The sequence below is a fragment of the Leucoraja erinacea genome, chromosome 4, assembly GCF_028641065.1.
Source record: "Leucoraja erinacea ecotype New England chromosome 4, Leri_hhj_1, whole genome shotgun sequence".
NCBI lineage: Eukaryota > Metazoa > Chordata > Chondrichthyes > Rajiformes > Rajidae > Leucoraja > Leucoraja erinaceus.
This window is the reverse complement of record NC_073380.1, coordinates 28,557,671-28,701,849: the sequence shown is the minus strand read 5'-3', so window position 1 is coordinate 28,701,849 and position 144,179 is coordinate 28,557,671. Positions and strand designations below refer to the sequence as shown.

Genomic DNA, 144,179 nt, shown 5'->3' with positions numbered 1-144,179 from the left:
GGGTGAGTGGGCAAATACATGACAGATGCAGTATAATGTGGATAAATGTGAGGTTATCCACTTTGGTGGGAAGAACAGGAGAGTAGACTATTATCTGAATGGTGGCTGATTAGGAAAAGGGGAGATGCAACGAGACCTGGGTGTCATGGTATGCCAGTCCTTAAAAGTAAGCATGCAGGTGCAGCAGGTAGTGAAGATATGAATGGTAGGTTAGCATTCATAGCAAAAGGATTTCAGTATAGGAGCAGGGAGATTCTACTGCAGTTGTACAGGGCCTTGGTGAGACCACACCTGGAGTATTGTGTACAGTTTTGGTCTGAGGAAAGACATTCTTGCCATAGAGGGAGTACAGAGAAGGTTCACCAGACTGATTCCTGGGATGGCAGGACTTTCATGTGAAGAAAGACTGGATAAACTTGGTTTGTACTCACTAGAATTTAGAAGATTGAGGGGGGAATCTTATAGAAACTTACAAAATTCTTAAGGGGTTGGACAGGCTAGATACACGAAGATTGTTCCCGAGGTTGGGGAAGACCAGAACAAGGAGTCACAGTTTAAGGATAAGGGGGTAGTCTTTTGGGACCGAGATGAGAAAAACATTTTTCACACAGAGAGTGGTGAATCTGTGGAATTCTCTGCCACAGAAGGTAGTTGAGGCCAGTTCATTGGCTATATTTAAGAGGGAGTTAGATGTGGCCCTTGTGGCTAAAAGGATCAGGGGGTATGGAGAGAAGACAGGTACAGGATACTGAGTTGGATGATCAGCCATGATTATAATGAATGGCGGTACAGGCTCAAAGGACCGAATGGCCTACTCCTGCACCTATTTTCCATGCTTCCATGTTTCTCTCACTCTAAATCTGTTCAAATGTCTATTAATTTTAAAAGTCTATTAATTTTAAATGTATTTTAAATGAAGTCTATCTATTTCTTTTAGGAAACACCACAGCTAATTAGTGCACAGCAAGTTCCCATGAACACTGAGATGAGAGTTAGTCAGCTGCAAGTGACAACACTTCAAAGGTACATCATTGGTGGTGCAGTGCATGGTGATACAACAAAAGGAAAAGATAATGGCAAAACTTTCTTTGTTTAAAGCCCCTGTCCCAAGATGCGAGTTTACCCAAGAGCTTTCCCGAGTTTAAAAAAAAATCAAACTCGTGGTAATTACATAGAATGTACGTAGCGGGTACGTTGGAGCCCGTGGATGTCTCGTAGCGGCTCGTAATGTTAACGGCAGGTGCTTGGGAAACGCGGCAACTCATGAAGTATTTTCAACACTGTAAAAAATGTCAAAGAGTACTCGTGATGAAGTATCACGAGTTTGATTTTTTTTTTAACTCGGGAGAGCTCTTGGGTAAACTTGCATTGTGGGACAGAGGAAATCAGCTGTATCAATGTGTTCAGAAAGCAGTACTCTCGATCATAACATGAATAGTACACCATGTGACTGTCACAGCTGCAGTGGGCAGGGCAGGAAAGCCTTTGAAGCCCTACCTATGAACCTAAAAGCTGAAAGAAAATACGGGGTCACAGCTGTGAATCCGTCTCCAAACAGGGAACAGGGGAAGAGCCATCACTGGGTTTCCAAGCAGCTAAAATATAAATAGACATTTTACTTCATTGTGTCGTAGAGAAAAGAATCCCTTTGACAAACATATTCACAAAATAAAAGCAACATGGTTTTGAAAATGTCATGCGATTACAAAGATTATAATTGTCATGTAATATGGTGGATGTGATGTTTCTCTAATCTTTATTGTATCATGATTGAGTTTAAGGCTGCACATCGCTACACGTAGATTTTACTGATGTTTGTAACTAATCTCCGAAAAACAATTATATAGATCTATAACTTGTTGACCTGTAGGTAGAGCAAATAACTAAATTTAGGGAACATCAAAGAACACGGCAACAGGGGTAGCACGGTGGCGCAGCGGTAGAGTTGCTGCCTTACAGCGCCAGAAACCCGACCGGGTTTGATCCTGACTATGGGTGCTGTCTGTACAGACTTTGTACATTCTCCCTGTGACTGCATGGGTTTTCTCCGGGTGCTCTGGTCTCCTCCCACACTCCAAAGATGTACAGGTTTGTACTTTAATTGGCTTCGGTAATAATTGTAAATTGACCCTAGTGCGTAAGATAGTGTTAGTGTTTGGGGATCGCTGGTCGGCACGGACTCGGTGGGCCGAAGGGCCTGTTTCTGCGCTGTATCCCTAAAACTAAAACTAAAAACTAAAACACATAAACTAAGAAGGGATGCAGTTTCACAGAACAGCACTGCTAAAATGGTTGTCATGTCTCTCAAGTGGACGGAACAAGTTAATATCAGGTGGAAACATGTTCCCGATGTTGGGGGAGTCCAGAACCAGGGGCCACAGTTTAAGAATAAGGGGTAAGGCATTTAGAATGGAGATGAGGAAACACTTTTTCACACAGAGAGTTGTGAGTCTGTGGAATTCTCCGCCCCAGAGGGTGGTGGAGGTTGGTTCTCTGGATACTTGCAAGAGAGAGCTAGATAGGGCTCTTAAAGATAGCGGAGTCAGGGGATATGGGAGAAGGCAGGGACGGGGTACTGATTGGAGATGATCAGCCATGATCACATTGAATGGCGGTGCTGGCTCGAAGGGCCGAATGGCCTACTCCTGCACCTATTGTCTATTGGCATGAAAATGCAGACTCCAAGACCCCAATTATATCTGTTATTCACGGACACTGTCCGTTGAGTTCACCGCCAAACTGGTGCCCCAAGTCTCCTTCATACTCAACAAGGCAGAATGACACTGACAATATCCCATTAACATCTGACATCATCCATTTAAATGAAGACTTTTCAAATGTTCAAAACATATATAGTTGCTACTAATTACGGACAAAATTCTGTACTTGTTGGTTGGAGATATTTGTAAAATAAATGGACAGAGCTCAACTAATACAAATCCCAACACATAAGAGAAAACTACATACATGTTAGAGAATAAACCTTCAACAGCAGTCAAACCAACTGACCAAATGTCTTTCTATTCTGGGAGAAATATTCATTTGGAACCAGGGAATTTGATGTAATTAATAATTTAGGTTTATGTTTAAGTTTATTATTGTCATATGTACCGAGGTGTCGTGAACAGCTTTGTTTTGCATGCTTTCCAAACAGATCTGATATACAATCAAGTCAAACTCAGGTACAATAGATAGAGCAAAGGGAAAAATATAGAGTTCAGAATATGGTTCTCAATTCTCGTGTAATTTGTAACGAAGAGCACAATAAAAATTATTATTGGGCATTTTGGAAATCCATGCACCAAATCTAGTGTTTACTTGTTTTGTAATGAATATAATACATTGTCACAAATTTATTCTCTTTCTTGAGAAGAACCTCATGTACTTTTCACTCTGCTCCCAGCAGGAAATAATTATCATGATCAGTCCACTAATCGTAAAACACAGGCATTAGTTATCTTCCACATGCCAAGTGTGCAAAAAGACATCAAAGAAGAATTTTAGAATGATTAAGTATATATGTTCCAGACTCAATGGCCATGGGAATTTTAGCAGGGTCAAACATTTTTTGACTATTTGCTTTTAATATTTCTCACATTGTAACTCCATCAAAAGTACATGTTTGAGATATCACGTTTATGAAATATCCTATAAAATAACATTGTTTTTCCTTTGTTTTGATGAGAGGCCTTTTGATTCTAATGACAAAAATTACTGGAAGAGGGGGGTTGGGAGAGAGAGCAGGAAGAGGGGGGCAGGGAGAGGGGGGGAGAGAGAGCAGGGGGGGAAGGGGGGGGGGGGGGGTAGGGAGAGGGGGGGCAGGGAGAGGGGGGGCAGGGAGAGGGGGGGCAGGGAGGGGGGGGGGGAGGGAGGGGGGGGCAGGGAGAGGGGGGGGGGGGGCAGGGGGAGGGAGAGGGGGGAGGGGAGGGGGGGCAGGGAGGGAGGGGGGGGCAGGGAGAGGGGGGGCAGGGGGGGGCAGGGGGGGGGGGGGGCAGGGAGAAGGGGACAGGGAGAGGGGGACAGGGAGAAAAGGGCAGGGGCTCAATTCAATAGGCTCTGAGAGAGATACAGACAGACAGACAAAGAGAAAGAAACAGAGACAGGAGAGCCATAAATTTAAATGTTGTGCTAAAATATTTACCTACACGTGTATAGATCATTTTAACAGATGTCAGCTGAATTTGAATAGTAAGCACTTCTGTCATCTTTGGTTTATATGAGATTGAGCAACACAACAAAAGTCCAGGTGAAGGGTTTTGAATTGAAACATCGACTGTGCATTTCCCTCCATGAAGGCTGCCTAACCCGTTGAGTTTCTCAAGCAGTTTGTTTTTTTGCTCCAAACTCCAGCATCCACAATCTCTTGTGCCTACAACCAAAGTCTTCCTACCTTGGGAAACAATTCAATTGGAATAGAGAAGCACTGTTTAATCAGCATGCAAATAAATGCTGCTTTCAATTTTAATGGATAAGAATAAGGCACCGCAGTTTCTAGCTTCAGGCAACCACGGTTGGACAGCAGAGCAGCATGTAGAAAATGTGACCTTGTTCTGTAATATTCCTGTTCTTTTTAGCTTGCAAGCCAAATATCCAAACAGGATGTTTTATTGGTATGTGATCTCTTCATACGTAGCATACAGCCTGGGCTTTGTGCCAAGGTATCAAGGTATTGAATTGGTCTATCTTGTATTATGAAAATTTCAAACTTTTATTTAGTTCAAATTTTGCACTTCTTGTTGACAGCCGAATTATGACTCACATCACTTCTCAGGATGCCTAATTCTTAAATAAATAGAAGTTGTATTCACATGATGTCCCATGTTATCATTTGCAATGTTTTTCAAGAGATTACCAAGCCAGCACTTCCTTAAAGTAAGGTTAATGTATGACCACTCCTCTGACTCGGGCACTGCAGGACTAATCCAGAAGGGGATCATTTTATTGCATTCACTGCAAGCTAGAATTTTTTTTGTAAGCAACTAATTCTGCATTTTGAAGGTTTTCTTGCTGTTAAGCCCTGGTGCAGCTTGGTGTTTTGCAAATGTCTCTCGTTTAATAGACCATAGGTCTTCCTCCCTGGGCAAAATAAAACAGGTTGGAAATTGAAATAAAAACAGAAAAAGCTAGAAATTGATCTTATAGAGGTGTAAATGGTCTTATAAGGGTGTATAAAATCATGAGAGGAATAGATCGGGTAGACGCACAAAGTCTCTTGCCCAGAGTAGGGGAATCAACAACCAGAGGATATAGGTTTAAGGTGAAGGGGGAAAGATTTAATTGCAACCTGAGGGGTAATTTTTTCACACACAGGATTGTAGGTTATTGCCGGAGGAGGTAGATTTTTTCACAAAAAGGATGATGGCCATTGCCGGAGGAGGTAGTTGAGGCAGGTACTATTACAACATTTAAGAAGCATTGAGACAGGTCCATATATTTGTGAACATAGATATATTTTCTTGTGCCTGATTCCATAAGATCCTGACTTATCTCAGAGGGTGGTGAATCTGTGGAATTCTTTGCCATAGAAGGCTGTGGAGGCCAAATCAGTGGATATTTTTAAGGCAGAAAGAGAGATAGATTCTTGATTAGTACGGGTGTCAGAGGTTATGAGGAGAAGGCAGGAAACGGGGTTTGGAGGGAGAGGTAGATCAGCCATGATTGAATGGCGGAGTAGACTTAATGGGCTGAATGGCCAAATTCTACTCCTATTCCATATGACCACAGGGCAAGTTTTCTGTACTAGCCCCATAATTCTTGTTTGCCCTAAAAATCTCATGCTCTCTGTCTCAAATACATGCAGTGCTCCGCAGCCTTCTTGGTGGTGAATTCCAAAGGTTCACCACGCTGACAGCGAAGAAGCCTTTTTTTTCATCTCTCATCTTATTTAGATATCATGACTGAGTTTTAGACAGAAAACATTAACTCCGTATCTATTCTGTCAAGGCAATAAATCATTTGATATGCTTCAGTCAGATTACCTCTCATTCTTCTAATTTCAGGACAAGTCTGCTTCACTTGTATTCATATGGGAAAGCTGGTGTCACCAGGACTGAGCTGGTGAACATTTGCTGCATTCTCTCTATCACAAATTTGCCCTTCCTGCGATGAGAAAACCTTAAAGCTATGTCCTCTAGTATAAGATGTAGCCGTATCATCTGCACATGTATCAAGCAAAGGATGTTGGAAAAAAATCATCATAATGATTTATTGACTATTTTTCACAAAATTCCATAAAATGCGCATACTTTGGCCTGCCCATCCTCTTATTCAGCTTCTTACCTCAACCCCCTCCCCCCCCCCCCCACCCCGCAATCAGCCGGAAGAAGGGTCCTGACCCGAAACATCACTTATTTGATGTTCTCCAGAGTTGCTGGCTGGCCCGCTAAGTTACTCCAGCATTTTATCTCTTTTTATGGGTAAACCAGACCAGTGTATACAATTCAACGTAGTCTCACTGGGGTTTGTATAAATGCTGCTGGAGTTGTTAATTCACTACCAATAAAGACAAACATACCTTCGGACTTCCAAGTTTCTCACAGGAGCTGCTTCTTAACTTTCAGTGATTCACATGCAAGGATACTAATGTCCCTTTGAACACAAACACTTTTCAAAATGCAAAATATCCATGGAGTCATACAGCACAGAAACAGCCCATTCAGCCCAGTTGCCTATGCCAACCAAGTTGTCCCACCTACACTAATCCTACCTGACTGCATTCGGCCCATGTAGATTAACCTTTATTAATCCATGCTAATTATAATCTCCACTACACATATATGCATGCCACCCATTACATGGTATCATGGTACTAAACTAACAAGGACAGCGAGCTCTCAGAAGCCACGTCGAGCTGGAAATGCATGGCTGGCAGTTGGAATGTTCTGTATTACTTATGGAATAAAGACGAATGTTTCACCATGTATGTTGTCGTGGTCTATCAGGGACCCCCACCTGCCTCCTCCGAAAGTTCCGTGACTTGTGCCAACTTCGCGCTAACGTTATCATGGAGCACCACAAATTCTTTCCCCGTGCCGACACGAGGGAGAGATGGTTGAATCCTACATTGGTGTCCTGAAGAGCATCGCTGCAAGATTCGTTGTCTCTGTACTGTACACTGCCAATGACAATTAAAATTGAATCTGAATCTGAAGATGCCACTTCCATGACCGTCACGTACTCCTCCGCGGCAGACTCGTATATGGCATCCTTAATGACAAGGTGAGAAATAAACTACTCCGGGATGAGGAGCTCACACTAGCTAAAGCTGAACGTTCCTGCCGGGTTGCAGAGTTCACTGACACCCATACTAAATCCCTGGGATTGGGACCCCACTCTGCCTACGATGTCCATGCTTTCTATTGGTCCCCGCGACAACCGTTAACAACCCCTCGACAACCACCTACAGCCCCAGGGAGGGGAACCAACCCTCTGGTCCATCACTGTGGTAATTGCAGCGGCTCATACCCAAAACTTCCTGAGCAATGCCTCACTTACGGCAAAACCTGCCACTACTGTAAAAAGAAAAAACACTTTATTTGGTGTTGCTGCGCTCGTGGTAACAGGGCCCAGCCACAACAATCTCTCTATGCGCTCGAGCCCACACTGGCACTGACTGAAATAGCAGCTCCAACAGAACCACAACCACCTGAGACAGCCAAACATACATTCCTGTATACCCGACACCATCTAAAAAAAGTGATCCCATGACAACGCTCAGTATTAACAATACCAAAGATGCTGCAAAGATAGATACTGGGGCACAATGCAATGTTCTGTCCTTATCCTTGGTGGGGGGGAGTTGCAACCGGTTGGTAAAGTCACACTACAATGCCATCTAGCATCTCAAGTTTACAATCTGGATTTTGTCATAGTTAGAGGGGAAGTGCCCCTCCTTCTGGGCATTGATGCATGCCATGATATGGGCCCAGTCACCTTCGGCAAAACTGTGTACCAACTATCTACCTCGCAAAGTCCCACCCAACAACTGCTCGCACAATACAAAGACCTTTATGACAACCAGCTGGGCAAGCTTCCCACAGAATACAGTATTGTAACCGACAAGGAGGTTACACCTGTCATTCGCTCTCCACACCAGACTTACCCTGGTCCACAGAAGCAGCTGACATCTTTGAGTGGCACGGCAAACAATACCTAGTTCTAGTCAATTCCTACTCAGGATGGTTCGAAATTGACCTGCTCAGTAGCCCGACCTCAGCCATGGTCATTATTTCGCTACTCACTTGCCACTTCGCTGTCCGTGGAGCACCCCTCAAGCTACTCTCAGACAATGGAACTCAATTCTCCAGTCAGCTCTTCAAGGATTTCGCGAAATGCTGGGACTTTCATCACACCACCAGTAGCCCCGAGTACCCGCAGTCCAACGGCCTGGCTGAGTGCACGGTAAGAAGTTCAAAACAACTAATGGAATGACCTGATAGAGGTCTTTAAAATGATGAGAGGGATGCACAGAGTTGATGTGGACAAGCTTTTCCCTTTGAGAATAGGGAAGATTCAAACAAGAGGACATGACTTCAGAATTAAGGGACAGAAGTTTAGGGGTAATATGAGGGGGAACTTCTTTACGCAGAGAGTGGTAGCAGTGTGGAATGAGCTCCCAGTGGAAGTGGTGGAGGCAGGTTCATTGGTATCATTTAAAAATAAATTGGATAGGCATATGGATGAGAAGGGAATGGAGGGTTATGGTATGAGTGCAGGCAGGTGGGACTAAGGGGAAAAATATTTGTTCGGCACGGACTTGTAGGGCCGAGATGGCCTGTTTCCGTGCTGTAATTGTTATATGGTTATATGGTTATATGAATCCTCACACAGGGGCAGCTCGACTTACTCAACCTACGAAACATTGTCCGCGACCCTCTCTAGGGATCTTCGGCCGAACGAATCATGTCACGGCGAACCCGCTCCACCCTGCCTATGGCCAAGCAACTACTAGAACCACAAGTTCACGAGCCGTCGGCAATCCCAATCTCAGCTCCAACACCGCCACGAATACAAAGGAATTACTATGATAAAACCAGCTCTCCGCTTCAACCGCTCAACAATGGACAGGTTGTCCGCTTACGGTCGCTCAGAGACTTTGACCGCCTCGGTGTCATTCTGGGGTCATCCGCAGAGCCACGCTCATATATGGTCAGTGTTGACAACTGCATCTATCGACGCACCCGCCAACACCTCCTCCCGGTTAATGAACTGGCACCTTCCCGTTCTTACCCTGACCAGCCTGTCGGTTATCACTCACATTCCACGAATGCCGCTCCAGTGATTCCTCTACCGGTGCCAGCGCCATCCCTGCCTTCCCCGGGCCCTTATCTCCATCGGTGACTTCTCCTCCGCATTCACCCAATAAGGGACTTGCTTCCTCAGGGAAGGATGAGGCGCACGAGGGGTACTACCGTACATGTGCAGGTCATGTCTGCAAGCCAAATCCGCTGATTGGAAAGTTCACCGGCCATACTTGAACTGTGCATGATCCATTTTGTTTTATGTGCTCGTATATGCACAAGCATGTACAAGTAAAATAAGAAATGCACATACCTTATACCGGTGTTTTACAGTATATACACCACTAATCACTCTATGCATGCTTTGCTTCTTTAAGAGGAAGGATGTAGATTAACCCTTATTAATCCATGTCATTTATAATCTCCACTACACATATGTGCATGCCACCCATTACATGGTATCACGGTACTACACTAACAAGGACAGCGAGCTCTCAGAAGCCACGCCGAGCTGGGAATGCATGGCTGGCAGTTTGAATGTTCTGTATTACTTGGGGAATAAAGACTAATGTTTCACCATGTATGTTGTCGTGGATTATTCACAAACAGCCCACATCCCTCTAAACCTATCCTATCCATGTACGTGTCCAAATGATTTTAAACGTAATAGTACCTTCCCACAACTCCCTCCTCTGACAGCTCGTTCCATATATCCACCTCCTTTAGTATAAAAATTGTTGCCCCTCAGGTTCCTTTTAAATCTCTCCACGTGTACCTAACCTGTCCAAATGTCTTTTACATGTTGTTATAGTCCCTTCTTCCTCTGGATGCATGATCCAAATCCCCACCCCACCACCTATTCTGTCCATAAACAGAGAGAAATCCAATTTTTCGCAGCAAGTACATGATTGATTGATCGATTGATTGATCAATTGATCGATTGATCGATTGATCGATTGATTGATTGATCGATTGATTGATTGATTGATTGATCGATTCTTTATTATCACATGTGACATGTCATAGTGAAATTCTTTGTTTTGCACACCATACACCAAGTATGCAAAGAGTCGCCACGTATAGGGCGCCAACAACGTTACAAAGTGTTCATGATCTGCCAACAAGCAATGGTGCTGATCAAGAGGATCAATGTGAGCCTTGGAGGGCCATATGTTTCACTGTCTCTCAGATTATCCACAGGAACTGTTGCAGAAACACAATTGTTCTTGGCAGAGGTCAGTCATTAATCTCATGCATAGCAAAAGGACATGAACGTCAGATACACAACAGAAACAATGCACACACACAGGAAATTAAAACAATTACCAAGTAAAATATTATGGTCCGATCCACATTGTCATTATCAGGGAGATGCTGATCGCAGGATATAAACCTCCAAATTTATATCATGGTGTAATGCCCAATAATTAATGCAGTCAAACCTATTACTGAAGCAAGACTGTTACCTGGTGAAGATTTACAAATTTAATAATTAATCTACAATTTTCTGCAATGGTACAATACAAGTATGCATCGCTGTTACAAACTAGTCTATTTGTTGTTGGTGTTTATGTTCTATTAGTTTCAAGAGACATCTTTGGCTTGTGGGAGAAAACTGGAGCACCCAGAGAACATCCATGTAGTCACAGGGAGAATGTGCAAACTCTGCACAGACAGCACTCGAGGTCAAGTTCGAACTGGGGTCTCTGGCTTTGAGAGGTAGCAGTTCTACCAGTCATTGTGCTGTCCACAGTGATATTAATCTTTGATTAAATTTCTAACCAAATTACTTCAGTTCAAAGACCCTTACAAAATCATCGGTAGACATAAATGCTGGAGAAACTCAACGAGTGAGGCAGTATTTTTGGAGAGACCCGAAACGTTGCCTATTTCCTTCGCTCCATAGATGCTACCTTCGATTTTCCAGCATCTGCAGTTCCTTCTTAAACACTTACAAAATCATAGATTTTTTTATGGCACAGGAGGAGACTCTGAGTTAATATTGTCCCAAATACATAAAGGGAGATAATTCAAATCACAGGTACAGATTTCACATTATGAATCTGCAGTCTACCTGTCGAGAATGAGAAAGAATGACGTTAAAGAGCCCTCTGGCGATTTCTTGAGAAAATATGTGCTTCACTTCAACAGAATTTTGTAACTGAAATGTTTAGGTCAGGTGGATACAATAGTATCTATTGTCATTAATGTAACGATAGGTCTTGGATAGATTAAAATGAGCTTCTCAACTCAAGGCTGTTTAGATTTTAAGGACACTATTTTATACAATAGATGCGCATGATCATTTCCTGTTGAAATCCACATGGAATTATTGGTTCCAATATTAATTTTGTCTCCTACACAAATAATATTGCAGAGATCCCTTGTATAGCACCATTACTATCACACAAACATTATTATTGATCTCTCCATTGTACATATATTATTAATAAATGTTCATATCCAAATGCCATTACTGATTTCATGTTTATGGGATCTTCAAACAAGATACAAGCAACCACCAAATTAAACCTATTCGGATAACAGAAATTTGCCTTTTGTAAATAAATCAATACAAAATATATATTTTTCCAACATGAATTGATTGCTTTTTTACATGTGCAAATTACACAACTTCATCTTATACTAGAGGGCATGGCTTTAAGGTAAGAGGGACAATGTTTAAAGGAGATGTGTGGGGCAAGTTTTTTTTAAACACAGAGGATGGCAAAAAATAGTGCCTGCAACATACTGTGCCTGAAACATACCTGTGTCCCTCAGATCCACATCAGCCGGTCTCCACTCCATCCACAAGTCCAACCTCCGCAGTTTTGGGGACAGAGCCTTCTCCAGGGCAGCTCCCAGGCTCTGGAACTCCCTCCCCCAACTGATCCGCAATTCCGTGTCCCTCACCATCTTCCAGTCCCGCCTCAAGACCCATCTCCTCACCTCTGCCTATCCTTAGCCCCACGTCCCCCTCCCTTTTCATCTGTGCTTGAATTGCCTCATATTGTGTTTTGAATTGAATTCTGTCTTTAATTTGTGTACTAGTCATGTCTCTACTATTTATTTCATTCCCCTTACATGTTTTTCCTCTACCTGCTAAATTTTTGTAAGGTCCTTGAGACTCTTGAAAGGCGCCCATAAATAAAATGTATTATTATTATTATTATTGCCTGTGGCCTGGAACGCACTGCCGGGGCTGGTGGATGAGGCAGATATAATAGTGGTGAATGTACAGGCAGGTAAGAGTTGGTCTTAAGTGGATTATGTGTAGGCAGATAAAAGCAATGCATAGTCTTGGCATCATGTTCAGCACAGGCATGGTGGGCTGAAGGGCCTGTTCTTGTGCTCTACTGTTCTATGTTCAATGTTAATTGCTATAGTGACCATTTTCTAGGGACTCACTCTCCATCCCGCCTCCAGCCATAATGTAGGGATCACCTTCTTTTATACATTCCTGATATCATTATGGCAAACCATTAATTACTGATCTCTCTTGTGACATTGGTGACCTCCTTTTAAACTAGCTGTTATTACTGATCTATTTTACCAAAAAACATGTATGTAGATGCTATTTCCTACACTGGTCAGCTGTTTAAATTCATTGTCACTGTGGGTTTGGATAATCAAACTATTTTGGCATGATGTTAATTGGTATTTTCTGAAACTTTTAGGTCTGATTTTGCACATTCAATTTTTCAACAGCACAGTTTCTACTCTGTGTTCTCATTTGCAAAGTTGGACAATCTGTGCACACATGATTATACATCTATTAATGTTAAAGGATGGATGGATATTGGTTGGAAACTTCATTTTTGTGTCCCTGGCACAGACCTGAAGCAGAGAAACATAAAAAGTATACCCATTTCCATCTCTGGTTCCATCTCTGCATTGCACTGCAATTTTACATGCAGTGACCAACTATTTTAATTCCAAAGTGGTGCCAATGTTTCCTCTTAAGTTTGGGTGAAAATGAGCTACATTTGTTAACACAAAATGATGCTTCTTATTATTGTAACAGACACTATGAGCCTCTCAAAGGAGACCTCAGGAACACAATGGACACAGTGGGTGGCACAGCAGTGCAGTGGTAGAGTTGCTGTCTTACAGTGGCAGGGAGCCGGGACCCAGGTTTGATCCCAAGATTCTTACTTAATTCTAGCTTACTTACACAAATTGGAGGTACAGCACTTCAAATTTCGCTTGGGCAACTTACAACCCAGCAGCATGAACATTGATTTCTCTGATTTCAAGTAAATCCTGCATTCCCTCCCTTCCCTCTCTTCCCCTCCTGCCCCACCCTAGTCGTCCTACCAGTTCCACTGGTCGCATTCTTATATCCCTCTTGTTATTACACCTTCCCCAGCTAACAATGGGCCACAATGGGGACCACCCTTCCCGAGGTCATCTGTTGCCGGCCCTGATTTGTTCTGGCCTTTTCTCACCACAAATTCATTCCCCCACCCCCACCTCTACTTTCAGTCAGAAGAAGAGTTCCAACCCAAAACGTCACCTATTCTTTGTCTCCAGAGATGCTGCCTGATACACTGAGTTACTCCAGCATTTTGTGTCTATCTTCCTGCCTTTCCAAGTGCAGATACATCCTGTAACTCAGAATTCTCACCAGTAACTTTCCCACCATTTATGTTAGTCTCGCCTGCCTGAGATCCCTGGCTTGTCCTTGCAGCCCTTCTTAAATGCAGCCACAACATTTGCTATCCTCCAGTCAGCCGGTGGATAAGAAAGATACAACATATCTGCCAGGGTCCCAACAATTTCTCCCCTTGCTTCCCATTGTATCCTAAGATACACTTGGTTGGGCCCATGGATTCATCCACTTATATATGATTCAATACCATCCAACACTTCCTCTATCATAATATCAATATTTTTCACATCATTGTTCTCTTCCCTGAATTCCCTTGCTTCCATCACCTCTCCACAATAAATACAAATGGGAAGAATTAATTTAAGACTTCGACCATCTCATGTGTCTCCAAAATGGACATTGATCATGAATCAGACCTATTCTCTCTAGTTACTCTTTAGCCCTTAATATACATATAGTGTCTCTTAGGAGTATCCTGTACTTTATCTGCCAAGGATATCATTGTGCCTCTCTGATTTTCTTCTTAAGTGTACTCCTACATCATTTATACTCATAAGATGGACACAAAATGCTGGAGTAATCAGCGGAACAGGCAGCGGAACAGGCAGCGGAACAGGCAGCATCTCTGGAGAGAAGAAATGGGTGACGATTGGGGTCGAGACCATTAAGCATGCCTATCTTTGTCCCAACTAGAGCCAAAATATCCCTTGTCATCTAGGATAGGTCAGATATTAGGCTGAATAGCCTTTAATCAGTTGACAGAGATACAATACAACATGTGAGCTTTGGTGCTGGGAGTTTCAATGATTCTAAGATTCATTATATAGCCAACAAATAATGAAATCTACCAACACGCAATATACAGTAAAGGGCTTTGGGAATTTGTGCTCTGATCCATAAATAACAAACTGTTATGTGAAAATCCACAGTTGAAAACATTGGACTTTATTTTGCACTAAACGGCTATTCGCGTTGTACCCTTTATCATGTATATATGCTCACTGTGGATGGCTTGATTGTTATGCCTGACTAAAAGCTTTTCACTGTTTTAATTGTACCTCAGTCGGTACACGTGACAATAAACTAAACTAAACTAAACTAGACTAAACTAAACTAGTGTGGTTTCATACATAGTTGGACATTTAGTTGTTGCTTCTGTTATGAATGCTTTGGAGCATATAAACCAATGCTGCCACCTGGTGGATGTTAATTTCTTTGTAATCATCGCACACACATGAAAGGACACAAAGTGCTGGAGTAACTCAGCAGGTCAGGCAGCATCTCAAGAGAACATGGATTGGTGACATTTCAGGTCAAGGCCCTTCTTCACCCTAAAATGTCATCTATCCATGTTCTCCAGAGAGGTTGTCTGACCTGCTGAGTTACTCCCACACATTGTGTCCATTTGTTCATGATGTTAGGACAAAGTCATCTTGTGTGGCACTGCCAATGTGCTAAAATAAATAACCTTATATACGATCTGGCAGATCTAGTCCAGAGTAGGGGAATCGAGAACCAGAGGACATAGGTTTAAGGTGAAGAATAAGGAGTAGGCCATTTAGAACGGAGACAACAGAATAGCCTGCTCTCTCGTTGGTTCCTCTACATGTTGGTTTAGAAAACTATCCCGCATACATTCCAAGAAATCCTCTTCCTCAGCACCCTTGCCAATTTGATTCACCCAATCTATATGTAGATTGAAGTCACCCATTATAACTGTTTTACCTTTGTTGCACGCATTTCTAATTTCCTGTTTGATGCCATCCCCAACTCCACTACTACTGTTAGGTGGCCTGTACACAACTCCCACTAGCGTTTTCTGCCCCTTAGTGTTTTGCAGCTCTACCCATATCGATTCCACATCCTCCAAGCTAATGTCCTTCCTTTCTATTGCGTTAATCTCCTCTCTAACCAGCAATGCTACCACACCTCCTTTTCCTTTCTGTCTACCCCTCCTGAATATTGAATATCCCTGGATGTTCAGCTCCCAGCCTTGGTCACCCTGGAGCCATGTCTCCGTGATCCCAACTATATCATAGTTATTAATAGCTATCTGCACATTCAACTCATCCACCTTATTAGAAATGCTCCTTGCATTGAGACACAAAGCCTTCAGGCTTGTTTTTACAGCACTCTTACCCCTTATACAATTATGTTGAAAAGTGACCCTTTTTGATTTTTGCCCTGGATTTGTCTGCCTGCCAATTTTACTTTTCACCTGGCTACCTATTGCTTCTACCTTCATTTTACACCCTCTGTCTCTACGCTCACACATTTAAGAAACCCTTTCCCTTTAACTCCATCCTCGACTATCCCATTTGACACCCCACCCCCCTTATTCAGTTTAAAACCACCCGTGTAGCAGTGGTAAACCTGCCTGCCAGAATGCTGGTCCCCACACCTGTTAAGATGCACTCCGTCTCTTTTGTACAGTTCCCCCATACTCCAAAACAGATCCCAGTGATCTAAGAATCTAAATCCCTGCCCCGTGCACCAGTTCCTCAGCCACACGTTCAGGTCCCGTATCTGCCTGTTCCTGCTCTCGCCAGCATGAGGAACTGGAAGCAAACCGGAGATAACAACCCTGGAGGTCCTGCTTTTCAGCATTTTTCCAAGCTCTCTGAAGTCGCGCTGCAGAATATTCATCCCCTTCTTTCCGACATAGTTCGTGCCGACATGCACTACCACTTCCGGCTGTTCACCTTCACCCTTGAGGATTTTCTGCACTCTGTCCGTGACATCCTGGATCCTGGCACCAGGAAGGCAGCACACCATCCTCGAATCCCGTCTGTTGCCGCAGAAACCCCTGTCCGTACCTCTCACAATGGAATCTCCCACTACAATGGCGTTGCCTGACATTGGCCTCTTTGGTTTTGGCTCAACAGCCCTTTTTGCTTCGCAAGCCACTCCGCCGCTCGGTGTAATAATGTCTTCTGACCCGACAGCTTCTAAGTGGGTGAACCTATTCACAAGAGGTACAACACCCGGGGACGTTTGCATTCCATGCTTCCCTCCCTTTCTCACCGTCACCCACCTTCTCTCTTCCAGTACCTTAGGTGTAACAATCTTACTGTAGGACTTGTCGAGGAACTACTCCGTTTCTCGGACGAACCGGAGGTCATCCACTTGCTTCTCCAGTTCCCCAACACGGTCCTTCAGGAGCTGTACCTGGATGCACTTCTCACATTTGTAGCAGCCAGAGGCACCAGCAGTGTCCTTGACCTCCCACATACTGCAAGCATTACACTGAATCAGCTTGCCTGTCATCTCCTTCTTTCGTCTCTCCCTCTTCAGAGTTTTGCGTAGCCTCCTCTCCTCAGCCTCCTCGCCGAAGACTCTTGAGCCAAAGACTCGCACTTCTCTCACAGGGCACTTCCCTCATAAGGCCGCTCACTCACTGTCGCTCCCTAAGAGCCGTCTTGCTTATATTGACTGATAAATTGCCTAATTTACCAATTTACAAACCAAATTCCTCAGTTTTCAACTGTTTTCCCCCCTCTGACTCACTTCTCTCCTCCCACTTGGGCTAGAGCCAATCAGTGTTTTCTCCTGCTTATCTGTGTTGCTGTTGCTTCCAAATCCACAGCAGCTCTGAGTAAAGTCTGCCTGTGCTTTGCCTCTCCTTTTCAACTGTTTTTTTTCGCTATGTATATAAAATTGACTTTTGGTTTTAAGTAGGTGGTTCTCAATCGGTGATACTAATAACAAATCATATCTCAATTGAAGTTCAACTCTATTCTTATAGAGCTCGAAACTAGGAGCTTTTGAATATTTTTAATCAATTTCTTTAATCTCGTCAGCCAATATACGTATTTCTTTTTGAGTTTGTTTTTTTAATCCCGCGGAGTATGAAATAATTTGTCCACGAATATATGCCTTAAAAACACCCCAGACTACACCATTGGATATTTCTTCAGTAGATTTTGTCAAGAAGAAGAAAGCAATCTGATCTTTAATAAAATTAACAAAATTTAAATCTTGAAGCAAAGTAGCATTAAATCGCCATTGTTTAGCACTAAACTTGGAATCAGGTAGTTTGATTGATAGTTTCAATGGTGCGTGATCAGAAATAGCAATTACATCATACTCACATGCAGTGACCGATGAAGCTAGCCGAGAATCTATTATAAAGTAGTCAATCCTAGAATAACATGAGAAAACAAAGAAAATTCTTTGTCATTTGGGTGGACGAGTCTCCAAACTTCTAACATTCCAGAGTCAAGTAAAAAATAATTGATAAAACTAGCTGATTTATTTGGAAGCACATGTAGATCTGTCAATCAAGGGGTTCAAACAACAGTTGAAATCTCCACCCATTATTAAAAAGTGTTCATTTAAATTAGGAAAGGATGCAATTAACTGTTTAAAAAACTCAGGGTGATCAATATTTGGTGCATAAACATTCACCATAGCAACTTTTTGGTTATAAAGAACACCAGTAATCACCAAAAATAGGATCAGAAATTGTTTCATAATGAACAAATGGAATTGAGTCAATAAAAATAGAGACTCCTTTCACCTTAGCCTGTGAATTTGAATGAAACTGCTGTCCTCTCCAAAACTTGGAAAATAATTGATTGTCATCTTGCCTTACATGGGTCCTTTTCAGAATGGCTGGCAATGGCGAGTGGAGTGCCGCAAGGGTCGGTGTTGGGGCCGCAACTGTTTACCATGTATATTAAAGATTTGGAAGAGGGAATTAGGAACAATACTAGCACGTTTGCGGATGACACAAAGCTGGGTGGCAGTGTGAACTGTGAAGAGGATGTTAGAAGGTTGCAGGGTGACCTGGACAGGTTGAGTGAGTGGGTGGATGCATGGCAGATGCAGTATAATATAGATAAATGTGAGGTTATCCACTTTGGCGGCAAAAATAAGGGGGCAGATTATTATCTCAATGGTGTTAGGTTAGGTAAGGGGGAGGTGCAGCGAGACCTGGGCGTCCTTGTAAGTTGTCACTGAAAGTTGGCGTGCAGGTACAGCAGGCAGTGAAGAAAACTAATGGAATGTTGGCCTTCATAACAAGAGGATTTCAGTATAGGAATAAAGAGGTTCTTCTGCAGTTGTATAGGACTCTGGTGAGACCACATCTGGAGTATTGTGTACAGTTTTGGTCTAATTTGCGAAAGGACATCCTTGTGATTGAGGCAGTGCAGCGTAGGTTCACAAGAGGATGGTGGGACTGTCATATGAGGAAAGATTGAAAAGACTAGGCTTGTATTCACTGGAGTTTAGAAGGATGAGGGGGGGGATCTTATAGAACCATGTAAAATTATAAAACGACTGGACAAGCTAGATGCAGGAAAAATGATCCCAATGTGGGGCGAGTCCAGAACCAGGGGCCACAGTCTTAGAATAAAGGGGAGGTCATTTAAGACTGAGGTGAGAAAAAACTTTTTCACCCAGAAAGTTGTGAATTTATGAAATTCCCTGCCACAGAGGGCAGTGGAGACCAAATCACTGGATGGATTTAAGAGAGAGTTAGATAGACCTCTAGAGGCTAGTGGAATCAAGGGATATGGTGAGAAGGCAGGCACGGGTTATTGATAGGGGACGTTCAGCCATAATCACAATGAATGGCGGTGCTGGCTCGAAGGACCAAATGGCCTCCTCCTGCACCTATTTTCCATCTATCTATTTATGAGTTTCCTGAACAAAAATAGTCTACGAAGAACTTTAAAAAACAAATTTCCACTTAATGGGATCGTTCAAGCCATTCACATTCCATGAAAGGAAGTTAATAACTTTATCCATATTGTTTGTATAAATCATGTGGGATGTAAAGGGTTAATTTCTTAAAGCCTAATATTTCATGATACTACAAGAAGAAAAATCTAGGGGGGAGCCAGATGTGACGACATTTCAAACATTTTTGTAGTTCAGATTCTGCACAAATGAAAAACACTAAGTAAGAAACAAAAGACCCCTCCCCCCACCCTCACCCACCCATGTAAAGCCCCGAAACTGACCAATAGACAGTCAGTAAGCTACCTAATTCTTTCCCTACCCCCATCTCTCTTAACAACAGCACCAAGCGTAAAAAAAGCATATTTGCCACTGCCAAAACACGGTCAATGTTGTGGTTTGAAAAACAAAAGTACATGTTGGTAGTGGAGCTGAACAGCAAGAGCTACTTCATATTATTTATCCAAGGTCAAAATATGAAAAACAAGAACAGCGTTCGCTTAATTTGTCTAAAGTCAGGAGCAAAACAAATTCCATCAATTTTAAAAATAGAAAATCTAACAGAGAAATTCTTAAAAATGAATATATATAAAAGAAAAGCAACTCGTCCAGTTAAATTCTTAATCATTACCAAACGATATATTGTCAAAATAGGAACAGTAAATCTCCAATTATGACTTAATCAGCTATCAATTACTCCCCTTCACCCTCGTAAGCCTCCAGAAAGCTGGAAGCGTCTTGAGGATTGTTAAAAAATCGAATGTTACCATTAAAAAGTCGTATACGCAGTCTAGCTGGATAAAGTAAGGCTGGTTGCAACTTATTCTTAAACTAATCAGACATTACATTATGGAAAGACTTTCTTATTTCCAAAAGCTCATAACTATAATCAGGAACAAACTGAAACTTGCATCCTTCATATTCAACCACGCCCAACTTTTTTTGCTGCCTGGAGAATATTCTCCTTCATTTGCAAGAAGTGAAACCGAACAATCTAATGTCTTGGTTTATTACCAGATTTCTTCCTAATCCTGTGTGCGTTATCCAAAAATTGAAGATTTTCATAGTGCTCAATGTTGAAAGTCTCCTTTATCATTTTAAAAGCATATATTATAACATTATCTCCTTCTTGACCTTCCGGCAAACCAACAATTCACAAATACAGTCGACGGCTTCTGTTTTCCAGGTCCATATTTTTGATCTTGTATTGCTGGAGTGCTTGTGTATTTTCATTCATTCTCAGTTCCAGTTTTTCAATCTTCAAATCTCTCTCCTGGCCCACGGTTCGCAAGTTATCAATTTGTTCCTTTTGTTCATGAGATTCATCTTGTAACACAATCAGCTCGTCTTGAACTTCCTTCAATTTGCTCGAAACTCCGTTCACCATTCTTCCAAACTGCAAAATCTTGTTTTCATTTCATTTTTCAGTTCATCGTTCATTTTCGATATTGCTTCCAAAATACTAGAACCAGAAGCTGTGTCTGTGATGGTGGCTTTCCCACGTTCCTTCCTTGAGGAGCCTTCTTTCCCTCTTGTCTCCATCCTTTTCACGATTAAGGCGTATAAAAGTGTTATCAACACTTTATGAAAAGTTAGACCATGCCTTGAAGTCAAGTCAAGTCAAGTAACATTGAAAGAATGGTAAGTGAAGGTTGAAAGTTAAGGGAGCAAACGGATTTGCAACCTTTACAGCATGCTGCCACTAGGAGTAGCATGCTGCCACTAGGGGTGTAATCTGTATGGAGTTTGTACATTCTCCCTGTGACACTTCTGGGTGCTCCAATTTCCTCCTACAGTCCAAAGATGTACAGGTGTAAAATTGTCTCGAATGTGTGTAGGTTAGCGTACGGGGTGATTGCTGTTCGGCGCTGACTCGGTGGGCCAAAGGGCCTGTTTCCGAATTGTATCACTAAAGTCTAAAGAAGGATAAAACCAGTCGAAGAAACCAGTTCAAGGAAAAGAAAGAAACAAGAGGAACAAGAATATAGAACAAGATTGTAAGTGGCATTTTTTGCAAAAGAAGATCAGGCACAAACTAAATGAATACTCAGTAGTTTGGACATCACTAAAGCTGGAGGGGGATTCAATAAGAAGAAAGGAATTGTAGGATTTGAAGAATTTGATATCAGGAGGAGAGATGACAGGACCATGTAGCACTCTAGCATTAATAATAGATTTGAGGGCGAGTCAGAACATACAGAGCAACTTGTGAGGAAAGAATGAAGAAATAATTTGCAGGATGTCAGGATGAAAATATCTCTTTACATTTCAACTTGTACTTGGACATTATGGGATGCTGTGAAATCAGTTATGTTCATGGTGTCCAAAGATCCAATACAATACAATTGCCCCAAGCAAGAAGTTTGACAACTGGAAAAGTCATGTGACAAAATGAAACAAAGAACAAAAGGAATCTTGAAAACAAGGTTCTTACTTATCTACACCCTTCAAGCAGGCATTAGTCATGGTCTAACATCATCAGAACTTTAAAAGTAAAGTGGGAATCTGCATCCACACAGAAAACAGATGTGCCACTGCTTTGTTAGATGGCGTAGGCTTTTCATTTAACTGGGCAAATTAAATGATTTTTGTAACCATTTAATATTTCACAGACTGGCCACAGAAGTTTCCATTTAGAATAATGTCTCCAGGTGAAAGGTGTTCGAAGAGAATTTTTGTTTGGTACTTTAAATTTCAACAATATGAGTTGAGAAAATATCCCAAAAGTTGAGCGAAATCTTTCAACAAGCTCCAGACTTGGGGTTCTGAAATATAAGCCTGTCAGAGATCAGGCCAAGGAATCAGCCTTCTTCAGTCACACATTTAATTCAGGATTAAATGACTCACGGCATATCTTCATTCCTTAATTTCACTCAGTTCCATTGCTTTCTGGTAAAGAAATCATTAGCATGTCTCATAAAAATTGTCTAACATATTTGAAACTTGTCAAGGATTGAGCAAAATATTATAAACCATAAAAAAAACACAAGAAACCGCCATGCAAAAATTAATAACTAAAAAATACTAACGTTAAAGTTAATAGTAAAAAATCAACGTATTAAGATTAAAAATTTTGTAACTATACAAAACGATCACATTTGTTTTCTGTTCAATTATCTAATTAATGTACATTTAGCATTTATCCCTTTTCAGTTTGATTATTCAAATTTATTAGGCAGTTTTGGCTTAAGCCACCATTTAGCAAAGTGTGTGGCGGGGACGCAAAGGAGTCCAGCCAAAAACTAATTGGACACGAGTTGCGTGCACTAGACGTGTTTATTCTCTCCAATACAGCTCCCTACTCCTCAAAGGTCACGGGCATTGCCCGGCCTTAAATACCAACTCAGGTACCAACCTCGTGACTAGCGCCTCCCACACCATGACTCCGCCCTCCAGAGCCGATGGTTCGTTGTGCCCTTGGATTGCCACCTGCTGCCACCACATGACCCCCCCCCCCCCCCCCAGAACCAGAGGCACCGAACCGGATGGGACGCCAAACGAGGCGGCCCGAACACATAAATACAATCCCATGCCCCGGGGGCTTGCTCGGTTCGGAAGAATATCCGTGAGCCCGGGATGGCGGATGCCCGCGACGGGGCGGTTGAGCCACATGGATTGGCTCACTCAGGTCCAAGTGAGCCGATTTCAAACGAGCCACAGATACAGTTTCACGCCAGCCTCCCTTGTCCAAATCAAATGTTGACCCGTGCCGCAGCACGTGAAAGGGACCTTCATACGGGCGCAGCAAGGGCGTCCTGTGGGTGTCACGGCGAAGAAAAACGTATGGGCAGCCCATCAGCAGCAGTGGCACATGGGAAAGGGCCACTCTGTGATGCGACGTTGGGATGGGAGTCAGGGCGCTGACCCTCTCCCTCTCCTGCAAGCGGATCAGCACCAATGCCGGGGGTTCCTGGGATTCATCAGTAGCAGGGACAAACACCCCGGGGACGGTGAGCAGAGCACCATACACCAACTCAGTGGAGGACGATGACAGATCCTCCTTGGGGGCCGTCCGTATCCCCAACAGGACCCATGGCAACTCGTCCATCCACCCAGGGCCTGTGAGATGAGCCTTCAGGGCGGCCTTCAGACAGCGGTGGAACCGCTCCACCAACCCATTTGACTGTGGATGGTATGCTGTCGAGTGGTGGAGCTGCGTCCCCAACAGGCGGGCCACAGTTCAAACTGAACATTTTAATTTAGATGTTCAAGAAGGAACTGCAGATGCTGGAAAATCGAAGGTACATAAAAAAGCTGGAGAAACTCAGCGGGTGCAGCAGCATCTATGGAGCGAAGGAAATAGGCATCTTTTCAGGCCAAAACCCTTCTTCAGATGCCAGGACATGGTAATCCCTAATTTAGATGCCAGGACATGGTAAACGCCTACTCAGAATCCTTAAAAGTGCTACATTGAAACCTTACTTCAGATGTTGTGGATATAATGCTTAAAGGCCACTGCAATTCCAAAGGGGGGCAGGTAGAACATTAAAGCTCAGTCCAAGTAGCAGGAGAATACCAGCTGGATTTCTTTGAAGATACTGAAACATGGCTGCTGAATAAAGATTTTAACAAATTATAATTAATAATTTAATAATTTAACCCCAAATTATGTAACATTTTAATGTCTTTATAAGTCTCCAAGTGAAAAGATATGAACGAGTTAAAGTCTTTAATTCCAGGGAGCTCCAAAACATGAGATAAACTCAGCAATTACAGTTCAGAGTAATCCCACTGACGACATTGTTACATGTTACAATCGGATGAGCAGCACTCCCAATTGACCACCATTAAGTTCGGCAGAAGAACCTTAGAAAGCCCAGAGGAATGGTGTACATGTTATCTCACAGATTTTCAGTCAAACCTGCTCGGTAGAACCCCCACAGAAATTCAAACACTTGAACTTTGATTCTCATCGGGGTTGCAATGCTACAGTCATAAGACCTTAAGAAATGGGAGCAGGACAGTCAGCCTCTTGAGATTTGTAGGAACTGCAGATGCTGGTTTACACTGAAGATAGACACAAAATGCTGGAGTAACTCAGCGGGACAGACAGCATGCCTGGAGAGAAGGAATAGGTAACATTTCAGGTCGAGACCTCGAAACGTCACCCATTCCTTCATTCCAGAGATGCTGCCTGTCCCACTGAGCTTCTACAACATTTTGTGTGTATCATCAGCCTCGTGATCATGGCTAAATGAAAATACATCCTCTACCCCTTGATTTCTCTACAGGTTGAAAAGCTAATCATGGACACAAAGTGCTGGAGTAATACAACGGGTCGAGCAGCATCTCTGGAGAAAATTGATAGGTGACATTTCAGGCCGTGGCCCTTCTTCAGACTGAAAAATCTGAGATGGCAAAGCTATCTGCTCAGCTCTGAACGTATTCAAAGATATGGCCTCCACATCTTTCTGGGGAAAGAAATTACAAAGGCTCCCTTGCCTTTGAGAGATCAATGAACAATACAGAACAGGAACAGGCCTTAGACCCGCAAAGTCGGTGCCGAACATAATCCAAAATTAAACTAATCTCCACTGTCTGCACATGATCTGCACTCCCCACCACATTTTACCCCTTCTCTTCCCTATGCCCCACTTGATGTGCACCAATTTCTCTGCCCCCCTCGTGTGTCCCCATCCTCTTCCACCTCTATTCCTTCGCCTGACTCACATTTGGGGCATCTTCTACCTTTCTCTCCTTATCTCACGCTTTTTTGTCTTTTAATCTCTAACCTTTGATCAACTATCAGCTAATCAAAAATACCCCCCCACCTGTATCCACCAATCACTTGCCAGACTTTGTCCCGCTCCAGTTATCTTCCCCTCCCCCACCCCACTACAATTAACATGAAGAAGGGTCCCATTCCAAAACGTCACCTATCCATGTTCTCCATAAATGCTGTCTGACCCGCTGAGTTACTCTGGCACTTTGTGTCTATTTTTGTAAACCAGCATCTATAGTTCCTTGTGCCTACATATCTCTTATCTCTCCATTCCCTGTATATCCATCCATGTGCAGAAATCTGTCTTCATCTCAGACTTAGATGATTACTTGTTTTGCTTTTGAGACTATGTCTTTGGTCCTACATTCATCCATGAGGGCAAATAACATCCCAGCATTAGCTCTGCCATGTTCTGTAATAACCTTGGGTAGAAAAAAATGCTGGAGAAACTCAGCGGGTGAGGCAGCATCTATGTTGCGAAGGGAAAGGTGATGTTTCGGGTCGAGACCCTTCTTCAAACTGATGTGGGAGGGCGGGAAGAAGAAAGGAAGAGGCGGAGACAGTAGGCTGTGGAAGTGCTGGGAAGGGGAGGGGAAGGAGGGAGAAAGCAAGGATTACTTGAAATTGGAGAAGTCAATGTTCATACCGCTAGGGTGTAAACTACCCAAGCGAAATATGAGGCGCTGCTCCTCTAATTTGCGGTGGGACTCACTCTGGCCATGGAGGAGGCCCAGGATAGAAAGGTCGGATTAATTGTTTAAGAAGGAATTGCAGATGCTGGAAAATCGACTCCAATGAGTACCAACCCAACCTGTTCAATTTTTCCTCCAAAGGCAATCTCTCCATATCTCAAAGACACATGGATGGAAACCATATAGTTTGATTTGGGTCAAACGCAGGCAAATGGAACCAGTGTAGGGCATTTTGTTCAGCACGGACAAGTTCATGAGCAAGGGCGGCACAGTTGCGCATTGGTAGAACTGCTACCTTACCGTGCCAGAAACTCGGGTTCCATCCTGACTACAGGTGCTGGCTATACGGAGTTTATTCACCCGGTGGGTTTTCTCTGGGTACTCCAGCTTTCTTCCACACTCCAAAGAAGTACAGATTAGTAGGTTAATTTGTTTCGGTAAAAAATTGTAAACTGTCCTTAGTATGTAGGATAGTGTTAGTGTGCAGGGTGATTGCTGGACGAAGTATCCACGCTATATCTCTAAAGTCTAAAGTCTTAAGTTGGGTCGAAGGTCCTGCTTCCGTACGATACAACTCTATAACTATATCTGGAATTATACCAGTGAATCTTCTCTTTATTACTATTACTTATTATATCAGGGGATCAAAACATGTAAATATAGTTTCACCACTGGCGTGTACAGTTGTAAAATGGCTTCCCGATTATCTGTGGCACCTGTTTGCCAGCTTTTACTTCCTTCCAAAATTCCAAACCCAATACGTTCAAACAAGAACAACCAGTAAGAAACACAAGCGTAACTTGGCCTGTGCTGCACAGGGTCCAAATGAAATATGGTTGCTCGTGTCAGAGGGCTTGTTGAATGCAATTTTTAACCCATAACCTCCTGACCTACAATGTTTTACGATTAGTTCCTGTTGAGAATGTTATGGCGCTGGAAGATGTAAATTATACCGCTGTCTTTAACTTCCTCTCACCAACCAAAACAAGGGCCTGTTCATATAAATCTGCAGGGATATTTAAAGCTCCTCTCAATGCCTGTTTGTTTCCACATTACAGACAATGCAAGATATATGGGCAGGCAGCTTTTTTACCATGAGATTTAAAATAAAGTTTAACAAAGAAGCTGGACTGTTTATCAGACTGCTGAGGAATTTTACAAATGTTACTTGATGTTCATTGCAGTTCGAAATACAAGGATCGGTTCAGAGGGAGACTAATTTTAGTCTTTATGAAGACAATTATGGCATTGTTTGAATATTGTAAATGTCATTAAGTTATGATAGTCTTTGTGCTACTCTGTCTTCTCTGTTCCTGAGTAAACTTAATTATGTGTTAATTTTAGGCAATTAACCCACAGATTTGTTTTGGATGATCAGCCATGATCATATTGAATGGCGGTGCTGGCTTGAAGGGCAGAATGGCCTACTTCTGCACCTATTTTCTATGTTTCAAAATACCTCTTCCTTTCCCCCCGCCCCTCTCTTTCCCATGCCTCACCTGGATGTGCACCCATTTCTCTCTTTCCCCTCCACCTCCTCCACTTATATTCATAAGACATAGAAGCAGAAGTAGGCAATTCAGCCCATCGAGTCTACTTGGCCTTTTGATCATGGCTGATCTATTTTTCCCACTCAACTCCATTCTCCTGCCTTCTCCTGGTAACCTTTGACCCTTTTGCCAATCAAGAACCTATCAATCTCCACTTTAAAAAAAAACAATGACTTGGCCTCCATTGCCGACTATGGCAATGAATTCCACATATTTACCACCCTCTGGCTAAATAGATTTCTCCTGATCCCCATTCTAAAGGTACATCCTTTTGTTCTGAGACTGTTCCCTTTGGTCCTAGACTCTCCAACTGCTGGAAACATCCTTTCCACATCCACTCTATCTAGGCCTCTCATTATTCAGTAGATCACAATTAAATCCATCCCCCTCATCCTTCTAAACTCCAGCGAATACTGGGATAATTCTCATAAACTTCCCCTGGACCCTCTTCAACACCGGCACATCCTTCTTCAGAAATGTGGACGAAAACTTCTCACAATATTTCAAATGTGGTCTGATCGACGCCTTATAAAGCCCCAGCATTACATCCTTGCTTTTATATTCTAGTCCTCACTAAATGAATGCTAATATTGCATTTGCCTTCCCTATTACTGACTCAAACTGCAAATTAACATTTTGGAAATCCTGCACCAGCACTCCCACATCCCACGTCTCTTTGATTTCTGAATCCTCTCCCCATTTAGAAATTAACCTATGTCTTCATTCCTTCAACCAAAGTGCATGACCATACACTTTGCTACGTTGTATACAATTTGCCACTTCTTTGTCCACTCTCCCAACCTGTCCAAGTCCTTTCGCAGACACTGTTTCCTCAACACCATCTGCCCCTCCAGCTATCTAGGTATAATCTGCAAACTTGGCCACAAAGACATCAATTCCATCAACCAAAACATTAACATATAACATGAAAAGTTGCGGACCCATCACCGACCCCTGTTGAGTCACCAGCAGTAAAACAGAATAAGCCCCCTTTACTACAACTTTTTGTCTTCCACCAGTCAACCAATCTTCTATCCATGCCAGTACCTTAACTCTCGTGCAGTACCTTATCAAAGGCCATCTGAAAATCCAAGTAAACAATATTCACTGACTTTTCTTTGTCTATCCTGGTTGTTACTTCCTTCCTCTGGCTTCACAAAAATGTGCTTCTTCTATCCTTATCTTCTTCTCAGTTTTTGTCTTTTCATCTCTGATCTTCGTCCAACTCTCTGTGAGTTACTCCCTTCCACCTCCCCTCCCCCCCCCCCCCCCCCCCCCCCCCCCCAACCCTGTAACCACCTATCACGTGCAGACAGAGAGACGTCCGGTCTGAAGATGGATCCCAACCCCAAACCTCACCTTTCCATTTTCTCCGGAGATGCTGCCTGACCCACTGAGTTACTCCAGCTTTTTGTGCCTATCATTTGCCAGGCTTTTGTCCTGCTTTCATCTCTCTTCCAGCTTTCTCTTTCCCCCCCCCCCCCCCCCCCCCCCCCCCCCTCCGCCAATCACTGAAGAAGGGCCCCGATCCCTAACTTAATCTGTCTATGTTCTCCAGAGTTGCTGCCTGACCCCCTGGGTTACTCCTGCACTGTGTATTTTTTAACCTCTCCACAGGCTGTTACCGATCAGTTTACTCATTGAAAATAGTACGTGGCAACTTAGAGAAGCTTCTCTCATTACTCTGGAGAAAATGGGAACATTAGTTATACTTCATCACTTTCAGACTGCCTAGACATGGAATTAGAGTGTAGAAACAAGGAACTTCATATGCTGCTTTATAAAAAATACAGCTGGTTTACATGGTTTAAATGGAATTAGCTTCACTCTGGCAGGAATCTCAAACACAGCTGAGTACATTTCTAAACCATAGAGAACAATATGCATGGTAGTAACTTACTTAGACTTAGAGACACAGCGCAAGAACAGGCCCTTCAGCCCACCATGTCCGTGCCGACCTGCAATCATCCCTTACACTAACAGGGACAAATTTACATGAGCATGTTTTTAATTGCAAGTATAAACCCATTGCAAAATGTTAAAATGCACTTAATTCTCAATAATTGTGGAAAATTCATAGAAGCAAAGACACTATGGACGGGGAGATGTAACCCATTGTGCCAGTGTTGACCACTAAAAGGCTATTCAGTCCAATTTCCCTTAATCTTGGCCTCAGAACATGAGAATTAGGTGCAAGAAAAAACACTTTAGGCCTGCTCTGCCAAACATCAAGATCATGGCTTGCTTCCACATCATTGCTACTTCCCTGCACCTTACGGGTGTCAGAGGTTATGGGGAGAAGGCAGGAGAATGGGGTTAGGAGGGAGAAATAGATCAGCCATGATTAAATGGCAGAGTAGACTTGATGGGCTGAATGGCCTAATTCTATCCTATCCATTATGATTTTATGATCTTTTGTTTCCCATATCCTTGATTTAATATCTAGAAACCTATCAATCTCAGTTTTGAATGAACTCAGTGCCTGAATCTCCACAGCTCATTGATGCAAAGAATTCTGTCGGGTCATTACCATGTGAGTGAAGACGTCTCCTCTTCCCAATCCTAAAAGACCTGATCCTTCCTCTGAGACTCTTCACCCAGGAAGACCATCGTCACTGCATCCACCCTGTTGGTCCCTCTCAGAACTTTGTAAATATCTCTCTTTTTCCTTCAAAACCTGGAGAATACAAGACTAATCTGTATAATTTCTGTCCATTCATGGAACTAGTTTATGAAATCTTTGCAGTACTCCTCAAAAAATCTTTTTTTTAAACAAAAAAGCAAAACTGTACACCATATTCTAGTTGTTGGTCTCATCAAAACCCTGAATAATGGTTATAAGATCTTTTTTTATTCCTGTATAAACATCCTCTCACAACTTCAGTCATCATAATTTTCCTTCACCTCACTGCCAGCTGTACCTACTTAACAGCTTTTTATGATTTATATTCAAAGGTGGCTAGGGCCTTTTGTACATAACATTTTCTGGATCTGACCTCTTTAAAAAATACTCTGTTTGATTACTTCATACACCAGAGAAGATGACCTCACAATTTTCCACAATATTCTATCTGCCATGTTCTTGTCCAACCAGTCAGAGGATCTAAGGGCCTGTCCCACTTGGGCGCAATTTGCGCGTCATTTACGCAACATAATTTACGCGTCACGACACACGACGCGCGTGACGTGACGCGCACGTGATGTGCGCATGGTGCACATTACGCACGCATGGTGCGTGGTGACGGAGGCAGGATTTGGGGATGTACTAAATCTTGGCGCGCCATTTGCGTGACGCACAAATGACGCCCAAGTGGGACAGGCCCTTAAGTCCTCGTTCAGCCTCTTTACCTGAATATCTCTAAAACTAAAATATCTCTAAAACTAAAATACTAATACTACCAGCTGCGCCACTGTATTGCCCAGGGTTATTGATAGTCACTACATCACTTTGAATCTTTTTTTTTTGAGTATTGTATGAGGCAATTTTATCAAATAATAGAAATCTGATAAATAATCATTTTGCTTTCCTTTGGAGAATGTGGAACAAATTCTATAGTAGTAAGGGCTTAAGAACAGGAGCTAATCGTTCAACTCCTTGGGTCTGCACCTGTCCATAATGAGATCATGATCCACATCCTAAATGTATTGTGTCTACTCCCTTAATACCTTCCTGTAAGAGTAGATTTGTTAAAGAAGATGGTACAGATGGAGACGATTTTAAAGATATGGAGTTACAGTTGGCTAATGTAGACTGTGAAAATAAGATTAAAAGATAAAATGGTAGACATTTAAGGGGGTATTTCATGATATACTTTGAAAAATAAATACCCTAGAAGAAGCTTGATCCCATCTGCGTCTAAGGAAGGACTGGTTCAAATTCAAAGAAAAAGCTTACCACAGTGCAAAGATTATTGGCATGTTAGAAAACTGAAAAATGTTTAGAAACGAGTAAAGAATGACAGAAACAAATAAAGAGGGAGGAAATAGATTATGAGAGCAGACTATCAACAAGTATAAAAGCAGGTGATAAAAGCACTGACAATTGAGAAAAGATCCAGAAGGTTCAGAAATCGTAATGGTTAATCATCTGGCCTTCTGAGTGCTAAATGCAGCACTTGCTTTAACTCACCAGGCCTCCAGTCCCAAAGTTCCCTTTGAATGATCAGCACATCCATTATGCATTCCCTTTCATCCCACCCTGGGCCCTGGCATTAATTTTAACCTTACCAGGGCCCTATTTCCCATTCTCACTACAAATTCATCTGCTTCTGTTTCTTACTTCCGCTTAAACCTTAATGCCGCCCAATGACTTTTTTATATTTTATTTTATTAGAAGTAAGTACAATCATATAGCACCAAAGTGCCTAATATATATTTTCATAATACATTTTATGTACAACTTCTTTCTTTTTTTTTGTTATATTAAAGAAAGGTTAGAATAAGAAAAATAAATTAGATAGTAAAGGATAGAAAAGCGTGAGATATATAGTGTGTGAAGAAAAAGAAGAAGGACGAATAAGTGAAGAAAGTTGAGAAAAAGAAAATAGAAAAAAGAGAAGACATAAAAAAATAAAAAAAAAATTAAAAAAATGTTTTAAAAAAGGGTAAGGAGATCATTATTTATAATCTTGACCAACCCTCCTCCAGTCCTGAAACAGTTAGTTTTTACAATTGCGTTGCACCATGTGATTCCAAAAAGACGACAAATGGAGACCAACTCGTTATGAATTGGTCTGATTTATCCATTAGGAGGAATCGCATTTCCTCAAGATGTGTGGTATCCAACATACTTGCAATCCACATTTTAAGCGTTGGTATTGATGTATTTTTCCAAAATTTAAGTATTAATTTTTTTGCTATTATTAAACCATAGTTAAAAAATAAATTTTGAGATGTGTTCAATTTATTCCCAACTTCCATTATTCCAAATATAATCATTTCAGTATTAGGTTTCATTCTTGTCTTGAATAATTTTGTAAATATTTCGAAAATATTACTCCAAAATCTATAAAGTTTTATGCAGGAAACTAAAGAGTGTGATATAGTTGCGTTTTGGGAGACATTTATCACAAATGGGGAATATATTTGGATAAAATTTGTTCAATCTTGTTTTTGAATAATATAATCTTAATAAAATTTTTAATTGAATTAGATTATGTCTTACATTAATCGAACATTTGTGAATATATATCAAATACTTTTCCCATGTAACCTTCGTAATTTTTTATCATTAGTTCCCTTTCCCACTCTTCTCTAAGTACCTCTGTTGATGGTAGGTCTATATTTAGAATACTATTATATAAATATATTAATGTTTGTGTCAGCTTCAATATTCATTGCTTCTTCCAATAATTCAGGAGTTATTTTTTGATATCCTTGTATATATTTTTTCATGAAATCGCAAATCTGAAGATATTTAAAATATTGGTTGTTTTTCAGTTTAAATTTTAATTGTAGTTGTTGGAATGATAGTAGGTTTCCCATTTCGTACATATCCCCAATCCTTCTAATTCCGAGACTTTCCCATTGGTTATACGTTTTATCAATAAGAGATGGTTTAAATAAAGGGTTATTTGCTATTGGCATTAACAATTATAAATTTCTTAATTTTAAAGATAATTTTATTTGTTTCCAAATTCTTATTGTACCATATATAATTGGGTTCTTCTTATATATTGTGTTATTCAGTTTTTTTCAGGGAGAAGAGGATCGTTCCTATATTACAAGGATGACAATCCTCTTTCTCCATTTTTTATCTATTCTGTCTGTTGGGTAGAACTATCCAGCCAATAAATTATATTCTTAATATGCACTGCCTAGTAATAATACATAAAATTCGGAAGTGAAAGTCCCCCGACCTCTTTTGGTTTACATAAGTGTCTTTTTGTAATTCTATGTGATCTATAGTCCCAAATAAAATGAGTAATATTAGAGTAATTTTAAAAATATATATTTTGGTATATATACTGGTATAGACTGAAATAGGTATAGTAATTGTGGTAGGAAGATCATTTTTATTGCATTTATTCTACCTAATAATGATAAAGGAAGTGTTTTCCAAAATGTAATCAGCGTATTAAGTTTATTTAATAAAGGTATAAAATTAGTGTTGAATAATGCTTTATATTTTCTAGTAATCTGAATACCCAAGTATTTAAATTTATCTGTTGCAATTTTAAAGGGGACTTCAATAAGTGTGTACGTTCTTGAGGTTTTAATGTTATGATATCACTTTTATTTCAGTTCACTCTATATCCAGAAAAAGACCCGAATTCCTCTATTAAATTTAATAAATTTGGTATGCTCGTTTGTGACTTTGTAATATATAAAAGTATATCGTCTGCATATAATGAGATTTTATTCTTTGAGTCCCTAGTATTATAGCCCTGAATATTCGGATGAATTCTTATACTTTCAGCCAGAGGTTCTATCATAAGGGCAAATAGCAGGGGTGATAACGCAGATCCCTGCCTATTACCCCTTGATAGTTGAAATTTTTGAGATAACATGTTGTTAGTTAAAATTTTTGCCATCGGTTTATCGTACAATAATTTTACCCATGTTATAAAATACGCTCCCATATTAAATTTTTGCAGTACTTTATATGTATTGCCACTCTACCTGATCAAATGCTTTCTCTGCATCCAAAGAAATAATCGATAGATCTTCTTCCTCTACTTTATGCGAGTACATTATATTAAACAGGCGTCTCAAATTATTAAATGAGTATCTTTTCGGTATAAACCCTGTTTGATCAGGGTTTATCAATTTACTAATATATTTGCTTAATCTTCTTGCAAGTCTGTATTTTCTGGTCTGTATTTAAAAGAGATATAGCTCTGTATGAGCCCGGATCTTCTAAATCTTTATCTTTTTTTGGAATAAGCGTAATAGTTGATTCTGTTAGTGTTTCAGGTAGTTTGTTTTCTTTAAAAGCGTGGGAGTATAAATTAAATAAATAAGGGGTCGTTATCTCATGGAATTTTTTATAAAATTAATTACTAAAACCATCTGGTCCTGGTGTCTTACCATTTTTCAACGATTTTATTGTTTCACCTATTTCTTCGATTGGAATTTGAGCTCCAAGTTCCTCTTGTTCCAAAAGGTCCAGTTTGGGAAGATTACAGTTATCTAATTTTTTTTTAATTTTACTATCTTCTATTTTAATTTTAGATGTGTATAAATTTTGGTAAAATTGAGCAAATCTATTATTATCTTTAGGTATTAGTAATTCACCTTTCTCTGATTTAATTTTAGTTATAGTATTTTCCTTTTCTTTTTTTTTCAATTGGCGAGCTAAAAGCTTATGTGGTTTGTCACCAAACTTAAAATGTTCCTGTTTTGTAATTTGGAATAGTCTTATTACTCTTGCTGATAAAATTCGATTAAGTTTAAGTTTCAGTAATATTATCTTATTGTGTTTATCTGTCGTGGAATCTTTAGCATTATCTAACTCTAACTGTCTGATTTCTTGTTCTAACAACATTTGTTCTCTTATTCTTTTTATTTTGAAAACTTTGATATGAAATTATAATTCCTCTAATAAATGCCTTAAAAGTTTCCCATAATAAAGAAGGCGAGGTACCTGGTGTATCATTTGTATCCAAAAAAAGTTTCATTTGTTGTTTTAAATATTGATAGCCTTGTAAGTCATTTAAAATATGTGTATTAAACCTCCAAAAAGATTTTTTACCTGGCATTCCCTCAAATTTTACTGACAATGTCAACGGAGAGTGATCTGAGATACTACTAATGTGGAATGTTGGATTGATTGTATATGGCATTAATTTCATATCTACAAAAAAATAATCAATTCTTGAATAAGTTTTATGTACCGAAGAGTAAAACGAGTATTCCCTTCCAACTGGATTAGCAGATCTCCGTACATCTATTATATTAGTATTTTTTATATATGTATTTATGAGTTCACTAGTCTTAGATTTTAAATTACTCCTCCTTTGTTTTGGTGATTTATCTAGATATGAATCTAAAACACAGTTGAAGTCTATTATCACATTTTGGTAATTAAATTCTGATATTATATCTATAATTTTATCAAAAAATTGGGGGTTGTCAAAATTCGGAGCGTAAATATTTATCATAGTTAGTGGGGTTGCATAAATTTCTCCTGAAACTATAATATACCTTCTTTTTATCTGATATAGTATTCTTTAATTTAAAAGGTATAGCTTTTCGAATAAGAATAGCTGTACCTCTAGATTTAGAAGTAAATGAGTAGTATGTTTGGCCTATCCACTTCGCCTTTAATCTCATTTGTCTTTGTTGTTTCATGTGCGTTTCCTGCAAAAACATTATGTCGCTTTTCAAAGATTTTAGTTGGGCAAAAATTTTACCCCTCTTAATTGGTTCGTTGGTGCCCCTTATATTCCAACTCCAGAATGTAATTCCTCCATTCTTTATTTGTCTATCATCTTGCATTGTAAATCAAGATAGTATTCCTGAATCATATGGTGTAACCAAATACCTCAGAATTCTGGGAGTTGGGTGGTTATCCCAAGTTATTAGATTTATATTGCATCTCCTTCTTATAAAGTGCCTTAAAAAAAGAAAGAAAAAATGTGATATACAATTAATTACAAAAAAAATAAACAAATAAAGATCTTGATTGTGCTTAAAAAAAAAAAAGTGCTATTAAGATATCTAAGAAAAGATACCTTAAAGATTTTAGATTAGATTAGATTAGATAAAGACGAATAGCCATCAATGATGGCAAAAAATTTATAGTCCTCCGTGATGTTGTTATACATTGAGCTCCTCCCCCTTGGTAGAGCCTCATAAAAAGTTACATACCGTATCATATTTTGTCTTTTCTTATATGAATTTATCAAACCAGCACCAATGAAAGTCGAAAGAAATCAGGAAAAGACATAAGAAGTAAAAAAACAATATATAAAACACAACATGTACACGATTATATAAGTATACTAGACCAAGTGCAGACCCGTTGGGTCTGTTCCCCCAACATGCGGTTGTGGGGGGGGGGAGGCGGCATGCAGCGTCACACACTAACTACCCCCCCCCCCCGCACTCACGCTAATGGAGGGGAGGAGGGGGAGTGGGAGAGGAGGAGGAGAGAGGGGGAGAGAGAGAGGGAGTGCTGAGAGGGGGGTGAAATGAGGGGCAGGGGAGAGGTGGGGGGGGAGAGCGTAGGTGTGTGTGAAGGGGAGGGGGGTTTTAGTTGAGGGATGGTGGTGGAGGGGATGGAGGGGAGGAGGGGTGATTTCTTGTTCTAAAGAGAGAGAGGGGGGGGGGGAGGAGAGGAGAGGGGGGACGGGAGGGGGACGGGAGGGGGGAGTGGAGAGGGGGGAGAGGGGGGAGGAAATGAGGGGGGAGAGAGGAGAGGGGGGGAGGAGAGGAGAGAGGGGAGAGGAGGAGAGAGGAGGGGGGAGAGGGAGAAGGGGGTAAAGGAGGGGAGGAGAGGAGGAGAGAGGGAGGAGGGGGGGGTAGAGGAGGAGAAGGGGGGAGGAGGAGGGGGGAGGAGGAGGAGGAGAGGAGGAGAGAGGGGGGAGAGGAGGAGAGAGGGGGAGAGGAGGAGATGGAGAGAGGGTTAAGAGGGAGGGGGGAGAGGAGAGGGAGGGGGGGAGAGGAGAGGGAGGGGGGAGAGGAGAGGGGGGGGAGAGGAGAGGGGGGGGAGAGGAGAGGGGAGAGGAGAGGGAGGGGGAGAGGAGAGGGGAGGGGAGAGGAGAGGGAGAGGGGGGTGGGGTAGGGAGGAGGGGGAGAGAGGAGAGGGAGGGGGGAGAGGAGAGGGAACAAAAAAATAGGGAGAGGAGAGGAAGGGGGGGGGGGGGGGGAGAGGAGAGGAAGGGGGGGGGGGGGGGGGGGGATAGTGCCTTTTTACTTCAACCCAAACCCAAACAACCATTTGCAGGCAGTGCTTTTTTACCCCTAACCATATTTTCATTTTCAAACCAAATTAAGGGTACTCACTGTGCAGTAGACATTTGTCAGTGTCATTCAGAGCTCTGATTGAGGCACACCACTTGCAGAGACTAATTGAGGCACACCACTTGCAGAGACTAATTGAGGCACACCACTTCCTGGCTTTATAGTCCCTCCAGCAGGGGCAGCAGAGAGAATGGGGAATTTTGTAAAAACATTAATATCTCTGTCAATTTTCATCGACGGGAAAAATCCTCGGCACACATGCGGCGGAGGGGGGCTCTGAGCGAGGTGGCCAAAAATGACGCCATAGGTTGCGGCGTACTCTCGGAAATCGCAGCACAGAAAGCCAAAACCGGTCAAGAACAGACTTTTAGTAATATAGATATGTCTTTCCAACTTATCTAATCTTAATCTAATCTAAACTTTACAATACAGTATATATCCACCCAGGATTCTTACATAATATCCCATTCTTTAACTACCATACAAGCAGGCACCAACACCATACAAGCTGGAAGTTTTGGGGAAAATAATTGAGACCATCCGCACCTGCGCAGTTGGGGGAAGCCGGTGTCGCAGTAGTGACGCAAAATGACCCTGTCCCTCCGCGCATGCGCAGTGGGCCCGGGCGGGTTCAGATCTCCATTTGCACTCCACACAATCACCTCGATGCCTCGTGTCTACCAAAGATCCTAGGTGTCTACTCCACGTAAGTAGTGGAATATTGCGTTGCGGGAGTGCCCGTTTCTCCAGGCTGGAGCGGGGGGGGGGGGGGGGGGGGGGGGGGCTTTGCATCGGTGTCTTTGGCGCGGAAACCGGAGCCTCACTGCGTGGGAGGGAGAGAGAGGTTAAAGGGAGGGAGGGAGGGAGGGGGAGGGAGGGGGGGAGAGAGGGGAAGGGGGGAAGAGAGAGAGATGGGGGGGAGAGGGAGAGGGGAGGGACCCGCTGAGGGGGGAGGGGGGGAGAGGGGAGATGGGGATAAAGGAGGAGGGGGGAGGAGAGGGAAAGGGGGATTATCTTTGGTCAGATTACAAAATTAAGGTAGGTTTTAGAACAATTATATTTTCTCCTCCATATGAATAATAACAAACAATTGGAACTACTTTCTTTTCCTTGATAGCAATACAGAAAAATATGTATTCCATAGTTTGCAACTTTCATTTTGCATCATATTTTTATGTGCACACACTAACACAGTCAAACAGTAACAGCCAATTAAATCAACACACAAAACATTTTCTGAAAAAAGGTTTTATTTACACAGTATTTTATTTGCAGTGATGCTCCTTTATAATATTTTACATAACATTTTACAGTACAACTTGATTATTAAAACAAGGACAGCTTCAATTCTTGATTTTTTTAAATGTATACAACAATGAAGCCAATCATCCCATTCCAACCACTCATTACTCTTGACTCAACCAAAATTATTTCTGGTTATTACCTGCCTTCTCTCGATAATTCCCGATATTTTGGATCTTTAAATCTCCACGGCAAATGTCAGCTGTTCACGTCCGCTGTTTTACTACCTTCAGTTCCCTCTTGTAATTACCTTACTTTCTATCTTTTCTTTTGCCTGAAAATTTAGGTCGCAGTGCTTCACGGTCACCCCGACTAGCACAGAAAATTTCAGCTCAAAAATCGGCCGTTTTCCATGTTTTTAACGGGTGGGAAAGTGCGTGTTTCCCCATTCACTAACATGTACCGAACTGACATATGTCCTCCAGTTAAAATTTTCGGTCACGTGAGGGGGGAATCTACGCTCATTTGACATTTGGTGAAATCACCCTATATGTCCGAATGACTTGCAGATGCTGGTTTACACCGAAGATAGACACAAAATGCTGGAGTAACTCAGCTGGTCAGGCAGCATCTTTGGAGAGAAGGAATGGGTGACGTTTTGAATTCTGAAGAAGGGTCTCGACCTGAAACATCACCTGTTCCATCTCTCCAAAGATGCTGCCTGATCCGCTCAGTTAGTCCAGCGATTTGTGTCTATCTTCCAGCAGTTTAAAAAAAAATAAAAGCGGAAATCCAAAAACATTAGGGAAGAGAGGAATTTTTAAAAACAATTTGCTAGCAGTGTTGAATAAGTTCTTAGCAACAATGTGCTGGATTGCAAACTCCCTGCTTCCTCAACACTGACCGTCTCCCTCGGTACCGCAGCGCCATCACTGTCCGTCCCCGGTAACTGCAGCGCCCCTACTGTCCATCCCCGGTAACTGCAGCGCCATCACTGTCCGTCCCCGGGCCCGCAGCGCCCCTACTGTCCGTCCCCGGTAACTGCAGCGCCCCCACTGTCCGTCCCCGGGCCCGCAGCGCCCCTACTGTCCGTCCCCGGTAACTGCAGCGCCATCACTGTCCGTCCCCGGTAACTGCAGCGCCCCTACTGTCCGTCCCCGGTAACTGCAGCGCCATCACTGTCCGTCCCCGGGAACCGCAGCGCCCCTACTGTCCGTCCCCGGTAACTGCAGCGCCCCCACTGTCCGTCCCCGGGCCCGCAGCGCCCCTACTGTCCGTCCCCGGTAACTGCAGCGCCATCACTGTCCGTCCCCGGTAACTGCAGCGCCACCACTGTCCGTCCCCGGTAACTGCAGCGCCATCACTGTCCGTCCCCGGGCCCGCAGCGCCCCTACTGTCCGTCCCCGGTAACTGCAGCGCCCCCACTGTCCGTCCCCGGGCCCGCAGCGCCCCTACTGTCCGTCCCCGGTAACTGCAGCGCCACCACTGTCCGTCCCCGGCCCCGCAGCGCCCCTACTGTCCGTCCCCGGTACAGCGCGCCATCACTGTCCATCCCCGGTAACTGCAGCGCCCCTACTGTCCGTCCCCGGTAACTGCAGCGCCACCACTGTCCATCCCCGGTAACTGCAGCGCTCCTACTGTCCGTCCCCGGTAACTGCAGCGCCATCACTGTCCGTCCCCGGGCCCGCAGCGCCCCTACTGTCCGTCCCCGGTAACTGCAGCGCCACCACTGTCCGTCCCCGGTAACTGCAGCGCCATCACTGTCCGTCCCCGGTAACTGCAGCGCCCCTACTGTCCGTCCCCGGTACCGCAGCGCCCCTACTGTCCGTCCCCGGTACCGCAGCGCCATCACTGTCCGTCCCCGGGCCCGCAGCGCCCCTACTGTCCGTCCCCGGGCCCGCAGCGCCCCTACTGTCCGTCCCCGTTACCGCAGCGCCCCTACTGTCCGTCCCCGTTACCAGACCCAAACCCAAAGCATAATGTACCTTCGATCTTCCAGCATCTGCAGTTCCTTCTTAATAACTGAGAACTTATTGGAGAATCTATTACAATCAAAAAGTGCGCATTGTTAACTTACTATAAAATAGTTAATCATGAACTGGTTATCAGGCTGAGTTTAAAGTTATGAATAGATTCCGCCCCCTCCCATCTCCAGCAGTTGGTACAATCCACCCGACGGGACGATACCAACTCCCTCACGCTAATGGGGAATGCGAAGTATTTATGAACAGTTAATAGTTGATGAACAGTTCTGCTTTGTTCGGGGTTTTCTTCGGGAGAGTAGGTGCAGTGCAGATGCGGGATATTTTGTAGTCTCGTGCAAAGATCTTATAGCGAAGATCTTTGGTCTCGTGTTTGTTGGGGGTGGGTGGGGTGGGATGTTGTTGAGCAGTGACGAGCTATCCCCCCCCGGGGCGGTGGTGGGCGGGCCCGAGCCGGCAAGATGGCGGCGGGGAGCGCGGCGTCGCGAACGGGTCTGCGGTTCCCCCGCGCGCCTGGAGCCCCCCCCCCGGGCCTGTGGTCGCGCTGGTCAACAGGGGGCCCGTGTTGGGGCCTCAACTCATCGGGGTCTGATCCCCGGGCCTGTGGTGGGGCCTCGGGTCAACGGGGGCTGATCCCCGGGCCTGGTGGTGGGGGGGTCTGGGGCCTGGTGTTAACGGGGTCTGATACCCGGGCCTGTGGTGGGGCCTCGGGCCTGTGGTGGGGCCTGGGGTTAACGGGGTCTGATCCCCGGGCCTGTGGTGGGGCCTCGGGTTAGCGGGCCTGATCCCCGGGCCTGTGGTGGGGCCTTGGGTCTACAGTTGATTATCATAGTGAAAGGCCTGGATAGAGTGGATGTGAAGCAGGGGATGTTTTCACTAGTGGGAAGAGTCGAGGACCAGAGGAAAGAGGAGGTCGGGTCCGCAGCATCTCCGGCCTCTGACCTGTAGATCCCGGGCTTGCGGTGGATCCTCCGACTCTCTTCTCCACGGGGCCTGAGTTGGGGCCCACGGGACCATATTGGCTGTACATACTCCTACCGAGTAATAGAAGGCCTAGATCGAGTGGATGTGCAGAGATGTTTCCACTAGGACATATCTTTAGTCTGTCGGAAGGAAATGCGGATGCTGGTTTGCACTGAAGATAGACACAGAAATGCTGGAGTAACTCAGCGGGAACAGGTCATCTCTGGAGAGAAGGAATGGGTGACGTTTCGAGTCGAAATCTTTCCTCGGACTAATAGCCGGCGAGAGGGAACCAAGAAATATGAAAAATTCAGATTCAATTGTTGAGTAGAGTGACAGCCGCCGGGAAGAAGCTGTTCCTGGACCTGCTGGTCCGGCAACGTAGAGACCTGTAGCGCCTCCCAGATGGTAGGAGGGTAAACAGTCCATGGTTGGGGTGAGAGCAGTCCTTGGCAGACAACGCTTGCTTTGGACAGACTCAATGGAGGGGAGCGAGGAACCGGTGACGCGTAGGGCAATTTTCACCACCGGGCGGGTAGGCAGCTTTTGAGGTGTGCCAGGACCAGCCGCTCGAATGTGTAGCGGTAGAAGTTCACCAGGATCTGAGGAGACAGATGGACCTTCTTCAGTCTCCTCAGGAAGAAGAGACGCTGGTGAGCCTTCTTGATCAGAGTTGAGGTATTGTGGGTCCAAGAGAGGTAATCGGAGATGTTAACACCCAGGAACCTGAAGCTAGAAACACGTTCCACCGTCCCGTTAATGTGGATGGGGGTGTGCGTGCCGCCCCTGGACTTCCTGAAGTTTACAATGAGCTCCTTGGTCTTCTTGGAGTTAAGGGCCAGGTTGTTGTCAGCGCACCATGCTGCTAAATGCTGGACCTCCTCCCTGTAGGCCAACTCATCGTTGTTGCTGATGAGGCCAATCACCGTTGTATCATCTGCATACTTGATGATGGTGTTAGTACCATGTACAGGTGTGCAGTCATAGGTGAAGAGGGAGTAGAGGAGGGGGCTCAGTACACAGCCCTGTGGAACGCCGGTGTTCAGGGTGAGGGTTAAAGAGGTGTGCTTGTCTAACCTAACAGACTGTGGTCTGTTGGTTAGAGAGTCCAGTATCCAGTTGCAGAGGGAGGGGTCGATGCCCAGGTTACCGAGTTTGGTGGTTACACAGAAAAGCTGGAGAAACTCAGCGGGTGCAGCAGCATCTATGGAGCGAAGGAAATAGGCAACGTTTCGGGCCGAAACCCTTCTTCAGAAGTTTGGTGATCAGTTTAGATGGTATAATGGTGTTGAATGCTGAGTTGTAATCGATGAACAGCATTCTTACGTAAGTGTCTCTGTTGTCGAGGTGGGAGAGGGCGGAGTGAAGTGCCGTTGAGATGGCATCCTCCGTACTCCTGTTCTTGCGGTAGGCAAACTGATAGGGATCCAGTGTGGGGGGTAGGCAGCTTTTGAGGTGTGCCAGGACCAGCCTCTCGAAGCACTTGGTGATGATGGGGGTAAGTGCAACTGGGCGGAAGTCGTTGAGGCTTGCCGCAGTGGAGTGTTTTGGCACTGGCACGATGGAGGTGGTTTTAAGGCACGTGGGGACAACTGCTTGGGCAAGTGACAGGTTGAAGATGTCAGTCCAGACGTCTGTCAGCTGCGCAGCACAGGCCCCGAGCACGCGCCGGGGATGCCGTCAGGGCCAGCAGCCTTATGTGCATTAGTCCTACTCAGTGCCACGTATACGTCGTAGGGGGTGAGTGTGAGGGGTTGGTGATCGGCAGGGAGCACAGCCTTGATGGCTGTCTCTAGATTGTCCCTGTCGAAGCGGCCATAGAAGTGATTAAGCTCCTCAAGGAAGGAGGCGTCGCTGGATGTGGGGGTGGTGTTGTAGGGTCTATAGTCCGTGATGGCCTGGATGCCTTGCGACATGCGTCGGGGGTCGGAGTTGTACATAGAACAAATTAAAGGTATACAAAAAAAGCTGGAGAAACTCAGCAGGTGAGGTGGAATCTACGGAGAGGAGGAATAGGCAACGTTTTGGGTCAAATCCTTCTTCAAAAACCCGCCGAAATTGTCAATTTTTGCGCTGTAAATAATTATAGAAAACGGGATAAGCGTGAGAGACATTTAGCCTACTTCAGAATTCCAAAAGTGAGGAGAAATGACGGCAGATAGAAGCGAGAGCTGAAGGGACAACAACAGCCAAAGTGCTTGGCGTACATTGGCCGTTTGCTCACTGCATTTCATCAACAGTAAGGTATTATTTGTGTTTTTTCTTGATTCCTTTGGCATCTAAAAAGTTTCAGAAGTGATAAATCTGGCTGTAAAATGTTAAAATCGCACAAGGTTCCCAAGTGAGTTTTTACATACAAAAAGAAAACGCCTCTGAAACAAAATTTACAGCCAGATTTATCACTTCTGAGACTTTTTAGATACCAAAGGAATCAAGATAAAACACAAATAATGCCTGACCGTTGATGAAAAGCAGTGAGCAAACGCGATATTTCCCAATATTTTCAATTATGATATCTGCACGGCCAATGTTTCCCAAGCACTTTAGCTGTTGTTGTCCCTTCCGCTCTCGCTTCTCTTTACATTCATTTCGCTTCAATTTTGGAATTCTGAAGTTGGGTAAATGTCTCTCATGCTTACCCCAATTTCCACATTTTTTTACAGCGCAAAAAATCAACGTTTTGGCGGTTTTTAACAGGTAGGAAAGTACGCGTTTCGTGTATAAACATATACCGCAAGCTGTGATGTCCTCCTGATGGATTGAGTGGCTCCGTGCGTCAAGCCCTATGACCCAGTGACCTTACGTGCACCCCCCCCCCCCCCCCCCATCCAAAAAGTGAAACTCAACAGGACGGTGAAACTAATATGTTGACTAGGGTGGGGGAGTGACAGAGGGGTGGAAGGGTTACTTGAAATTCCCAACTTTAATTGTTCTATTGTTTTAATTCTTAAATGTTCTTGCATATTTGCTTGAGCATTCGGTTTAGGACACAACCAGCTCCTTTTAAAATTGTATTTGTGATCTTTCCATTATAGCATCCTTAATTTTTTTTTATTGCATTTCAGGAATTATTTGTGCAACATCTTGCCACATATGCATACAAGAGCAACAGTTCTGAAAAAAAGGAGCTCACCTACAATGACCTAGCTGACTGTGTGGAGAACTGTGAAACATTCCAGTTTCTAGCTGGTCTGTATATTTCTATAACAATTAAATATGAGGAAAAAAATCCTTTTAGTGGGAAACATGGTTAAAGGGCAAGTTTCAGCATGGAAAAACATTGACATCCCTTGCCTGGACTTCCAAAATAAATTGACAAACTTCTGCTCAGAAGCTTAAGATGGATTCGAATTTATCAGAACGACCAGAAAACAATAGAGACCTATTCAGAAGGAGTTTTGCTATGATGGTGGATCGATGAATGGTCCCCTGGGGATTGTTGTTAAGAAGCTTGCTCCCATTTTACATTAATGTCTTGAATTCAGTCATGATGTTGTATGTCAAAGAAACAGTCTTCTGGTGCACATGTCTATAACAATCATCATGCTTATCTGTATCTAATCCCACTTGCCCGCAATAATTCCATAGTCCTCTATGCCCTGCTCATTCAAGCATGTTTCCAGATGCCTCTTGAGTATTGTTACAAAGCACTATTGTTCTAGCAGCTTATTCCAGATACCAACTACTCTATGTAAAAAAATTAACCTCTCAGATCTCTTAATCATCATTCTTTTCATCATAAACCACTTAGATACCCCTACTATGGGAAACAATACGAGGTCTCAACCGTATCATAATTTGAAATACCTCTGTCATACCAACTCTCAGCCACCTTTGCACCATGTAAAGTAGCCAATCTCTCCTGATAACCCAAACCCTCCAATCCACCAACATCCTTGTGAATCTTTTCTATATGCTCTCTAGAGTATTGCATTCTTCACACAGTGGCAACCAATACTCACAAGTGTGGCCCAACTGAAGTTTTCTATAACTGCAACATGACATCTCAACTCTTATACTCAGTGCCTTGGCCAACAAAGGTATGCAATATGCCGTCTCTCACAGCTGGTTACCAGGATGCAGTAGATGTTGATAAAACTGCATGTATTGCCTTTCCTGTAATTGATGAGAAGATTGATATTTCAAAAAACATTGAGTCATGCGTAGTGTTACATATGGTCAGGTTTCATAAAGATCCACCACTAAAAGTGAATTAAGATTTAATCTGGTGATAATAAAATGCATTTGATACATTTCAAATGTCATTGTTACAGATATTTTACCAAAAAAGATCTTGGCAAGTGAATATCTGAAGATGCTCGAGGAAGAGAAAGATGGAGTTGGTGGTGCTGAAGCGGATGGTGATAATGAAAATGATGAAGATGATGATGATGAGGAGGAAGAGGATGAAGATGAAGATGAAAACGAGTCCTAAGGAATACCATTTCACCATACCAACTTGTTCAAGATTGTATAGAGCAAGAAGAATTTAAAAATAATACAATACTGTTGAGCATTGAGCAAATTTGCCGCAAGTTTACATGTGCATAATTTCTAAATTCCATAAAATTAGCCACTATGAAGAGGAGATGGGAAGTCTGTGGTTAGTGTTCAGTTTCTTCCGTTCATTGAAGGGAAGATGTCTTTTTCTGAAGATTCTTTCTTGTTTGATATTAATGACAATGGCAAACAATATAAAATGTATATATGTGATATATACTTTTGTATATTTGAAAAATAAATGTTACCCTCCAGAATTTGGTTCATTACTGTGAAAGTGGATGAAATATAGGCTGATCCAGAAGATTAGGATGCAGCTGGATCTATGGTGACTTAGTAGATTGTGTTCAGAATTGGGCCACCCATGGAGGGCAGCGGTGGGTGTTGTACCAACTGGAGGTCTGTGCCCAGTGGTGTTCCACAGGGATCTATTGGACATAGATAGATAGACACAAACTGCTGGAGCAAATCAGCGGGTCCGGCAGCATCTCTGGATAAAAAGGATGGGTGACATTTCGGGTTGGAACCCAGCCTGACCTGCTGAGTTACTCCAGCACTTTGTGTCCATCTTTGGTATAAACCAGCAACTTCTTTTCTTTGTTTCCATGTAAGTGTAGATGGTTTGGTTATAAATATTTGCAGATAACAAATTGGAGGAGTTACATACAATGAGAAAGGCCATCAGAGGTTATAGCAAGATATTGATCAATTACTGAAAGATGGCAGATGGAGATTAATCCAAGCAAATGTGAGGTATTGCTCACTGGGAGGCTGAATCTCAGGGGAAAGTATACGGTTAATGGTAAGACACCAAATATAATTGATGCACAGAGAAATCTTGGGGTCCAAAGACAGATCCCTGAAAGTGGTAACAAAAATAAATAGAGTAATAAATAAGGCACATGCTAAGCTTGCCTTCAATGTTAGGGACAAAGATAGAGCACAAAAAGCTGGAGAAACACAGCAGGACAGGCAGCATCTCTGGAGAGAAGGATATTAATGGGTAACATTTTGGGTCGAGATCCTTCTGCAGACTGATAAGGGATAAAGGAAACGAGAAATATAGACCATGATGTAAAGAGATGAACAATGAATGAAAGATATGCAAAAAAAGTAATGATGAAGGAAACGGGCCATTGTTAGCTGTTTGTTGGGTGAAAAACGAGAAGCTCGTGCAACTTGGGTAGGGGAGGGGTAGAGGGAATGCTGGGGTTACAAAGTTAGGTAAATCAAAATACTGCAGGGCTAAGCTGCCTCACTGACAATGGAGGAGACCTAGGACAGAAAGGTCTGTTGGAATGAGAAGGAGAATTAAGGTGTTTAGCAACCAGGAGATCAGGTAGGTTCAGGCAGACTGAGCGAAGGTGTTGAACGAAACGATTGCCCAGTCTACGTTTGATCTCGCCGATGTACCAGTCCACATTTGAACAACGGATATAGTAGATGAGGTTGGAGGAGGTACAAGTGAACCTCTGCCTAACCTGAAAGGACTGATGGGGTCCCTGGACAGAGTTGAGGGAGGAGGTATAGGGACAGGTGTTGCATCTTCTGTGAATGCTGGGAAGGTACCCTGGGAGGGGGTGGGAATGGATGAATGAACCAGGGAATTACGGAGGGAGCGGTCTCTGGAAGGTGGTGGAGATGGGAAGATGTGACTAGTGTCGAGATTCCTTTGGCGATGGTGAACATTTCAGAGAATGATGTGTTATATGCGACGGCTGATGGGGTGAAAGTTAAGGACTATGGGGTCTCTGTTGTGATTAGGTGGAGGGGGAACAAGGTTGGAGCTGCTGGGTACCAAGGAGGCACAAGTGAGGGCCTCATCTATGACGGGAGAGGGGAACCCGCCCCTCCCCGTTCCATAAAGAATGAGGACATCTTGGATGTCCTGGTATGGAACACCTCATTTTGGGTGCAGATGCGGCGTAGACAGAGGAATTTGGAGTAGGGGGATAGAGTGTGCAGGAAGCAGGGTGGGAAGAAGTGTCAAGATAATTGTGGGAGTCCGTGGGTTTGTAATAGACATCAGTTGATAGTGATGGGGACTGTGAGATCAAGAACGGGGAGGGAGGTGTCAGATGGTCCAAGTAAATTTGAGTGCAGGATGGAAGTTGGTGAAGTCCATGAGCTGCATGGGTGCAGGATTCGTTTGGGGCATTGAGTTAGTCGTGGACGTCATGATGCAACTTTGTAGGACTTTGGTTAGGAAATATTTGGAGTATTGCATTGCTCTATCACAGGAAGGATGTGCAGGCTTTGGAGAGGGACCACTTTGTAGGACTTTGGTTAGGAAATATTTGGAGTATTGCATTGCTCTATCACAGGAAGGATGTGCAGGCTTTGGAGAGGGACCAAAATGCCTCCAGAATTGAAAGGCATTAATGAAGGAGAGGTTGGACAGACTTGGATTGTTTTCTCTGAGGGGAGATGTGGTAAGAATATATAATCTTGAGGAACCTAGAGTAGACAGATCCCTTTTCCCAGTGAGGAAAAGTAGAGGGCATATCTTTAAAGTCAGGAAAGGTTTGAAGGAAGAGAGCAGAGTAAGATTGCAGTCTATCTTTTCACCCTTATTTCTGTCTAAAACGTTTTATTTTGGAGGTTTAATCTTTTTTATGGAGGGGGGGGGGGGGGGGGGGGGGCGGAGGGAGAAACTATTCATCCCAGTCCTACCTGGTCGGAGATGCGGTTTTCCTCCGAATCGCATCTTCGTCCTTTCCATGTGGCCTACCATCGAACTAGAGCGGTGTTTCCTGCCGGGACCACAGCTTCGGGGGCGGCGCAGCGCTGGGACACCAACACGGAGCAGACGATGCCTTACTGGGTCGTCGTGCGGTAAGCTCTGGAGTGCCGTGACCGCCGACTCCAACATCGCGGAGCTGTGGCTGCGGAGCGTCCAGCCGCGGGCGGGCGGCGCTGGATTTAAAACGCCGCGGAGCCTGGGATCCGAGATCGCCAGAATCGGAGCTCCAAGGACTTCGGGTGCCGGAGTCTCTGGGGAAGGAGCAGCTGCTCCAGACATTCGAAGCCGCTGCGGAGTGTTCACCCGATGCCGGAGTTACAGCTTCCCGGCAAGAGGGCCTGAAAACATCGGACTGGCTGAGTTGGCCACAAATAGGCCCTCGGGTGGACTATGAGTAGCAGGAGAACTAGACTTTTTGGTGCCTTCCCTCACAGTGGATTCTGCTGTGGGGGGACGTTTCATGTTGAATCCTATAATGTATTGTGTCTTTTTTTATTTTTTTATTTTATATGGATGTATGGAAATCTAATTTCTTCTCTGTAAAGCACTTTGGCTTCAACGTGATTTGATTTAAAAGTGCTATATAAATAAAAATTATTTACTTACTAACTTATAAGAGTAGCAGGTGCTTGGAATGCTCTGCCAGGTGAGGAGGTAGAGGCAGGTTCCCATGCACCCTATTCCTTCCTGGGGTCCCAGTTCCCATGATCCTGTCAACTCCCATGATACACAAGTGGGTGGTTTTGCAGATAGTTAAGATGGTTGTGAAAAATTGCAGCAGGATCTTGATCGATTGTCTAGGTGGGCTGAAGAATGGTTGATGGAATTTAATACAGAGAAATGTGAGGCGTTGTATTTTGGGAAGTTTAACATGTGCAGGGTCGACACATTGAATGGTAGGGTTCTAGGAAGTGTTGTAGAGCAGAGGGATCTAGGAGTGCAGGTGTATTGTTCCTTGAAGGTGGAGTCGCAGGTAAATTGGGTGGTCAAAAAGGCTTTTGGCACATTGCCTTCATCAGTCAGATTATTATAGAAATTGGAATGTCCTGTTGCAGTTGTATAAGACGTTGGTGCGGCCACATTTAAAGTATTGTGTACAGTTCTGAGCACAATGCTATAGGAAAGATGTCAAGCTGGAAAGGGAAGATTTACGAGGATATTGCCAGGACTAGAGGGTCTGAGCTATCGGGAGAGGTTGAGTAGGCTGGGACTCTTCCATGAAGCACAGGAGGGACAAGGGTTGATCTTATAGAGGTGTATAAAATCATGAGAGGAATAGATTGTGTAGATGCACAGCATCTCTTGCCCAGAGCAGGTGAATTGAGGACCAGTGGGCATAGGTTTAAGGTGAAGTGGAAAATATTTAATATGAATCTGAGGGTAATATTTTCACACAGTTGAGCAGGAACTATCCCAACATTTAATAAATAGTTAAACAGGTAAATGTATAGGACAGGTTTGGAGGGGTATGGACCATGCGTGGGGCAGGTGGGACTAGTGTAGCTGAGACATGTGGGCAAGTTGGGCCGATGGTTCCACACTGTATCACTCTATGACATGAAACATACTTGCTTCACCTTCCTACTCCTTTAAAGCTTACATTGAAGTCCCTCTCTTCCCTGGGCCCTCACCCCAATGCACACCCATTTCTTCCATTATCTTAAATCTTGCCTTGCCCTTCATGGATCACAATGGATGGCTGTTAGCCTGTATCAATTGTTCACATAGATCTTCTGACTTGGTCACATCCTTGTACCTAATGAACGTTAATTCCCAAATTGTAGGGGCATAATAAAAGGTTGCAGATTATACAAAAATCATATATTCATATACAGATTGGTCAATAAGGTTAGAGCATATGGAATTGGGGTGTCTGGTACCTGTAGTGCAGCAGACTATTTGTCTGGCATAACCCATTTTGTACTCTATGAACTCAACTTGTTCATTTGGTATTATTTTTGAGTGGTACCTTGCTTGTCTATATGCTAGCCCATTTTTTAAGCCCTTTGTGGGGGGGGGCGTGGCAGGCCTTTTGCAGTGGGAAAATGTCTGCCTTTGTGTTAATAAAGGCGTGGCAGTAAGCACACCATGGCAGTGGATTTAAGTGGTACCTCACTCATCTATTTAGCACCCATTTTTTTGGCCCCTTGGGGGGGGGGGTTCCCCCAGGTCTACACGCAGCGGGTGGTACCCGCCAGACTCCCAATTCCGTTCATTTCAGGTGACCCCCTACACACTCCCATAGTCAGACATTGGTACGTAGTTCGTCTAACCTAATGTCTCTGGGTTGAAGGTCTATTTGGCATAGCTTGGAAATTGATTATTGGACAGAAAACAAGGAGTGGACATAAAGAGATCCTTCTCAAATCAAGAAGCTGCACTGCAGTGAAAGGTGCTGGGCTATCAGCTTTTCATCATCTTTATCAGCCATTTGGCTGTGGGGTTCATTACTAAACTTGGCGGGATTGAGTATGACAGAGGATGTGGAAAATGGAAGTGGTTATGTATGTGCTGTGCGAGTGGACAAGTATCCGATAAATGAAACATCACATTGAAAAAACGTAAACGTTTCCACTTTACTGCACATAACAGAAAAGCAGAGTATTTTTTTTAGATGGTGATGTCTGGTTTTGATGTTCGAAAGGACCCATGTGCCATTGTGTTCAAGTCACTGAAAGACTTGAACAGGAAGGGGAAAAGAAAAAGTGCTGGAGTATCTCAGCAGGTCAGGCAGCATCTGTGGAGGGAATGGAGATATTTCAGGTTGAATCACTTCAGATTCTGCCTGACCTGCTGAGTTCTCCACCACTTCTACAGGCAGCACAGTGGTGGAGTTGCTGCCTCACTGCACCAGAGACCCGGGTTCAGTCCTGACTGGGTGCTGTCTGTAGAGTTTGTATGTTCTCCCTGTAACCGTGTGGATTTTCTCCAGATGCTCCTGTTTCTTCTCACACTCCAAAGACTTGTAGGTTAATTGGCTTTGGTAAAATTCTTCCCGGTGTGTAGGATAGTGCTAGTGTATGAGGTGATCACTGGTCGGTGCGGGCTTGGTGGGCCAAGGACCTGTTTCCACGTTGTATCTCGATAAGATCAGTTAAACCATCAGTTTCTTGAACCATCTTACACAACCTGACCTCAGCACTAAGGACTTTGCACAACTAAGGTTGCACTATATACTTTGGCTTGTACTATTATGGCTTGGTTTACCTGGTGACCATACTCTCATGGCTGCTGTGAAGGAGTTCCAAGACTTCGGTCCAAAGATGCGGGAGCCCTGGTTGAAATTTACGAGTCATCCTTAAATACAGGAGAGGTGCCGGAAGACTGGAGGGTGGCAAATGTTGTATCTCTTTTCAAGAAGGGCTGCAGGGAAAATGCTGGGAACTATAGGCTGGTGAGCTTAACATCTGAAGTTCGTAAGTTACTGGAGAGTATTCCGAGGGATAGAATATATGGGCATTTAGATGGGCTGATTAGGGATAGTCGGCATGGTTTTTGTACGAGGGAGGTCGTGTCTCACAAATCTAATTGATTTTTTTCAAGGTGTGACCAAAAAGGTTGATGAAGGCAGAGCTGCAGATGTGTACATGGACTTCAGTAAGGCGTTGGACAAGGTTCCGTGTGGTAGGCTGCTCTGGAAGGTTAGATTGCATGGGATCCAAGGAGAGATAGCTGAATAGATAGCAAATTGGCTCCAAGGAAGGAAGCAGTACAGTAAAGTAAAGTATTCTTTATTGTCATTCAGACATTTCAGTCTGAACAAAATTGTATACCTTGCAGTCATAACATAGAATAAAATAACAAAACACACACTTTAACATTCACCACAGTGAGTCTACCAAGCAGAAAGTAATAGTGGAAGTTTGCTTCCCAGACTGGGTGCCTGTGACTAGTGGTGTGCTTCAGGGTTCGGTGCTGGGCCCCGTTACTGTTTGTCATCTACATCAATGATTTGGATGAGAACATACAGGGCAAGATTAGCAAGTTTGCTGATGATACAAAAGTTAGTGGTTTTGCAGATAATGAAGATGGTTGTGAACAATTGCAGCAGGATCTGGATCAATTGGCCAGGTGGGTGGAGGAATGGTTGATACAGAGATGTGTGAGGTGATGCATTTTGGAACGTCTAACAAGGGCATGACCTACATAGTGAATGGGGAATGTTGTAGCGCAGAGGGATCGAGGAGTACAGTTGCCTGGTTCCTTGAAGGTTGAGTCACAGGTAAATAAGGTGCTCACAAATGCTTTTGGCACTTTGGCCTTCATCAGTCAGAGTATTGAGTATAGAACTTGGGAGGTCATGTTGCAGTTCTATAAGACTTTGGTGAGACTGCATTTAGAATATTGTGTTCAGTTCTGGGCACCATGTTATAGGAAAGATATTGTTAAGCTTGAAAGGGTTCAGAAACAATTTATGAGGATATTGCCAGGAATAGAGGGTGTGAGCTATAGGGAGAGGTTGAGTAGGCTGGGTCTCTATTCCATGGAGCGCAGGAGGATAAGGGATGATCTTATGGAGGTGTATAAGATCATGAGAGGAATAGATCGGGTAGATGCAGAGGCTCTTGCCGTGAGATGGGGAATCGAGGACCAGACGACATAGGTTCAAGGTGAAGGGAAAAAGATTTAATAGGAATCCGAGGGGTAACTTTTTAACACAAAGGGCGATGGGTGTATGAAACAAGCTGCCAGAGGGGGTAGTTGAGGCTGGGACTATCCCATCGTTTAAGAAACAGTTAAACAGATACATGGATAGGTAGGTTTGGAGGGATATGGACCAGGTGCAGGCAAGTAGGACTAGTGTAGCTGGGACTGTGTGCAGATGTGGCGTTGAAGGACAAGAAGCTGAAGCAAAGAAGTGGAAGCCAAATAACTGATTGGAATTGAAGCCGAAAAGGAAAAAGTACGAAGCCGAAAAGCCAACTAACCGAAAGGCTGCTGAGCCGAAAAACCAAATAACATGACGTCGCTTGGGGAGGCGGGACCTATCAGCGTTTGGTCCAGTCCCCCACGTCCATCACATCACTGGTTGGGGGAGATGGGAGGGTGGGGATCAATTTTCCACACAAGACTGCCCTGGGCTGGTGGGTGACGGGGCACACTGAACCCGATCACCAAGTTGTAAGCGGCGGAAGGAGCGCATCCCTCGTGACAGTCTGGTCCCTCCGCCCACCCAGAGTCACTGCACCGCCACCGGACCCCGTCCCCACACCAGGGTGATTAACATGGGGTGATTCGGTGTGGGCGTCGGGGGATGAATCACCCTGTGTGTGGGTGTCGGGGGGTGAATCACCCCGTGTGTGGGTCGGGTGAATCACCCCGTGTGTGGGTGTCGGGTGAATCACCCCGTGTGTGGGTGTCGGGTGAATCACCCCGTGTGTGGGTCGGGTGAATCACCCCGTGTGTGGGTGTCGGGTGAATCACCCCGTGTGTGGGTCGGGTGAATCACCCCGTGTGTGGGTCGGGTGAATCACCCTGGTGTGGGGGCGGGGTCCAGTGGCACTGCATCGCGGTCAGTGACTCTGGGCGGGCAGAGGGACCAGGCTGTCCCCAACTCTGCTCCACCCGGCCTCGTGTGTGTGTGTGTGCGCTGCCGACCCACAGCCCATCACAGTGCGGTCGCACAGAGGAGACGAGGCGGAGGGTGGCCGTGGCCGTGGGAGAGCGGGGGCTGTCCTGAGGGATGCGTTCCTTCGGCCGCTTCCCGCCCATTCGGTTAGTTGAATCTATCCACAATCTGGATCAATTGGCCAGGTGGGTTGACGAAAGGTTGATGGAATTTAGAGAGAAGTGTGAGATGTTGCATTTTGGAACATCTAACAAGGGCAGGACCTACACAGTGAATGGTAGGCCTCTGGGGAATGTTGTAGAGCAGAGGGATCTAGGAGTGCAAGTGCATGAATCCTTGAAGGTCGAATCGCAGGTAGATAAGGTGGTCAAAAAGGCTTTGGCACATTGGCCTTCATCAGTCAAATTATAGAAGCTGGGAAGTCATGTTGCAGTTGTACAAGACGTTGGTGAATATTGTTTAATACGTTTAGAATAGTGTTCAGTTCTGGGCATCATGTTATAGGAAAGAATATTGTCAAGCTTGAAAGGGTTCAGAGAAGATTTATAAGGATGTTGCCAGGACTAGGGGGTGTGAGTTATAGGGAGAGGTTGAGTAGACTGGGTCTCTATTCCTTGGAGAGCAGGAGGATGAGGGGTGATCTCATAGAGGTGTACAAAATCATGGGAGGAATAGATCGGGTAGCTGCAGAGTTTCTTGCCAGAGTAGGGGAATTGAGGACCAGAGGACATAGGTTCAAGGTGTAGCGGAAAAGATTTCATAGGAATCTGAGGGGTAACTTTATCACACAAAGGGTGCAGGGTGTATGGAACAAGCTGCCAGATGAAGTAGTTGAGGCTGGGACTATCCCAATGTTTAAGAAACAGACAGGAACATAGATAGGACAGGTTTGGATCAATATGGACCAAGTGCAGGTAGGTGGCACTAGTGTAGCTGGGACATGTTGGCCGGTGTGGGCAAGTTGGGTCAAAAGGCTCATTTCCACACTGTATCACTCTGATGCTGGAGGTTGCCCAAATGCACTTACATAAATCTATAAAAGTAGAACAAACTGATAAAGTGGCTAAAATTCACTGTTACCTGGCAGAATGGATTATATGTAGATATTATGCAAAAACTTTTAATTCACTTGTTATGCCTAATGTGGACAATTCTTGGCACAAGTAATGGGATGGCATTAGACAGGATACATCGGACAGTTGGCATGAATGAAACACTAGTTATGAGTTTGGAAAGAATGTGGACATTCTCCTTGGAATTGAGAGGCCACTCATTAGTCACATTTTTAATAGAGAAAGAGAAAAACTTTTGAGTTATTAGACCAATAATCATAGGATGCAAAAGAATGCAAAGTGAAATGGGAGAGGAAGGTGGTGGGCAAGAAAGAAGAAAATGATTTGCCTCCTCTTCAAACTAGCTTTAAAGGGGAATTTAAATAGGTACTTGTGGATGAGGAATTGGGTACTGGTCAAAGGCAGATGTGTGGAACTAACGTGGATCGCTCTTAAAAGAGCTAGCAGAAGCACAAGCCAAATGGCTCTCTTTTGACTAACTGAATTTGTGGTAACAATGACATAACTTATACGTGATAATCTAATTATAATGGAATTTCAAAGTCTTAAGATTGCATCAATAAATATAAATTCAAGACATATTGAGTTTAAGACTGTCATTTCAAGGTTACCACAAATTTAGACAATCATAGATTTTCTATTAGAAATCATAAATACAACCCAGACGCTGAATGCAAAGGCAAGAGGTAACATGGAGAGTACAAAACACGTCAATTAATCACATATACACATCCTGTTAAAGATACATAAGTTTATTATTAAAATGTTCATACCATACTGCTAGTCAAAAAAATTGATATCTTATATTCACAAATTCATATATAATGATACTTGTCAAGAGATTACAGCATAGTTATTTAGCTCATTAAAAAATATTGACCAAAAAGGAATGGACAATTTTAACCTAAAGTATTTACATAACATTAGTAAAACAAACTGCAAGCAATGTGAATTTTCATTGCCACAGGGAGTGTAAACTGCTTCATTCACGCGCAAATGGACCACAAACACTAGGTTAAGTAACAAACCTTATTTGTGCTGGTTAAAAGATCTAGAAAACAACTTTCAATTAGGATCCAAGCTACCCTATCCTAAAACATAAAAGCATGAAGAAAAATTTATAGGAAGTCCACTTTGTGCCCAATTCTACCAGTGCCCTAAGAAATAAGCCAACATCTTAAATTGCAGTAGTTACAGAAGGTAGATGAGTTTGTGCAATTCAATAAAACAGCAAAACAAAGAATACTCAAAACTTTATCAATGCAGCATATGTCAGGCTTTTGAGGTACTTGAAAATATTTTAAATCCTCTTTTGCCCTAAGGATTTACAAGTAGCATTCTTTTCCTTTAAAATTATTGTCCAGGATCACCTCGTTTTTCCGCAGTATTTTGTTAACAGCCGTCATATGGCATAAGTGACTGCTGAGAAAGTGCAACAATACTGATCATTCAATGCAGCATAAATAACGATGTTTTACAATTTCTCAAAATATATTAAGTTTTTAACGTATTTTGTTCATTTAAGCAGTAATGTACAACAGTCATACACTACTATTTAACCCCTTCAGCAGATTTTGACATGCAATGGGATGATTACACAAGGCACAGAGAACAAAATAAAGCGCTATTAATAAAGTTCAAGGGGGAAAAAACTCTTTGCCCAAGTTCAGATCAAATCAAAATTAATTACAACTAAAAATTATTTATTTTGGTTTATCATGGTTTGAAGCAAGGAAATATATCATTTCATAATTATGGATGCAGCAGAGTAATATATTGAGGTAGGTCCAGATTTCATTTTGGGAGTGGGAAGAGAAGGGTGAAGAGGAACAAAAGTAAATGGAAGATCAGGTTTTTAAACCAAACTGACAGATCCTATGCCCTTTTCTCCAAAATATGGATAATTTCTTTGCACAGCATGAAAACATTTGGCTGGAAAAAGGCTTCTCTGGTCTTGGAGCAAAAGGAATAGGTCCAAGTGACCTTAATATGGGTTTAAAAAAAACAAGTATTCTTCTGTTCCCCTCTTGTGCAGTGTTGACATAAACTAATATTAAAGCCATTTACCAAATATTAAACACAGAATTCCGATTCACATTTCTATAGAAACATAGGCCAAATAAATAAAAGGATGGTAACTCAAAGTATACAATGTTGTACAGCCATCTTGGAACCAAATCACTTTCTTTTACCTCCCACAAAAAAAATCTAAACAAAAAAAATCACTAATTATAACTTCAACTTGAAGTAATCTTTGAAGCAAATGGAATAATCTGAGAAATGTCATCACTTCCTTAGGTGGTTTTACAGTTTGTTTTCTAATCTTTAATATTTTGAGGTTTATTCTGATCACAGGCAAACAGAAGACAGGTGACACTCTGGATTATTTCTAAAATTCAGTTATTTCCAAAGCACCTTTTTCATTTTGCATGATGGCTTGATGGAAGATATGCTTTTTTGCATTAGTTTATTTTTTTTCTTTTAAGTGCCCAATGACACATGATAAGCTGCTTAATACAGTTTGGCTGCTTTCTTTTTTAAAATATCTGTTATTTTCTAAGAACCAAATTGAAAGTTTCAGTTGACAGCTCTGCTAGTACTATCTGATCTGTCTTGCATCAACAAACAATCGAAGCTTTAAAAACCATATTGGAAACAATGGGACAATAAATCAATATTAAAGTTCACAAATGAAAATAATTGGCAGCACCACAGTTCTGAACAGAGCAGAAAGCACAAGAGCTGGACCTTTCTGCAAGACCACGAACATCTCAAAAATGGAGTTTAGAGAGGGGGTGCATCTAAAAACAAGTGACAGCAATGTCAAGTGATAGTCTAACTGTGGTATATTATACGTAATAATACAAAGATATTTACATTTTGCAAGAAATAGCCTTGAGACAAATCTCAGATTTGTCCTGTGACTACATCAGTAGGATTCCTGTATTACCATACATTTAGTGAATAATTTCTTCTTCCCTCTACAAAGCAGAGTATATTTTTAAACTGAGCCCAAATTATCAGTAGAGGGTTTGTTTTGCATGGATGATGTCAAGTGTTTATATTAATATAAAGTAACCTGGACTGAATAATTCTTCATTGAAGCATCACAGACAATACTAGATCAGACTCATGAAGACTAGGTAAGTCAAATTGCTACAAATATAATTTTATCGGTATGTATTATTAAAATTGTAGCTGTTAAAATGCATAATAATTAAGATAAAATCTTCCGTTTAATATTAATTAACCCAAGGACTTTAAACTCTGGAATAGGTTGTAGATTTAAATAACAGGCTATGATTTCTAATACCTTTGGATTATGTCAGTGATCACCATTTTAGTTATGGAAGTTACATTTTACATGTAGAGAGGGTACATCTATTAAGCACATAAGATATTTGCACGTGTTATTTTGGTTGATAAAAAAAATTAAAAAATCTCAAAACTGTACGACCCAGCTTCTTTTTAGCACCACTGTCAAAATGGCTTGTACAAAGTGCACTATTATGTATTACGCATTGCTAGATCTGTGTTTTGTTGTATTTGTGCCGTGCAGTGGAGCCATTAAGTTAGAATTGCAATTTTTAAAAATTATGTATCCGGCTAGATCCATGTGATCTGATTTTGTTTACATATAGAAAGGCCACAAAGGCTAATTATTGTCTTTAGTACAAAGACTCAAAAGGGAAACAGTATATAATGCTTACAAAGACTGCAAATTAATTTTCAGAAACCCATTTTACACACCTCAGGTAAATACGATTTTTAAATGCCACAGCCAAGATGTGGCAAAACAATTTAAGCAAGTCTCACCTAAAAACAATCTAACTTTTGTTATCTTTATGTTTACACAAGTTTACACTGTAGATTACAAAATTAAGCATTAATATTTTTTTAATTAAACACAACGACATTTACAATAGAAAATGCTAACTATCATTCCATCCCATGTTGAATTCTGCTACATGCTTAAAATTCTAAACTATTTTACAGCCTAGCTCCGTATCTACAATTTTATAGTTAGAATAACTATCCCAAAATTAATGTTGGCCACCAATGGCAGTAATTTATAAGGCAGATTAAATCATCCAATTGCAGCTTCAATTGCTTCTCAAATGGCAGTGACTGCAATAAATTCTCAGAGCTGCTGCTTGCACAAATGCATTCTAATAATTATCCATTTCCTCCGATTTACTATCAATATCACTGTCAATATACAGCGCACAAACAGAATGCAGGGGCCAGTTCACAGTAGCACCCATAACTTTGAAGCAAGATGTAAACTTTTCAATAGTGCTGGTTAGAGATTGCTTAATAGCTAAGGACACTTCAATAACTAAAATCTACCCTGGATACAAGAACAGAGTTATAGATCTAGGGATTGTCCAGTTCGTCCATCAAAGTCAATGGCTAATGCAAGAATCGGAAAATCTATGGCAATATATTTCCCATAATCTCTAAAGCTGTACACATTGGTTTGCCAATTTACTTCCTTGAATTTGTACTTAAAATACATGAGCTTGATCCAGAAGTAACCAATTTCAATAAGTGCTAGGCCACATGCCCCAAAGGAATACAGAACTCAATGTGAAGAAGCAGTTCTAAATATAATGGAACAATGTTCTATTGCAGATTTTCCCAAACTTTACTTATCTTGTGATAGCTCAATAAGCCAAGCAGTTCAAGTAGCTAAGATAAATCTTTGGTAAGAACTGCTGAGGCCAAATATGAGGATTAAACATATACCAACATGCTGCTATAAGTAGTGTGTTGAAAAGGATCATTCTAAAATTGATTCATTCTTGTCTGCTGATTTCCAGTGAAATGCGTCATTTCTAAAATTCAACATCATCAATACTCATCTGCCTTAATTTTGAAATAGTATATTTCTACTGTAAAACATGTAGTGTCCTTTAAAGCCCGGCATATTCACTATGCTATCGCCACTCATTAAACAATTACATTTTAATAACTTGATTTTTCTAGATTAATCCCTCACAATTTTGAAACTACTGATTTTATCTCCTCATTAACTAACACACCAGATGAATATATTTATTCTCACTAAAACATTTCCACTTCCAGGAAACTTCCCCTCTTGTACTGTTAAAACCTGAATAATACAGGAAATCAAAATGGAAATATCAGCCAGGACTTAGGATTGAACTTGGATCTCCCAAGTTAGAAACTGCATGCTTAGTGTCCGTACTAAGGAAATATCACAAATATAGCCCAGCAGGTGTTCAGATTTTTCATAATTATCCTGCAGTCTCACTACTTTAAAACTAATTATAAAACTAAACTCATAACCTTTAGTGGGCCCATCACTACTTCATCTTAGAATTTACAGGAATTACTGAGTTTGGAAAATAGTTACATGTTGTAACTAAGCACATTTTATCAGTCTGCCCAGATACATATTTTGACAGAATTTTAAAATTCACAAAAATCTTAATGCTTGTCAAAAATATTCCCATTTTTGTAATTAGTTCCAGCCTTGTCACATATGTACATAGTACCAATCAGATATAGAAATATGAAAACAGTTTAATAAAATTATTCTCCAAGTTGCCTTATCTACACTTGTTACAAAACTTCAAAAGCAAATGTGTTGCTCAGATGAGATCTATGTGCAATATTAGTTTTCATTTATGGCCATATAAATAAGTCACTAACACTGAAATTTATGCTGGTTGCCCTCTCTTTGAGATTTAAAGATTTGCTGAAGAGTTGAGGTATGTAAAAATGTTTTTTTTTGTCATTTAACAAGTGCATATTGGCCATCAAAACAAATGTTTATATCATACAGAAATGTTCAGTTTCAGTCTGTGACAAATTTTATCCACGAATCAGTTTTACGTAAAATTGTGTGACTACCATTAAAATAAATCTTGCCTCTTAGCACAAAAACTAGCACCATCTTCGAACTGCTCTGCTAACATTGACAGTGTTGTGTGCACATTATGTTTTTGCTGATGTGAGGGTAACCACGAGGTAGTTCAGAAATTTACTTCATTCTCAAAGTTTACATTTTGAAAGTTCTCATATGCCCTTAAATTCAAATAGGTGAAGCAATTGGCATGGCAATCCCTACATCCAATTTGGCTGCTGGCCACAGTAGTGGCAAACTAACCATAGCATAAAAATACTCGATTTGTATCACAAGCGTTATTGTATCAAGAGTTGAGAACTAGTCAGTTGCAGCATCTTATAAAAATATCACGAGACTTTACCTCAATATATAAAATAGTGCCCATCTGGTCTAGTTAATGTTTTATAGATTGTCTCCAAAGATTAATTGCTTGAAATACACAACATTTTCTACTGAACACACCTTAAAAAGACTGCATGCCTTCTGCTGGCAATCTGCTGAGAAAGTCATACCTACACATTATACTGTCTGTCCAAACAAAGGAAAAAATGAAACTTGCTGTTCATAAATTTATTTTATGTTAAAAGACCTTTGCCCCCATTCTGACTTAAGATTGCCATATTTCACAGTACTGTATTACAGTAGTCTTAATTGAATTGACTGGATAAAACTCCAGATCTAATAAAAAGGAATGCCATTAATGTTCAATTTTGAAACTCAAAATTCTGCCATTTGAAGCCAACAAATGGGATACTTTGTCTTTAGAGTCACACCATCCTCTAAATTCTTACTTTACTTTGCCATCCTAAACAAACCTTAATCAAATATGCAGTTGCTAATGCATACTTTAATGCATCCACATATCTCTTCTTTGAAAAGCTTTCTACCAAGTTTAAATCTAATGCAGAATTAGGCTGCATTTATTCAACTTGCAGTGGTGGAGATATGTACTGATACAACTACCACAGACCTCCAAATATTAATGCTTTTGCTTTTCAAGGAAAACATTACATTTGGCTTGATTAAAATATTACTGTGTAACACTGAACCCCATAATTGAGGGAGACTTGCAAGGTACGGCAGTGTACACAGCAATACAACTAGCAACTCATTCTTCACTACATTGCCTGGTAAAATACAGCCGGTCTTGTCTTAGCCCAGCTCTGTTCAGAAACAACCAACCGAATACACTTGTCAAGCAAAATACATAGTGCGTAGTGTGTCCTGGTGAACCTGTACAGCTTTCGCTAGAGCCAGCTGATCTCTGCCATTGCTCTGGCCTGATGTGTGACTTCCTTCCGCACTGAAAAGCAAAGGGAAATACAGGATTAGTTGAAATTGAACAAATAAATCAATTATATTGCATTAACAGCACAGAAACATGTCAGTTGTTAATGGCAGGTCCACACAAGTATCACCACTTGTTTCATCTTTTGAATGTATCTATTTATTTCCATAGGGTCTGGGGTCACTGGCAAAGCCGGTATTTATTCCTCATCTCTAATCCTATATTCTATTATCCTTTGTATACTTTACCGACTCTGTCAACTTTATTTATGGTATTTACCCCAACTACTCCATTCGGTAATGTTCAGCATTTTAACCGCTTCTGAGGCAATAGATCCGCCAAATTCTCATTGTAGATTTAGTAATACGAGCCTTAAATTTATAACCCATAGTTTTAGATTCTCTAAGGGGGTAATATCTAACTCAAACCCATTCATAATCTTAAGGATCCCTATTAAATCTAAAAAGAAAATACCTTATATCATTCTCCTTATATTAATAACTTAAATTTTGATATTACATTTGTTTTTTTTTTAATATCTTCATTGTTCCTATTTCTTTTTTGTAAAATGAAAAGTGTGCAGTAGGACCAAACTTAATGAAGTTTAATAGGAAGGTAGACAAAAGTGCTGGAGAAACTCAGCGGGTGCGGCAGCAGCTATGGAGCGAAGGAAATAGGCAACCTTACGGGCCAAAACCCTTCTTCAGACTGATGTAGGGTTGGGGAGGGGGGGGGGGGGCGGGGGGGGGAAAGGAAGGGGGGAGCCAGAGGGCTGAGGGAGAGCTGGGAAGGGGAGGAGATAATAAGGGCTACCAGAAATTGGAGAAGTCAATGGTCATGCCACTGGGGTGTAAACTGCCCAAGCTGCTCCTCCAATTTCCGGCAGTGCTCACTTTGGCCATGGAGGAGGCCCAGGACAGGTCAGATTCGGAATGGTATGGGAAGTTGAAGTGCTGAGCCACCGGGAGATCAGGTAGGTTATTGCAGACCGAGCGGAGATGTTCGGCGAAACGGTCGCCAAGCCTACGCTTGGTCTCACCGATGTAGATCAGCTGACATCTAGAGCAGCGGATGCAATAGATGAGGTTGGAGGAGGTGCAGGTGAACCTCTGTCACACCTGGAAAGACTGCTTGGGTCCTTGAGTTGGATGATCAGCCATGATCATATTCAATGGCGGTGCAGGCTCGAAGAGCCGAATGGCCTACTCCTGCACCTATTTTCTATGTTTCTATGAATGGAGTCGAGGGGGGAGGGAAAGCGACAAGTGTAGCATTTCTTGCGGGTGCAAGGGAAAGTGCCCGAGGAGGGGGTGGTATGGGTGGGAAGGGAAGAATGGTCCAGGGAGGTCAAATACTCTGTAAATATGATATGACTGTTTTTGAATTCTGTTCTTCTAATCAATTTTTATGAGATTGAAAATGTTTTAAGCCTGCACAGTTTAATGTTTTGTTTATCTGTACCCATTGATTTTACTGCTCCTCTGTCCCGTTTTAGATTTCCCAAAAGGATGCATGCTTAAAAAAAGCAAAATACACCACTCTTCCCATATTATATACCACACTTCCCATATTAAAATCGTTATGCCATTTAACCTCCTCAGTTACAGAAGACAAATTCAAAAAGCTAACGATGATTGTTCACAGATATTAGGAAATAAAGTCAATGGCCGAGAGTTTTATTGCTGGAAATACTCTGTAATTCAGGAAGCATCTGCAGAGAAAGAAATGGATAAACATTTGGGTCGATAATCCCAAATCAGGAACTTTGAGATTTCTACCAGGTTCAAGTCAAATCCAAAATTAGACCATGTTTATTTGGCTTGCATCAGTCCCTGATCAATTATTATTTAATTCTACTATAGATTCTTGCTAATGAGGCTCATGTGATAATTGCCCAGTGTTCCAGAGATGGGAACATTGCGTGATGGGAGGGAAATATTCTTTCAACAAATTGATGATTTTGCAGAGCTGGTGCCATTCTTCCAGTGCTTTAGAATACCAATTGCAGATAATCCATATTCTAGAAGCATATAGAAACATAGACATAGAAACATAGAAATTAGGTGCCTTCGAGCCTGCACCGCCATTCAATATGATCATGGCTGATCATCCAACTCAGTATCCCGTACCTGCCTTCTCTCCATACCCCCTGATCCCCTTAGGGCCACATCTAACTCCCTCTTAAATATAGCCAATGAACTGGCCTCAACTACCCTCTGTGGCAGAGAGTTCCAGAGATTCACCACTCTGCGTGAAAAAAGCTCTTCTCATCTCGGTTTTAATGGATTTCCCCTTTATCCTTAAGCTGTGACCCCTTGTCCTGGACTTCCCTAACATCGGGAACAATCTTATGAAGCGGGCTGATAGGCCATGAGTTTTAACCCAGGTCTGAGGTTTTGTTCTCCAAATACCCTTTTCCTCAATTGCCCAATGGCATTTATTGACCTACCCTCATTGCCCTCATGCCAATTTTTACTTGTTACATCGTCCAGCATTGATGTTCTGAGAATACAGGCATGAGCAGCTTCATTTGCTGAGAGGGTTTGAATGGAATTGAACATTGCACCAAACATCCCTACTTCTGACATTATGATAGAAGGAAATTCACTGATTTAGGAGTTAAGATGGTTCGGTACCAAGTGCCTAGAGGGCCTAGCACCAAAGTCATGGTGCAGGAAGGATCAAGTTCCATCAACTATAATCATCTTCCTCTGTGAAGACAACTCCATTCATTGGAGCAATTTCCCTCAATGCCCACAGACTGATATCATGGCTCTCGCTCCTATTTCACTATTGGAATTCAGCTCCTTGGTCCACAATTGCAGCAAGAAAGTGACGAGAATTGCAGCTGACTGCGTGTGGGAAGCAAACCTTTTAATGGCTTTTAATCAATCAAAAGCAGTCAATTATTTTGCTTAATTTGAATCAATAATTCACGTTTTAAATATTTGAAAAAAACTAAAAATGGAACATTTACAATGAATGCAAAAGAAGTTTTACTTTCAATTTTGCCTTGAGCTGAAATTTTTTTGATGCTCCACTTCTAACTATGCAATTTCTTTTAACTGATGACATGTCATTCCAGTGCATTTAACTATGCTCACCTTGCAGAGCATAGAATATATAGTGGAGCCCAAACAATAATATTAAGAGTTTTACACACCTGTCATGTTCCTTGTCCACCAAATGATATCTGGCACGGAAAGCCACCAAATGAGCGTAATAGGCTGGCGCTGGGATGGAAACTGACCGCGTACATCGAACATACGTATGGCAAAGTTGATATGTGAGAATTTGAAGTTCATCTGCATTGAAACGATTATCATCCCATAGTACATGGTAGTGAGATGGTCGGCTTGTTCCCTGGAAAATAAGATTATACATTAAACTCATTAAATCCAGTTTGATTAAAGTTATTTCCCAAATCCTCCTCAATGTTGAAATACCACATGAGGAATATGCAAGCTGTTCAGGCATTCCATCCCTGTTCCATTCAAGCTATAAATTAGTTTTAATTTACAACTGAGTTAAACGTAACAGTTTATCAATCTTTTGTAGTGGGGACTCCAGGAGTCCAGCCAAGAATGAGTCAAAAACAAAGTTATGGGAACAAAATGTAATTTTATCACTGTCACCATGCTGCTTCCAACTCCAACCTCGTGACTGGCCGTTACCCGACCTCAAATACCTGGGGTCAGACCCCATAACCAAACGTCCCCCACTCCGAGATGCTCAACTCCTCCCCCCCCCTGAGCCGAGGGTTCGCTAATGCCCGTGGCTTGCCACCAGGTGCCGCCACATGACCCCCCCCCCCCCCCCCCCCCCAGAACCGGAGGCACTGAAACGGACGGGATGCCAAATAAGACGGCCTGACCGCATAAACACGTCTGCTTGAACTGAGTCCTTGAACCACCCAGAAGAACATACAGGAACCAGTGAGGGTTGGCGCCCGCGACGAGGGGGCTGGGCCACCCGAACTGGCTCGCTCAAGTCCAAATGGGCCGGCTTAAGGCGCGTCTCAGACAGTCTCTTGCCAACCTCCCATGTCCAGTACAAATGTCACTGTCCCATGCCGCAGCATCCGAAAGGGACCTTCATAGGGCCGTTGCAAGGGCGACCGGTTGGCATCGCGGCGCAGAAAGACAATGGCACATGGAAAGGGGCCATACCGAGAAATCGGGACAGGAGACAGGACGCTGACCCTCTCCCGCAAGCGCAGCAGCGCGGAGGACGGCAGTTCCCGGGACCCATCAGTGGCCGGGACGAACTCTCCCGGGCAGTGAACGGAGCCTTACTCCGCCGAGGATGATGCCAAATCTTCCTTGGGGGCAGCACAAATCCCCAACAACACCATGTCAGCTCATCCATCCACCCCAGGTTCGTAAGGCGAGCTTTCAGGGTGGCCTTGAGAAGGCGGAGGAAACCGCCCCACCAACCCATTCGACTGAGGATGGTATACTGTTGGAGCTGCGTCCCCAGCAGGAGAATGGCCTCCTCCTGCACCTATTTTTTATGTTCTATACTAAATGTATAATGTAACTAAACCCTATGTTGTTTCTTTTTGTGCTTATATGTTAGTTTCACATTTGAATACAGTAAAGCATCAAACGACAGCTCGTCTCTATTGGTCTTTATTGGATCAATTGTTTAGCTTGCTGGATAGACAATAGGTGCAGGAGTAGGCCATTCTGCCCTTCGAGCCAGCACCGTAATTCAATGGCTGATCATACCCAATCAGTACCCCGTTCCTGCCTTCTCCCCATATCCCCCAACTCCGCTATCTTTAAAAGCGCTATCTAGCTCTCTCTTGAAAGTATCCTGGCAGAGAATTCCACCGACACATAACTCTCTGTGAGAAAAAGTTTTGTCTCTGTTCTAAATGGCTTACCCCTTATTCTTAAACTGTGGCTCCTAGTTCTGGACTCCCCCAATATCGGGAACATGTTTCCTGCCTCTAGCGTGTCCAAACCCTTAACAATGTTATATTTCAATAAGATATCCTCTCATCCTTCTAAACTCCAGAGTGTACAAGCCCAGCCGCTCCATTCTCTCAGCATATGACAGTCCCGCCATCCCGCGAATTAACCTTGTAAACCTACGTTGCACTCCCTCAATAGCAAATTCCTCAAATTAGGGGACCAAAACTGCAAACAATACTCCAGGTGTGATCTCACTAGGGCCCTGTGCGACTGCAGAAAGACCTATTTGCTCCTATACTCGACTCCTCTTGATATAAAGGCCAACATGCCATTCACTTTCTTCACTGCCTGCTGTACCTGCATGCTTGCTTTCATAGACTGATGAACAAGGACACCCAGATCCCGTTGTACTTCCACTTTTCCCAACTTGACGCCATTTAGATAGTAATCTGCCTTCCTGTTTTTGATACCAAAGTGGATAACCTCACATTTATCCACATTAAACTTCATCTACCATGCATCTGCCCACTCCCCCAACCAGTCCAAGTCACCCTGCATTCTCATAGCATCCTCCTCACGGTTCACACTGCCACCCAGCTTTGTGTCATCTGCAAATATGCTAATGTTACTTTGAATCCCTACATCCAAATCATTGATGTATATTGTAAATAGCTGTGGTCCCAACACCGAGCCTTGCAGTACCCCACTAGTCACTGTCTGCCATTCCGAAAGGCACCCGTTAATCCCTACTCTTTGTTTCCTGTCTGCCAACCAATTTTCTGTCAGCACTCTACCCCCAATACCATGTGCCCTAATTTTGCCCACTAATCTCCTATGTGGGACCTTATCAAATGCTTTCTGAAAGTCCAGGTACACTACATCCACTGGCTCTCCCTTGTCCATTTTCCTAGTCACATCCACAAAAAATTCCAGAAAATTAGTCAGGCATGATTTCCCCTTCGTAAATCCATGCTGACAGACCAATCCTGTTACTGCTATCCAAATGTGCGGCTATTTCATCTTTTATAATTGACTCCAGCATCTGCCCCACCACTGATGTCAAGCTAACTGGTCTATAATTCCTGTTTTCTCTCTCCCGCCTTTCTTAAAAAGTGGGATAACATTAGCTACCCTCCAATCCACAGGAACTGATCCTGAGTCTATAGAACATTGGAAAATTATCACCAATGCATCCACGATTTCTAGAGCCACTTCCTTAAGTACCCTGGGATTTATCAGCCTTCAGTCCCATCAGTCTACCCAACACCATTTCCTGCCTAATGTGGATTTCCTTCCGTACCTCCGTCACCCCAGATCCTCTGGCCACTACGATATCAGGAAGATTGTTTGTGTCCTCCTTAGTGAAGACAGATCCAAAGTACCTGTTCAACTCATCTGCCATTTCCCTGTACCCCATAATAAATCCACCTTTTTCGGTCTTCAAGGGTCCAACTTTGGTCTTAACTAATTTTTTCCTCTTCACATACCTAAAGAAGCTTTTACTATCCTCCTTTATATTCTTGGTCAGTTTACCTTTGTACCTCATCTTTTCTCCCCATATTGTCTTTTTAGTTATCTTCTGTTGCACTTTAAACATTACCCAATCCTCTTGCTTTCCGCTCATCTTTGCTACGTTGTACTTATACTGTCGCTGACATCAGCCACAGTCGCCCCTTACTCCCCTTGGAATCTTTCTTCCTCCTAGTAATGAACTGATCCTACACCTTCTGTATTATTCCTAGAAATACCTACCTATAAATATCAGATAGCTGAATAGGGACCTTCAGCGAGCCCAGTATAACCACCATCAGTAGGTGAGACACACCCCGGGATGGCAGCATCGGCCCAACGATGTCCACGTGCACGTGGTCGAACCAATGGTGTGGCACCGAGAAATTCTGTATCGGTGCACGGACGTGCCGATGTATCTTGGGCAACTGGCACAGGATGCATGCCCGTGCCCAGCGACCGACCTGCTTCCGCAGACCGTGCCAGATGAACTTTGCCACCACCATGGCAACCGTGGCCCGGATCGGCCAGATCGCGGATCACCTCAAAAACACTACGTCCCCAGGCCGCCGGGACAACCGGTCCTGGCTGTCCCATGGACACGCATAAAATCGAACCACCCGAGGGACCCAACGGCACATCTTCTAGCACAAATCCGGAGATTGGTGCTAGAAGATTGGTTCTAGCACCAATCCGCAGCTGACGGACAAGGAAATGTCAGCTGGCATTTCCTTGTCCGTCAGCTGCGCCACGGCCGGGTTGAGCTGTTAAAACCCAGAAATGTGGGCGCGGCTCAGTCTCTGCAAGATGGAGGAGGGAGAGGTCACGACTCGCTTGAAATGTTATGAAACTGCATTTGAATTTGGTGGCCTTGCACCCTGCTTAAAATGGAATTTCAAGGAATAGCCGTGTCAACTGCCAGCCACCAGCCGTGAGTGAGCTGCCAGCACAACAGGCTTGAGTGACTGAGCCGCCAGCCCAAGAATCCATTCGGCCCACAATGTCCATACTAGCCCTCTGGAAACCAGTCCCTTCAGCCCACAACACCCATACTAGCGCTCCAGAAAGCTCCCCCCCCCCCCCCCCGGCCACCAATATTGCAATTGGTGGAGAGGTGGAATATTGCGTTGCGGGACCAGCCCTCTCGTGTGATGTTGGGACCCAATGGGTCCCACTTAGTCTAGTAACCATTGTAAATTTCTTTCTCTCTTTAAAAATTCCTTTCCTTTGCCCACAACAGTAAGCTGGCAGACCCAATGCTCTGAAACTCTCTCCATTAACGAGCATCTATCGAACTGTTCATCAAGCCAATTTCTGTGATCAAGCTCATAGTCACTCCTATATCTTTCTCAGACTAAATATTGTTCTAGGTATTAAAATTTAACACAAGCTCGTATGTACAGAGGTTGTAATGTCAACCATGAGGATATTCTATAGGCAGGAACAAAACATATGGATTGAAAGGAAATTACCCTGCCCTATTATTCTGTTCTTAAACTACGTTAATATATTTTATTTTACACCCACCTGAATACCAGCATGGCTGCACAAGTAAAAGTCAAATTCTGAAGGATGTGTTATTTTTGTGTCCACTGTTGTGCCTGCTGGGATATTGCCACTTTTACCGACCTGCAAAAAACAAAATCAATAGATTTCTAGAACAAGATGCAAAATACAAGAAGCCAAAGACTTAATGATTAAAGGTGAATTCTGTTCTAATTATTCTCAACTTTTACCTTTACCAGAAAAATATCTAGACTTGTGGTAGATAAGATAACGTGATGTACACAATCTTCTAATTTCATGTAGATTCAAGAACTTGGCCCACTGTATGCACCGCAGTTGAAGAGATGTTACCAAGCCAAATCCCATTTTCCAACACTAAATCTGAAAACTATTAGCCACAATCTTTCAAATAGCCATCTAAGTGCTTTTTAAATGTGACATACCTCTATCACCTTAGGCAAGTGGGTTACTCAAATCTATCATTATTCCAGGTTTTTGATTCCTCCGAGAATGCAAAACGTTCCTGCCAATTTACTTCAACACTTCAATTAACTCTTCCTTTGGATTCCTCCATTTAAAAACACCCCCAAGCAATCACATTTCCCCACATCCATGAAGTGATCCTAACCATACATCATCATTATAAATCTCCAGCGCAAACCCATCATCTATGAATGTGAAATCAAAACTGTACAAAGAATTCATGTCATATTTAGCATAAATTCCTTGCTCTGTTATTGTCCCAAAACCTTGTCACACCCAATAAAAATTCTACCTGTAGAAACAAAATAAGTTTCCTGAGAGTGAAAACCACCCACCCTTTCATTCTTGTCAGTACAAAACAGTCTGGTGTGATGCCGTTTCTGAACCACAATGAAGGTAATGCCAGGCTGGTAGTCCTTTTCCAGCTTTATACATGCCTCACGAATGGCCAGCAACTCATGATGCAACACCTTAAAATGTAATTTACATCAATGTTATTTTAGTAGGAAGAACAGAGATAAAAAATGTAAAACATTGGAACACAAATCAATAATTTAAAATATTTATGAGTGTTGTTGACATGGTCAACATTTAACATTAATTCCCAGTTACCAAAAGAGAACCAATATCCTGAACTACCACAGCCCTACAGTGCTGCTTGGAAGAATGTTTCAGGGCTTTGTCCAAGTGACAATGAAGCAATGAAGTGTGGATTTGTAAATAGGGTCTGGAGAATGATGCAAGGGTCCTTGTCACGGTTCATCTTTAACAGCTCTGTTAGAGGACTCTCTGATTTACAGTTTTTTCCCAGGGACATCGGAGACGGACATCAAATCCTGCTGGGCGATCAACCACTATGAAAGATGCTCGTTGTTCTAACTGAAAGCATGTTGGTCGCCCAGCACAGCGAGATGTCCATCAGAGAATGTTGCCGTCTGGCCAATTCCAATCCTCACGTGTGGAGGGGCGCACTGATGTTTGGTGCATCCATTGCGAAGACTCTGTGGAGGAGGACCACAGTCCCGAATCCTTCCGCTGCTGGATATTTAGGGGCAGAGACCGGTGGGGACATCCCTCTGGACTCTGGGAATAGATATCACCCCCATGGGCCGCATTAGTGGGACGTTTTGGTTAAGGAAAGGTGTGAGTACGACACTATTGAATGTATAGACACTGAAAATGTATGAAGAGTTTTTGCAGTTATTGTTTTGCTTATATTTTTTATCCTGAAAGGGTTATTTTTTGAAAAATAAATAAAAATTGAGTGCATCAGTAGGAAATTTGCAAGTGCTATGCCCACACACCTGTCGACTTTGCCCAAATCCATGAAGAATTAATATTTAGGAAGTGCTGTCCATAAAGTCTTTGCAAACTGCAGTGCATTTGTTATGCGGTGCATCCTATAGCCAATGCTAAATGTGGAGGGAGCAAATGTTTAGTGTGATGGATTGGGAGAGGGCTGTTGGGAGTTTATTTTTCCAGGCCAATGCTATTTATTATTTACTATCCCAAGCCTGAACAATGTTCAGGTCACACGGCATAAGGGCACAAACTGCAGAGGTCCAAATGAAAATCAGCATTGCGCAACTTGGTGAACATCACCATGTAGAGCAAGTATGCCCTATCATGCTTCCTTCGCTCTGCTGTTTAATACAAAGCTACGAAAGGTAAGGAGTTCAGAAATATAATAGCACAGGTAAGTCAATAATATAGTCAACCTAAAAAAGATACACTGATTGCATTTTGAGTATTGCTTTCAATATTGGCCATGTTACTACAGGAAGGTTATTGTTAAGCTGGAGAGTGTGCCAAGAAGATATACAAGGACGTTGCCAAAACTTGAGGGCCAGGCCAGGACTTTATTCCTTGGCACACAGGAGGATGAGGGGTGATTTTAGAGAGGTGCATTAGATTATGAGGAGAATGCACAGTCTTTTACCCAGCATAAGGGATTTAAGAACCAGAGGACATAGGTTTAATGTGAGAGGGGAAGATTTAATAGGAACCCGAGGGGCAACCTTTACCCTCACACAAAGGGTGCTGTGTATATAGAACAAGCTGCCAGAGGCAGTTAAGGCAGGTACTATAACATTTAAAATACATTTAGACAGGTGCAGACAGGAAAGGTTTGGAGGGATATGGGCCAAACGCGGGCAGGTGGGATGTATAGTTGGAACATTTTGATCGCCGAGGGGAGGTTGGGCCGAATGATCTGTTTGTATGCTATATGACTCTCTGACCCACTTTTAGGAAATTAAATAGGCATGAGGTGTAGCAGCATTAATGAACAAATAATTTCACCAGTCAAGTTGTAGGATATAAGGAAGGAATTGGTTCAGATAAACTAAAATGAAAATCTGCCAATAACTTTCATCGATTAAATATCGGCTAATTTGGAAAGCCAGCAAAGAAATTTGCAAGATATTATGTTCGATTTAATTGAATTTTTTTTGCACGGTAACAGAAAAAGTTGCTCACACCTTCCCATCTCCTCCCCTTTCGGCTTTCCGCAGAGACTGCTCCCTCCGTAATTCCTTGGTCAATTTGTCCCTTCCCACCCAAACCACCCCCTCCCCTGGTTGTTCGCTCGGGTTGTTTACATCCCAGCGGAATGAACATTGACATCTCCAATTTCAGATAGTCCTTGCTTTCTTCCTCCTTCCCCTCCCCTTCCCAACCCTCCCACAGCTCACTATCTCCGCCTCTTCTTTACTCCTTCCAGCCCTCCCACCCCCACATCAGTCTGAAGGGTCTCGGCCCGAAACGTCACCTATTCCTTCGTCTACCTACTCATTATCAAGAAAGTTATTGAATAAATTTCTGTCATTTTTGGATAGATTACAAAAGAATTACAATGTAAAAACAAATAATACACCTATTGACTTAATATAGACGTAATGTATGTTTTAAGGTGTCTGAAATTAAAAATATGTGTATATTTACCCAGAAGTGATAATGAGCTTTCAGAAAAGTAGTGCAACAGGAAAAATGGTTATATGGTTTATAAGGATATTTGAAAGGCATTTAATCATGTGCTGCATAACATCTATCCCATAGAGTGAAAACTTTTAAAAGCAATATCCTAATGTATTTTTGAAAATATACTAAGGGAACAATAATCACAATACTTCGTCAGTGCCTAATGTGTTACCTCTCTTAATATACACAAATAATTTGCACTCGGACAAAGGCATCTTTATCTGTTTATAAATTTGCAATAAACTCAAAGTACTTTAAGTACAGTTCTTTATTATAATATAGAACCTTTGCCCTCTTCCCTAAATATTTTGTAGGTGTAATAAACGTTAATTTAAAGAGCTTTTACCAGGTTAGTTAGCTTGTTGAAAATCATTATGCACACATAACACACATTATGCAGCATACATGAACAATGTCCCCATTTGACAAATATTAAATAACAACTTCAAATCATTTAAATCAGTCCCTTTAGATTAATCTTTACCAGATCAAGTCCAAAGTAAGGAGTTGTTTTTTAAAATGGTGTATTACCACTCAGTTTTATATGGCACAGTTCCACAAACAGGAGATCGACACAAAATGCTGGAGTAACTCAGCAGATCAGACAGACTTTCTGGAGAAAAGGAATATGTGGCATTTCGGGTCGAGACCCTTCTTCAGACCAAGAATGGTCTTGACCCAAAACGTCACCTATTCCTTCTCTCCAGAGATGCTGTCTGACCCGCTGAGTTACTTCAGCTTTTTGTGTCCATCTTCGGTTTAAACCAACATCTGCAGTTCCTTCCACCAAAGATCTTAGAGCAGAGCAAGATGGGCTACTCCTGCAAAATACAATAGGCTGACGTGTAGTACGCTACGGAGGGGATCCTGGGCATTTTTCCCCGCCAATTTTAGTAACTGGAGCCTACCCGACCCGACCCGTCTCGCAGTGTAATCAATGTTGCGGGGCAACAGTTTGTGTGTGTGATTATAGGGTTAGATTCATAATTCTGTCTGTTCATACTTCTTGTCAAGAATAAAATTTGACTCTGGTAATTGTCTTTTTTAATGTTTTTTAAATAATTTCTTTTTAAATGGCTCACAAGCAGTGTTTGAGTTGATTTTGTAGTAACCGGAACCGACCCGACCCGACCCGACTCGCAGGGTAATTGACATTGCGGGGGAAGTTTTTGTGCGTGATATAGGGTTAGATTCATAATTCTGTTAATTCTTGTTAAAGAATAAAATGTTTATAAACACACATACATGAATGTGATATAAAAATATATAATCATATAACACGCACAATTATATTTCTTCTGATCCAATGATGAACTTTATTTCAGACTAGCCAAGGGACATTAAATAAGAAACATTGTAAAACCGCCCCGCAACTTTACACAAACTACCCCCCCCCCCCCCCCCGGCACTCCTTCGCCTGCCCCAACACTACAATGTCTCCCCCCCTCCTATGCCCCTCTCTTCCCGCTGCCCCGGGCCGCACACTCCCTCTCCCCGCTGTCCCAGGCCGCTCACCCCCTCTCCCTGGGCCGCTCACTCCCTCTCCCCGGGCCCCACATCCCCTCTCCCTCTCCCCGGGCCCCACATCCCCTCTCCCCGAGCCGCTCACTCCTTCTCCCCGCTGCGGAAACAAAGATCCGATCTTTGGCCGGAAGCAACTTGGCGGAACAAGATGGAGGGGACTGGTTGTTAAAATGAGTCCTATAATCACCCATGAATCCGCCCATGAGCGTACTACAAGTTTGCGTGAGAGTAACCCATCTTGCTCTGCTATAAGATCTTTGCCTTCCACCACAACCAGGAGTCCTGCCGCTTCTCAACCCAAGCAACCAGCTGGTTGGTAAGTTGCTTGGCAACTGTAAATTGCCTCTAGCATATAGCAAGTGGTAGAATTGATGGAGGTATAGATGCAAAAGAAAATAAAATGGATTAGGATTAGTGCAAAATGTGTACTTGATGCACCACGATGTCCATCTCAGATTCTAATTCAAGACATTGAAAGTAGACACTGACTACAACTATATAAATTTTATAAAGCAAAGCCATCACTTCTTTTGAGAATAAATGTCATACTGCTGTGACTGAACATGGTCTATATTTTACCTGTTGAAATTGTCCTTCTGAAACACCATCACGATAAAATATAATACGTGTGGGCTTGAAACGGGTAGATTTGTAAAACTGAATGAGCAGTTCTCTGACCATGATGGCAAGGTCCTGGATAATCTCCTGTCTATGTTGCTGAACCCGTACTGTGGCACAATAGCGACTTGGATGAGCATCCATGCTCCCCACCACCTATGATAAGAGGAACACAGCAGAAAACAAACTTAAAGCAGAATTCAATGTAGAATCTTTACATGGTACCTCATATAGCTACCAACATTAAAGAAAGTTTAGCAGCATTTCAAGCAGCAGACCATTTAAGTGTACTTTTTATAGCAAGTACAATAGAGCTGTTTAGAACACGTCCTTTAAGATTTTTTTATTCAAAATGCTGCTAATACTGTGAAACCTGCACTTTTCCACTTAAAATGTGTTAATTCAGTAGCATTAGGATGGTAACCAATTAGTAATTTCAGCCATTAACTGGTATGTTCAAAATTGTCCATTTTTATCGACTATATTACTTGATTTATCCCCTCTCCACCAAGTTCCTCAATGTAATGCTCATGAAAATCAAAAATGGGTGTTTAGTTTACAATTAAATGCAAAACTATTAGAAAATCTCCTGCAGCATTGCATATGCCTTTAAGGATTATTTTTGTTTCAAAATTAAAAACAGGTGTAATGCGACAGAATTGCATACATTTTAAGCTTTATATAGATTGACAAGCAAATTCTGTTTTTTTTTTAATAAATAAAATGCTCCAGAAATAGATTTGCATTTTTATTTTTCAGGAAACAGATTCAAACCAATAAACTAAATAACTATAACAGGATGAAATAAGAAAACACTGGTAACATTCTGACCCAAAAAGAAGTTGTACAAGAAATGTAATATGTTGCATATTGTGATTAAGATGTATGTACATTGCTTCTAATAAAATAAAAAAAATTAAAAAATAAAAACAAATACTATTTCTCCAATGAAGTTGACTCATCTGCTGGATTTTATTTACATTTCAGGTTTCTAGCCATTCTTCTTAACAAATAAGATAACCTACCGCAGCAATAGAGGGCTTCTTCCCATCACCAGCTGGTGGATGCGTTACATCGGCACCCAAAAATATTACTGGTTGCTGAAACACAGCCGGCCTGGAATGGGAAATAAAAATGAGTCTGACAGGAACTAATTTTACCCTCAGAATTTTTTACTACTCAGAATCATTGAGACATTTCGCACAACACACCCATTACCCCACTGAGACCATGCTGACCATCAAACACCCATTTTTACTAATCATCCATTCATCCTCTCCACGTTCTCATCAACAGTGTCTACAACTAATCTGCACGTCGTTGCGAGGTGGGAGGGAAACCATAGAGCCATAGAGTAAACCCACACTGGGAAAACGTACAATAGATTCTGTTTATTTTAGAGATACAGCATGGAAAAAGGCATTTAGCCCACTGAATCCGCACAGACCATCTATCACACATTCATAACTCTTTCTAGGTTATCCAGGGCTCTCACTTAACTTTGTTTTCTCTGTTGCTAGCCAGGCAACCTAGGCAGCTTTTTAGGTTGCCATATGACAGTTTAGGTGGTCATCTAAGACGCGTGCATAATGTGCTCGGACGAAGTGCGTAGTTACCAGTCGGAATTATTCTCAATGAATCATTCACATATTATTTCTGCTTCAAATAAAGTCACAAACTAAACATTCACCAATCAATCCACTTCCAAACAAAAATGTGGTTGGATTATTCACCGAATGATCAACCTCAGTGAGACCAAGCGCTGTTTTAGCGATCGCTTCGCACAACACCTCCACTCAGCAATAACCAACCTGATCTCCCGGTGGCTCAGCACTTCAACTCCCCCTCCCATTCCGAATCCGACCTTTCTGTCCTGGGCCTCCTCCGTGGCCAGAGTGAGGCCCATCGTAAATTGGAGGAACAGCACCTCATATTTCACTTGGGTAGTTTACACCCCAGCAGTATGAACATTGGCTTCTCCAATTTCAGGTAGTCATTGCTTTCTCCCTCCTTCTCCTTCCCTTCCCAGCTCTCCCTCAGCCCACTGTCTCTGCCTCTTCCTTTCTTCTTCCCCCACCCCCCCCCCCCCCCTCTCTCACATCAGTCTGAAGAAGGGTCTCGACCCAAAACGTCGCCTATTTCCTTCGCTCCATAGATGCTGCCTCACCCGCTGAGTTTCTCCAGCATTTTTGTCTACCCATTCACACAAGTTCTGTTATCCCACTTTCCTCACCCATTCCCTACACATTAGGGGCAATTTTACAGATACAAGTTAACCTACAAAGCCAATGCGTCTTTGGGATGTGGGAGGAAACCCACACGCTTGCAGGGAGAATGTGCAAATTCAACACAGACAGTGCCCGAGGACAGGATCAAACACAGATCTCTGGTGTGTGAGACAGCAAGTCTACCAGCTGTGCCACTATATTTTGTTTTCCGAAACAAAAAAAAATTATACGTTGATAACTTTGGTTACTAAAAAAAAAACCTATCTATTTTCACTCTTAAATCTCTAGGTGACGTTATGTCCCCCATTACGGCTACTGTGGTTCAAGACTATGGGGCAGTACATTGGCCATAATGTTGCTGCATAAAAGTGTCAGACCCAGAATTGATCCTGAATTTGGGTGCTGTCTGTATGGATTTTACTCCTTTTCCCTTTGATCACATGGGTTTTCTCCGGGTGCTCTTGTTTCCTTCCACATACCAAAGGTGTGCAGGAACCTTTTTCCGACCCAACCTAAAATGTAATATTTTCCTTTTGTCCAGAGATTCTGTCTGACTCGCGGCGAGGTGGTGACTGGACAGCAATGGCGGCCAGATCTCCCACAATACAAAGGGAGAAAGTGCTCAGCGCCGACCAATTGCCGTGGCAGTGCCCATGTGCAGGGCGGCTGATGATGTGCTGGCCATGGTTGTGCGCATGTACAAGGTGCCCGGCCATGCCGGCGGATGAGGAGCGACCGGAGAGCAGAGAGCAGAGAGCGGAGCCCGGTGGCCAGGACACGGATGGCGGGCGGAGAAGGAGAGTGACAGAGAGAGACATAGAGAGGGGGGCCGTTTAGAGTTGAACTGCAAGTGTCCCGGGTGCTTGCCAAGCCGGGCAAAATGGTGCAGCATTAGGTTGCCCGGCGGGACTTCAGCTGGCAATTGGCACCCGGGCAACCGTTAATTTCGAGCCCTGTTATCACACTTTTTTCATCCACTCTCTACACACTTGAGTTAGGCAATTTACGCTTAGGCTATTAAAAGAGGCCAATTAACCTCAAAGTCTTTTGGGAGTGGGAAGAATGGATCAACTGGGAGAAAACCCACTGTTCACAAATGTCAGGCTTGAACCAGATCTCCGATGCCAGTGTGTACAATTTCTACTAGCTGTGTCGCCAGCACACCTATTGAATGGATATAATCACTGCTTGGAAATGCAGTTTCATAGGTTTAACGAGTCAAAGTAACTTCAACCAAAGTTTCCATTTGATTCTACTGGATTTTTAGCACAATTCTTTCTTCCTCACCCCTATCCTTCCTCAAGCCCATCCAAATTATCCATGTAACACCCTCATAATGAAAGATAAGAATTTTAAGCAAAATTTATTTTAGCACACCCTTACTACCTTTTGCAATGGTTTTAAAAATATTTCACTGGAAAGGGTGAAGCTTTTGTCAAGCTTTCAGAATAAAATTAATGACCATAGATCTGCAGGCCTTCAACATGGTTCTACTACTATGCTGCACCTTCTAGATACAAAACACTGAAAGATTTTGAATGATTTTTCAAAACACAATTATTACTCCAATCAAAGTACAAAAACATGTAAAGCTATTTACTTTTAATTTACTTAAAATCAAATCATGTGCAAATGGGGATTGGCAGTGATATAAAAGTTATATTTTGGCGATTCAGCATCCTGACGATAAATTTAAAAGTATGCTCATTAAGAATTAGTGTTTGATAGCTGCATTTTGCCACAAAAAACTGTTGAAAATATTGTATAATAATATTCTTATGGACAGCCACAATTGGTATTATGTTGGTAACATATAAAACAGCAAACGCATTCTTCCAGTATACTTATATTAAATACAAAGTGAAATCAATGCTAAAAAAAACGTGATTGTTAAATGATCAAATGTGGGAAACATTAATTGGGTATTTTTAATTAAAATTAAAAGGTACCATTAAAAACATTTAATTTGAGTGTTTTTTGGGGTTATATCCTCCAAATACTGTAAATGTTAGGATTACATCTGGGTGCATCTTCTTAATCGAAGCAGGTGTCAGCCTTCACTCAGATACAGCATTTACTCGAGTCAACAGCAGAATGCAATTGACATTTCAGTGAAACACAACATGATTATAGGTACCCTCTTTCAGATAAGATGTTAATCCATTACATTTCCCTTATCCCTAACCAGTCTGAAGAAGGATCTCGTTCTGAAACGTCACCCATTCCTTCTCTCCAGAGATGCTGCTTGTCCCATCTAGCTAGTTACTCCAGCTTTTTGTGTCTATCTTTGGTTTAAACCAGCATCTGCAGTTCCTTCTTACACATTTGCTTACTTGATTGTTGGCAAGAAATCCCTGAGACTATTTTGATGATCTATGAGATTTGCTCTCATGTCCTGGGCAACCGTTAATTTCGAGCCCTGGCAAAATTTCTAGCAAAATCCAGTTATGTACCTCATTGTTATTCTGCGGATCTTATTGTGATTACATTTTATATTCTGAAGATATTTAAAAAATATTTGATTCCTTGTCAAACAAAGATAAAGTCCAGACAGATGCTGTGTAAATGCACCCAAGGCAGATTAATTTTGCCAGCTCAGAGGTAAGTGACAGTCACTATGCACCCAAATAAAATTCAAACCAGGAAGCGACAAGTTTAAACCATACATATTCCGGTATAAACAGCGTAATAATGCCTAATCTATTTAAGCATCAGCTAGTAAGCTTAAATCAAAATTCGAGGTAGGGATTGACAAGTTTAAACCCAAATCATGATAGAAACTGCTACAATGCTATATATTAAAAATGTGAGTAACATTTCACCAAGATATGTATTGATGTATTAAAGCAGAATCTGAAAACGACTAAAACTCTTGTTTTTACTTTACCAATGAGTAAAATCATGGTGATAACTTTCGAGAAGAAGATATCATATTATGCAAATGTAATGAGGTATAATGCAATTACAAATCATGAATTCTAAATAGGTTTCCCACAATAACTGTTAAGATTATATTACCATGAGACCATTGAAAAGACAAAAGTGTAATAATGCCCCTTTTACAAAAATTAAATATTTGTGGAAACAGTCCTTGAGTTACAAACATAACTAAAGTACAACTGACCTTCCTTGTGGCACCAATATGTTATTGACACCTCCCAACTTTACGTTGATCTTCAGGCAAAGGTTGGAAAGTGTTTGTGGGGAGGTTTTCAGCACATTTTTCACCTGCACACACTGAGTTGCCATGCCGAGTAACGTATCCCCCACACGTTTAACCTCCGCTGTTAGTGGAAAATTCCAATTGTTAACATGACTTCAATTTTAGGTCGTTGTTATACAAATTTATCAATAAATGTAGTACAGTAAAGCAACACAAAAACAGCAGTACATTCAGTACATTTCAGCACGAGAGGAGTTGAGTATAGGAGCAAAGAGGTCCTTCTTCAGTTGTACAGGACCTTTGTGAGACCACACCTGGAGTATTGTGTGCAGTTTTGGTCTAGCGGAATCAAGGGATATGGGAAGAAGGCAGGGACGGGGTACTGATTGTGGATGATCAGCCTTGATCACATTGAATGGCTGTGCTGGCTCAAAGGGCCAAATGTTCCAGTCCTATACCTATTGTCTATGTATTCACCACTTTTTGAACATGAATTTTGCAATTCACGGCTGTTTAATTGACAGCATGTCATGGCAGGTTGTCAACTTTCCAACGTCCCAAACTTTCTGAGATGCAGTTAGCAAAGCATCCGTCACTGCCCTCCACTAACGGAGCCTACTTGAGAGATAAGAGATGGAACTCATCCGCTGAGATGTCCCACGTGCACAACAGGGAAGGAGAGCAAGAGACTTTATTTCAGTGATTCCAATAGGAATTTTGGGGCTGTAGTAATACGGCGAAAGAAGCAGTCTTCATTTATTTTTAAATAATTAACTTAATATTTCAAAATAGTGAAATAGTAAGACACAAAAAGCTGAAGTAACTCAGCGGGTCAGACAGCATCTCTGGATGAAAGGAATAGGTGACGTTTTGGGTCAAGACCATTCTTGGTCTGAAGAAGGGTCTCGACCCGAAATGCCACATATTTCTTTTCTCCAGAAAGTCTGTCTGATCTGCTAAGTTACTCCAGCATTTTGTGTCGTTCTCCTGTTTGTGGAACTGTGCCAAAGGGGCCAAATACACTTTGGGACTGATTTAAATGATTGTAAGTTGTTATTTAATATTTGTCAAATGGGGACATTGTTCATGTATGCTGCATAATGTGTGTTATGTGTGCATAATGATTTTCAACAAGCTAACTAACCTGGTAAAAGCTCTTTAAATTAACGTTTATTACACCTACAAAATATTTAGGGAAGAGGGCAAAGGTTCTATATTATAATAAAGAACTGGACTTAAAGTACTTTGAGTTTACTGCAAATTTATAAACAGATAAAGATGCCTTTGTCCGAGTGCAAATTATTTGTGTATATTAAGAGAGGTAACACATTAGGCACTGACGAAGTATTGTGATTATTATTCCCTTAGTATATTTTCAAAAATACATTAGGATATTGCTTTTTAAAGTTTTCACTCTATGGGATAGATGTTATGCAGCACATGATTAAATGCCTTTCAAATATCCTTATAAACCATATAACCATTTTTCCTGTTGCACTACTTTTCTGAAAGCTCATTATCACTTCTGGGTAAATATACACATATTTTCAATTTCAGACGCCTTAAAACATACATTACGTCTATATTAAATCAATAAGTGTATTATTTATTTTTACATTGTAATTCTTTTGTAATCTATCCAAAAATGACAGAAATTTCTTCAATAACTTTCTTGATAATGAGTAGGTAGACAAAAATGCTGGAGAAACACAGCGGGTGAGGCAGCATCTATGGAGCGAAGGAATAGGTGACGTTTTGGGTAGAGACCCTTCTTCAGACTGATGTGGGGGTGGGAGGGCTGGAAGGAGTAAAGAAGAGGCGGAGATAGTGAGCTGTGGGAGGGTTGGGAAGGGGAGGGGAAGGAGGAAGAAAGCAAGGACTATCTGAAATTGGAGATGTCAATGTTCATTCCGCTGGGGTGTAAACAACCCGAGCGAACAACCAGGGGAGGGGGTGGTTTGGGTGGGAAGGGACAAATTGACCATGGAATTACGGAGGGAGCAGTCTCTGCGGAAAGCCGAAAGGGGAGGAGATGGGAAGGTGTGAGCAACTTTTTCTGTTACCGTGCGAAAAAAATTCAATTAAATCGAACATAATATCTTGCAAATTTCTTTGCTGGCTTTCCAAATTAGCCGATATTTAATCGATGAAAGTTATTGGCAGATTTTCATTTTAGTTTATCTGAACCAATTCCTTCCTTATATCCTACAACTTGACTGGTGAAATTATTTGTTCATTAATGCTGCTACACCTCATGCCTATTTAATTTCCTAAAAGTGGGTCAGAGAGTCATATAGCATACAAACAGATCATTCGGCCCAACCTCCCCTCGGCGATCAAAATGTTCCACCTATACGTCCCACCTGCCCGCGTTTGGCCCATATCCCTCCAAACCTTTCCTGTCTGCACCTGTCTAAATGTATTTTAAATGTTATAGTACCTGCCTTAACTACCCCTGGCAGCTTGTTCTATATACACAGCACCCTTTGTGTGGGGGTAAAGGTTCTCCCCAACCCCTTCCCCTATCCCTCTGATCAGGGGGTATGGAGAGAAGGCAGGTACAGGATGCTGAGTTGGATGATCAGCCGTGATCATATTGAATGGTGGTGCAGGCTAGAAGGGCCGAATGGCCTACTCCTGCACTTAATTTCTATGTTTCCCTCTCCTCACCCCTCCCCCACCCCCCTTCCCTCTCCACCCCACCCTCTTCCCTCCCCCCCCCCGCCCCCTTCCCCTACCACTCTGTCCGTCTTCCACCAGTCCCTCTACCCCTCCCTCCCCATTCTTCCACTTCTCTCCCCTTACCCCACCCCTCTCCCTCCCTCACCCCTCTTTCTTCCCCTCCATGCCACACCCCTTCTCCTACCCCTCTGTCCCTCTTCCACCACTCCCCCGTCCCTCTTCCACCACTCCCGCTACCACTCACTCCCTCCCTCCCCACTCTGCCACACTTCGCTCCCCTTCTCTTCTCCCCCTCTCCACCCCCTCTCCATCCCTCTTCCCCACCCCTTCCCTCTCTACCCCACCCCCTTCCCCTCTCTCCCCCGCCCCTTTCCCCTCTGTCCCTCTTCCACCACTGCCCCTACCACTCCCCCTCCCACTTCTCTCCCCTTGCCCCACCCCTCTCCCCCTCCCTCTCTCTCCCTCCCTCCCTCTCCCCCCCTCCCCCCCCCCCTCCTTCCCTCCCTATCCCCCCCCCCTCTCCCCCTCTCTCCCCCCCTCTATCCCCCCCCCCGCGCGCTCTCGCTCCTCGGTCCCTTAGGGGGGAGAGAGAGAGAGAGAGAGAAGGAACTACAGATGCTGGAAACTTGAAGGTACAACAACAAAAAAGCTGGATAAACTCAGCGGGTGCGGCAGCATCTATGGAGCGAATTGAATGGTCAACGTTTTTGGCCGAAACCCGGAAGAAGGGTTTCGGCCAAAAACATTGCCCTTTTCCTTCGGTCCATAAATGCTGCTGCACCCGCTGAGATTTTCCAGCTTTTTTGTTGTTGTACCAGCCTCTCTCTCTCTCTCTCTCTCTCTTCCTTCTTCTCTCTTCTCTCAACTCATGCACGCCCACTCCCAACCCCTCCCCCCCCCGTTCACCTCTTTCCCCCATCCCCCCCCCCCTCTCTCCCCCCCCCCCCCCCCCCCCCCCTACACCCTCTTCCTCCCCTTCCTCACACAATATTTTTTGTGGCGGCGGGTCCACAGTGTGTGTGACTGTTTGTGGAGGCGGCCACACGCTCTCCATTCAAGAAGACGCTCATCTGTTTGTGGCGGCGCGTGCTTAGTATGCGACCAAAGATCTCATGGCGGAGCTCTCCGCTACAAGATCTTTGTGTGTGACGACACACGCTCAGCGATTATTCGAATTCTTCACTAACCGTTATTCTGACTTTGCTTGTGAAGAGAAAAGTCCTGAATTGCATTTGTCTGATGCAGGAAGATTGTTCCCGAAGTTGGGGAAGTCCAGGACAAGCGGGACACAGTTTAAGGATAAAAGGGGAAATCGTTTAGTACTGAGATGAAGAAAACATTTTTCACACAGATAGTGGTGAGTCTCTGGAATTCTCTGCCACAGAAGGTAGTTGAGGACAGTTCATTGGCTATATTTAAGAGGAAGTTAGATGTGGCCCTTGTGGCTAAAGGGATCAGGGGGTATGGAGAGGAGGCAGGTACAGGATACTGAGTTGGATGATCAGCCATGATCATATTGAATGGTTGTGCAGCCTCGAAGGGCCGAATGGCCTACTCCTGCACTTAATTTCTATGTTACTATGTTTTCCTCTCCTCACCCCTCTCCCACCCATCCCTCTCTCCCCACCCCCCTCCCTACCCCTCCCTCCCCACTCTACTACCACTTCTCTCCCCTTACCCCCCCCCTCTTCCCTTCCCCTCTCCCCAACCCCTTCCCCTATCCCTCTGTTCCTCTTCCTCCACTCCCCCGTCCCTCTTCCACCACTCCCGCTACCCCTCCCTCCCCCCTCCCCCTCCTCTCCTCATCCCTCCCCCCCCCCCTTCCCTCTCTCCTCCTCCACCCCCCTTCCCTCTCTACCCCACCCCTTCCCTCTCTCCTCCCCCCCCCCTTCCCCTGTCCCTCTTCCATCACTCCCCCTACCCCCTCCTCCTCTCTCCCCACTCCTTCCTCCTTCCCCTCTCTCCCCCACCCCTCCCCCCCTCCCTCCATCCTCCCCTCCCTCCCCATCCCCCCCTCCCTCACGTCTCTCTCCCCATCCCCCTCTCACCTCCTACCCCGCTCTCCTTTCCCTCCCAAATCTGTCACGTTTCCACCTCCCCTCCCTCCCCTCTTCTCACCTCCCCCTCCCCCCACCTGTGTGTTTGGGGGGTGGTTAATGTGAGTGTGATGCCGCAGCCCCCCCCCCCCCTGCAAACGCTGTTAGGGAAACAGACCCAACGGGTCTGCACTTGGTCTAGTCTTATTTTGTCTCTTGGTCTTATTTCAAAATAGTGAAATATTTAAATTATTAATGCTTAAAATTGTTCTTAAATTTAATTATTTCATCATAGCTCCAAATCTTCAATGCTTTCAACAGCCAAATCGGGGAGCAGGACTCTCATGATGCATTAAAGCTCCTAATATCTCTCAACTCAGGCTTCTGTAGTTCAGAACTCATTGAGCCAACTGGACTAGTTAACACAGGAAGGAAAGCCATGGGAAGCCGTTTTAAGCAACAGCTGCAAGATTCAACCCAAGAATTCATAAAAGTCCTGTTATCCTGACTGTTATTGAGAAAAACTGCTGATTGTCAACATATGCTGTCAAAACAGTTTCATGTAACGGACTAAGTCTACTTCAAACTGGACAAGAAATGACAAAAACCTACTTCACAGAGAAAAGTGAATCTCATCCAGTTTAAACTGAACTTTAATCTGATATAAAATGGCAAAAGATTTAACAATCCATGCCACTCAGTTTCTTTTCATCTCGGACAATCATTAGTTGTAATATAGACTTGTACATTTTGAGGAAGAACTGGGTTCACTTGTTGCACAAGGCATCTAACTACCTGCAACATTAGATTAATGCAATCTGGAGGGTTTAATGTCACATGAGAATCAGAAGTAAGTTGGACCAGTGTTCATTTAGCCGTAATGCATTAGAAGGAACAAAATTGACAAAAGGCAAAACACGCCATCTTCAGTTGGACTTGAGAAAAATTCAAGTTAAATTACATTGGGCAGCCCTTCAATCAAGACATCAAAAATTTAACAAGCATACAGAGAGCTGGTGGAGAGAAATAACAAAAGAGGAAGTAATGCATGGCTGGGAATGTGGCGCTTTTCTGAAAGGTCTACATGTTATGTTTCAATGGAACTTTTATAAAGTCCATTAAATGCTGTATAGCTGCTAATTGAAGGTTATTTTTCAACAATCGCAAACCGTTAAACAAAAAATATACTGACCATAAACTGGAGTTTTCCCGGGAAGCACCACCACCACCAGTTGAAGTCCTGCATAGGTGTTCTTCAGATGCCTGAACATTGGCTCAACACTATCAGCCCCTTGTGCATATTTACAGAAACAAGGTTGACCTTGTATTGGCATGCCAGCGTCCCTGGATATCTTTCTTAATTGATCTGTGAATGCTCTTAAGAGAAACAATGCAATTGGTTATTCAAGCATTCCTGACACCACTGTGAAATGCATGTTGCAAATATCTGGGCAGTGATAAAATATTAAGTTAACATAATCATTCTGCCCTTAAGTGCGATGAATAATTCTGAAAAAGCATCTTGGTCTCGATTTTTGCCGCAATTCTGCATAGAACAGCTACTGGCAGAGGTTATGACTGATTGAGCTTCACAGGCTACTGTCTGCTTGCAGATTCTGTACCATGAGCATACTTGGGCTATAAGAAAAATTGAGGTAGGTGACATTTTTAAATAGGCCAACTTTAATGCTCTTTATATAAAATTCTGAACTTCTTAAAAAGGATTTAAAAAAACGAATTCAAATCAGTGAATTTTTTTTTTAAATTTCATAATTTTTGGATACTTCAGAGTGAGCCAGTGGAAAGGCTTGGCCTCTTCGAGTGACAGCACAGTTGCAAGAGGACTCTTGCTCCCTGCCAAAAGCTTGCAGAAGAGTTTTGTATTTACTTGTTTTGAATTGCCCACATTATTGTTCAAGGCCTTGCCACTGCTCAAAGGTTGGTATCCATTAAATGATTCATTGTTTGGCAGATCCAAGGCCCTCTGCATCAGTAACACCTGGATCTATACACAAGATCAAAGGAATGGGGAACACATGAAGAACAAACTCCTATTTTTGAGTTCTTTACAGTGGAGGAAGTGGGGAAACAAGCGTGTATGAAGGAACTGGAGATGTTGGTGTAAACCAAAGATAGACACAAAATGATGGTAACTCAGCAGGACAAGCAGCATCTTTGGAGAGAAGGAATAGGTGACGTTTCGGGTCGAGACCCTTCGCCAGACTGATGTCAGGGGGGAGAGAGATAGATAAGGAAATGTTAAGGTGTGAAAACAGGGCAAAGGGAATGGGGATCAAGGAAAATGTAGAATAGATCATTGTTAGTTGAGAGAAGATAACAACAAAGCAAACAAATTAAATGTAGTCAGAGACAGCAAGACTAGTCAGAGAACTGGGAAGGAGAAGGGATGGAGAGTGAGGGAAAGTAAGGGTTACTTGAAGTTAGAGAAGTCAACATTCATACTGCTGGGATGTAAGCTGCCCAAGCGAAATATGAGGTACTGCTCCTTCAATTTGCGTTGGGCCTCACTCTGACAAAGGAGGCAGCCCAGGACACAAAGGTCAGTGTGGAAATGGGAGGGGGAGTTAAAGTGTCCAGCAACCAGGAGATCAGGAAGGTCCAGGCGGACTGAGCGGAGATGTTCAGCGAAACGATCAGCAAGTGGGGAAGCGAGTCAACTTGGCAGAAAAGGAGGGAATGAGAGGACACATTAATTGCAAAAATTCTCCCAACTCCTCTCTCCCAGGCTATTGAAATTTTAATTTCTCAACCCAATGACTGCCCTGTCCTTAACTCCTATCTATGTATGTATAAAGTCACAGAATTGGCTCCAGAATGTAACTAAGAGCAAACACCTTGGCTGACGGTTCCTGCTTAAATCATGGTGCAGAGGTTAAATCTTAAACCCCTTTCAGCACACCGACAAATCAGAAAATAAATGCAGTTCCTCTCCTGCTGTGGATAAACAAATCACTGGATTATGTAAATCTCACAAATTAATGAGAAATGGACCTAAATAGGTATACCCTTTTATACCCAGGTATACACATTTAGGTGGAAGCTCCCTCCACCATCCCATTCCCTTGCCTCAAAGTACATTATCTTGGATCTCCACACTTACCAGTGTTCATTAGTCTAGAAAGAAAATGTGTAACAGCATTCAAGGACCTACATTCCTCTTTTGCTTAACTTTATAGAATCAAGTTATAAATAATGTGGATCAACATTATTTCTTACTTGAGTGTATCTTCTCTGCACTGCCTCTGTGGAGCGAAACAGGCAATGGCCCACACTTTGACTTCAATGCCTGTATGAAACTGTTTACCTCGCATATCCCATACACCTTGAATGGGAGTAGCAATTGTCTTGTTCTGTAACAAAAAAAATTAGAAACCATAAGATCGGAAATATTTCAATGTTAATGGAATGGTGTACTTAGATTAAGGATATGGAGGAAAGAGGGTTGTTATTTATCCTAACCTTTTAAATGGGAAGGTCCAAATACAATATACAAATAATTTCAACAAAAACAAAACATGTTTGAAATAAAAGTTCACCTCGATGACAATGAAGGTGTAACATATCCTTTGCAATTAACTGATTATCATATAATAATAATAATAATTGTTTATAAATTACTTTCTCACAAAACTGCTCAGCATTATTCCATTTTTACAAGCACTGCACAAGAAATGGGGAAAAAAGATTTATTCTACAGGACTTTCATCAGTATCATTAGACATCACTGTTGAACAGGATACCGTCATAAGATGTTGTATAATCTATCCAGTCTAGCATGTTACTTGTTTAACTTAAAATCATTGGCTGAAAGTATAAGAAAAGCCTTCAATGAAAAGACAGCCTTGACGGTCACTGAAGGCTATTTTATTATGAAAGCTGGTACTTTCATGTCACACTTGTGCTGAAATATATTACTTCCAGGTTAACATCTCAATTTTAAATTTACTTGATGGATGACATTTTAATTTTACAATATAGAAGTCCGTACCCGACCACCATACAGCAAGGAAGGTGCCTGAAGAACTCGACCTGGAACATCTGTCATGTCATCTCTCACTCCTATTCCAAATTCCCGAACATAGGGGTCAGCATTAAAACTAGCACTTTTCATCTGAAAGGGAAAAGTACATTTGACAGGAGTGAACCAGATGTTTGCAGATCTAAAAGTTAGAAATTCATTATACGTGCCAAAGGATTAAAATAAAATGATAATCAATAAAAACATTTTAACTGCTGTGTAAATACAATACTAATGTTTATTTATCTGGGAACTGGACATTGCTGCAGGGCCATCATTCATTGCCTATCCCTAATTCTCCTGTGATGGACGTTACTCACCTTCTTGTACACTCCAGTCCTCCTAGTGTAGGCATTCCCAGGGTAACGATGGGTTGAGTGGAAGTGGTCCAATGTAGAACAGACCACATTATTATACCAAATGCAGTACACTAGATTGAAAAAAGTGCAATTGATTGTTGCTTCACCTGGAAGGACTTTTTGGGTCCCTGGATGGTGAACACAAGAAAATAGGAATACTGCATTTGTACTGCCCCTCAAGCCTTTTCAATAGGATCAATGCTGGTCCAACTCCTTAACTCCTCCTGTGTGATAGATCTTTGTTTCTCAAATCCTTGATCTTTCAAAGTTTGTCCACCTCCACTTCAATTACATCTAATCTTTTCACCTTAATGTAGCAGGGTAGGGATTCCAGAGATTCATATCATATTTCAAGCAATCTGTAGGCACATTGGTTTTAAATTATTGTTTCCTTATCTTGAATCTATGTCATCTTTTTGAGATTCTCCCACAAGTAGAAGCATTGCTGCACTGACCTTGCTGTGATAATATTGGCCAAATAAATATGTCACAAAATGGAGGATCTCTGCATTTGCAAAGCCTGCTTGTTCTCTTTCTGCGAAAAGCTGCAAATGCATGAGTATCATGGCTCCAAAGAGTCTGGACCCAGGGAGAAAGTCAAGCACAAGGTGATGTCCAGATGTCCCCCCTATTGTTAATATGCAAGAGGGTTTTGCAGAAAGAGCTGAGCAGGGTTGCAAATGCATGATTAAGATTGGTTATAGAATGGGGTGTTGTAAAGTATTGTTAATTACGTTGCAGTCTTTGTGCTGTTATCTTGTGATTGGTCAAAGTATGGAGCCTTGTTCAAATTGTTTATACTACCTGTGGAAATGTTTCTTTACTTTGGTGGAAACAATGTAATGGGGGTACTTTGTGATTGGGTTAGGGAACTGTCAATAAATGTATTATGTGATCTTTATTTGTGATTGGCTTGTAGAGGTTGCCCCCCCCCCCCCCCCCCCCCCAATGTATTTTCGCGCCACGGGTCCGATACAGTATAAAAGAGGGGACACCACATGGATTGGAGTCGATCTTCTGGAAGTGCACTTGGGACTGTGTTCACTGGAAGTGTCTATTCGCACGAGGCTGAAGGGGTTGGACGAGTAGAGACACGGATTGGACCCACGGTATTGGTTAGGTATCGTATAGGAAGTTCGTTTGTGAGTGAGAATAAAGAGGGGGTCCAGTGCTTGACTCAGTGTTTTACTGAACTAGACTAAGGGGTTAAGCAGTACGAGCATAATCACATTGGGGGCTCGTCCCGGATCTCAACGGAGCCCAAGACAGAAGTTTGCAATCGGGGAGAAGTCGTTCCAGATTGCGAGGGGAGTAATCGGCGCCACGGTGCGGTTTTTGTATCGGTTTTCCCCACTTTGCTGATCAGGACGAATTGATCATTCGCGCACTTGTGTTGGGTTCACAACGAGATCCAAGAACAGTAGTCTGGCAAGCATTGAGGGTAAGGAGAGATAGAGAGTCCTTGCCAGGTACCCAGGTTTGAAAGATTTTGATTGTGTGATTGTGTTTTAAGTGAGAAACTTACTGACCCACTGCAGAACATTTGGCCATTGTTTGGGAGGGAGCTTGATACATCTAGAAGATTGAGTGGACCGTGAATTGTTGGGATATTGTGTGAATCGTTTGAGAGATTGTGTCCATTGTTGGCAACAATGGGAAATCAGATCGAACGAGATACAATGGAGGATCCCGAGAGCCCGCTGCAGTTAATGTGTAGCGAGTTCCCACAAAAGACTGAGAGATTAAAGAACTTTTCAGGAGTGCTGAATAAGGAACTAGAAGAAGAACTGCGGGCCCAAAGGAGGGGTCGGAACAATGAAGGGAGTGAAGTATATCAAAAGATTATTTGGCAAGGTAGTAATAGCGATGCAGCAAAGGAGTTGATTGAATTATGCCGAAAATACTATGAAGAGCAGAAAGTGAGTAGAGAGGCTGTGAGAATGGCGAATTGGCAGGAGGCAGCTTCTAAACTTGGAATAGAACAAAGAGATGATCAAGTAAACCGACCTCCAGATACCTTGAGAAAGGGGAGTGGATATACTAGGGAGCATAAGGAGCAGGAGAGAACAAATTCTGAAGGGAAACCTGCACAAGTAGATCTAGAATTTAAGGACACGGTGGTTAGCATTGGCTTTGAAGGGGGAGAAGATGATTATTTGGAAGATTGAGAAAGTGTTAGGATTAGGAGATGTTCGCAGCCTCCATCTTATTCCTCTTGCGCTCCCCGTAGTCCATCCACACATTGTATAGCTTGCGCACACAACAGACACTGTGGGAGGGGGGTGTTTGGGCTCAGTGGCTCCCGGCCCTACTCACCGGCTCCGGACTCACTCAGCGGCTCCTTGCCCCGGTTACACACATCGGCACCCGGCTTGTCGTGGTGGCCACTGTCGCCACCCACGAAAACACACAGCCCCCGCCCGCACTCCGCTCCTTCATCTTTATTCTCGCTGCCGGTGATTGACAGCAAGTGCCGGAAGGGGCATCGCCGTCCTGGCGAGTAACAGACCAATAACCTTTGTAATATTTCACCGATCGGAATAAAACTTGATGAACTTGCAGCAAAGGAGAATGGCGAGTAAGGTGGCGAAAAATCATAGCGCTATCGGGTACTGTTTTTTGCGCAAATTTAAAAACAACGTAAACCAGAAGGACAAGATGAGAATTATCTTCAGGGGGGGCTGCGGCTTCACACTAACCACCTCCCACACCTACACAGAGGGGGAGAGGGGGGAGGGGGAGAGAGGAGAGGGGGAGAGGGAAGGGAGGGGGGGAGAGAGGAGAGGGAGAGGGAGAGGGAGAAGAGAGTAGAGGGGAGAGAGGAGGTGGGGGAGAGAGAGGAGGAGGGGAGGGAGAGAGAGGGGGGAGTGGGGAGCGAGGGGGGAGGGAGGAGGGTAAAGGGGGTTGTAGGAGGGGAGAGAGGGGTTGGAGGAGGGGAGAGGGGGGGTTGGAGGGAGGTGGAGGAAGAGGGGGGGGTGTTGGGAGGGGAGAGGGGGTGTTGGAGGAAGGTGGAGGGGAGAGGGGGTTTGGAGGAGGGTGGAGGGGGGGTTGAGGGGAGGGAAGAGAGTGGGGAGGGGGAGGGGGAAGGGAGGGGGGAGAGGGGGGAGGAGAGAGGGGGGGGAGGGGGGGGGAGAGAGGGGGGGAGAGAGAGGAGAGAGGGGGGGAGGAGAGAGGGGGAGGAGTGAGGGGAGGAGAGAGGGAAAGAGGATGGGACCGAACCCGAGGCGCAAGCATGCGTCAACCAAAGGAGCACGGGTTGGGCTGCCGCAGTCTTCAGCTACGATCTTTGGTCTTCAGTCGCCTTTTGAATAACGGGGAGGAGGGAAGGGTGGAGGGGTGACGTCACTCAAGCGTGAGTAGACGGCAGCCAGGCAAATCCATTGTGACGTCATCAGCGAAAAACAGGCGTTTTGATTTCAGTTTTATCGGATTTGTGAATATTTTCATTAATAACTCAAGAAATAAGGCTTGACATTCTCAGATAAGCCAATTTTGGACTCCAGGGGGTAAATCTCTACCGGAATATGTAAAAATGTTACCGTTAGCTAGGCGTTTTTTTTTTTGAGAAGATGCGACAATACAAAAACAAATAAATACACACACATCCATATCCAAGATCAGAGTTTTATAATTATAGGGATGGATGGATATCATCCCTCATTCTTCTCAACTCAAAAGAATACATACCGAAAGTGAGGCCAATCATCCCAGATATTAGCCTGGTGAATCTTTTCCAGGGAAAGGGTACCAAAATTGTGTACGGTTCCATGCAAGGCCTCACCAACACCCATACTGAAGAAGGGTTTCGGCCCGAAACTATGCCTATCTCCTTCACTCCATAGATGCTGCTGCACCCGCTGAGTTTCTCCAGCATTTTTGTGTACCTTCTAACTATTTCTGTTCCTTTGCGCTGTTGAAGTTCTTTAAGTTCCGGCGTTCGTCTGCCATTTTAAATTATTTTGGTCTTTTCCTCGTACGTTTGCTTCGAGAAACTCTTCAGGTAATCATTATCCATCTTTGAAAAACCCGGCAAGAAACTTGCGCGTGCGCCTCGCAGTGGGCTGGTGTGCACGCCAGTGCGCAGCGCAGCACATGCACGCAGGCCACGGTGTAAAGGCAGAATTTCAGCTGCCTTTACGGACCGTTCCCACTGATGGCTGGAAGCATCATCTACGGCACGCGGGTAGCGTTTTAAATGTACTGCGGATGAAAGGCACGGGAGAATTATGCCTCCCTAAGAGATCGATCTCTTAGGGAAGCATAATTCTCCCGTGCTTTTACTATTTATGGCCATTTTATATATATTTCATATATGTAAAATAATGACCATTTTATAATTTTAGTCAGGATAGGCAATGCATACCTTGCCTACCCTGACGGCACGTGCCTGCTTTAGAGATTGTGGAGGCATTGATAGTGATATTTCAAGAAATCACTAGTCAGGAGTGGTCCCAGATGATTGGAAAATTGCCAATATTACCCCGCTGCACAAAAAGGGAACAAGGTAGAATAATGGGAGGCAGAATAATGGGAACTATAGTGACTTTGTGAAGGGGAGGTCTTACTTGACAAATTTGCTGGAATTCTTTGAAGTCAATAGCAGGACAGACAAAGGAGAGTCAGATGTTGTTGTTTACCTAGAATTTCAGAAAGCCTTAGATGTGCCACACATTAGGCTGCTTAGGCAGATGAGAGCCCACAGTATCAAAGGGCAGGTACTAGCATGGATAGGTTGGTTGGACAACAGAAGACAAAGAGGGGCAATAAAGGGGGCTTTTTCTAGTTGGCTGGTGGAGTTCCGCAAGTGACCAGTGAAGTCACTTCACAATGATGAGTGGAGTTCCGCAAGGGTTGGTGCTGGAGCCGCTACTCTTCACGTTGTATATTAATGATTTGGACGAGGGGATTGAAGGCATTGTGGCAAAGTTTGCGGATGATACGAAAATAGGTGGAGGGGCAGGTAGTGTAGAGGAAGCTGGGACTCTGCAGGAGAACTTGGACATGTTGGCAGAGTGGGCAGAGAAGTGGCATATAGTATGGAAATGGAATATAGTGTAAAGTCATGCATTTTGGTAGTAGGAATAAAGGCGTAGACTATTTTATAAATAGGGTGAGAATCCAGAAATCAGAGGTGCAAATGGATTTGGAAGTGCTGGTGCAGGATTCCCAAAAAAACAATCTGCAAGTCGAATAGGTAGTAAAGAAAGCAAACTCAATGCTAGCATTTATTTCAAGAGGGCCTGTATACTAAAACAGGGATTTAATTTTGAGGCTCTATAAGGCCGCATTTGGAATATTGTGAGCAATTTTGGGCACCATATCTAGGGAAGGATGTGCTGGCTCTGGAGACGGTCCAGAGGAGGTTTACAAGAATGATCCCAGGAATGAGTAGGTTAACCAATGATGAGCATTTGTCGGCACTGGGCTGGAGTTTAGAAGAATGAGGGGGGGACCTCATTGAAACATACAGATTAGTGAAAGGCTTGGATAGAGTAGATGTGGAGAGGATGTTTCCATTAGGGGGAGAGTCTAGAACTGGAGGACATAGCCTCTAAATTAAAAAATGGTCTTTTAGGAAGGAGTAGAGCAGAAATGTCTTTAGTCAGAGGGTGGCGAATCTGTGGAATTATTTGGCACCAAAGGCTGTAGAGGCCAAGTCAGTGGATATTTTTAAGTCAGAGATATAGACTCTTGATAAGTAACGGGGGCCGGAGAGGTTATGGGGTTACGAGGGAGATAGATCAGCCATGATTGAATGGCGGAGTAGACTTGTTGGGCCGAACGGCCTGATGAACTTATAACTGCATGCTTCACCTGCCAACTTTTTATGATTCATGCATAAGAACACCTCTGCACTTTACCTGCTTACAATTTCTTTGCACTCAGAAGGTAATCTATCTTCCTCTTATTGAAGTGTGTGATCTCACGTTTCCCACATTAAACTGCATTTCACCCATTTTTTAGGCCTCAAAGCAAATATCAGAAAACCTGAGAAAATGGAATGCAAAGTCTTTACTTGCTGGGAGAGAAAGGTAATAATGTGGATATGGCAATGGATGGCTGTAGACCTGTAATTGATGCCAGTCACTAACCTATCCTCTCACATGGGGGCAGAGATCCAGAAAGGCAACAGCAGAATCAGAAATGAATCATATGAGTGGAGCAGGGCAGAAATCGGCAACAAAAGTTTGAATTAACTAGAAACTGCGCAAGATTCATTACATATAGTAAGCATCTGAAGAAGCTATGCAATGTGATAACAGGAAACGCATTGCAGGAGGGGAGTTTATTGGGGATCTCTTGAAGAAGAGAGCACTCAGACCATCCGGGCGCGAGAAGGGATAGTTCATGGTAAAGATAAACCAATTGAGTCCATGGAACCATTGAAATGACAAAAGGCAGAGGTATCACAGATCTAATTGGAAACAAAGTGAACCACGCAAGAAAGAATGGAGTTAATGTAGAAAGAAAGTTTTCTATATGCATAATGTGGGAAAATTAGTTTATGTGTTTATGAAGGAATAAATTACTTAAATGGAATGAAACTACAAAATGTCACTAAATACAAGAATCCTGGGGAGGGGGAGATCCGAATACACAATTCACAACATTAACATGTAGATACAGCAATTAGAAAAGATAATGGAATGTTGTTGACCTTTATTGCAAGAGACAGTTATAAAAGTGACAAAGTTTCGATACAACTTTACAAGGCACTGGTAAAATTGCATCTCCAGTTTTGTGTAGATTTTTGGTCTCTCTATTTAAAGGATATATTTGCATTGAAGGCAGTGCAGAGACAGTTCACAAATTTGATTCCAGGGATGAAGGAATTGATATACAGAGAGGTCAGCAGACTGCCACTGTGCTGCACAGCTTCAGCCATTCTGAAGTCAGAAGCAAAATTAAATAAGAAAAAAATTTAATAAAATTACCTACTCACCAGTTTGCTGATCTCATCCTGTCTGTCTGGTGCAGATCTGGCAGTGGCTCTAATCATAGTTGAGGTTTGATTGTCTGTCAGCTTCTTTATACATCTCTGTCCAGCTACAATATTACACACCTATGACAAAAGCAATTAGTATCAATATGCCATTAAAATAAGTTTACGGCATTGTTAATTAGAAAAATTGCAGATGCTGGCAATCTGAAAAGAAAGAAAATGCTGAAAATTTACACAGATGAAGTAGAATATACAGGAAAAAAGTTCAGGTCAAAGACTAATTTTACAGCAATAATGGAAATAAAAATCCACTAATAGAAAATTAATATTGAGTGTGAAAATGGCAAATCTTTGATCTATTCATTATATCAGAAACAAACACCTAAAATTTTTATTACACTGTGCCAAATTTAATTCCATCCCTGTAACACTCAATTTAAAGTTGGAGCAATTATCATTACAGAATCGAAAGGGTGCGCTATTTACTTTCAATACAATTTGCATCAAAAGAGTACTGTCTGGGGGCCAGGTCAGATAGACAGTCATGGCTGCAAGATGCCCAATTGCATGTGAACAGACAACATTGTGAAAGCAAATATAATTGGCGATGATGGCTAAAGTAGTGTCCAACAAGAAGGACAAGGAAAACTAAGGAGACAAAAGTTGAAGTGAAACATTTGAATACATATTGCAATTTTAGATCATCCATTCATCACACTAAAGGGTCTGTCCCACTGTGGCGACCTAATTTGTGCGTTTAGAAGAGTTTGCCCTCGACTCATACTCGCAGCATGGTTGACACGAGGCCCTAGGAGGTCTTTGTAACTCTCCTTCATGCTCGAGTAGTCCCCGTGTACTCGAGGCCTCAGCCAGGTTGCGCCATTTTTTTTCAACATGCTGAAAAATGCCCGCGAGTAAAAAAAGGTCGCCATGGGGAAAAAACGTTTTTTTTTACTCGTAGGTTTAGTCGAGGTAGCTCGACATGCTATTCGTAGGTAATCAAAAGCAATCAAAGGTAATCGAGGGTAGTCAAAGGTAAAGCTCGTTGAGAAAAAAGGTAAGTAAACCGACCGGTAATGTTACATGCCCGCTAAACTTTATTAAAAGTGATCTGGCTTCTTAAAAGTGGCTCCACTCCTTCTCCCCCCTTTTCTCCCCCCACCTCCCTCTCCCCCCGCGCTCTCTAAAGGACTTACCGTAACTGTGCCAGCCGTCTTTTACCTTCCTGTTCATCGCGGATGTGAATTTCAGACAGCGCTCCCCCGCTTTCCCTGGCCTCCGTCGTGTGTGTGTGCATGTGTGTGTGTGTGTATGTATGTGTGTGTGTATGTATGTGTATGTGTGTGTGTGTGTGTATGTGTATGTGTGTGTGTGTGTGTGTGTGTATGTGTGTGTGTGCAGATGGTCAATCTGGCTCGCGGTTTCATCGCTGACGGTCGATCCAGCTCGAGGATTTTCAGGCAAGTGTCCTCCAGCTTGAAGGGCGAAGATAGTCGCTGAAAAGCCACGTTAGTGGGACAGGCCCTTAAGTGTAAAATATCTCAGTACATTTTATTACAAAGTTTTACTTAAAAGCTGTGATTGTCATAGCCACCTTACCTCAAGAGGAAGATAGGTGTGCTTTTGCTCCTGTCCGACTTGTAGACATGGTAAATGAGGATAGCGAAGATTTAGTTTGTGCTTATCCTTGAAATATTGTGCTACTGTGCATTCAACAGTCTGCCCATTCTCTTGCTGAAGTGGGAATCTATGCAAATTCAAGGAAAGTAAAAAGTTCACATTTTACCAATTGATAAACCCTCACAAAAAAAAGTTTAAACTAAAATTAAAAGCAGTTGATAATTACAAATTAACCATGCTTATAGTCACAACAATCTTCAAATTAGAAATGGTTTTCAGAATAATATACCAAAGATTTTTCTTCAACTGCAAAACCATAGATGGTCTGGTACACCAACCAGAGATTGGTTATGATCTTGGTTCTTGGTTTCTTGGTTCTCCAAAATATTCCAAATGGAATTTAAACTAGAGGTGGTGAAGGGAGGGCTTAAGCCAGAAAGGGTTATTGGGAAGAAAGAGCTACTTTAAATTTAGTTGCATCTGGTTTGGTAACTATAGTTGGGTGGAGATTATTCCATGCTTTAATTGTGCGGGGGAAGAACAAATTGCTGTATACATCTTTTTTTGTAGCTGGGATCACAAATTGGATTGAATGCCCTCGTCTGCTCCTAATTGGTTTGGGTTTGGTGTAGGTCTTGTAGTCTATGTCGAGCTGACCATTTAACATTTTGTAAAAACAGGTCAAACGGTGAGCTTCACGTCTGTCTTGGAGAGGGTTCCACCCCAGAGAATTCAGAAGTTTGGTGACACTCGCTTCTCCCTCATAGGTGTTAGTAACAAATCGAGCGGCCTGTCTTTGGACACGTTCGATGGAAGAAATGGAAGATCAATTTTAGTTTTGCACTGTATAGGGAATGAGTCTAACCACAGTTCTTAAGATTGTATATCATACAACTGCATTAATCCAAAATTCATTAGAGATTTAATTTAACAAATACTACTCTATATTTGCAGTCAAGTGGTTAACAAATCACATTTGCCAATTCAACCTCTAGAATAAATTATGCTTGAAGATTTTTTTTTTTTTTTTTTTTTTAAATACAACATTGCACTTCATTCATAAATATCTTACGTTTGATGGCTTGCTGGTCTTCTAGTAACATTGCATACTCTGTATTTTCTCTTCATTTGTCCACAATGAGTTATCTCCACCTTAAGTCCTAAAGAGAATTAAGAGTCTTTCAGGTGACAGACTAAATACTAATACAACAGATATCAAGGTACATCAACAACTGAATTTGACTTGTTATACCAATGCCAGCTCCTTAGAGTTACTTAACTGTGAGAGATCCACACTTTATCTGCATAGGTCTGTCTGTAAGTGTTTCTCCAATTTTCTTTCTAAAGTAACAAATGAATCTGTTTCCACACATTCAAGCATTGACGTTCACAATTTACTATCTACAAAGGATTTCCTGTTATCTTGACAAATCTACAACTTTGGCCAATGCAAGATGTCTCTATATCTTCCCTATCAAAACTACACATATTTTGAATTTTTCTATCAATATTCTCCACAAGCTTTAACTTGTCAAAACTCTAACTTGGGAGATTGGTCCCCTGAAGGATCAGTGTGGCCGTTTGTGTGGAGCTAGAGAAAATGGGCGAGGTCTTATATTAATACTTCTCGTCAATATTAGGGGCATGTATAAGATAGACACAGTATTTTCCCCCCACGGTACGAGGGTTTAAAACTAGAGGGGCCTAGATTAAAAGGGAAAGGATAAACCAAAGGGAAACCAAAGGGTAAAATCTTCACTGAGTGGTTGTTGGGGAAATGGAAAGAGCTGCCAATGTTTTGGAGGTGGGTACAAATACAGCATTTAAAATACATTTAGACAAGTTCATGGATACAAATGAATTATCGGGATATGGGCAAAATGCAGGAAAATGGGATCAGCCCAGGAAAGCACCTTCGTCAGCACAGACATCATTTTTTGACTATAAAGGGCCTGTCCCACTTGGCCGTCATTTGCGCGACAGGCCGGTAGTGACACGCGTCATCATGCACCCGCAACAGCCATCTGGAGTGCGTAACGTCATTTGAAGATAGACAAAAAATGCAGGAGTAACTCAGTGGGAACGGCAGCATCTCTGGAAAAAGGAATGGATGATGTTTCAGGTCGACTCTTCTTCAGTGCTGCCAGTCCCGCTGAGTTACTCCTGCATTTTGTGTCTATATCCAATCGTCTTGGCCCACTCTGGGAGTAGGAGCGGATCTGGATCCGCAACGGCGGTGTGAGCCCCAGGCCAAGCTCGGCGAGCGTTTGCCTGCTTCTGCTGCTGTTGGAGGTGAGACGTTGCACAGCGCCAGGGTCTTGGGCCTGTCCCACTTTAGCCGTCAGTTACACGACAGGCCGGTGGCGCGCGAAGGTTTTGTGCAGGACAAAGTCTACACTCCACGCCACTCCACACCACTCCATGCGCCCGTCCCACGCTACCCACCCTCTACCCACATGCTCGCAGGTCGCTTAAATGCCGCGCGAATGACGGCCAAGTGGGACAGGCCCTTAACTCTCAAGATCTCAGATTCCAGAGATAACAATTTTACTACTATCTGTATCAAGTGGTTCTTTGTCAGGCACTTATTGAGAAAACCAATTCCACATCAACACCATCTTATCCAAAATGCAAGCAGGAAATCCTGACCACACTCAAGTGAGGCAATATTGCTAGAGAGTCTATTTGAACAGCATCTTGCAGTGATATATTCAAATGTTTGTGCTCCAGAGAGAAGAGGGCATGTAGAAAGAGACAACAAATAATTCCCTCAAACATACAAGGAAAAAACCTTGCCAAATGTGTTTACCTTGAGGGAAAACAAGCACATATCTGAAATTTACATCACCCCATTGCAACCATTTCTTTCCACTGAAGCAAAGTCAGATCGAACTAGAACCACCAGGATACTGCAAGAAGTTTGCACTCCACAAGGAGCTTGGTATTGGTTGATTATCTGGAAAATTATCAGTCACCATGGCAGGAAGTTCTTGTGCATGAGTTCCTTAGATTCTATGTGAAACTGCTGCATTTCTCAATAAAATCCAAGCTGGTGAGTTGTTTCATAAAGTCCTCAGCATTGATAAATAAGGACAAAATATAAAATACAAATGGATAAAGACTAAATTTTAGAGGTTCATGATTTGTTTCAAGTCATGAACCCTTTTGATTCGGTAAAGGTTAAAGCGTTTCTAATGGCAAGGGACCATCAAGGAACTTGGTAATGAACTATGATCGACAAGAATCAAAGATACCAGGAAATGTTTGAAGACACAAGCTTTTGTAATTAGGATAGCGGAAAAGGGTAGAGAAGGGAGAGAAGCAGAAGAAAGGAGAATGGGCAAAGAAAGAAATTGTCCTCTGCAACACAGTGCGACAAAGTGCTTTGTTAAAATGGTCAGCTGGATCAGACCGCAAATGTTAACTTCAAAGGTGCCAAAAATTGCAGCTTCAAATCAAAAACAAATTTGTATTTCAGCCAGGAATTAAATGTTTGCTATTGGAGCCCATTGTGAATGCAGATTAAAGAACAGCAGGGAAATGTGAAAATGGATTAATAGGTCAATTGCTGATTCTCAGATAACACAGTTTTCCAAAACAACATTGTTGACCATGAGGCCATCGCATATTTAAGTGTCATAAAAGGTTATCTGGAAATAGTCTACCGTAACTTTCCATTCTTCCGTACTGATGAGTGAGCAATGAATTCTTCTCTACTCCTGTAAGACCCAAAACAAAACCCACCGATAGCTATTTCCATATCTTAGATTACAACAGTCTCACACACATGCTCCATGTATTCTCACAAGAGCCCTTTAGACCCAACACATTTAAGAGAATATCGGACAGATTTGTTCAATCTAGTGAACAACTTTAATGCAGTAATTTTAGATAAATTACTTACAGTGGCAGAATAATTAAGTTGCTTGGCAAGAATCAAACATAATGAAAAAATATTTTCAAAAAATTGTGACACTTTACTCTGGAATGCTAAAGTACAACGAAAGCAGACTCAATAGTAACTCTAAGGGGACCTGGAAATTGTGATAGAATTATATAAAATGGAAATACGCCATTCAGTCCACCATATACAAGCCACCTGGAAGGTACAGAGAACATAAAACAGTACTCAGCCAAAAATGATGAAAGGTTAAACTAATCTCCTCTATCTGCATATAATCTTGATCCCTCCTTTGTCTGCATATACATGTGCCTATCAAAAAGCTTCTTAAATGCAGCTGTTGTAAATGCTTCCACCACTACCCTGGCAATGAATTCCAGGCACCTACCATTCTAGGCAAAGATATTTCTCCCCCTACCCTTAAAGCTATACCCTCCAGTCAATGATGTTTCCATGCTGGAAGAAAGGTTATGACTTTCTCCCCTATCTATGCCTTTCATCAAGTCTTCCCACAACTTCCCATGCTCCAGAGAAAACAATCCGTTTGTCCAACCTCTCCTTCTAACTAATACCATCTAATCCAAGCAGCATCCTGGTAAATCTCTTCTGCGCTCTCTCCAAAGCCTCCACAACGTTCTTGTGATGGGGCGATAAGAACTGTGCACAAAACTCCAAATGCTGCCAAAACAAAGTCCTATAAAGCTGAATATATATTTCCAATTCTTGTATTCAATGACCCGACCCGATGAAGGCAAGCAGACCATGCACCTTCTTTCTACTCTACATGTGTTTCAGAGACCCACCCATATCAATTCCAGACAGCACCATTTGGCCCATAGGCTTCGGTGCAAAGGCAATTTAAATGCTCATTTAGACGCGTTAAATGTGCTGGTGACTTTTGTTTCCACTGCTGTCTAAAAGTACATCCAGGCATTTGTCAATCTCTGTGCAAAAAGTTATGGACAATGGAAGGAAAAATAACAGGAGGCAGCATGAACTGGTGACCTTTACCAATAAACTGGCATAAGCTAACGGGACAGAACATCTCTCTGTGCAGTACCATCTTATTATTCCAGTTCAAAAGGTATTTGTGAAATAAACTCACTCACTCAAGTTTCTGCTATTTAGGAATCGATCAGTAACAGTGCAATTTTTAATTTTCAGTAGTAGAGTCAAAATAATATATTTATTTAACTTTGGAACCTGGGCTATGCTACTTATGCTCCATTCACACTTGCCTTGGCACCTGTGTAGCTGAAGTCAAGCGAGTAATCATATATGACCAGGTTGATTAAGTGTGAGCAGTATTACAGAATAACACAGTTTGTAAAACAATCTTGAGCTCTCACCATCATTTCTTCTTGTAAAGATTCATAAATTACTGAATATTGTTAATTTTGTTGCAGGAGTTTCCAAGCTGCTAATTGGGCTTTAACCTCTGGAGTTTCTTGATAGTCACATAACTATATCCCCAAATTGAAAAATTAACTCATTCATTCATTCATTCATATTTAATATTGTGCAAAAAAAATTAAGGAAGAAAATCTGAACAGACCGTTAGATTCCAATGTTTAATTCTGTATTTTGTTTTCACAATTACCTTTTATCTCCTTTGTGAATTTTACTCTCTGAGAATCAGTTAATGGCTTCTGCTGTTCTTCAATATTTTTAAAATCCAAAACTTCACACATGAATTCAATCACCGGCTGAGCCTTGTAAAATGCTGTAGCAGATACTAAAAACAAAGAGAATTTCTTCAGATAGTAACATTCACTCTCATTTTTAACTTAAATACTGTGCTCTAATTAATTAGCTATTGGAACAGAAAGCAATTACCGTATTTCCCGGCAATGAAGACGCACCTGCGTCAAAGACGCACCCCCATTTTGAGTTGCTAAATTTTGAAAAAAAGGCTGGCTGCAGTTCCCAGATCCCTCGCGTCACCGGGACCAGCTGTAGCGCCCAGGTTTCCGCCCCGGGACCAGCTGTCGCCTGCCCCGGGACCAGCTGTAGCGTCCAGGTTGCCTGCGTTCCCCGGGACCAGCTGTAGTGCCCAGGTTGCCTGCGTTCCCCGGGACCAGCTGTAGCGCCCAGCTGTAGCGCCCAGGTTGCCTGCCCCGGGACCAGCTGTAGCGCCCAGGTTGCCTGCCCCGGGACCAGCTGTAGCGCCCAGGTTGCCTGCCCCGGGACCAGCTGTAGCGCCCAGGTTGCCTGCCCCGGGACCAGCTGTAGCGCCCAGGTTGCCTGCCCCGGGACCAGTTGTAGCGCCCAGGTTGCCTGCCCCGGGACCAGCTGTAGCGCCCAGGTTGCCTGCCCCGGGACCAGCTGTAGTGCCCAGGTTGCCTGCCCCGGGACCAGCTGTAGCGCCCAGGTTGCCTGCCCCGGGACCAGCTGTAGTGCCCAGGTTGCCTGCCCCGGGACCAGTTGTAGCGCCCAGGTTGCCTGCCCCAGGACTGGCTGTAGCGCCCAGGTTTCCTGCCCCGGGACTAGCTGCATTTCCCTGGTCACCTGCGAGGCCCAGGACTAGCTTCAGTTCCCAGGTCTCCTGTGAGCCTAGTCACCTGCGAGGCCCAGGTCTAGCTGCAGTTCCGCAGTCTATCTTTTTTGACTAACAATCTAACCTTCGGCCTCCAAGACACCGGTACATTTTAGCGTCTTCATTGCCGGGCCATACGGTAAACAGTTATTCCCTTATGAGCTTCAGGATCTCTCAATCATTAGTTAAAAGGTAACAATCAGGTGCAGGAAATAAGTATGTAATAATCTGAACATTAAAAAGTCTAAAAAAGGTTGAGTTTTCTCTCACCAAAAACAAATGCATGCTTGAAGTACATATCACTGAAAGTATTGGACCCGTAATCTTAGTCAGAAATAATGGATTTCAACAGCAAGGAAACAATGATTAGAACCAAGAAGACAGATTGCAATATCAGGTAAGCCAAAGTATGGGCAACAAACAAGCACTCGATAAATCTGTAAGTAGGGAGCTCAACATGTATAAGCTCAAATAGTGGTGGGCAAACTGCCAATTATGTCTGGACAATATATGTTTCCATAGTAGCAATTTTTAAACTTTACTGAATTGTTAAAACTGTATTCATTATAAATTAAAACTGTGACATATTTGTTTGTAATGTATGGCTGCAGAAACGTCATTTCGTTTGGACCTCAAGGGGTCCAAATGACAAATAAATTGAATCTTGAATCTTGGTACTGTGGCGGCTCCTAAGGGTCGTCCCATTATACTGCCGAACCCCTCGGCACAGGAGTGGTGCAGTCCGGAGGCGGTCCTTAGCCGGAGGGTAAAAAAGGCAGGGTTTGGGTGCCATCTTCCCCTGGTTTCGTCTTCCCCTGAACCGGGAGGAAATAAAGTATAGTGCTTCTCAAACTGCGGACTACTTGCCTCATTCTGAGACCCACGCACTACATTGGTGACCCCCGACGCTCCATTGGCATCATGATGGAGACAGAACAAAGCCCTACCTCCTCACACGCCAGCCCGACCCTGTCTCTGGACGCGGTCTCCGTAAAACTGCCCAGCTTCTGGACCACACGGCCGCTCATCTGGTTCCAGCAGGCGGAGGCCCAGTTCAACCTGCGGGGCATCACGGTCGATGCCACCCGCTTCTATTACCTGGTGGGAGCCCTCGACCAGGATGCGGTGGAAGAAGTATCGGACTTCTTCGCAGCCCCCCCGGACAATGACAAATACCTCGGCCTGAAACAGCTCCTGCTCCAAATTTATGGACTAAGTAGGATGGAGCGGGCAGGTAGGATCCTGCATATGGGGGGCCTGGGCGACCGGCGGCCATCTACCCTCCTAAAGGAAATGGTGGCGTTATTAGACGGGCACACGCCATGCCTGTTGTTTGAATATACTTACCTGCATCTGCTGCCGGCCTACATTCGATTGCAACTCACCGACGCCTCGTTTGCTGATCTTCGGGCCCTCGGGAGGCGCGCCGACGCCATGTGGATGGCGCGCCCTGATGACGTCAGCGCGCTGGGCGTCAGCAGAGACGAGGTCGCGCTGAGGTCGACGCGCCGGGATGACGTCAACGCGCTGGCTGTCGGCAGGCACACCGATGACGTCAGCCCAGCAGCTCCCGATTTCCTCCGGTGGGGCGGGGGAGCTGTGGAAGGAGTGACAGCTCCAGCCCGACGGCCCGCTCGATTACCCCCAGCGGCAGTGAGGGGTACTGCACCTGCAGTCCAGCGCCAGCAAGCTGCAGGCTCCACCAGCAGGGGCAGGCAAGCTCAAAATAGCACGAACACAAGGAGCTGGTGCTATTTCCATCAGCGCTGGGGTGCTGCAGCACGACAATGCCGCCAGCCATGCACGTTCCCGGGAAACGCCTGGGCCGGCTGCCAATAGTCCCCGCGGTGGCCGGCCAAATTCACCGCCTTTTCGCTTGGGATCGGCGCTCCAGGACTCGCTTCCTCGTGGATACAGGTGCGGAGCTCAGCGTCCTGCCCCCTTCGCTGGCCGACATTCGTTCCGGTAAGCAGGGGCCCGTCCTCACCGCGGCGAACGGCAGCCCCATCCGCACATATGGACTGCGCATGGTTCCCATCGTGCTCGGCTCCTGCCATTTTTCATGGAACTTTACCGTTGCCGACGTCTCCCAACCATTGCTCGGGGCCGATTTTCTCCGGACGCATTCCCTTATGGTGGACGTCGGGCGTCAGCGTTTGGTCAACGCCACTACAATGGAGCCGATCACATTGCGCTTGGGTCAATCGGTGGGGCGGCCACTGGCGTCCGTGGACTCCCGATACGCACGAATCTTGGCTGCGTTCCCAGACATTCTCACTCCGCAGTTTCATTCAGCAACCCCCAGCCACGGAGTTGTACATTATATCCCGACTACCGGCCCACCCCTCCATGCACGAGCACGACGACTGCCACCAGATAAACTGCGTCTGGCACGGCGGGAATTCCGCACGATGGAGGCCTTGGGGATCGTCCGCCCTTCGAGCAGCCCTTGGGCGTCCCCACTCCACATGGTCCCTAAGTCAAGCGGGGGCTGGCGACCTTGTGGGGATTACCGACGGCTGAACGCTGCAACAACAGCGGATCGATACCCCGTACCCCACATCCAGGACTTCACGGCCCATTTGGCTGGGGCCACATTTTTTTCTAAAGTGGATCTGGTGCGGGGTTATAACCAGATCCCGGTTCACCCGGATGACGTACCCAAGACGGCTATCATCACGCCATTCGGGCTTTACGAGTTTACTCGGATGCCGTTCGGCCTCAAGAACGCTGCACAGGCCTTTCAGCGCCTCATGGACGGGGTTTGTCGGGACCTCGAATTCGTGTTCGTGTACCTGGACGACATCCTGGTGGCCAGCCGCTCGCAGCAGGAACACCTTCGACAGCTCTGTCAGCGGCTCAGCGAGCATGGTTTGGCCATCAACCTGGACAAGTGCCGTTTTGGGGTCAACGAAATTGACTTTCTCGGCCACCGCGTGACTGCGCTAGGCGCAGTTCCCCTACCTGACAGGGTTGACGCAGTCCGTCGGTTTCCCCGCCCACGCACGGTGCGCGGCCTGCAGGAATTTGTCGGCATGGTGGCATTCTACCATCGTTTCGTGCCATCCGCGGCCCACATCATGCGGCCCCTGTATCAACTTCTGGCGGGTGGGCAGCAGAAGAGCGTTGAGTGGACCCACGAGGCGGAGGCAGCTTTCGACGGCGCGAAGGAGGCCCTTGCTCGGGCCGTGCTGCTGGTGCACCCGCGGGAAGATGCCCCGACTGCTCTCACTGTGGATGCCTCGGAGTCGGCAGTTGGTGCTGTGCTGGAGCAGCTGACGGGCGGAGTTTGGCGGCCTCTGGCCTTCTTCAGTCGGCACCTCAACCGCGCGCAGACCAAGTACAGTGCGTTCGATCGTGAGCTCCTGGCTCTGTACCTGGCTGTGCGCCATTTTCGTTACTTCCTGGAGGGCCGCCCGTTCACCGCCTACACCGACCATAAGCCGCTCACTTTCGCCCTGCAGAAGGTTTCCGACCCCTGGTCCGCACGTCAGCAGCGGCAGTTGGCTTACATCTCCGAGTACACCACAGCCATCCGCTACGTCAAGGGGAAAGAGAACCGGGTGGCCGACGCATTGTCCCGCCCTGCTATAAATGCCGTGTTCGAGGTGGCGCCCGGATTGGACTATTCTGCTCTGGCGGCGGCACAGCTCACGGACAACGAGGTGCCCACCTACCGGACTGCCATCTCCGGCCTCCGTCTTGAGGATGTCCCTCTCGGTCCTGGGGGTATGACAATCCTGTGCGATGTGTCGTCCGGTCAGCCGCGCCCCATCGTCCCTGCCACCTGGCGCCGGAGAGTGTTCGAGGTCATCCACGGACTGGCTCACCCATCAATCCGGGCGACAACGGCACTGGTGGCAGCTCGCTTCATGTGGCACGGTCTGCGCAAGCAAGTTGCCCATTGGGCTCGCACCTGCATCCCGTGCCAGACGGCAAAGATCCAGCGCCATGTCCGCGCACCTCTCCAGGAGTTCGGTCTACCTCACCGGCGGTTCGACCATCTCCACGTGGACATTGTGGGGCCCCTTCCACCGTCCCGGGGCATCACCCACCTTTTGACCATGGTGGACCGCTTCACGCGGTGGCCGGAGGCCATTCCGTTGGCTGACACCTCATCGGCTACGTGTGCTCGTGCGTTGTCCGCGCACTGGATTGCTCGCTTCGGGGTGCCGGCGCACATCTCCTCCGACCGGGGGCCACAGTTCACCTCCGAGCTGTGGTCAGCCATGGCTCGCTTGCTGGGGGTGCAGCTGCACCACACCACGGCTTACCACCCGCAGGCTAACGGTCTGGTGGAGAGGTTCCACCGGCAGCTGAAGGCGGCATTGAAGGCACGGCTCACCGGCCCGGACTGGATGGACGAGTTGCCGTGGGTCATGCTGGGCATCCGGACCGCTCCCAAAGAGGACTTGGCCTCATCATCGGCGGAGCTGGTGTACGGGTCAACACTCACAGTGCCCGGGGAGTTCGTGCCGTCGGCGCCGGAGCATCAGGAAACGCCCTCCTCCGCCCTTCAACGCCTTCGCGAGCGAGTTGGCAGGCTCGCACCCGTCCCGACATCCCGCCATGGGACATTTCGACCACACGTGCCAATGGCCCTCACGGTCTGCCCATACGTCTTCCTGCGCCGTGATGCCCACCGGACGCCACTTCAGAGGCCGTACGAGGGCCCGTTCCGGGTGCTGGAACATGGGCAGTCGACTTTTGTCCTGGACATGGGGGGCCGGCCGGAGGCCGTGTCGATTGACCGTTTGAAGCCGGCGCACCTGGACATTGACCAGCCGGTGCTGGTTGCTCAACCTCGGCCCCGAGGGCGTCCCCCCTCACGACTCCCTCCACCTGTCACTCCACCTGTCCTCCCGCCGGTCCCTCGACCTGTCCCTCCACCTACGCCCCCGCAAGCCCCGGGATCTGCTGACTTCCGCACGCGGGCCGGCCGGGTCGTGCGCCCGCCGGTGCGTTTTGTGCCTCTGGTTCTGGGGGGGGGGGGTCCTGTGGCGGCTCCTAAGGGTCGTCCCATTATACTGCCGAACCCCTCGGCACAGGAGTGGTGCAGTCCGGAGGCGGTCCTTAGCCGGAGGGTATAAAAGGCAGGGTTTGGGTGCCATCTTCCCCTGGTTTCGTCTTCCCCTGAACCGGGAGGAAATAAAGTATAGTGCTTCTCAAACTGCGGACTACTTGCCTCATTCTGAGACCCACGCACTACAGTACATTCCTTCCACCATAAACAGGGGCACAATAACAGCTGCTTGAAACTGTTTCCATGCATTTAGAACTAAGCTTCAGTAAAGATAGATTTAGCACTTTGGGTCTGGCTTAATTTTTAAGGAATAAGATTGGCAAATGGTTATAACCAGTAAAATTACTCAATTGTGCACAGGATCTCCAGACACTCATGTAAAAGACAAAGAAAGAGTTCATATCAAGCAGGAAAATTAAAATGGAAAATTAACTGCAGGTGAGAATAGACTATTCAGGTGACAACGGACTATTCCTGAATAGAACACTGATGCATTTATAGAGAAAGCACATCAGCACCTCTACTTCCTGAGAAGATCACAGAGAGTCGGTATGTCAAGGAGGACTCTCTCTAACTTCTACAGGTGCACAGTAGAGAGCATGCTGACCTGGTTGCATCGTGGCTTGGTTCGGCAACTTGAGCGCCCAGGAGAGGAAAAGACTTCAAAAAGTAGTAAACACTGCCCAGTCCATCATCGGCTCTGACCTCCCTACCATCAAGGGGATCTATCGCAGTGTTTATCGCAGTCGCTGCCTTAAAAAGGCTGGCAGCATCATCGAGGACCCACACTCATCTCACCGCTACTTTCAGGTAGAAGGTACAAAAATAGCTACTTCTCCACAGCCATCAGGCTATTAAACTCAACTCAAACAAAACTCTGAACATTAATAGACCATTAACTGTTTATTTGCACTTCATCTGTTTATTTATTTATGTGTGTATATATTTATATAATGGTATGTGGACACACTGATCTGTTCTTTATTCATGCCTACTATACTCTGTTGTGCTGAAGCAAAGCAAGAATTCCATTGTCCTATCTGGGACACATGACAATAAAATCTCTTGAATCTTGAAAAAAAGTTAATATAAAAGTTAATGCTGCCCAACCCTCTGAGTTCCTCCAGCAGTCTATATCTTTGGTATAAACCAGCATTTGCAGTTTTGTTTCTTAACACTCATTTAAACAGTGATTGTAGGAAATAATAATGGAAAGCAATTTCAAAGCAGATGACAAACCCAGATTTTGCACCAGCCTTCAAAATTACATGTTACATCTCAGATATTTCTGTAAACTGGGAATTGAAGGAAGGGGTTACTCAGTGGTTATGGTACTAAGCAAATTGTTGGTGCAATGGACTGACAAATACCGAGGTAAAAATAGATATCATCCACTGGGTCTTAAAAATTCAATGTAATCAGACAAAGACAATCTGGTTTTGTGCAAAGTAAATCCCGATTGACCAAATTATTGAAGTTCATTAAATTTGTAACATGTGCTGTGCATAAAGGAGAGCATGTGGATGCACCTTATGTCAATTTCTACCAAAAATTTGATAAGGAGCCTTGTCACATTACTGTGGAAAATAAAAAATCCATGATCCCAGAAGGAATACATTGGTTTGGAAAAAAGATTGACAGGCAAAAAGGAAAATGCAGACATTAATTATTTTTTTTATTTGGAAATGTATAACACAGACTGCCACAGTGATTGGCACTGGGGCCTCAATTTATTTTATAACTTATTTAATTAGCTGGGATATAACTACTGAATTGTGATGATAAAGGCAAGATTGCAAAGTAAGTTATGAAGAGAATGTCATAAATTTACCAAAGGTTATACAACGCCCTTCATAATGTTTGGGACAACGACCCATCATTTACTTATTTACCTCTGTACTCCACAATTTGAGATTTGTAATAGAAAAAAAAATCACGTGGTTAAAGTACACATTGTCAGAATAAAGGACATTTTTTATAAGTTTTGGTTTCACCCATGTAGAAATTACAACAGCGTTTATGGATAGTCCCTCCATTTCAGGGCACCATAATGTTTGGAACACAACAATGTCATGTAAATGAAAGTAGTCTTGTGTAGTATTCTGTTGCACATCCTTTGCATACAATGACTGCTTGAAGTCTGTGATTCATGGACATCACCAGTTGCTGGGTGCCTTCTCTGGTGATGCTCTGCCAGGCCTGTATTGCAGCCATCTTTAGCATATGCTTGTTTTGGGGGCTAATCCCCTTCAGTTTTCTCTTCAGCATATAAAAGGCATGCTCAATTGAGTTCAGATCGGGCGATTGACTTGGCCACTCAAGAATTGACCATATTTTGGCTTTGAAAAACTCCTTTATTGCTTTAGCAGTATGTTTGGAATCATTGTCTTGCTGTAGAATGAACTGCCGCCCAATGAGCTTTGAGGCATTTGTTTGAACTTGAGCAGATAAGATGTGTCTATCCACTTCAGAATTCATTATGATGCTACCATCAGCAGTTGTATCATCAATGAAGATAAATGAGCCAGTACCTTCAGCAGCCATACATGCCCAGGCCATAACACCCCCACCACCGTGTTTCACAGATGAGGTGGTATGCTTTGGATCTTGAGCAGTTCCTTCTCGCCTCCATACTTTGCTCTTGCCATCACACTGATACAAGTTAATCTTCGTCTCATCTGTCCACAAGACCTTTTTCCAGAACAATGGTTGCTCTTTTAAGTACTTCTTGGCAAACTGTAAACCTGCCATCCTATTTTTGCGGCTAGCCAGTTGTTTGCATCTTGCAGTGCAGCCTCTGTATTTCTGTTCATGAAGTCTTCTGCAGACAGTGGTCAATGACAAATCCACACCTGACTCCTGAAGAGTGTTTCTGATCTGTCGGACAGGTGTTTGGGGATTTTTCTTTATTATAGAGAGAATTATTCTGTCATCAGCTGTGGAGGACTTCCTTTGCCTGCCAGTCCCTTGCGATTAGTAAGCTCACCAGTGCCCTCTTTCTTTTTAATGATGATCCAAACTGTTGATTTTGGTAAGCATAAGGTTTGGCTGATGTCTCTAACAGTTTTATTCTTGTTTCTCAGTGTCATAATGGCTTCTTTGACTTTCATTGGCACAACTTTGGTCCTCATGTTGATAAACAGCAGTAAATGTTTCTAACGGTGATAGAAAGACTGGAGGAAAGACAAGGGGCTGAGAGCTATCTTATACCTGCACTAAGGGGGCAATTAAACACACCTGAGCTATTACAAACGCCTGTGAAGCCATGTGTCCCAAACATTATGGTACCCTGAAATGGGGCAATTTTGTGACACGTTGATTGATTGAAGTATACACCATGAAAACAGGCCCTTGGGCTCACCAAGTCCACGCTGACCATCGATCGATCACCCGTTCACGCTAGTTTTATGTTACCCCACTTTTGCATTCACATTCTACATATATGGGGCAATTTACTGAGGCCAATTAACCTACAACAGCTTTGATATGTGGGAGGAAACCCGGGCACGTAGATGAAACCCATGTGGTCACAGGGAGAATGTGCAAACTCCACACAGATAGCACCTGAGGTCTGGTTCAAACCCGGATCTCTGGCACTATGAGGCGTATAGGGTGTAGCTCTACCAGCTACACCCTAGTGCCACATATATTTACTAAAGGCATATTTCTGTCTCCAAAGTAAAAAAGCACCAACGGCAACCGTATTTCTCGAACCAAAAGAAATAAATTAGTACAAGATGCTAACCTCGGAAACCTACCATCAATATTAAGCATCATTTTCCATAATGAAGGTCTGACTGACTGATGAAATCCAAACCAGACTTCCCTGCCCCCTCCCAATGGGTTGGAACACCCCTCTGAAGGTGTGAAGAATGAACGGCCTACTGGAGTGTACCTGAAAAAAAATGTACACGTTAAGTGGACAGAAGGTAATCACGGTCTTGATTCCGAGAGCACATTCCACATAAACGGTATGGACAGCTCCCTTGTGGCAAGACAGCTCCCTTATGGAGTTCTTGCACATGGCCACCAGAACCAGGGACATCCAAAAAAAGCGATACAAGGATTGCGTCAAAGATAGCCTCAAACAAAGTGGGATTCCTACAATAGAGTCTGTCTGTCATGTCCTTGACCAAAATGGCTTGTACTAACTTTCCAGGCAGCTAACGGGACAGAGTCAACAGATCCAAAGAATGCAGAAAGGCTTTAGCATCCGCACCTCCCAGTGTGTCCCCCCACCCCACCCAAATATGCACCTCTTGCATTAATATTTCCATTCTTACAGGCCATGGTGTAATCCTTGAAACAATTTTAATGACTTGCTTTTTAAAATTTGAGTCATAGAATCATAGAGTGATAGTGTGGAGACAAGCCCTTCGGCCCAACTTGCCCACACCGGCCAACATGTCCCAGCTACACTCGTCACACCTGCCTGCACTTGGTCCATATCCCTCAAAACTTGAAGGGATCTTGAGATTTAAATATGTGAGAATGTAGCATGGATCAAAAAACTTCAAAAGTGATCAATCGTTACAATAGCCCATTCCTGCAGTGTTACTGATTTCCTTTAACGTGCAGAAATGTATGCAAGCATATCTACTAAATGCCATTTTAAGTCACAGATGTTTTTCCTCACCTCATGGATGGTAGATGTCTCATCACAACATCCAGTGCTTGAATAGATTCAAAAGGAATTGCTGGGAGTCGACCTGAAAGTGCATCATGCAAGGCTTGGAGGCTGACACATGCCACCCATTTTATCACCACCTTAAAAATTCTATCCTTTCCTTCGCCTGGTAAAGTCACCTCAAGCTCCACCTATTTAAAAATAAAACAAAATATTAAAACAGAAATCAGTACATCAAGAGACACCACCCATATCTTATGGGTAAATAAAAATACTTAAGCATTAGTCACAGCACATATTGAGATTACATCTGCACAGAATTTTCACAATCAGGAGTAAATTGATAATGCAAGAGTAGAAATACAAAATTGTTTGACAAACCAATGAATAGTAGTGAACAATTGATCAACAAAGCGTGGAAAACTGTAACATGTGAACAGCACCCCCTTTTTTTCACCACAAACTTGTAATTCTCCAATTTTAATTGTTGAATTTATCATTAAATTTCACTGAACCATCACTGGGAGCCAAATCTTCAGCTGCTGTTTCCCACCCGTCATGTTATCTTATTCGGCTTACAATCCAATTTAGTATAATTAGTATGGGGGGGGGGGGGACGAGTACGGCTACCGGGATGAGGCGGAGCAGCTGACAGTGTGGTGTGGAGAAAATAACCTGCTCCTCAACACCTTAAAGACAAAGGAAATAATAATAGACTTCAGGAAGAATAAAACGGCCATGGTACCATTAATTATCAGAGGGGACTGTGTGGAGAGGGTGGCGGATTTCCGCTTCCTGGGAATCCATATTGAGGAGGACCTGACGTGGAGTGTGAACACCTCTGCGCTGCTGAAAAAGGTCCAGCAGAGACTGCACTTCCTGAGGGTGCTCAGGAAGAATAACATCACTCAGAGACTGCTGCTGTCCTTTTATCGGTGCTCCATTGAGAGCATCCTAACATACTGTGTATGCGTATGGTACACCAGCTGCACAGCGGCTCAGAGGAAAGCGCTCCAGAGGGCCATTGACAATGCCCAGAGGATTGTCGGCTGCCCTCTCCTTACCTTGGAGGACTTACACAGTTCTCGCTGCATCAAAAAATCCCAGAGTATTATAAAGGACATTTCCCACCCTGGACACTCCCTGTTTGAACTGTTGCCGTCAGGCAGACGGTACAGATCTACAAGGACAAGGACAAACAGACTTAAAAACAGTTTTTACCCCACTGCTATAAAGGCACTAAATGTAGTCGCCAAGGAACGCTGGGGCGATACATACTAAGGGACTGTGGTACACTGTGAAATCGACAGAGGATGTAGGGTTGGGTGTTTATGTGTGCTAATTTCATGATATTTATTTTAGTTGTTTATCTTTTTTTAATATTTTACCTTGTATGTATCGTTAGCTTTTAGAAATGTTTGAATGGTGCACTGACTGGCTGACATTTTTAAATTTTGTTGTACATGGTTCATGTTACAATGACAATAAAGAAACTATTCTATTCTATTCTATTCTATATTACGCTCATATGAAATACGGGAACATTTTACTCCATCAAGTATATTTACTGCAAATTGTTGGAATGGCTGACACTATGCTATGCCTCAGCTATGTTAACCCTAAATCTGTACACAGTGACACTTCTAATTTCATGGTAATAATTCAGTGCAAATTATTTTGTGAAATCTGCTGAAAGCCACACATTTATTTTTGCTGCTGTCTTACCATGATTATATTTGGGGATTTTTTACTTTGGAAAGAAGGGTAAAAGGAGCAACGCAAGCTAAGGTGGAACATGTTGGCAAATTATATTATGGAGCAAAAACAATTGCTATGCACATTGTCTAATATTATCCAGGTGTACATGGGAGCCATCACCAACAATTACTCCAGCCAAAGTTCTTTGCTGAGACTGGTGTCAATCATGGAATAGCTAAAATATCTTCAGTCTCTCGACAACAAAAATATAAGCTTTGCAATGTCCAAATTGTCCTAAGTTATTCACTTTGGCCAAACTCCATGCTCCGCTCTATAATTCATATTGCAGTGTTTACTAAAAGGTGTATGTAGCTACCTTGACATGGAAGCATAAATATCTTTACATAATGTAGCTGGGTCAGAGATAGATGATCGGGGTTTTTTTTTCTTCAGAAAACTGTAGGCTAAACAAAGCATAATTCTCTGGAATAAATAATAATAAATGCTAATATATTACAGATAAAATTATGCATACACTTAACTCATAACCTGTGCTATTGCTATCTCGCAAGTTCTACCTTAGATTTCAAATCACATTAAGTACTATATATATCTGGATGCAAATAAGTTCTCAAATTTACATATTTTAAAAACAGAGGGATGTAGTTTGTTTTTACACTACGTTCAGAATTCAAGCATTTTTGTACAGATTTGTATTCAATTCATAACAGTGCATTCGCAAATCTTACTAGCTTTAAAGCTCCCATTTTCCAACTATGTAAACTATATTTTCAATATTGTCACCGTAGAAAGCCAACATGCTCTATCTTTCAAACAACCAGATAAAGAAAGACAACATTCAAACTGACTTCATAAAGCATTTAGTGGAAGCTATGGCAATTGTACTCACCCTGTCTCGCCCTATAGGAAGAGGCATAGCAGTGTAGAGGTTCTTTCTTCCATCAAACACTGGTTTTCTGTCGCCAAATATCTGATTTTTAAAATGTTGAACCATGTGTTCAACAATTTCTCTACAAATAAAAAAGTTCCAAAATTATCCCCAATTCAAATTTACAAATTCTGAACACAACCATAAACTACTTTAAATTTGGTCCCTTCACACTGCTATGTAATTGCACCTGGAAAGATTTATTAAATGTGGCATTTTCTGTTGTCAGATGATTACATGGCATTTTTATAACATTTTAATTTATTTCTGTAATGATAGTGTGATAAGCAAAATGATTTGGCCCAGTATATCTTTTGTCTAAAGTTCCAAGTATCAATTTGAACAAGATTTCTGAAACAAAAGTTTTGGAAGTTAATGTTTGAAACTTACGTTAGCATTGAGTGTCTCAAAGCCAGAATGTAGCTCTGGAATATTAATGATTTAATACATAATTTGTTTTAAACTGTCTTCCACTCACTACATTTTCTAGCAAAATTATAAGAGAAAGTTGCAATAGTTTAGCTCTGTTTCTTCCCCCCATAAACAAACTATTTTCTAATTATATTGTCTAAAAATCAACTGACTGTCCAAGGATATAATATATACAATATATTTTGTAATTTTGTGCACGCCGGAAATGTTGTGACACTTGTGTACTGCCTAGGTGAGGTCTCCTACACAATATTACTGGGTTGTATGCTAAACAAAGCATTTCACTGTACCTAGATACATGTGAGAATAAAGTATCATTGAATCATTGATATTTCCCCTCTTGTCACCAATTTATTAGCTAACAAATTCATCAATATTTCAGGAAACTTGTTAAATTTAATTTGAAAAGAAAGCAACTTTATTTCACATTACCTGTTTACTCTTCTTGGGCATTTGTCTGGCTTTATATCAATATCATAATGATAGATTTCAATTTTTGGAATGTCCACTTCAAAGAAATTGGCCTGAAGCTTGATTGGTCGACCCATTGTGCCAAAATCGGGTCTAATAGGAGGTTTAAAAGTTGATAGTGTCTGCACTGGTGGTGTTGGGGACGATGGATCTAGATGAGAAATGAAATTGTATGAGAATTAAAAAGAGCTTGCACATATTAATCATGGTTAACAACATTTCTTGTGCTCTCGACAAGACTAAACTTGAATTCTTACTGAGACAATCTTATCTGTATTCAAAGACAAAGTTATGGTGGACAGAGTTCAGGTCAGGATACCTCGATAGTCTTGAGTCAGGATTACAAAGGTTTGTGTTGGAACTCATAAGAGTGGATAAATCCCCAGAGTGGATACATTTCTCCCAGAGAAAACGAGGCTACTGAGCGTTTTTTTTTGTATCCCTCTTAGCGACAGATGAGGTGTCAGAAGACTGGAAGATAGTCTGTAGTGTATCTTTATTTGAGGTTTTTGATCTTTCGCCAAGTCATGTAACGACAAGCTAGTGTGTGTTATGTAACGACAAGCTAATTGCCGGGCAATTATTGGTAACAATCCTAAAGAGAAAGGATTTATTTACATTTGAAAATGGAGAAGCATCTAGTTTATTTTTACAGAAGTAAGATAGAAGATGAAAGGAGTACAACATCCATTGTCTATATGGACTATGCAAGGCATTTGGCAAAATCCTACATAGTAGGATGATCCAAAAGCTTAAGGCACACAAGACAACCAAGCTAACTGGATTCAAAACTGGCTTGGTGATAGGAAGCAGGGTAGCGGTGGAAGCATGTTTTTCTGATTGGATGCCTTTGACTGGTGATATACTGTAGGAATCCATACTGAGACCATCGCTGTTGGTGATGCACGCTAACAACTTGAATATCAACGTAGAATGAATGATTAGGAAATTTACGGATGATTCAAAAATTGGAATTATAAATAGCGAGGAAAGTTCTCCAAGGCTACATTACGCTGTAGATTAAATGAAAAATTGGGTGAAGAATCTAAACTGGTGAGATATTGCATTTTTGGTAGACAGATAGAGATAGGACATACAATGGCAGGGATTCAAAAAGTGTTAAAGAACTTGGGGTCCAAGTCCATTGTTCCCTGAAACTTAAGAGTTAGAGCACTCTTGGAGTTGCCACATTTGAGAAAGGATGAGATTGTGCTGGAGAGTGTAGAGGAGATTCACCAGGAAGCTGCCTACAATGGAGGAATTTAGTTATGGGGAAAATACTGGATACACCAGGTTTGTTTCCCTGGAGTGGAAGCAGCTGAGATTCGAATGTCAATTCTCATTGGCATGCAGGGCTATCCAAAACACAAGGACATGGTTTAAGATGAGAGGAAGGAGTTTAAAAGAAGATATGAGGGGTAAGATTATTTAAAAAACACAGTAGTTGATCTTGAACATGCTGCCAAAGAAGGTAGCGGAATTTGATATTAGTACATTTACAAGACCTTTAAGCAAACACTTAATAGACACGGCACTAATGCAGGGAAATGGAATTACTGTAGGTGAACTAAAATGGCATTATGTATATTTTTGTCTGATAGGTTCATTTCCATGCTGCACGATTCAATTATAATCAAGTGTTATATAATGGCTGTAATAAAGAGCAATTTCAAAAACAATTCTTAGAGCATAAATTGAAGTCTTGCAAGCCAATGTGCCTGGTCTTAGTCAGACCTATTTAAATTATTCAATTTCTGTTTTATTTTACCAAAGTATCTCTCCTGAACTCATGCATCCCTTAAAGGTATGGGCAGCACGGTGGCACAACGGTTGAGTTGCTGCCTCACAGCGCTTACAGCGTTGGAGAAGAGTTGAGTATAGGAGTAAAGAGTCCTTCTGCAGTTGTACAGGGCCCTAGTGAAACCACACCTGGAGTATTGTGTGCAGTTTTGGACTCCAAATTTGAGGAAGGATATTCTTGCTATTGAGGGAGTGCAGCGTAATTTCCGGGATGGCAGGACTGTCATATGTTCTTCTTCTTCTTGCGTATGACGTGCATAGCCTAAAGTTGTAGGACAACTTGTTCTATTTGATCTTATTTGATTGTGCACGCTGGGTTGATTGCATTCGTCGAAACAGGGTGGACCACGTGAAGGTTGCAATCTTCCACCGCTGTCATATGTTGAGACTGGGCTTGTATACACTAGAAATTAGAAGGATGAGAGGGAGTCTTATTGAAACATATAAGATCATTTAGGGATTGGACGCACTAGAGGCAGGAAACATGTTCCCAATGATGGGGGAGTAGAGGCATAGTTTAAGAATAAGGGGTAAGCCATTTAGAACGGAGATGAGGAAAAACCTTTTCATCCAGAATTGTGAATCTGTGGAATTCTCTGCCTCAGAAGGCTGTGGAGGCCAATTCTGTAGATGCTTTCAAGAGAGAGTTAGATAGAGCTCTGAGAGATAGTGGAGTCAAGGGATATGGGGAGTAGGCAGGAACGGGGTACTGATTGTGGATGATCAGCCATGATCACAGTGAATGGCGGTGCAGGCTCGAAGGGCCAAATGCCCTACTCCGGCACCTATTGTTATTGACTCGGGTTCAATCTCGACTACGGGTGCCGCTGTACGGAGTTTGTGCGTTCTCCCCGTGACCATGTGGGTTTTCTCCGAGATCTTCGGTTTCCTCCCACACTCCAAAGAGGTTAATTGGCTTGGTGTATGTATAAATTGTTCCCAGTGTGTGTGGATAGTGTTAATATGTGAGGATCGCTGCTCGGCGCGGTCTCGGTGGGTCCAAGGGCATGTTTCCGACTAAACTAAATTAAAGTTATACATCCAATTCCCTTTTGAAAGTGAATTTGCTGCTATCATCCTTTTATGAGCATTCCAAATTATAACTTGCCACGAGATGTTCTCATCTCTCCTCTAATCCTTTTGCCAAATATCATTGAACTTCATTTTCTGCCCATAGTCCTTCTAACCAGTTGGAGATTGCTCCTCGTTTAAATTGCAATTCAAAATCTAGAACGTGCTTTAAAAAAAGCTGTTTTCTCTCAGTAAAATTTAAATGTCCTTTACAAAAGTAACATTTACCAACTATTAAAAAGTGTAAAATATAGAAGAGTCTGCAACCAGCAAAAAAGTTGTCAAAAATATGCATCAAGTTACGACACTGCCCAACATAAATAAGGATTATCTACTTCAACAGCATTCGTCAATTACCCTTATCTAATTTAAAAGGCATGCTCCTCCTGCCAGTGCAATGTCTTATACACAACGATAAATTTGTATGTCCGATCAAAGAAACTCCGAATCATGCCTCATGGTGTAACACTTTTACTGTTTTTCATATAATTACCAGACTGTTAATGTTCCATTTGTTCATTTTAAGTTTAGTACTGTGCTTGCATTCCCCAATTCATCAAAAGGAAGCCCATTCACCATATTTCTTAGGGCATGGAGGGAAGCCTTTCAATTTTTTTTCAATGCACCTCTTGCACTACTGTGGATGGGGTTTGTTCTCTAATTATGTTTTTGCACTAATGTATTTTTTTTGTAGTCTTCATTCTTTTTGAATTGTATGTGATTTGTGTATAATTTCCTTTTGTCCTAGTCTGTGCCTGTGATGCTGCAAGCAAAATTTTTCATTGTACCTGTACCCTATTGAACTAGTGCATATGGCAATAAATTTGAACACGTATCCAATTGAATTCACACCAAATCTTCATTTCCAGCACTGTTCAAGTGGTTAATTTATGTTCAGCACATTCCCATGATTAAGGTTAATGAATAGTACAAAGTATCACTAACATTACAGAACAATATCTACTGTAGATTTATTTCTGGGATCCACCTCATGCCTGGTGGAGAAAGTTTCAAAACACCAGGGTGCAATAGAAAATAAACTGCAAACTCAATCATCTCCACTCAAAGTAATTGAAAAGCTCTGATCCTTAATGTCCATATGTGAATCCAAAGCTTCGGATTTGAAGATGGTGGTGGTGGAGGGACAAGATGGAAAGGTCGATGCAAGAAGTTCATGCAAGGTGAAATGGCAAACTGTTGCCTGGATTACAAAAAAAGTAGACAACCTTTCCTGCAAGCAGAAAAAAATGGCAAGTTGAATTTGTTTGCCACTGTTTATACATGGGAATTATTGCTTCAGATGGTACTTTTCTCCTACATTACCAGAAAAGTGATATTTACAGTGCAATAATGTCAAGCAGGCAAACATGCAAAAAACTTTCAACAACATTTTTCCGCATGTGTGGAAATAAATGTTCAGAGTTCATAAGGCTTAGGGGCAGAATTAGGCAATGCGGCCCATCGAGTCTACTCCGCCATTCAATCGTGGCTGATCCATCTTTCCCTCTTAACCCCATTCTCCTGCCTTATCCCCATAACCTTTGACATCCTTTCTAATGAATAATCTGTCAACCTCTGCTTTAAAAATACGCACTGACAGCCCCCACATCTGTCTGTGGCAATGAATGAAATGCAGCAAAATTATAATACAGTATCTCAACTCTTTTCACACGTTGCAATGAATGCAATTTCTATTATTTCTTTCCACTTCCAAACAAAAATGTGGTTGGGGGGGGCAGCCTACCTGGGGGTAGCGACAGTGGCCGGGCCTCCGGTACAGAGACCGGCCCTGTTGCTCAGAAGGGTAGGGAAAAGAAGAGGAGGGCAATAGTAATAGGGGACTCTATAGTTAGAGGGTCAGATAGGCCATTCTGTGGACGCAGTCAGGAGACCCGGATGGTAGTTTGCCTCCCTGGTGGGTCTGGGATATGTCTGAACGTGTTCAAGATATCCTGAAATGGGAGGGAGAGGAGCCCGAGGTCGTGGTACATATAGGCACCAATGACATAGGTAGAAAAAGAGAAGAGGTCCAGAGTTAAGGAGAAGGACCGCAAAGGTAACAATCTCAGGATTACTGCCTATGCCACGCGACAGTGAGAGTAGGAATGGAGCGAGGTGGAGGATAAATGCGTGACAGAAGGACTGGTGCAGAGGGCAGGGATTCGAGTTTCTGGATCATTTTTTCTTTTGGGGAAGGTGTGACCTGTACAAAAAGGACGGGTTGCACTTGAACCCGAGGGGCACCAATATCCTGGAGGGGAGATTTGCAAAGGCTACTGGGGAGACTTTAAACTAGAACGGTTGGGGGGAGGGACTCAAATAGAGAAAGCTAGTAGACAGTGTGTGAGGCAGGAGGCAGAGAAGGGAAGCACCCAGGCCCAACATGTAGTGGAGAAAGAAGAAAAAGATAATAAACAGAGAATAAGAGGTGGTGGGTTTCTTAAATGTGTGAGCAGAGAGACAGAGGGGTATAAAATGAGGGTAGAAGCAATAGGTAGCAAGGTGAAAAGTAAAAGTGGCAGGCAGACAAATCCAGGGCAAAAATCAAAAAGGGCCACTTTTCAACATAATTGCATAAGGGGTAAGAGTGTTGTAAAAACAAGCCTGAAGGCTTTGTGTCTCAATGCAAGGAGTATTCGTAATAAGGTGGATGAGTTGAATGTGCAGATAGTTATTAATGAATATGATATAGTTGGGATCACGGAGACATGGCTCCAGGGTGACCAAGGCTGGGAGCTGAACATCCAGAGATATTCAATATTCAGGAGGGATAGACAGAAAGGAAAAAGAGATGGGGTTAGAGAGGAGATTAACACAATAGAAAGGAAGGACATTAGCTTGGAGGAGGTGGAATCGATATGGGTAGAGCTGCGAAACACTAAGGGGCAGAAAACGCCAGTGGGAGTTGTGTACAGGCCACCTAACAGTAGTAGTGGAGTTGAGGATGGCATCAAACAGGAAATTAGAAATGCATACAACAACGGTAAAACAGTTATAATGGGCGACTTCAATCTACATATAGATTGGGTGAATCAAATTGGAAGAAATCTCACAAATATTGGACTCTAAATAATTATCATTGATGTATGCACACAAATGGCCAATTACAATCAGAAGAATAGCACCAAACATCATTGCAGTAAAACTTCAACAAAACCAGCACTCGGATCTCTGCTGAGGCTAAACTGAGAGATCTTATGGACTAATCCTATCAATACCCAAACCCTGTTAAAGGGAGTCAGAGATCTGGGACCCAGTCAGTTTCAAGGGAGCATCGGAAACATCTGGTGAGCCAGTTATCAAACCATAGGGATTACAAATAGATGTAGAGCGGATTATCAAAGTTTTACTGTAAACAGTTAAGAACACTTTCTACAAGCTTCAGCCTCCTTTTGTCCTTGCGTACAAAAAATAGCCATCTTCTATATGCAACAATTGTTACCAAATAATTTAGTCCCAATCTAAATCTCGCACCCTAGTCTCTTTTGATCAATAATGGTGTTTTACTGCCACTAGTTTTCTATTTGCCTTGTTTATTAAAGAGACTTATTTTAAAAATATTCTGTTTCATTAATCAAGTGTCTTCTAGTTACACTCTAATTGTCCATGCTGACCAAGTTGCCTAACCGAGCTAGTACTCACCTGAGTCTGGCCCTATCCCTGCTAACATTTTCCACCTCCCTATGTCCAAATGTATTTCAAATATCAGAATTTCCCACCACTACTCCCTCTGACAGCTTGTTGCATTTATGCATCAACCTTCTGTGTGTTTCAGTTCAGTTACTGTCACGTGTACCAAGGTACAGTGAAAAGCTTTATGTCGCATATTCCAATATGGACTCACCACACCAAATTACTCCATTGGTACTGTAATCAAGTTGTGAATTCTTATCTAGCCACCCATGAATGCATTTATACTATTCACTTCTTTTAAGCCCCTTTCAAATGGTCATACATACTATTCACATTTTAGTTAGTTAGTGAGTGAGACGAGGAAACTCTTTTTCTCAGAGTTGTGAGTGTGGAATTCTCTGCCTCAGAGGGTGGTGGAGGCATGTTCTCTTGATACTTTCAAGAGAGAGCTAGATAGGGCTCTTAAAGATAGCGGAGTCAGGAGATATGGGGAGAAGGCAGGAACGGGGATGATCAGCCATGATCACATTGAATGGTGGTGCCAGCTCGAACGGCCTACTCCTGCACCTATTGTCTATTGTTAACATTTATCTCCATCTCAGAGAATATGTTAGCAAGCAAAATCTATACTTATTTGGAAAAAACTCTGGTCAACTATTCAATTCTCCTAGTTTCTTAGTCTTCCTTGTATCTGTCTGTACTGATGCCGAATAAGGGACTTGACCCGAAACATCACCCATTTCTTCTCTCCAGGGATGCTACCTGTCTTGCTGAATTACTCCAACATTGTGTCTACTTTTCCCTTTCAGATATGTTCCTTTTTCTTCAATCAAGACTTTGCCCTACCATGGTCTCATAGATACAGACAATAAGTGCAGGAGTAGGTCATTCGGCCCTTCGAGCCAGCACCGCCATTCAATGTGATCATGGCTGATCATCCACAATCAGTACCCCGTTCCTGCCTTCTCCCCAAATCCCTTGATTCTGCTAGCTCGAAGAGCTCTATTTAACTCTCTATTGAATGTATCCAGTGAATTGACCTCCACTGCCTTCTGAGGCAGAGAATTCCACAACTCTGCGTGAAAAATATTTTCATCTCAGTTTTAAATGGCCTCAACTCTGTATCCTCTATTTTTCATTTCAGCTCTCTTTTCATCTCCCCCGGCCCCTAACAGGATAGGATTCCTTTACCTCACCTCTTCCCCTTACCAGCCTCCCTGTTCACAGATCATAATCTGTAATGTTGAGTTTTCACCACCACATATGCAGTCCCTTCTCAACATGCTAAAGGGACAATTCCTTCCACGATTCTGTGGTTTACTCTTCCATCTTCACCAACATTATTCTTACCATTCAGTGCTTGAACAGTCCTGCTTGAAGCAATTAACTTGGAACTTTGACAATTCCGTGGATTACTTACTGTACATGGTCTCCTTTGTATTCAAGAGATCAGACACAGATTGGCTGACTACTCTGCAAAATCGCAGTACAGTTGACATGATAATGAACTACAGGTGCACAACCTTTCATCCGAAGATCCAAATAACGAAAAGCTCTGAATAGCGGACATTTTTTCAGTCCTTGAAGAAAGGTCCTTGAAGACGTTTACCGAGGGTGGTCCGCAGAGGTGACAGCGGAACCTCCGGTCGGTCCTCGAAGAAAGGGGAACTAAATCCCCATTCATAAACGAGGTGAGGGTATATTGTGCGGGAGGGTTAATAATTGACAATCTGCTGCTGCCTGCCCGCTGAGTTAAAAAGTTCCCACGGTAGACTCACGATACAGTGTATCGTGAGTCTTGCGTGGGAACGTTTTAACTCAGCTGGCCGGCAGCAGCAGATTGTCGCTCCCTTCAGTTTCACCCCACCTACACCCCTCTGCTTCCTGGCCATGTGCGTGACCCCTTATCTCCCCTCTCCAGTTCCCCGCCCATTGCACCGGCGCGGGGGCTTTGCACTGTCTTCACGTCGGCGATGCCAGCATACAATGCCAGTCACCGGAGACGTCAGGACCATCGGGACACCGACCCCCAGGCCCACGGCAAGCACGGAGATCCCAGAGACCCTCAGCCAGCAGCAGCCCAGCCCCGTTCCAACTCCAGAGGAACATGCTTCCCGTAGGGACAGAAGCTGATGGTGTGCAAGGTACGTCTTGTTCTTGGGGTTGCAGATGAGGGGGCGCAGCTCGGGCTGTGACGTCTCCGGCCACCCCCCTGTACAGGAGCTGAGATTGGGAACTGTACCGCCCTTGCAGGTGAGCAGGAAAGTGGGGTTGTTTGCAGTTGCAGAGGGAGGGGGCAAGGGCAGTACAGTTCACAGTCTCAGCTCCTGTCCAGTGGGGTAGCCAGAGACGTCAGGACCAACGGGACACCGACTGCAAACACGGAGATCCCGGAGACTCACAGCCAGCAGCAACTCTAGCCCAGCCCCGTTCCAACTCCAGAGGAACCCGGGTTGCGGATGAGGGGGCGCAGCTCGGGCTGTGGGCGAACTGCCACTTGTCGCTGTAGCGGCCCATCGGGGAGTGGGTTCCTGTTGGTCCTGACGTCTCCCTCTGCAACTGCAAACAACCCCACTCTCCTGCTCACCTGCAAGGGCGGTACAGTTCCCAGTCTCAGCTCCTGTACAAGGGGGTGGCCGAAGACATCAGGACCACAAGAAGCCGCTCCCCGATGGGCCGCAACGGCGACAAGTGGCAGTTCGCCCACAGCCCGAGCTGCGTCCCCTCATCGGGACACCGACCCCCAGGCCCACTGCAAGCACGGAGATCCCAGATCAACAACTCCAGCCCAGCCCCGCTCCAACTCCAGAGGAACACGCTCCCCGTAGGGGCAGAAGCTGATGGTGTGTAAGGTACGTCTTGTTCTTGGGGTGGCGCAGCTCGGGCTGTGGGCAAACTGCCACTTGTCGCCATAGCGGCCCATCGGGGAGCGGATTCCTCTGGAGTTGGAGGGACAGGGAGACACAGCGGCTTTTGAGAATGGTGGGCAATCGCTTCCAAAGTTCTGCCCACACAGTCAGTACACCTCTCCTATACTTGTCTCCCGCACTAAGATTATCTCGCAGAGAATGATCCCAGCCTAACCCTCCCTATTCTCTCCTATTCTGCAAGAAAAAACTACATTGAAGACTCAAACTCACGATCGAGTAACTGCTGGGATCGAGGCGCAAATTCGCGACCTTGCGAATATGAGCCGAGCACTCTACCACTGAGCCAGCCGTTAAAATCTACGCTAAAAATCTTCCAATCCGAAAGCCGAAAAATTCCGAATTACGAAAAGTGTCTGGTCCCAAGGCTTTTGGATAAAAGGTTGTACACCTGTACTAGTCTGTTTTGTTAATCCAGTCCCCACTCATTCTGACCCCATCTTTGCACGTCTACATTGCTCCAATGATATCTAAAGGATGCTTGAGTAACTTCATCTTCCATCTTTGATCTGAGAAGCTGACTCCATTGTTTTTCCCACATGCAATTCTTGACCTGCAAAGTGTCAACAATATTTCCTGTGTTTAGGATGTCCTCCAATTACAGCAGTAGTCATGTCAAAAATGGATATTGCTCTTGTCAAAAACAGCATCGTGAGTAACACAACAATAATTATAAAGTTTACAAACTATCCCTTTGGTCCTTTTCAGGGCTGGAATTATTTTCCAATTATTATTTGGAATTGTTTGTCCAACCCCATACCCTCTAATCCAGGCAGCATTCCTGTAAATCTCTTCAAAACCTGCTCGTCCTTCCTGTAAAGGGGTGAGCAGACCTGCACACAACACTCCAAAAAGCAGACTAACAAACATTTAAAAAAGCTGCAACATGACTTCCTGGCTCTTAAACTGTATGTCGCGATCAATGAAGGCAAGCATACCATACACTGCCTTTACCACTCTATCTTCTTGTTGTGCCACTTTCAGGAAGATAAGACGTGAACCTCAAAATCCTCTTTATATCAATGCTGTTAAGGATCTTGCTCCTTGGATTCAACCTCTCAGAGTGCAACTCATCACACTTGCTCAGATCAAAATCCACCTGCAATTTCCCTGCCAATATCTATATCATGCTGTACTCTTTGACAGACTTCCACACTGTTCGTATCTCCATCAATTTTGGTGTCTTCTGCAAACTTACGAATCAACCCATCTACATGTACATCCAAGAACACAAACAGAAATCCCAGCACAGGTCACTGCAGAACACCACTGGTCATAGACATCCAGCCAGAATAATGTAATACTTTGGGAACTTGCTTGGAGCAAACTGGCTCCTGCAATTTCCACATTTCAATAGTGATTGCAATTCCAAAGTACATAATTTGCTGTAGAGTACATTACAACACATCGAAAGGAGCTGAACAATGCTACATAAGCACTAACCTATTTTTAAATCATGTACCATGTCAAAAATTACTTGGCTGCATCCCAAAACAGTCTGAAGGCAGAAATGACCACCATGTCACCACTGGTCATCAAGTACCTCCAGGTTAACCCAATTACCACCATTCAACCGAGAGCCTTCTGTAACATGCTGTTTCTTATGCTTATTTCAGTACTTAAAATATTGTGAAAGATCCTGCCTCCTCCACTTCCTCACACAGTGATTGGCAGGTTTCAGTCACTTTCTGGGTGAATAAACTCTTCTTCAAATCCCCTTTAAATCTCCTACCCCTTACGTTAAGCCTACACCCCCTGCACATTGACACGTCTGCTGAGGGGAAGGTTTCTCACAATCCCTCCATTTTATATCTCAAGTCACCCTTTCAGCATTCGCAGCTCAAAAGGAAACAAAACCAGCCTCTCCACTTTCTCCTTGTAGCTGAAATGCTACATCTCAGAAACATCCTGGTAAATCACCTCTAAATCATTTAAAAAGCATTTCAACAGCTACTTGGCTTGGAAAGAGCATGGGCCTAATTTGGGCATATGAGATTAGCAAAAATAGGCACCATGGTTGGCATGGATGATGCGCTATAGGGATTTTAACTCAATGAAAACTATGGTAGGATTATTCCCAATGGCTCATGCCAATTTCCACTGATGAACAAAAAAGAACATCATATCAGCAGGCATGACAGTATGGCAAGTACTCTGCTCAGGACTGCAGTCAAACTCAAATTTCACTGTACCTTAATTTGTTAAGTGACAATAAATGCGAACTTGAACTTGAGAAAACTGCAGAAGTGGTCATGGCCCAGTCACACAAATCAGCCTTTCCCAGTTGTTTGCATGTAAGCTTCATGCTGCCTTGGGAAAACAGCCAACACAATCAAGAACTGCTTGAACCCTGGCCTTTCCCTCTTCTGTCAGGCAAAAAATGCAAAAGCTTGAAAGAACATGCCAGCAGATTCATGAGCAGCTTCTTCCCCGCTGTTGGCATTTTAAGCAGATCTCTCATATGCTACAGTTATATCCCCCATCTTCCAATCTCCCTCTTTATGGCACTTGCACTTCAAATATTTGCACTCTTTCTGTAGCTGTAACATCATATTCTGTTTATTTTTCTTGTACTTATGTATGGTATGATCTGCCTGGATAGAACAAAACAAAGTTTAACTGTTCCTCAATACACATGACAATAATAAACAACATCAATACCTTCCTGCAGCATGACAACCAGAACCGTATATAATGCTCCGTGCAGCCCAACAATGTTTTGCACAGCTACAAAAATACATTCCTTCCTTTTTACTGGTGCTTTCAAGCAGAAATACACTCTTCCACATGTAATCTACCAAATATTTTATATAGTTTAACCATAACTTCCCTGCTCACTTATTCTAAGTACCCTGTATACCTTCTGAATCCATTTATTTCCACTGCTGACTACAGGGATCCTTGTTTTCCAGTACTTCCAAGAGTCCTATTTGTATTAGGTGGCTTTATTAACTACTCCCTTAGGACCCACTTTTACCACTCCCACAACAAAATAATTTCTCTCTGGACTAGTTTTGAATTCAGCATGTTTCAGCGCAGGCAGTATGCTTTGATTCCTATTGCTCTTGCCATGGCATATATTACGAAAACTTTTTAGATCAAGAAAAACTGCAGTCATGGCACTCCTCAAAATTTATTTTTCCATTAGATCATGCCAATTTAAGTAATCGAAAAGTAAATCACTCCCATTAATTGAGCCTTCTAACACATCACAGGGTGGCACAGCTGGTAGAGTTGCTGACTCAATGCCAGACACCCGGGTACAATCGTAACCTTGACTGCTGTGTGGAGTTTGCACATTTTCTGCGTTACCACGTAGGTTTCCTCTGGGTTCTCCCATTTCATCCAATATCCCAAAGACATGCAGGTTTGTTGGTTAGTTAGCCTTTGTAAATTGTCTCCAAGTGTGCAGTGAGTGGGTGAGAAAGTGTAATGACATAGAACAAGTGGGAATGGGTGAGCAATGATCGGTGTGGACTCTGAGTGCACAAGGGCCCGTTTCCATCCTGCAAGTCTAAATTCTAAAAGTTGCATGTGTTCTCCTCTGGATTTTATTTGTACCAGTGACCAGACCTGTACACATTATGTACGGAGGAACTGCAGATGCTGGTTTAAATCGTAGGTGGACACTAAATGCTGGAGTAACTCAGTGGGACAGGCCGCATCTCTGGAGAGAAGGAATGGGTGACGTTCGGGTTGAGACCCTTCTTCAGACTGAACCTTTTCATCTGACTGAATCAGCCTGAAGAAGGGTCTCAACCAGAAACATCACCCATTCCTTCTCTCCAGAGATGCTGCCTGTTCCGCTGATTTACTCCAGCATTTTGTGTCTACCCTGTACATACTATTTTGTATTTAAACAATGATTTATAACGTGGCAGGATTATTCCACAATTTCAGCTCATTATTGACCACAGAATGTATCAACATCTAATTTACTTTCCTCATTGCTATTAGTTTCTGTACACTGTCGATCAAGTACAGACATGTATCACTTTCCATAGAGAGCAAAATAAACCTCGAGGGTGTGATGCAGCGCAAGTGATTTGTGAAATTAATGACCAAGTCGGAAACTACATGAACATTCAGGCTAAAATGGATCGATGAAAGGAAAATGGGAAAAGAGTGTATGATTGGGGTTGACACAAAAAGCTGGAGTAACTCAGTGGGTTAGACAGCATCTCTGGAGAAAAGGAAAAGATGACGTTTAGGGTCAAGACCCTTCTTCAAGGTTTCTGGCTTTTTTTAAAGGTGAATGTCAAATAGCACAGTCTTATTTATATGAATAACTGCAATCCATTTTATGTGGGTTAATAATCCAATACATTGACTGCTAACTAAAGTATGCCATACACATTCCACTGTGAGACATTTTACACATGAAATTCCACTACAGCAGGCAATGAAAACTTTTTGGGTACTAGATATATCAACTCTGCTCATAGTTCCAGATAAATCAAAGCTGAGTGACCAATGAAATAATAACTAAGGAGCAATGCTGATTTGGGAAAAACAGCAAATCTTATCAAAAATATATGAATACATTGCCTTGAGTATTATTTTAAAAATTGTGAAAATGAAAAATGCAAGCAATTAGCTTTACCATTCTTAAGGAAATGTTACCTAGAAAAATTGGAACTTATCAGTGGAAAAAGCAAAAATCCTACCATACTGAGAAAAGGCAACATAGAAAGTAGTGATTGACAATTGTTCAATTGTCCATGGAGGTGTAAATTACAGAAGGATTGAAGTTATACTAATCTAATATACGGTCCAAAAATGTTATAGGATAAAACAGGTAAACATTCAGCCTGTATTGGCAGGAGTTCAAATTACTGGATCTTGATAAATACTCACTTAGAAAGACTTAAATTAAGATGAGCAAGCATACATTTGTTCAAGGCAGGCCATTCCTGTCAAATTTTCTTATTGCAACAAAATAGAAATAAGTGGATATTACACAGGTGGATATTACACAGGACCAAGTAGCAGATGCAGAAAAGGCTATTGTGGAAGGAATTTTAGCAAGGGATGGATGGGGGGGGAAGGGAGAGGTTAAAGCCATGAAGAGATTGGAGTACAAACGTGAGATTTTAGTTTTGTTGCACTGGAGTGAGATGAGAACCGATTGGTGGACAGGACACAGCCCATGTACATCTTCATTATTCTTCAAAAGCAATTAATGGCATTCGGCTAGTGGAACATCCCTCGAAAGTTAAAACAAAAAGATGCAAGCCCTTTCTTTTCATACGTAGTTGTTGGCCCCCCTCGGTCATGACTGACCATGGGTGATGCATCCTAGTTCAGGTGATGTGTGGTTGGGCGATGTTATATGGAAGACAGGCTGTTGCCCATGCAGCATGTCCCCCCCCTCTCCACGTTGCTGATCGATCCAAAGAAACAGCAGGGCCGTTACAGTTTGACGCCAGCTTTGTCGCAGGAGCTGGCAGAGTGAGGTTGTAGACACCGACGAACTGCCTTAGGGGCTCTGACTCCGGATTTTCGTGAGGTTTACTCCTGGAGCCTTTTCCATGACTGGATATAGCCACAAGGCAGTGGAGGTTTTAAATCAGAGTTTTTCCTCTCCTAGATGGACTGCCTTCCCAGGCTGACGAGCCCCATCTGCCCGAATATTTATGATGTTGGCTGAACAAAATCAAGATTTGCAGCTGACAAATATTGTAAGTGCTTTAACAATTCAATGGAAGTCGTACATTTATGGAGGTAGGCAATATTGAATAAAAATGGTTAAGGATCCAGATACAAATCTTCACTCATAAAGTGGTGTCGATCAGATTCCGATGAATGCAATCCAAAAGACCCCAAATCATTGGTTTTGCAAATGGAGACAAAGAATGTAAAAGGAAACATGCAGCAAATATTGCTTTCTAAAGATTTTCAACTTTTGCCGTTTTGGCAGCATATTTAAAAAGATGGGAAAGCCATGAGGGTTTAGGTTAACTGGAAGCATATTTCAGTTAGTTGAGCATTTAGTTGAGCAGCTATTACAGAATATTTAACAAACATTATCAGATGTTCAAAAGCAGTAGTTTGTAACCAATAACCTATTTCAGTGATTGAATAATAAAAGACTAGTTAACAGCATGGAAACATCCAGCTAATTTGGGGCCACCCATCAGGCACCCACCCACTTTAATCCCATATTTTACAAATTCTCCCCCACGTTCTCATCAGTTGTCCCCGCTCGTCTACACAGAGGTCAATTTACAGTGTTTAAGAAGGAACTGCAGATGCTGGAAAATCGACGGTACACAAAAATGCTGGAGAAACTCAGTGGGTGCAGCAGCATCTATGGAGCGAAGGAAATAGGCAACGTTTCGGGCCGTAACCCTTCTTCAGTACGGTCAGTTTTGTGTACTGTCAATTTACAGTGCCCAATTACAGCCGACCAACTCATCTATTTACAATGGGTCACAGCCTCAAGATACAAGGTATGGATTAGGGGAAATTTTTGCACTTCGAGAGTACTGTACCCGAGGAATTCTCTATCATAGAAGGCAGATAATGTCTTCATGTCAAGGGATCAAGGCTATGGGAAAGTGACAAGTGGGAAGGTGACACGAGCAGAGTACTGAAGTGGATGATCAGGGATAATTGTGTTGAATGGTGGAGCAGTACTAAAGTGATGAATGGCCGTCTGTTCCTATTACCCATGTTTCTAGCAAATAATGTTCCACAACTTTTAGTTTCAATACACTATTCTGGAAACAATGGTTTAGGCAAAGTATATGTGCATTTATAAAGGGAAATGGATATAGTGTATGACACTAAACGTTAAGTCGCCTACTTTAAGGGAATATTGAAGTACAAATTAGAGGGCTACAGGTATAATAATCTAAATAAACTGCCTCTAAATGGGGTCAGTAAAAAAAAAAATCTGAAAAATCTCTAGCATCGTTGAAAAACACGGTTAATTTAAATGGATCCTTATGTGCTACCGAATTTCCTTTTTCTAAACGTTCTTTCACTAAATTAGCGTTTAGTGATGTGAATTCAATACCATCGCTTCCTCGTTTTCCTCTCCCTCACACGAGAACACAATACAATACATCCATAAACTCTCCTCATTCATACTTAAATTAACCAGGGGGAGCGAAAAATTGTTCACTTTCATATCAACTCTTCCAATTGCATATATTCAGTAAACAGCAGTTTACGTGCAGAGACATCATCATAGTAACACTTGAGTAACCCACGCCGCACTCTTTGATGGAAAACAACAGAACCTCTCCACCCCACAATACTCCTTTGGAAAACAAAAAAATAATTTAAATCCCCGGGAAATAAAGCCACGAATTTAACCCCCTTCTAGATTCTACATAAAAACTGGAAAAAAGACTTCGGCATACCTCCGGGTAGAGGCCATAATAGGGTTTACACACTTTTGGCCTTCTACACGTTGCCCAAGTCCGAGGCTTTTGTGAGGCCTAGTACAAAACCGGCCAGGAGACCGAAGGGAAACCACAGCTATCATCACCGCCGCCGTCACCACCTCCCTCCGTCCCTCTACCTTAAACCACCCAAGCAAAAGGCGATAGAAAGCGTCGTGGAAGCAAGCGCTCAGTCACTCACCGGGCTCCGCTGTTGAAAACATGATCGGTTGGAGGCGGCTGGGGAACCGTCCGAGGAGCTAGGGTGTGAAATTATATTACTGACGGGAGCGAAAGCATGAGAAGACTACGGGAGGGAGAGGAGGAGGAGGAGGAGGAGGAGAAAAAGAAGCAGGGAAAACCCCCAACATGAATAGGCGTCCGGAGGTAGAGGGGAAGAGAAGGGGACAGGCGGACGGGGGAGAGACAGAGGCAGACAGCCCGAAACTGGCCGCTCGCCTGCCCGACACACACAGGCGGGGGGGGAGACTGCCTGCCTACGCGCCGACGTCATCGCGCCGCCCGGGCCTCGCGCCTCCTGCGCCCGCCACTGGGAGCCGGCGCGGGCGCTGAGGCGGGGAGCGGGCCGCGCCTGCGCACTGAGGGGAGCGGGAGAGGAGGCGTGTGTGGGTGCGGATGTGAGTGTAGTTGGAAGCAAAGAAGGAACTGCAAATGCAGCTTTACGCCGAGGATGGACACAAAATGCTGGAGTAACTCTGGGGGATTATGTATTGTCTTTCTGCTGGCTAGATGGCACGCCACCATAGCATTTCACTCTACCTTGGTACGTGACAATAAACTAAATTGTGCTGTAAAGGACCAGCAGCATCTAGCAATGTTACAAAATTTTGAGATTTAAAAAATATCAAGTCTGCAATTTATCCCATCAGATAAAGCATAAAAAGAAGTTTAATTTGACACCTAATTCACTTTCATATCTCAAGTAATAAAACAGTTGTGGCCATTTTCATACTCGGAAATTAGCATCTTGATCCCTATTGATTTTCTATGGACATAACAAAAAAGCTGTGATCATGGACAGTCAAAAGCCCATAACCTTCTTAAAAATTAAGAGAACTGAATGAAATTTTCAGTTATCATAGATTGAACCATTCTGAAACAAATATAAAATAATCTTACTTGGATGACCTGAATTTAAAGCATATAATTAATTATTTACCCAATTGTAGCTAATTTCAAACTTCAATTACTAGATCTAAACATCTATCCATTTCTTAATAAATGATTAACATTTTTAAATAGCCTAACTGTCCAAATAATATTCACAAATAATTCACGATAAAACATGATTTTTAAATCTCATTTACATCAATTTATAGGCCAAATGGAAGGAATTTAGTGTTCAATTGCTGTAAATTAAAGTCCATTTTAAATCAGCTTTCTAGTGGGTTCCTGTGAACGCGCTGGTTTAGAACGTTCACATTGCGCTGGATTTGTGCCCTCAAATGCCCAGAAAAATACTGCGGGATATAAAGAGCCCAAAATGAACTACTCGCTATAGTAAACTTTGTATAAAGGGGTCTTAAGAAGCCCCTTTTAATGTAAAAATAAGGTACATACCTTTAATTGTTTGCTTTATAAAACCCTGGGGCTGCGAGAGGTCGCGGGTTGAGAGAGTGATTTTAAAACTATTATAACTATTATTCGAGGCCTATAAAACTAATAATACCTTTTGCAACGGGGTCTTTCAGCGATTTTTCGTTAATGATTTACTAGGCTGAACATCTTCGATTGGAACAGCCTAGTAAAAATCGCGTTTTAAACCCGCCCCCTCTAAACAGCGCCAAAATCGCGCACACGGGCTGGGGCAGATTCTCAGCGACGATTCAGGTAGGTTTTGCAACATACCTACAGCATCTCTGGAGAGAAGGAATGGGTGGTGACATTTTGGATCGAGACTAGTGATGGAAATGGGTTTTAGGAACTAGGGGTACTCTAAGGTCCATGAGGCTGAGGTTGGGTAGGAAGGGGGGGGGGATTTTTTATGTGCGGTCATACCCATGTAAGTGTACAAGAATGCATAACTTGTTTATTGTGTATTTATAATATAGTTTATTGTGTATTATATGTCATAGCTGCTTTCTTGCATCTCTCTCAGACAGACGAAACCAATGATCAATGAGTGGAATAGATGTCATTTCGGGTCGAGACCCATCTTCAGACTGACAGTCAAGGGAAACGGGAGATATAGGCATATATTTTATAGGGAGGTTTCACGGCAGTCGGGTCACGACCCATGACCCGAACTGTTGCTACGCTACTCCAAATGGAGTACACGCGATGAACTGCAGGTAGGCACTTACCATTGTTTCCAGCGTAGCGGGCCTGTTAAAACCCGCCGAAATTGACAATTTTGGCGCTGTAAATAATTATGGAAATTGGGATAAGCGTGTGAGACATTTAGCCTACTTCAGAATTCCAAAAGTGAGGAGAAATGACGTTAGATAGACGCGAGAGCTGACGGAACAGCAGCCAGAGTGCTTGGCGAACATTGGCCGTTTGCTCACTGCATTTCATCAACTAAGGCATTATTTGTGTTTTTTCTTGATTCCTTTGGCATCTAAAAAGTTTCAGAAGTGATAAATCTGGCTGTAATTTTTTTTAAATCGCCCATGATTCCCAAGTGGGTTGTTACAAAATGAAAACACATCTGAAGAAAAAATTACAGCCAGATTTATCACTTCTGAGACTTTTTAGATACCAAAGGAATCAAGAAAAATCACAAATAATGCCTTACTTGATGAAATGCAGTGAGCAAACGCAATAATTTCCAATACTTTAAATTCCGATATCTGCACGGCCAATATTTGCCAAGCACTTTAGCTGTTGTTGTCCCTTCAGTTCTCGCTTCTCTTTACCTTCATTTCGCTTCACTTTTTGAATTCTAAAGTTAGGTACATGTTTCTCACACTTACCCCGACTCCCACAATTTTTTTCAGCGCAAAAATTCAACATTTTGGCGGTTTTTAACAGGTAGGAAAGTACGGGTTTCTTGTATTAATAACATATACCGGAAGTGACAGATGTCCTCCAGATGGATTGAGCGACTCCGTGCGTCAAGCCCTCTGACCCAGTGACCTTAAGTGCAACCCCCCTGTTCATTTGTCCTTAGTACCGTCTATATCTCTTGTTCCTCTTTCCAATCCCTTAATAATTTTATGTTTCTATAAGATACCCTCTCATCCTTCTAAATTCGTGAATACAAGCCCAGTCGTTCCATTCTTTCATCATATGACATTTCTGCCATCCCGGGAATTAACCTCGTGAACCTACGTTGCACTCCCTCAATAGCAAGAATGTGCTTCCTCAAATTAGGAGACTAAAACTGCACACAATACTCAAGGTGTGGTCTCACCAGGGCACTGTACAACTGCAGAAGGACCTCTTTGCTCCTATACTCAAATCCTATCATTATGAAGGCCATTAGTTTTCTTCACTGTCTGCTGTTTCTTGCATGCTTACTTTCAGTAACTGATGTACAAGTACATCCAGGTCTCGTTGCACTTCCCCTTTTCCTAATCTGACACCATACAGAAGAAGGGTCTCAACCCGAAACGTCACTCATTCCTTTGCTCGTGAGATGCTGCCTGAACCGCTGAGTTACTCCAGCATTGTGTCTACCTGCCATTCAGATGATAATCTGTCTCTTGTTCTTGCCACTAAAGTGGATAACCTCACATTTATCCACATTATACTGCATCTGCCATTCATCTTCCCACTCACCCAACCTATCCAAGTCACCCTGCATCCTCATAGCATCCTCTTCACAGTTCACACTGCCATCCAGCTTTGTGTCATCTGCAAATTTGCTAATGTTACTTTTAATTCCTTCATCTAAATCATTAATATATATTGCGAATAGCTGCGGTCCCAGCACCGAGCCTTGAGGCACCCCTCTAGTCAGTACCTGCCATTCTGAAAGGGAACTGTTAATTCCTACGGCACACAAAATTGCTGGAGAAACTCAGCGGGTGCAGCAGCATCTATGGAGCGAAGAAAATAGGCGACGTTTCGGGCCAAAACCCTTCTTCAGACTGATGGGGGGTGGGAGGGGAGAAGGTGGGTTAATTCCTACTCTTTGTTTCCTGTCTGCCAACCAATTTTCTATCCATGTCAATACCCAACCCCCAATACCATGTGCTCTGATTTTGCCCACGAATCTCCTGTGTGGGACCTTATCAAAGCCTTTCTGAAAGTCCAGGTACACTACATCCACTGGCTCTCCCTTATCCATGTTACTGTCTACCTGAACTTAGTTGTTAGGGATAACATTCATTTCTTTTCGTTCATTTTTGAATGACAAATAATTTCAATTCAATTCAAAATGTACAGGTCTATTACCAAGAAGATCTTGGAACATTTCACATTGTTTGTCAATCCTCTGCATTGTCTACTCTTCTGCCTCACTTTCCTAAAGTTTACTTAAATTTAGAGCCTTGTTTTCTGACTCATCCTTCTCCCTCTTAACTAGTATATCGCATACCATTCAACAGGTGACTGCTAGCCAAGCGTTACTGTACCATTAACTAATTAATAATAATAATAATAAACTTTATTGCGGACTCAAGGTCCAGACAAGGGGCAACATTACATTAAAAATGCATTGCATATCAAATATCATAAATATATATAAAATCATGGTATATCACATAAAAACATCATAATTTATATATTTAACAAAAACCCACAATACTTAAGTTAAAAATCCAGATAAAAAGATGATCAATGTCCTACAACGAGTCAATGATATCAGGGTCTCCACAACTGGGATTCGTAGCGTGTAGTGCTAACCCTTATGTTTGTCAAGGCCACAATAAGCACATTTTTAGTCATTTATCCTGCAAATGAATTTATACATGTGGTGTCTTAGGATAGCTTCTAAAGTACTGACTCCTGCAGCCACAAACATATTACTGGCACTACACCATCTAGGTTGCCTTAGCAGTGTTCTCATGGCATCGTTATTCCCAGAGTACTTAAGGAAGTAGCTCCAGAAATAGTGGATGCATTAGTAATAATCTTTCAAAACTCTTTAGATTCTGGAGTAGTTCCTGAGGATTGGCGGGTAGCAAACTTAACCCCACTTTTTAAGAAGGGAGGGAGAGAGAAAACGGGGAATTACAGACCAGTTAGTCTAACATCGATAGTGGGGAAACTGCTAGAGTCAGTTATTAAAGATGGGATAGCAGCACATTTGGAAAGTGGTGAAATCATTGGACAAAGTCAGCATGGATTTACGAAAGGTAAATCATGTCTGACGAATCTTATAGAATTTTTTGAGGATGTAACTAGTAGGGTGGATAGGGGAGAACCAGTGGATGTGGTGTATCTGGACTTCCAGAAGGCTTTCGACAAGGTCCCACATAAGAGATTAGTATACAAACTTAAAGCTCACGGCATTGGGGGTTCAGTATTGATGTGGATAGAGAACTGTCTGGCAAACAGGAAGCAAAGAGTAGGAGTAAACGGGTCCTTTTCACAATGGCAGGCAGTGACTAGTGGGGTACCGCAAGACTCAGTGCTGGGACCCCAGCTATTTACAATATATATTAATGAACTGGATGAGGGAATTGAAGGCAAAATCTCCAAGTTTGTGGATGACACTAAGCTGGGGGTCAGTGTTAGCTGTGAGGAGGATGCTAAGAGACTGCAAGGTGACTTGGATAGGCTGGGTGAGTGGGCAAATGTTTGGCAGATGCAGTATAATGTGGATAAATGTGAGGTTATCCATTTTGGTGGCAAAAACAGGAAAGCAGACTATTATCTAAATGGTGGCCGATTAGGAAAAGGGGAGATGCAGCGAGACCTGGGTGTCATGGTACACCAGTCATTGAAAGTAGGCATGCAGGTGCAGCAGGCAGTGAAGAAAGCGAATGGTATGTTAGCTTTCATAGCAAAAGGATTTGAGTATAGGAGCAGGGAGGTTCTACAGTTGTACAGGGTCTTGGTTAGACCACACCTGGAGTATTGCGTACAGTTTTGGTCTCCAAATCTGAGGAAGGACATTATTGCCATAGAGGGAGTGCAGAGAAGGTTCACCAGACTGATTCCTGGGATGTCAGGACTGTCTTATGAAGAAAGACTGGATAGACTTGGTTTATACTCTCTAGAATTTAGGAGACTGAGAGGGGATCTTATAGAAACTTACAAAATTCTTAAGGGGTTGGACAGGCTAGATGCAGGAAGATTGCTCCCGATGTTGGGGAAGTCAAGGGGTCACAGCTTAAGGATAAGGGGGAAATCCTTTAAAACCGAGATGAGAAAAACTTTTTTCACACAGAGAGTGGTGAATCTCTGGAACTCTCTGCCACAGAGGGTAGTTGAGGCCAGTTCATTGGCTATATTTAAGAGGGAGTTAGATGTGGCCCTTGTGGCTAAGGGAATCAGAGGGTATGGAGAGAAGGCAGGTACGGGATACTGAGTTGGATGATCAGCCATAATCATATTGAATGGCGGTGCAGGCTCGAAGGGCCAAATGGCCTACTCCTGCACCTAATTTCTATGTTTCTATGTTATATGACACCTTTAGTCTCTGCATACTTGTCTTTAAATAGTTCGACCACAGGTGCGCAGTGTAGAGGGGTGTGCAGTATGCTCTAAATAGCGACATCTTCACCACATCTGCACATGCACCAAATTTACGCAAGAGGATATTTGCCTGTACATTCAGCGTGCGACGTAGCCTATAAATATCCTCATCATCTGCCATTTGTTCTGTAATAATATGCCCTAGATATTTTATCTTATTACAGACGCTAAGATTGTTGTCAGACAATTTAAAAACAGGATATTTTGGGCATTTATCCTCTTTGGTTCTACAGACCATAACAGCACTCTTACTAGCATTATATTTAATGTCATGTTCCACACCATACACGGAACATATAGTAAGGAGCTGCTGGAGACCAGCGCTAGATGGACTAAAGACCACAAGATCATCTGCATACATAATATGGTTCACTAAAATATTACCAATCACGCACCCAGTGTTACAGGCTTTCAATTGTTTAGACAGATCATCAATATATAGATTAAAAAGGACTGGGGACAAAATTCCCCCTAGTCTAACACCATTGCTAACCCCAAATGGGGCTGAGACCCTATTGCCCCATTTTATTTGCATAGTCTGGTGGGCATACCAGTAGGCCAGAATTCTAACAATGTATTCAGGCACCCCTCCTTGACTCATTTTACCAAACAGCTTTCTGTGATTGACTAAGTCAGACTAATTATTCATTATTTTTGTTAGCTGCAGAAAATATCGTTCCTGAAAAATTGAACACAATATTCTAACTATGGCACAACCAATGATTTATCCAAGTTTTATATTAGCTTCTTAAGCATTATTTCCCATTTGAAAATGTAGCATATCATTTGCTTTTGAAGGTTTGTATATCTGAACCCTGGGTTTTTTAAATGTGCACATTTTATGCATCTCCTTTCTCCAAAATACCTCCTCATCGTGTTTTCGAGAGCGGGGGAGAGAACGGAGAGCGGGGGAGAGAGTGGAGAGCAGGGGGGGAGCGCGGAGAAGAGAGCGGAAAGCGGGGGAGAGAGCGGAGAGCGAGGGACAGAGCGGAGAGCGGGGGAGAGGCAGGGAGGCAGATAAAATAATATGGAATAAAATAACGTGACTAACGAGCTGTGCTCGCGGTCCGGTAGCCCTGACAGTTCAAGAAATTCTCCCTTGAATTTTATTCAAAGGAACGCGTGTTAAAACACAATTACATTTACTGAGGAATGTGGATGAATGTATTGATGACACATTGTATAACTACTGTTAACTACTGGCTGTTAACAAATGCTAACAGTGGCAGTTAACAGATCGTTTTCGTCTGAGTTGAATAAAGTGAGAAACGGCTCGAATCTTTCTGCAGTAACCCGAGCTGGAAATTGAAAACTAGAGGAACGCCGTACCCCTGCGTACCCCCCCCATTTCCATCACTGGTCGAGGCCCTTAGATAGAGCTCTAGGGGCTAGTGGAATCAAGGGATATGGGGAGAAGGCAGGCACGGGTTATTGATTGGGAGCGATCAGCCATGATCACAATGAATGGCGGTGTTGGCTCGAAGGGCTGAATGGCCTCCTCCTGCACCTATTTTCTATCTTTCTATGTTTCAAACTCCTTTTCGTCTGTCGCTTCAGCCTCCTCGCCTTTTTTTATGGAAGAAGTCCTCACCACCCAGTGTAGTTTAGGTTAGAGATAACAGACAATAGGTGCATGACTAGGCTATTCGATCCTTCGAGCCAGTACCGCCATTCAATGTGATCATGGCTGATCATCCATAATCATTACCCCGTTCCTGCCTTCTCCCCACATCCCCTGACTCTGCTATCTTTAAGAGCCCTATTGTTTTGATATCTGTCTGCTTATAAAATAAGTAAACTAGTACATAATGTACAGAGAAAAATGACTACACACTCATGTTGGAATCAAAAACAGGAATGAT

The 144,179-nt window shown here is 43.2% G+C and overlaps 2 protein-coding genes across 2 annotated transcripts; one reads left to right on the top strand and one right to left on the bottom strand.

Moving 5' to 3' along the window:
• The first annotated feature begins 40,874 nt into the window (after positions 1-40,874).
• On the top strand, positions 40,875-46,350 carry chrac1 (chromatin accessibility complex subunit 1). Its single transcript, XM_055633905.1, has 3 exons — positions 40,875-40,928; positions 44,659-44,782; positions 45,868-46,350. The coding sequence occupies exons 1-3, from the start codon at positions 40,890-40,892 to the stop codon at positions 46,026-46,028; spliced, it is 324 nt and encodes a 107-aa protein (XP_055489880.1). The 5' UTR covers positions 40,875-40,889; the 3' UTR covers positions 46,029-46,350.
• Positions 46,351-56,209: 9,859 nt separating this feature from the next.
• On the bottom strand, positions 56,210-136,192 carry LOC129696225 (protein argonaute-2). Its single transcript, XM_055633904.1, has 19 exons — positions 135,911-136,192; positions 118,848-119,037; positions 117,945-118,065; positions 115,346-115,527; positions 114,468-114,604; positions 104,751-104,885; positions 100,322-100,409; positions 99,229-99,376; positions 97,630-97,749; positions 90,298-90,420; positions 89,526-89,659; positions 87,481-87,665; positions 81,532-81,691; positions 77,205-77,295; positions 76,141-76,335; positions 71,394-71,528; positions 70,597-70,698; positions 65,805-66,004; positions 56,210-62,656 (listed from the first exon to the last, which is right to left on the bottom strand). Exons 1-19 carry the CDS (start codon positions 135,930-135,932, stop codon positions 62,548-62,550), a joined length of 2,577 nt encoding a protein of 858 aa, XP_055489879.1. The 5' UTR covers positions 135,933-136,192; the 3' UTR covers positions 56,210-62,547.
• Between the last annotated feature and the right edge of the window lie 7,987 nt (positions 136,193-144,179).

Excerpts from the sequence above, each read along its gene's own strand:
- chrac1 (XM_055633905.1), top strand. The coding sequence starts at position 40,890 with ATGAACAGTTCTGCTTTGTTCGGGGTTTTCTTCGGGAGA. Across the intron at positions 40,929-44,658 it reads TCGGGGTTTTCTTCGGGAGA|GAATTATTTGTGCAACATCT; the intron begins GTAGGTGCAGTG and ends ATTGCATTTCAG. Across the intron at positions 44,783-45,867 it reads AACATTCCAGTTTCTAGCTG|ATATTTTACCAAAAAAGATC; the intron begins GTCTGTATATTT and ends TCATTGTTACAG.
- LOC129696225 (XM_055633904.1), bottom strand. The coding sequence starts at position 135,932 with ATGTTTTCAACAGCGGAGCCCG. Across the intron at positions 87,666-89,525 it reads TGCAGAGAAGATACACTCAA|AGCATTCACAGATCAATTAA; the intron begins GTAAGAAATAAT and ends GTTTCTCTTAAG. Across the intron at positions 76,336-77,204 it reads AGAAGCCCTCTATTGCTGCG|GTGGTGGGGAGCATGGATGC; the intron begins GTAGGTTATCTT and ends CTCTTATCATAG.